The sequence below is a fragment of the Cydia splendana genome, chromosome 23 (genome assembly GCF_910591565.1).
Source record: "Cydia splendana chromosome 23, ilCydSple1.2, whole genome shotgun sequence".
Taxonomy (NCBI): Eukaryota; Metazoa; Arthropoda; class Insecta; order Lepidoptera; family Tortricidae; genus Cydia; species Cydia splendana.
In genome coordinates this window covers 5629692-5734497 of record NC_085982.1, presented here as the reverse complement: position 1 = coordinate 5734497, position 104806 = coordinate 5629692, and the positions used below count along the sequence as shown (strand labels likewise).

General features: G+C 40.1%; 2 protein-coding genes and 2 long non-coding RNA genes across 4 annotated transcripts; 2 read left to right on the top strand and 2 right to left on the bottom strand.

Annotated features, from left to right (window-relative positions):
- Positions 1–4784: 4784 nt before the first annotated feature.
- On the bottom strand, positions 4785–11772 carry LOC134801840 (uncharacterized). The gene is made up of 2 exons (XM_063774475.1): positions 11739–11772; positions 4785–6673 (listed from the first exon to the last, which is right to left on the bottom strand). The coding sequence occupies exon 2, from the start codon at positions 6667–6669 to the stop codon at positions 5647–5649; it is 1023 nt and encodes a 340-aa protein (XP_063630545.1). The 5' UTR covers positions 6670–6673; positions 11739–11772; the 3' UTR covers positions 4785–5646.
- A 6662-nt stretch (positions 11773–18434) lies between these two features.
- LOC134801742 (uncharacterized) lies at positions 18435–94728 on the top strand. The gene is made up of 45 exons (XM_063774339.1): positions 18435–18513; positions 18649–18762; positions 19874–20001; positions 20551–20699; positions 21910–22548; positions 22584–23159; positions 23195–23918; positions 25153–25317; positions 25612–25770; positions 27874–27981; positions 29681–29794; positions 31316–31374; positions 34244–34376; positions 34881–35018; positions 36181–36310; positions 37315–37460; positions 39467–39603; positions 41062–41198; positions 42623–42755; positions 45759–45876; positions 46601–46717; positions 47391–47522; positions 48030–48108; positions 48213–48343; positions 49846–50003; positions 51537–51594; positions 57671–57795; positions 58534–58691; positions 60581–60707; positions 61979–62139; positions 62852–62998; positions 64413–64554; positions 65683–65818; positions 66645–66850; positions 67220–67430; positions 71921–72034; positions 74598–74791; positions 75795–75921; positions 79089–79266; positions 80049–80158; positions 81269–81400; positions 82096–82269; positions 82837–82915; positions 91341–91489; positions 92332–94728. The coding sequence occupies exons 1-45, from the start codon at positions 18507–18509 to the stop codon at positions 94726–94728; spliced, it is 9756 nt and encodes a 3251-aa protein (XP_063630409.1). The 5' UTR covers positions 18435–18506.
- Positions 45263–45637, top strand: LOC134801906 (uncharacterized). Its single transcript, XR_010145732.1, has 2 exons — positions 45263–45328; positions 45492–45637. It is a non-coding gene; the product is annotated as an uncharacterized LOC134801906 (long non-coding RNA).
- An 8937-nt stretch (positions 94729–103665) lies between the features above and the next one.
- LOC134802011 (uncharacterized) lies at positions 103666–104167 on the bottom strand. The gene is made up of 2 exons (XR_010145795.1): positions 103854–104167; positions 103666–103731 (listed from the first exon to the last, which is right to left on the bottom strand). It is a non-coding gene; the product is annotated as an uncharacterized LOC134802011 (long non-coding RNA).
- Between the last annotated feature and the right edge of the window lie 639 nt (positions 104168–104806).

Sequence of the window (104806 nt, the reverse complement as noted above, 5' to 3'; positions counted from 1 at the left end):
GTGGCAACATGTCTTTAAAGGTTATTATTAAAAGTGCGACCAAATCCGATTGTAGGGTAGTTAAACCTGAACACGAGCTAATAGATAATTTAAGGTTAGTTTGCGATTGACAGTTAGACAATATCACAGAATAAATAATAGTACTAGGTACAGAAGGTTCACTCTCTAACAAAACGCGTCTATATTACGAGAGATACAAGCTCAAGCGCGAGCAGCCGTCCGTTCCATACTACTGCTAGACACCAAAACTGGTGTGGCCGCATGTACTTGTAGCGACGAAATCGCGGAGTGAGACACGCTTGACAATATTTAAAGTTGTACTACTGACGTTATGATTGTACAAAGGAAAATCGTCATCATCATCATCATCAAGTTACTTTGATATACTTTAAACTGTTAAAAAATAATTATATTGCGTATCGATTTTGCCAAACAAAACTAACTACATAACCGATGAAAATAATAATAATTGTAACTTTACAAACTATATTTATTTATCTCCCTGAACTTTTAATGTCACCCCATTTTTCGATAATATTAACAATAAATTAATAATGCATCTGGGCGTGTGCTTAAATAAATAAATAATAAATAAATAAATAAATATTAAGGACATTTTCACACAAATTGACTAAGCCCCACGGTAAGCTCAAGAAAGCTTGTGTTGTGGGTACTCAGGCAACGATATATATAATATATAAATACTTAAATACATAGAAAACAACCATGACTCAGGAACAAATATCTGTATCATCATACAAATAAATGCCCTTACCAGGATTCGAACCCGGGACCATCGGCTTCATAGGCAGGGTCACTACCCACTAGGCCAGACCGGTCGTGCTTAGTTATATATTATTGGGTGTGAGGTGTAAATTGGAATGTGTTATGATTATAAAAAGGAAAATCATAATGTATATAAACGATCTACAGCACAGCATCAATGCAGCACTCTGTAGTGGCAATAAAAAATGCTCAATTTGAGCGCTTCTTTTATTTTTTGGCATTCTTATATATTGTGACCTTTTTTGTGACTTTTGTGTCATTTCTAGTCAGGATCGCGAGCCCTTTTCATCATTATAGGAGAAAAAAAGTGTCCTAAAATGTCCATACATTTTTCAAACTTTCCTTTTTGTTACCGCCATACAAAGTACCTATATGGGGAAATGGTAACACAATAGGAAAAAAGTCTGGGACATTTTTTTTATCCCATTAGGATCGAAAGAGCTCGTGATTCTGAGTAGAAATATCACAAAAGTGGCAAAAAAGGCCACAATATATAAAATGGCAAGAAATAAAAGAAACGCTCATTTACGGTATGTATCGCATCGGATTTGGGCGCACTGACTTTAAATAATCTAACCCCTTTATTCATAAAACTTTACGGGCCTGATTTAGTTAAATTATGTTTTATCCCTTTCTTACAAATACATAAGTCAAAATGACAGATAAAGACAAACGATTCATAGGTAATTCAGGCTAGTAACGCGTTTATGAATAACGCCATAAGTATTTATTTAAAACGCAACGCAGCTTCATACGGAAATAAAATTGATGCCTTTGATCTACGCTAGTCGCCATCTTTAATGTCATAATAGGGAATATTACACAAAACTCTGCGTCGGGGGCGCCACTAGCATATACTGAGGGCGCGCGAAACACGAAAATCTAAATTTCGCGTTTCGCCGTAGGCCTCTGTAAACAAACCGCCTTGATGCTCAGTGTCATTATGAAAACATCTAAAAAAAAACTGCTCTCTGGCGGTAGATCATTGCAGTAGTACCCCCTATTAAAGTAGAATGGGTGATACTGATGATGGTTATTACACTTTGCCAAATAACAAAAACGTCTAGGACCTTAGAGGATATAACCAAACGGAAACGACATGTCTATAATTTTCGGTACAAAATAGTCTGCCGTTTTTTGCGGGGGAGGGGCACATCAAATGTATACGTAACGTCAAAATAGCCATGTCAGATAAACGTCAGTCCATACATGTGGTTGACCATTGGCCGCCTATTTTCGACAGAGGGGAACGCCTGTTAATGACCACTCCGTTTGGTTATATTCTCTAAGTCTTGGACATATTTACTATTCTAAGAATCGGATGTGCTAACGGTTCTGATTTAGAAAAATCGTAAAAATAAGTTTGGAGAAAAAAAATGAAAGAAATGAAATTAAATTCAGTTTTTAAATGGTTGGAAAGGGTTCTACATATGAATGTGTGAAATTATAAAGAAGTGTGAGTGAAGTTTAAAATGCACCAAAGACGATGGAACTCTGAATGTTAGAATTACACATTACATAGAGAAAAAAATACATAAAGTGCTCACTCCATAGATCAGTTTTGGTACCAAAACGACTATTATTTTCGTAGTCTACATCTAGTATCGAGTAGCGGAATTATCAGTACTGCAACTTGACAATAGAGGTTGCAACGACCGAAAAGCCTATATAATCTAAGTTCAATACAATTTTCGTGAGTTGCGACACTAGGGAATTCTAGTATCAAGTAGCGGTACTGATAATTCCGCTACTCAAAGCTAGATGTCGACTGCGAAAATAATAGTCGTTTTGGTACCAAAACTGATGTATGGAGTGAGCGCTCTATCCTAACTATATTTCTCTATGGTATTGACTTATAATTTATAAATTATACGAACTGTGTAAAATACTTAGTGGTAACTGTTTATAACTTCTTGTTTGTGAAAACTTGAGAGGTTGGAAATATATTCAGCCCTTTTTGATGAAGGTCTGTACAACCAGCAACACTCCTAACTGTACATCTGTACTTATTACAATAGGCATAAAGTCCCCCGATGTACAGTTAACAGTGAGGGCGATGATACCATACGGTTTACTTATATTTTAACTAACGTGTCTTGATTTAATGTGTCTATTTTATTATTTACTGTACATTCTCTTAAATCATGACAATAATAACCATTTTAGCACTTTTCTGCACCTCTAGGTAAATTGTGTTTAATTTATTTTAACTAGGATTTTACTTTTGTCACTGGAATTTTTACCTTATAAACTTAATTTTAAACATTTGCATGTCCTGTTTTACAACTATTCTAGGGAGACCATAAAAATGTAAAAGTAAATTTGTAGGTATGTATTCGTTCTCTTAGTAATTTAGTTATCATTTGTTTTAATACTAAGTTAGCTTATACATTATGTACGATGTATTTAGGTTATTCAATTTTTAATTTTCTATACAATCTTCCATAGCAGAAACTATACTAGGTAACGTAAAAGGTAAATAAATAGAAATAAAGACAAATAAAATGGGGTGATTTTAGGAGAAATTAAAGTTACTTTGATATACTTTAAACTGTAAAAAAAATATTATTTTGCGTAATCGATTTTGCCAAACAAAACTATTGACTACTACTTACCGATGAAAATAATAATAATTTTTAAGTTTACTAACTATATTTATTTATCTCCCTGAACTTTTAATGTCACCCTATTGTTCGGTAATATTAACAATAAATTAATAATGCATTTTGAGCGTGTGCTTATATATTATTGGGGTGTGAGGTGTGTAAATTGGAATGTGTGTACATCCATAAGTGCTAACCTATGTATATTATTTCAGGATTCAAAGTAGTCAGGTTCTTTTTGCATTTATTCTAAAATTATAATAATTATATGTACGTGTGAAGGCAGTGACGCCGTTATTGTATTTTTTCAAAAGACCGTCAAAGACGTCAACAGACGCGCGCGGCTACAACCCGATATCAACCTTCGTGCATTGCGAAAAAGTTCACAATGACGCGCCGCGCACGATAGCCGTGACGTTCAAGGGGTTAATTATGTACTTGAAACGTATTTGTACAATGTTTTCTAGTTAAAAAATATGTAGTATATTGAAGTTTTTCGATTCCATGTTGATGTAGATTTGGGTGCGAACTAAAAATCTATTTTTATTAATAATAATATGGTAACTATTACTTAACTTGTGAGTACATTGTAAAGAAATGTTTTAGAATAATGATACATAATCTGTTATGTGAATATTCTAATTAGAGACGGGTAAGTGATGAAGACTACTGACATCCATATGAAATCGTCTTTGGCAAAAATAGATACTATGTTGCTTTTACCTTATTTTACCTTTTAGCTCATGTTACCAAGACATCATGTGAACTTAATAACAGGGATGTTGCGAATATTCACATCCGCATCCGCGGAACATCCGCATTATTTTCAACATCCGCATTCGCATAAAATCGATGCGGAGCTCATGCGGATGCGGATGTCGACCAAGTCGGTAACAGAAACGTCTTAGCGGCGGCGTAAGGCTAGGTAATTTCGTCATTATATAATAACGAAATCGTCTAGATCCCGAAAAGCCGACCTAGTTACTGTTTATTAAATAAAACGCACCTAAATTCTTGCTCAAATACTAAACGTTTCATTTTTTTAAATATAAATTACTAAAATGACGTTATTTAAGTACCAAATCTTGACATCCGCATCCGCGGATGTGAGGCTTTAAATATCCGCATCCGCAGATGTCAAAAAATCTACATCCGCAACATCCCTGCTTAATAACATGTAAGTATATAATTTAAGCGGGACTAAAGCACTATATTTGCATTATTTTACAACTTTGTATGGATAACAGTCCTTATCAGTTACTGGTCTATAATTTTAACAGAAATAAAGTATTGTCGATAGCGCCTCGTCGCGCACTCAACATTCAATGTTTTTCACAGTGTTGTCATAAAGAGAAAATATTGGCAATAGTACAATTTTTCAATAAATAAACCATGTAAAAAATTACCACCGTCTATTTATTACTTAATTTAAAAAAAAAACAACATAACACATTTATTTCGTCAGGTGACCTAATTACGACCCCAAGTTCAGTCATAATGAACCGCACTAGTACCAAAACAGGGTTCCTTTTTTTGGTGAGTTTCAGTTGTCACCAGCAAATCGTCATTTAATGCATTGCTTTTGGATTGCCCTTGGAGTTCCAAATAATGGCCCAAAAATGAACTTGAAAGTTCATTTACCAAAGTGTTGATTAAAGCCCACATTTATAGACGGGTCTAACGCCAATTTTGTTCAATTACCTTTTGATTTTGCTGGGACATCAGTCAGCCGCGACCACGACCAGTGAAACCTGTGTCGAAACGTCGGTAAATCAAGGTAATTGAATAAAATTCGCGTTAGACCCGTCTATAAATGTGAGTTAATATTGTGTTGATTAATTAAAGGTATAGACGTCCACAGGGCCGCATCGGATCGCACACAACGGATTTTTAGTAATCTTTGTATAGAAGTCACATAAGTGCGTCCACTAATCCGCAGTACCGATCAGTGGACGCAAATATCCGTTGCGTGCGATGCGGCCCTGTGGACGTCTGTCTACCTTAAATCACAAGTTAGAATTCACAGACATTGTATTTAGGTATGTACTCGCCATAAAAGATTTAAATGATATCTTTAAATAACATAATTAACATACCTAAACATAAAATTGCATACCTAAGTGCAGGACTTTTTCGCCGAAAGTTTATTAGTTTTAAGGCAACACACTTGTAGATTTCTGGAATCTATTCCCCAGGGTAGAATAAAGAGAAATAAAAATAGTAATTTTAATCATAAATATAGTATGTACATTTAATTTCACGCCCCAAAGGAACTTCTTGACTTCGTCGCAATATTTTGTATTTCATTTTTCTTGTCATTTAAAAAGTCTTTCAACTCTTCAAGTTCCGGACTAATAATTGCTAGCACATTGAATTCGTATATTTTTTTGTCAAGTGCATAATAATGTATTAACGTAGCTTCAGGGGCATATGCGGATGGTTTTACTTCTAAACTTCCTTTACTTTTCTCTGCAGTCCTATCAGCGTTCAGCAAATATATAACATCATCTATAATAGCAAAAACGCCATCCTCTTGAGCAAACATTGGTCGGATCAGTTTGATACTGTTTCGACTTGGTATACCTTCAATTTTCTGGACACCACCATGGTTTAGGTTACACAGGTACAAGTCTTTATTATTATCATAATAATACAGATTGCTATTATAATCAATGGCGATTTCTCTAACATCTTTAAGGTTAACTTTATTTTTCTTTTTTCCTTCGTCAGCGACAGAGAATACTTCATGGTCGTTTGTTAGAAAATATATGACGCCTGTTTTATTATCAGCCTCTATTTGGATTATATTATCAGTGAGAGTTCCGTACTTATTAGTTTTACCATTTGTATCGTCGTATACATAAATACCGTCAGACGCACCAAGATATACCTTTGTACTATCGTCATTTAAAGCTGTAGCGTCCCTTCCATTATCTAGTATTTTAGTGGCTTTACCGTTTTTGAGGACGTATAATCCCTGATCTTTTCTTTCGCCTTTATCATTTAAATCGGCTTCAACAAAGAAAATTGTTATATCATTGTTGTATCGCTCTTCGTCATCATCTTCGAAGTTTATTTTGTTGAGAGGTACGATAATGTTGACGATATCGTGCTGTCCAGTATATTTGACGTTGGTTTCGAGAAAGAAGTTTTCCGTTATTATCAGCAAGTCTTCACTAGCAGTAGAGTTCGTGGTGGTAGTTAGCACATCTCCAGTGGTTATAGGAGATGCTGTTGTGGTAGCCACTAGAAACAGTAGCAGGATCGAGTAAGGCGCCATGATGCTGAAATAAAAGTAAAGAGATAAATTGTATGTCCGTCTTTTGAGTAGGTACCTATTTACAGAAGTAGTGCATAGGGGCTGTCCGTAAATTACGTCATCGATTTTTGAGGATTTTTGACCCCCTTTGATTTGAAACCTTATACTAAAATGAACTCTGTTTATAGCTGAATAGAATTCATTTGGTGGCCAATTACTAAAACCGGCCGTTACTGGCGAATTATCCTAATTGTTTTCCATCGTGTTTTCACGGACACGTACGAACGTGTCTTGCTATTTCAGTCAGTCTCGACACAAAAAGTACTGAGGTTAACTGAAGTAGCATGACAAATAAGAACTTTCCGAGAAAATACGATGGAAAACATTTATGCACTACATCTGTATAGGATTGTTTGCCATAGATATAAGATACTATATTGCACCTCAGTTGGTGTGGCGTGGCGTTAAATAAAGAATTAATTAATTACTAAATAAAACAAGAAATAATGAATGAAGAATATTTTTATCACAAACCTGAACACACCTCAGACTAAGTAAGAGACGACTAATTTAGAATTGCTAATATTTCTTTTTCAGGGTTGCGTATCAAAAAAGTAAATAGAACCCCTTATGGTGCGACTCTGTCCGTCCGTCTGTCTGCCATATAGCTAAATATCTCGAGAACTGATTCGGAACAGTTAAAAACAAGGCTAATCCAGACGTATGGAGAGGTGTTTTTTTCTATGAGATTGCTAAGATTAACAGGACATTTTTAAATGTTACGTTACGGTATAAAAACAAAAGAAAATACAATTTATCGGATCCAATTCTTAAGAAATCGTAATGTGGGTAGGTAGGTGCCTAGTTACCTACATTTGTATTGTTTTTATTTAAAAGCATAATGCCGAATTTTGCCTGTATCATGTCGCGTACCTACGTAAGTAGTGACATCAACAAATAACTAGGAGTTCATGTGATCTCGTAAGGTTGGGTCAATAAGATATCAACTTGTAAACATTAGGCATACCTATAGTCACGGCGCCGCGACAGAAATAATTTTATTTAAATACTACACAAGTGTATTTAAGTAATATTTAAATAAAATTACTCGTGTAGGTTGTTGCGGAAAGTTTCCAAAGAGTAGGAAAAATTCTCGGAAGACACATGAAATAGAGATAGTTACGATCTTGGAAATGGAATTTCGTTCCCCATACAAAAATAAGAGAAGTTTCACTAATTATTCCTTTCCTACGGAACTTTCCAACGGTATATATTTATATGTAGGTACAATCGGCACTACCCGTTCAAAGTATTTAAATTTCCTGCTGCTACTTAACTTTCCTGCTGGTTACCCAAAGGTTGTCTGGAAGAGATCCCTTTTTAGCGATAAGACCGCCTGTTGTTACCTAGTCTTAAGCTTGTATTTCGCTTTCTGTGTATTTTCTAACTTTATGGTGCACAATAAAGAATATTTACTTACTTACATATCAGTAATTATTATGAGTCCTAGCCTAGGACTTAATTTAGTAAGTCTCTAAGAGACGTCCCGCCTTTTCTTTATCAGTCGGATAAAACAAGACACTTAGGTACTCGTATTTGTACACAAATATATGGCTTATAAAAATGCAGTAACGACCGAAACAGTAAATACCTAAGTATAAACCGAGCGAATATTGTAGGTACGTGCTCACAGGCCTCGGTCCGGTCACATTACATTTAAATATGTTTGCTCATCTGATGAGGAAAGCAGATGCCCAACTGCGATATCTGCGACTCTGTCGAGGATGTACAGCACTTCCTAATGGAATGTGTTCGGACTCGAGACAAGAGGGCACAACTATTTTAAGCTAGGAGTTATGCAGTAACTGATATCCCACCAAAAACATTCTGTAAAAAACTAGCCAAGTCTCGATGGAGCTGCTATTGTTTATCTCTAAAAAGTAATGAAATCTAGACAAAGTCGTGCCAAGTCTAAGGTTCCTTACTGCGATTTCTTTATTATTATAGTTAATGTTGTGTGACTTGGCCGTTGAAGGGTACACAAGGGTACAAAACCAGGTGCTCCATGACACCATTGCACCAATCTGTCGCCAGAACCGCTATCCATTGACGGTGGAAAATTGCCACTTGGAAAACGTTGATTCAATAACCAGTCAATTGTAGGCTTGATAAAGCTGCGTATTTCAATAATACTTATGTATAGGCGAGCCTGAAACAAACACTTCTTTTTGAAGCGTCAAATCGACCATCGATCTAACATAAAATAGACGTACAGACGGACTTCTATCAATGATTAGAAGCCCGTCTGTACTGGAAATAATTTTTTATACTGTATGTTTGGTGTCATGGAGCACCTGGTTTTGTACCCTTGTGTACCCTTCAACGGCCAAGTCACACAACATTAACTATAATAATAAAGAAATCGCAGTAAGGAACCTTAGACTTGGCACGACTTTGTCTAGATTTCATTACTTTTTAGAGATAAACAATAGCAGCTCCATCGAGACTTGGCTAGTTTTTTACAGAATGTTTTTGGTGGGATTTCACTTCTTTTTGTAGAAACGTGGGTATATTGATTTATTTTATTAGATTTTCTTATTTGACACATTTTTTTTCCTTTTAGGAGTAGTTTTTTTATTACCATATCTCTAAAGGCTCCGTCACACATGAGCGTTTTCAAAGCGCGGCGTGAGCGGGGCACGATGCGAGCGTGACGCGAGCGCGTGGCGCTCGCGATCTGCGCTTGGACGCAGCGGCCCGCCGGCGCGCTGCGCGCGCGACCCGCTTTGATCACGCCCGCGCAGTCACACACAACGCAGCGCGTGTTGCGAGCGGTCACTCGATTACTGAACGTTGGACGTTGGAAAGCATGATCATGGACGTTGAATAGTTTCACGAGCGTTTTGTAGCCTGCAGCAGTATATTGCGACAATACTGCCGACTGCATTACTGCAGCAAATGTCAAATACGATGATGCTGACCGAATTTTTGATATTTACCTCAGTAATTCAGTCGGCAGTAGTGCATGCTGCAATCCTGCTGCAGTATAGCTGCCGACTGCATTACTGCCAAAAATGTCAAAGTTGATGTATTTTTAACCGCCTTAAAATAAAGGTTCTCAGTTTGACCCGTATGTATGTTTGTTCGCGATTATCTCGCGTTTGGCTGAACCGATTTTGATGCGGTTTTCAGAAAAGTGTTTGTTACATTCTGGTAAAGGTTTTAGTATACATAGATCTGAGCTGATGCTGAACCCTGGTTGTACCTAGTGGAACTCAGGTTTGGTGCAACATAAGCCCACGCTAATTTGGTCATCCGTCACATCTTGATGAGCACTTGGGAGAGCAGTACCTTAGACAGAGCTGATGCTGAACCCTGGCTGTACCTAGTGGAACTCAGGTTTGGTACAACATAAGCCCACGCTATTTTGGTCATCCGTCACATCTTGATGAGCACTTGGGAGAGCAGTACCCAAGATAGAGCTGTTGCACCAAACCTAAGTTCCACTAGGTACAGCCAGGGTTCAGCATCAGCTCTGTTTCAGGTACTGCTCTCCCAAGTGCTCATCAAGATGTGAAGGATGACCAAACTAGCGTTGGCCTATGTTACACCAAACCTAAGTTCCAGTAGGTACAGCCAGGGTTCAGCATTAGCTCTATCTTGGGTACTGCTCTCCCAAGTGCTTATCAAGATGTGACGGATGACCAAAATAGCGTTGGCCTATGTTGCACCAAACCTGAGTTCCACTAGGTACAGCTAGCGTTCAGCATCAGCTCTATTTCAGGTACTGCTCTCCCAAGTGCTCATCAAGATGTGACGGATGACCAAAATAGCGTGGGCCTATGTTGCACCAAACCTCAGTTCCAGTAGGTACAGTCAGGGTTCAGCATCAGTTCTATCTTGGGGACTGCGTTCCCAAGTGCTCATCAAGATGTAACGGATGACCAAAATAGCGTTGGCCTATGTTGCACCAAACCTGAGTTCCACTAGGTACAGCCAGGGTTCAGCATCAGCTCTATCTTGGGCACTGCTCTCCCAAGTGCTCATCAAGATGTGACGGATGACCAAAATAGCGTGGGCGTATGTTGCACCAAACCTGAGTTCCACTAGGTACAGCCAGGGTTCAGCATCAGCTCCATCTTGGGTACTACTCTCCCAAAGGCTCATCAAGGCGTGTCGGATGACCAAAACAGTGTGTGCATATGTTGCACCAAGCCTGAGTTCCACTAGGTACAGCCAGGGTTCAGCATCAGCTCCATCTTGGGTACTACTTTCCCAAAGGCTCATCAAGGCGTGTCGGATGGCCAAAACAGTGTGTACATATGTTGCACCAAGCAAAACGCCTATGTCTGACGGAGCCTTAATACAGCTGAGACCAGCTGAGGGTTCTTCATCAGATACTTCAGACCTTCGATTGTTGACATCAAATGAAGCGGCCCACCAATTTGATTATTTTTTGTAAAGGCGGTATGTCGATCTCCAATAGTTTGGTTGGACTCTTGTGTTTTCTAATCAGGGTCACCAGGTACTCCAGATCTTCGATTATCCTAGTTTTTATAGTTTTCCCTTTATGTGGCCATTAAACCCTAACTCTGTACCAAATTTCAGCTCTCTGAGTTTATGGGAAGTACTAGTTCTATTCTGATGATCATAAGTGAGTGAGTGTGTGTCATAAATGCGAAACTTTGCTTTCGCTTAACTTCGGAACTAAATGACCTACAGACTTGAAATTTTGGATTTTAAGTATGTGATTATAGCTTACTGGATGACGAAAATTTCTGCGTTCTGGTCTTATCCAGAGGTTCTCAAATAGGGACCTGAAAATGCGGCGAAATGGTTCCAGTAAAGGATGGTACGGCAGTGTTTGCTTCGCGCTCGACTTGGCGGGGGCACTGCCGTGCCCCCCGATTGGGGGTTTTGACTCGATATTGGCGGAACCCCTGTCTTAAACTGCGAAATTCGTGTATAGTTTTTTTGATAGCTAGTAACACTTAAATGAATTGAAATTGAAACTCTGTAATGTAGCCCAACGGAGTCCGACATGTAGATTTAAAAAAAGTATTCAGCTTTATTAAATAATTAAAACTTACCAAGTGTGTGTCTCCCACAGCTAGTCCGTACCTACTGTCAGATTAGCTAATGTCAAAGCATCAGCATATAGTCATCTTGACCCCCTAATGGGGGCAGAGGCCAGATAAACGTCTGTCTTTCGTAATAAACACACGTTAACTTTATATACCTTATTGTGGTGGAGTAAGGTTTAAAGTAGGTATTAAAGTATTTCCTGTACATTTGCCAGACATATCTAGTAGGAAAATCTGTATAAACAATGGGATGGTAACGATTTTGCTATTTAATAATTATTAATTATAATTACGTATTTGGTCAGCGGCTATCTTTCCGTAGCTGTATTTAAATGAAAGAAATTACCTATTTATTATTTTCTTGAGCGAATTGGGGCAGCGTTTGAGGAAGGGAGGTCATGACCCTCGTTCCAGGTCATTCCTGATGCAGACGCTGTCTATCGCGGTCCAGCGTAGCAACGCGGTGACCGTGATGGGCACATTTGCGTCTTGAAGGGCTCGGGACGGGTTATTTGACTAAGTTCTTAGTTGTGACGTTGTTAAATTAGTTTAAATTTAGTTTAGTATCAAGTTAACTTTAATGTAATTTATTAATTTAACGACTGAGTATGTTTAGGTAGACTTAAGTTTTAATTTCTATTAGGATTAGTTGTATTGATGGTTTATGTAATAAATAAAACAGAGTAGGTAATTGTCTTGAGGTAAATCTCCCCATTTATTTCGCGCGTTATCCCTATCAGTCCCTATCTATGGTCGCCATTTTCTAGTGGCGCTATCTTTTGTTCCCTTTAATTACCGTTTTTAAACGACTTCAAAAAAGGAGGAGGTTATTTCCTGGAATAACACCCCCTCTTAAGGCTTGTCTCAAATATTTAGCAGAGGGGAGCTGAAGCCAAAACATAGATTCGTCAATTCAACCACTTGAGTACTCTCACGTCTGATGTGGACAAAGTGCCAAATATGTGTTTAGGTACACGACCATAAGGTAAGGCAATAATGCCCATTATAAGTATTAAGGTAGAGCATAGTGATCTAATTCTCTTTGAGGTAGAGTATACATACATACCTATATTTGGCACTTTGTCCGTATCGATATTTTCAGACGTGACTGGACTAGATCAAAACTGCCAAAAAACGACCTGAAAGTTTTACATCTTCTGCCCGCGATTTCGTCTGGGTGAGATGATGATGATGAGTATTGTTAAAACTATCCTATTTTTTTCTCGAGCCTTAAACTATCTCCAAATTTCAGGTTCAGTTAATAGGGGATATTACTGCAATGTTCTGCCGCCAGAGTGCAGCACTACCGACTCAGTAAATTCATAGACTAACTTATACATACTGTGCCTTAAACTGTTTTTGACGAGTTTTCACAGACAATAAAATATGACATTGATGCATCAAGGCGGTTTGTTAACAAGGGCCTACCGGTAAACGCGAAAATCGAAATTTAGTTATCTGCCTCTTTATCGCTCGAATATGCAAGAGTAATAGAGAGATTAGATAACGAAATTTCGATTGTATTGTTTCGCGGTAGGCCATGTGTCAATGTGGTTTGTTTACTGTATGTGCCACAAAGGTGCCACCCAGCCCATCGACACCCCATACTATGATAAATTAGGAACGTACTTGTTACCAACATTGAGGCATAGAAATAATCTTATCGAATTAAAATGACCGCTGTTGCATTTTGGTAGCACATACCATACTTGCTTTCAACATAGACGTATTATACTTACTTTTCTTTAGGTTGGTATGATCGGTAAAACGTCAACCGTCATTTTAAATTTTCGTGAAAGCGGTAATGTTAAATGATTATTTCTGTGTTTAAGACAATACTTTATCTTTTACTTAAATGGGGGGCAAATCATTAAGAAAATGTGAAGTTTGTGGGGTCAGGCGTGTAAGAAGAGTAACTTCTGATATAATTTTGGCCAGATTTCCGCTTGACCCGAACAGGTCGGTAAACTGATGTTTTATGCGATATTTTCATTTTGAGTGGTTACCAGATACTAATTTAATTAGTTTGGAGTAGTTTTTAGGGTTCCGTACCCAAAGGGTAAAACTTCTGATATATTTTTGGCCAGATTTCCGCTTGACCCGAACAGGTCGGTAAACTGATGTTTTATGCGATATTTTCATTTTGAGTGGTTACCAGATACTAATTTAATTAGTTTGGAGTAGTTTTTAGGGTTCCGTACCCAAAGGGTAAAACGGGACCCTATTACTAAGACTTCGCTGTCCGTCCGTCCGTCCATCCGTCCGTCCGTCCGTCCGTCCGTCTGTCTGTCACCAGGCTGTATCTCACGAACCGTGATAGCTAGACAGTTGAAATTTTCACAGATGATGTATTTCTGTTGCCGCTATAACAACAAATACTAAAAACAGACTACTCGTTAATTCGCACGACCTGGTTGAATGAAAAACCTGGTTAATTGACAAATGTATACCTAATATAGGATAAGTACTTACTTTTGCAAAGTCTGTTTGTAATGTGTTATCGCATTAAGTGCTATCTGTGTTTTCTTTGTTTTATTTATTGTTTCCTCTTTGAAGCATGGTCTTTTGATCTATTACTGTTATTTAATTTATTGATTAATAATTATAATATAAAACTCCAACCTCTGAACATCTGATCTACAAATGAATGTAAATAAGCCTGACAGTAGTTTTTTCCCCTTTTTGGAAGTTGGAGTTCACAGCTTTCACAGGCAAGGCTCAGTGTTTGCAGGAGTGCTTTAAAAGTAGATAGTAGCTTTATTTACGTTCATAACATAAGCGTATTGTAATAACTAATATGCCTACGTAAATAATAAACTATCTGTATCGTATCTTTAATATGTTAAATAAAATTATTTTTATATTTTGCTTTTATTTTATTAATCCTAGTGATACTCAAAATTTACTGTTACAATAGTGCAGTACAGCAGCATGTATCGCACATTTATCGATATCGATAAATGTATTGCACATTTATCGATATCGATAAACAGTAGGTACGCCAGTAGTGGCAAGCCCTAGCGTTGTGTTTTTTTTGTGTTGGCAATATTGACATGTATTTGGTGTGTTGGCACAATGTACGTTCCTAATTCGGTTTAAGGCTTGTTCCAGAGTGCCGACTCTTAAAACGTAGTGATTATATGCTCTTTGGTGCCACCTACGCAGAGCTTTGCCTAATATTCCCTAATCTCTTTGGTGCTTACCAAAGAGAATAGATGCTTAACTATTTGCATAAAAGAAGTTAAACATCAAAGCGAGCAAGCAAAGCAAGCAAGCAAGCTACCTTAAAACGTAGTGATTATATGCTCTTTGCATCAAAGATTGACAAAGTCAAATTTAGAATAATATCAATCAATAAAAATCGACTACGATAGAATAGTGTAAAATGTTTAAGAAAATAAAAGGATATTTTAAAAGAAAACAGACTGAATTGTATGGGGCAGACGCTGAGGTCGAGAATGAAGTAAGCCACCAAAAAAGCAACAGTAACCCATCATCTTCCTCGCGTTGTCCCGGCATTTTGCCACGGCTCATGGGAGCCTGGGGTCCGCTTGGCGACTAATCCCTAGAATTGGCGGAGGCACTAGTTTTTAAGAAAGCGACTGCCATCTGACCTTCTAACCCAGAGGGTATATAAACTAGGCCTTATTGGAGTTAGTCCGGTTTCCTCTCGATGTTTTCCTTCACCGAAAAGCGACTGGCAAAATATCAAATGATACTTCGTACGTAAGTTACGAGAAACGCATTTGTACTAGCCGAGGTTTGGACCCGCTACCTCCGGATTGCAAGTCACACGCTCTTACCGCTAGGCCACCAGCGTAAGAAATACTACTTTATTTGTTTCATAAAAAGGTTCAAATTAGATTGCAACGAATATGTACATTTTAATGTACATGTACATTTAGACTCACGAGATTATAGGATATTCACAGTCATTTGGTATACAATTTTGAATAATCCATTCAGTCATTTTCAATCTAGAGCAGTTCTAAGTCAACTCTGGATTCTTTTTAGGTATAAACTTTTCGTAACTTTTACATCTGTGAGCATCCCACGGGCTGTTCCGTACAAACACATTTTAATCCTGTGTTGCGACTTTCTTTTCGGCATTTAAAGCAGGCGATTCTTTTTCTTGTGCATATTTTTGACCATTTGTCATAGAAAAGGAAACTTACACCTGCAAATCTTCAGAAAATTCGCGTTAGTACGGGACAAACGGTAGAAAATTTCATGAAATGCTCCAATGACGGTGATGAAGAGTAATAACTGTCCCCAGCCGGAGTACCGGTGCTGGTGGACGTGGCAGTACATCCTGGAGCTGGTCTGCTGGTTCTCGAAGAGCGGGTTTCTGAACGCCGTCTTCAGCTTGCTCGTGTTGGGGAGTCTGATAACGACCATCACCAGGTTCCGCTACGAAGAAATATTGGTTAGCATTTAATGGAGTTGGCCGGTCGAAGTATTTATATTTATTTATTTATTTAATACAGCGCAAGCTTACAGTACTACACCAATTCACTTACACACTAGAAAAATATGGCTACAAATATAATGACCACCAAAAAATACTTTGGTACCCTAAAAAAAATCATGCTTACCAAAAAACATTACTGAACACCAAAAAAATAAGGCCTAAAAATACAAAAGTACCACCGTTTTAATTACGACTGCACTTCAAATTGTATTCAAATACCAAATATTGAATGATCACCAAAAATCATTAATGATCACCAAATCTTGAACACCAAATTAATGCGATATTTTCACCTAAATAAACCACTATGATTACCAAAAAACGTATACATATTACCAATTAAAGTAAACTGATGCCAAAATTACTAGCCCCTCCCGCTCAACCCCCCGTACCCCGCACCGCATACCTAATACCTAACCTAACCTACTACTACTAGTCTAACTTAACCTGCTACTAGAAAAGTGGGTTAGGTTAGATTTGAGCTGCGACCCATACAGAAACGAAATGCTACTAGAAAAGTGGGTTAGGTTTGAACTGCGACCCTTACAGAAACGAAATGCTGCTAAAAATGTGGGTTAGGTTAGGTTTGAACTGCGACCCTTACAGAAACGAAATGCTACTAGAAAAGTGGATTAGGTTAGGTTGGAACTGCGTCCCTCACAGAAACGAAATGCTACTAGAAAAGTGGGTAGGTTACGTTTGAACTGCGACCCTTACAGAAATAAAATGCTACTAGAAAAAGGCGACGAAGTGGGTTAATTAATTTAATAGGATAACGATATATTAAATATTGCACATTTTTAATTAAAATGTGGTTACAATTTTGGTGGTCATTTACTATTTTTGGGTTTACAATTATTATTTTGGAGTAATTTGCTTTAATAGGATAGCAAGATTTAAAAATTTGGTTGTAATTTTACATTAAAATGGGGTTTGAAATTTGGTAATCATTTACTATTTTTGGGTTAATAATGATTAGTTTTTGTGTCATTTCCTTTAATAGGATAGTAAAATGTAATAAAATTGGTAATCATTTCACATTAAAATGGTGTTATAATTTTGGTGATCATTTATTATTTTAGGGTGGTAAAATAGATTTTTTTGGTATTAAATTTTACTAAATCTGGTGATCAGTTAAATAGCAGCCGAAAAATATATACATGTCAGAAAAATTACAAAAATAACATGCAAACAGCTAAAATGTCAAGAAAGATAAAATTTACAATTTCAGTCAATTAATTACAATATTTTAGATTTATATAATGTCGAGAAAGTTGGGGTACCAATCCCATCCTCTTCAACACCTCTGGACTGTCGACTCGATGATGAACGACCGAGAGATAGTGAACTAAGAGTAACAATTTCCTCCAATTTCAGTTCAAGCGTATCCTAGCAGATGGCGCCAGTACAGCTTGCTTGTCAATACTTAGAATTGTGTCAATTTTTTGTTTTCTTTGATGGAATTTTAAGACCTGGCCAGCCCTTTAAGCCCTTTATTCTCAAAGAAAAAGGGACAAGCTATGATGGCGCCACCTATGCAACCTTTGACAGTTGCCAACCCCATTGATTGAGCATGGATATTTACCCGGGCGACCAAGTTACGGGCCGCTAAACCTTATTTTTCACTAACTTTCGATATTGAGTGCTCCCGTAATTACTTTTAATGGCTTTAATTTAAATCAACTTACAAAAAAGTTAGAGGTTATCATGATGATGGAAAAGTCCCAGGGCTCAAAGTCCATACCAAATTTCATCTCAATCGGTCTCGCGGTTTAAACTTGACGTGGTAATAAACAGACAGACAGAGTTACTCTCGCATAATAGGCGGAGCGTATGCGAAGGTCTCCATTTCTGCTTGGGCGAAAATGCTTTCCTATGTCAGGATACTCTCTCTACAGATCGCATTCTCAACCAATAAATGTCAAATTTTGTGAGCAGAAAAAATTATAAATTAATTTTATATCTAATCACTTTTTGGATTTTTTTTAAATAACGGAGTCATACATTTGTTCAGTTGTAAGCTTTGCTCACAGAAACACTACACTAGTACAGTCAAGTTCATAAAATGTATACATTTTGTCACCTTAATGCAATGGAATGAGGTGAAGAAATGCATACATATTTATGAGCTCGACTGTATTATATACTAGTAGGGATATAGTAGACATCATCTCTTATTGTGAAGCTTTGTAACTGTATTTCAGATAATGGATGTGGTGTACAACATATGGTACGCGCTGGTCGTGGCCAGCGTGGCGATCTCAGCTGCGCGAGAGTACCCCGGCGAGCCCGTCACTCACTGCATGAAAGGTTTTTGTTATACTCTTTATAAGCAACTTATCCATCTTGCATCATTTTACGTCAAAAATGTGATAGTTACTATTATAATATACTATGTTATGTCGCACTATACTTACGAAACTCACGGTATTTTGCTATTTCTAGTGGGTTTCCTGATGGATGTCGTTTCGTATCTCCACTACCTGCCCATTCCTCACCAGAACCACATCAAAGTCGTCTGCTACTTCATACGTGTGCACCGGCCTTTAAGGTTCATCTGTAAGTACTAAATATATGTTTCTGCTCTCCGACCGGAAAGCGTCAACTTTCAGCGCGCTGCGCTTAACAAAGTTGCCCTTTTCCGGCGAGTAGGTGGCAGAAAAATAGTATACACACCTCGGCCAGTAAATAACAAAGCCTCAGATCACATGTGAATTGTCGGCCGAGGCAAAGCCGATGTCGACAAACATGAGACCAATTTGTCTCATCGCTCGTACAAAAGAATACGAGTACTACTAGACTACCTAGAGTAGGTAGTGAGGTGACAAATATTTTAACACGTTCCCTGTGTACCTAGGAACCAGAAATTGAGTCCACATGTGCAACATGTTTTTTGTCAAAAGGTTCATAGCCAGTATGTGCATGCAAATAAAAAAGACCTAGCTCACACGTGTAAATTTCGGCAATGCTTTAAGTTTATATGGGGTCGTGCATCATTAGTGGTGCATGCACGTATCATATGTACCCTAAAATGCTACACATATGATGCATGCACAGGGAACGTGTTAAAAATAACTTATACCGCAAAAATATGGAGGTGATATATTTTTGGCCGGTACTGCAGATTAGGGTCTTAGGCGTAAAAATCATTTGAGAAAAGTCATACTAGGTACTTGACTGAAAAGCTCTCTACTAACTATATCACGATTGTTTATAATACAGTACATGTGGTGTTACTTTCTCGCACCAGTGCGGGAATGAGCACTTTCCCTGCCTATGTCGAAATTTTAAAGGGCCATATGAGTCGCCCAACTTCAAACTCGGGTAAATCCATCTGTCAGATTATACGATTATAGTATTAAGAGAAGGTAATAGAGTAGATATTTGCTGAGAGGGTCGAATGGATTTACCCGAGTTTGAAGTTAAGCGACACATAATATATGTACTGTAAAACGTTGTACGATACATGTGCGAATAGGTAATTCGCAACTCGTGTCGATATATAACACTCCCTTCGGTCGTGTTTTAATTTTTCGCCACTCCGCTACTTTCCGCACTTGTATCGTAAATAACTATTTTGCAACCCTATTTACACAGTTAATATAATGTGATGCCTGAAGCCATAATTAAGCTGAACAAGACATAACTAAGCCAAGATTGCTTGATCCAGGGATGACGGACAGAGACAAGATGAACAGCAGCCTCCTTGTGACCACGCTCAAGTACATCTACTACACGTTTCTCCTGCGGACCCTGTGTGCGTACTTTTGGATGTACCTCGTCGGCATCAAATTTAGGGTAAGTCCCCCTCGGATTGTTAGATTTATGTATGTAACGACTCTATGGAGTCCTGTATTTCGAAATAAAGATATGTCGAGAATCGTGGGCGTATCATACTATATCGGCAGCACATCAGAACCTTCAATCGTGGATGACGAGGGCCTTCAATGAAATACGATATTCAACTCACAGTATTTACTGGACAAGACTCATTACAAATGACAGCACACGTTACGTTTCTTATCTTAAGCAAACCAGTGGATTTGACCCAGGAATCGCCACATACGTCATCTTCTCCTGTTCGTTCTCATCGTTCCCCTCTGAAGAATGATTGACAGCATAACTTCAATTGTTCTGGACTTCAATTGTTTTAACAGCGCACTCTGTGACGCCTTGGCAGAACTGCGCCGAACGCCACTCAGGTGTACGTAACACCCTAGTCTGCTCTATTTGTCAAAGGTTGCGTGATTAAACACCTCTTAAAGGCGATAGATGGTACAATTCAGCCATTCTCCGACAGATATATTGAATTGAATACATATTACGTATGATGATTTTTTATTGCAGTTTGACCGTCCCCATATAAACGCCCAGCGTCGAATGATGCAGCTTGTCAGCTCTGCGCTCACGCAGATTGACAACCAAGACGAGCAGCCGGTGCAGTTCGAAATGTTGTATGCCATGTACATCGTTAACAAAATCTTCATACCTATTGGGTAAGAATCTTGAACGCCACACTCGTACTGGAGCATTCCACGGCCTGCCCCGTACAGACGCATTTTATTTTCTGTGTTGCGTCTTTCTTTTCGGCATTTAAAGCAGGCGATTATTTTTCTGTGCTTTTTTTACCTTTTTTCATAGAGAAGGAAACTTTTATACCTGCAAATCTTCAGAAAATTCGCGTTCGTACAGGACAACGGTAGACAATTTCATGAAATGCTCCCTATACAATAATGTGGGTCGTTCTCTGAGAATATGTCTGCGGATGCGTCTAATTGCCACGGCTCTTTTCATACATTTTGTATGAAAATATATGGATCGGGGCAATTAGACTGCGGACATATTTTTGCATCTATATTTTTACAATTGACTGTACTTAGACGACAAATAATAATGCAAAATATGAATATGATTTAAGTTGTAGGACATTGTATTTTGTTACGCACCGCCGATTAGGTCATAATTATTGTGTCAATTGTCAAATGTCGGAATGTGACTTAGTTGTTGTAATTACAAGTCTTATTATTGTTTTGTCTACGTCGCTAAATCTGCCTGTTGCCTCTTCATACTTATTAAACCGCTGAATTGATTTAAATGAAATTTGGTAGGGAGGCAATTTGAGGCCCGGCCCGGGTAAGGACACGCAGACGAAATCGCAAGCAGAAGCTAGTAGTGTTAATATGTACAGTCGCCATCAGATATATCGGAGCGGCCAAGGTGCTCACAAATATCTGAATTCTTTTATTGTTGTTTTATAAAACACTCTTCTAAAACCACATTGTAGACGCAGAGCGTTTTCACATTGTGATCCGATATCGGATGTAGGATCCTACATCCGCGTTGTCAGGCCGCGGGGGGCGCCGTCTTTAGCGGTCACGCACACTGCAAAAAACATTATGCCTACACATACGCACACAAACAAATATTATCGGTCCTGGGTGGCTCTGACATGGCTGAATTTATCGGAAGCGCCTTTCCGATATCGGATGTCGAAAGGCGAATATGCCAAAAACAGCTGGAGGAGAATGCCAGCATTGAGATTAAGTCCGTCATTTTTGCGTTATGTATCGTTTTAAAAAAAGTAATGATTTATTAAATTTATAAATAAATACAGATAAGAGAAACACACATATATCTTACATTTTACTTCCTCGATATCGGATCGGACAATGTGAAAACGCTCTCACCGTGATATTTTGCTTCCAGCCCTCCAGACTTGGTCCTAAACGATGCCGACCGCATAGTGTTCCTGATGGTGATGGTGACAGGCACCCTGATGGTGACGGGGGCGGCGGTGGCCGCGCTCTCCTCCGTCATCAGCGTCCACATGCGCCCCGAGGAGAACTTCCGCACGCGGTACAAGATCATCATGAGGGATCTGGTACGGTTCAACCTCTTGTTCCTGATGGTGATGGTGACAGGCACCCTGATGGTGACGGGGGCGGCGGTGGCCGCGCTCTCCTCCGTCATCAGCGTCCACATGCGCCCCGAGGAGAACTTCCGCACGCGGTACAAGATCATCATGAGGGATCTTGTACAGTTCAACCTCTTGTTCCTGATGGTGATGGTGACAGGCACCCTGATGGTGACGGGGGCGGCGGTGGCCACGCTCTCCTCCGTTATCAGCGTCCACATGCGCCCCGAGGAGAGCTTCCGCACGCGGTACAAGATCATCATGAGGGATCTGGTACGGTTCAACCTCTTGTTCCTGATGGTGATGGTGACAGGCACCCTGATGGTGACGGGGGCGGCGGTGGCCGCGCTCTCCTCCGTCATCAGCGTCCACATGCGCCCCGAGGAGAGCTTCCCCACGCGGTACAAGATCATCATGAGGGATCTGGTACGGTTCAGCCTCTTGTTCCTGATGGTGATGGTGACAGGCACCCTGATGGTGACGGGGCGGCGGTGGTCGCGCTCTCCTCCGTCATCAGCGTCCACATGCGCCCTGAAGAGAGCTTCCGCACGCGGTACAAGATCATCATAAGGGATCTGGTACGGTTCAACCTCTTGTTCCTGATGGTGATGGTGACAGGCACCCCGATGGTGACGGGGGCGGCGGTGGCCGCGCTCTCCTCCGTCATCAGGGTCCACATGCGCCCCGAGGAGAACTTCCGCACGCGGTACAAGATCTTCATGAGGGATCTGGTACGGGTCAACCTCTTGTTCCTGATGGTGATAGTGACAGGCACCCTGATGGTGACGGGGGCGGCGGTGGCCGCGCTCTCCTCCGTCATCAGCGTCCACATGCGCCCCGAGGAGAGCTTCCGCACGCGGTACAAGATCATCATGAGGGATCTGGTACGGTTCAACCTCTTGTTCCTGATGGTGATGGTGACAGGCACCCTGATGGTGACGGGGGCGGCGGTGGCCGCGCTCTCCCCTGTCATCAGCGTCCACATGCGCCCCGAGGAGAGCTTCCGCACGCGGTACAAGATCATCATGAGGGATCTGGTACGGTTCAACCTCTTGTTCCTGATGGTGATGGTGACAGGCACCCTGATGGTGACGGGGGCGGCGGTGGCCGCGCTCTTCTCCGTCATCAGCGTCCACATGCGCCCCGAGGAGAGCTTCCGCAGCGGTACAAGATCATTATGAGGGATCTGGTACGGCTCAACCTCTTGTTCCTGATGGTGATGGTGACTGGCACCCTGATGGTGACGGGGGCGGCGGTGGCCGCGCTCTCCTCCGTCATCAGCGTCCACATGCGCCCCGAGGAGAGCTTCCGCACGCGGTACAAGATAATCATGAGGGATCTGGTACGGTTCAACCTCTTGTTCCTGATGGTGATGGTGACAGGCACCCTGATGGTGACGGGGGCGGCGGTGGCCACGCTCTCCTCCGTTATCAGCGTCCACATGCGCCCCGAGGAGAGCTTCCGCACGCGGTACAAGATCATCATGAGGGATCTGGTACGGTTCAACCTCTTGTTCCTGATGGTGATGGTGACAGGCACCCTGATGGTGACGGGGGCGGCGGTGGCCGCGCTCTCCTCCGTCATCAGCGTCCACATGCGCCCCGAGGAGAGCTTCCCCACGCGGTACAAGATCATCATGAGGGATCTGGTACGGTTCAGCCTCTTGTTCCTGATGGTGATGGTGACAGGCACCCTGATGGTGACGGGGGCGGCGGTGGCCGCGCTCTCCCCTGTCATCAGCGTCCACATGCGCCCCGAGGAGAGCTTCCGCACGCGGTACAAGATCATCATGAGGGATCTGGTACGGTTCAACCTCTTGTTCCTGATGGTGATGGTGACAGGCACCCTGATGGTGACGGGGGCGGCGGTGGCCGCGCTCTTCTCCGTCATCAGCGTCCACATGCGCCCCGAGGAGAGCTTCCGCAGCGGTACAAGATCATTATGAGGGATCTGGTACGGCTCAACCTCTTGTTCCTGATGGTGATGGTGACAGGCACCCTGATGGTGACGGGGGCGGCGGTGGCCGCGCTCTTCTCCGTCATCAGCGTCCACATGCGCCCCGAGGAGAGCTTCCGCACGCGGTACAAGATAATCATGAGGGATCTGGTACGGTTCAACCTCTTGTTCCTGATGGTGATGGTGACAGGCACCCTGATGGTGACGGGGGCGGCGGTGGCCGCGCTCTCCTCCGTCATCAGCATCCCGAGGAGAGCTTCCGCACGCGGTACAAGATCGTCATGAGGGATCTGGTACGGTTCAACCTCTTGGGGTTCAATGTCCTAATAAACATAGACTATAGACATTTATTCATACATTTTTTTTATTAATTTATTCATTTATGTTGTTTTTATTCATTAATTTAATTTTTATTAATTTATTCATTCATTTGAATATTCGTTTATTCATTTATTATTTTACTAAGTTATTCATTTGTCTATTTATTCATTTATTAATTTTATTGTTATTCATTCATTTATTTTATTTTTAATGCATTTATTCATTCATTTGTTTGTTCATTTATTTATTTATTTTTAATACAGTGGAACCTCGCTAACTCGAACCTCGATAAAACAAAATCCTCGTCAACACGAAATAAAATGCTATTCCCTTCAAAGCCCAAAAGCTCCATACATATATGTAACTCGAAACCTCCTTAAGACGAAGAAAAACCTATAAGAACCAAGTCCATACCCCTCTGTAAGACGAAAACTCGTTAACACGAACTTTTTGGCGTTTACCTTCTGACATCACAATCTGACAGATGGATTTACCCGAGTTTTAAGTTAAGCGACTCATTTACACAACAACTTATTATGCGGCCTTTATTTACATTTTGGAGGGACTTAACCCTTCGTATGCTTCGGTCTAAGCATATTTTGGTACCTATTAAGAAAAGGTAATAGGGTAGGTATGCAGATATTTACTGAGAGGGTCGAATGGATTTACCCGAGTTTGAAGTTAAGCGAGTCAATTGTAAGTTTTAAGTTTTCTTTGACGATCTTCTTACAAATCAATATACATATATATCACTTCAGACGAGCTCCGGGATCCCCGAAAGCCTCCGCAACAAGGTGGAGACATTCTACAAGATGTACTGGCACAAGCAGCGAGCGGTCTCAGACTCTCAACTGCTGCCAAGCTTCCCGCCTGTCCTGCCCAGCAGCGTGTACACCGATATCTACTTCGAGGCCACACAGAAGGTATTCCAACATTGAATTAAGCACAGATGGAGTGCATAATTGTTTTCCGTCGTATTTTCTCTGAAACGTTCGTATGTTTTCCGAGCAAAGCTCTGTCTCTCAGATAGTTTACAAACAGTTGCGTTGATATCCCTATTACGAGAATGGTGAAGATTTGAGGCATCTGGGGCGTAAACAGTTTTTGAACCCATAGGACGATGCGATATTTTTCGACGCCATAAAATCTAGACCACTCATGCAACTCGCAACACCCCGTGGACTGCTTTATCCCGCCTTACCTTATCTTATCTTCAGAGCGGCCTTCTCCGCGACCTGTCCTACGAGTTCCTCTCCGAATTAGCCAGACACATGGAGACCATCTTCTACATTCCTGGGGACTGCATCATCAAGCGGAACTCCCTAAAAAACTCCATCATATACATCACCTTGGGAGACATTGAGGTTAGTGCTATAGTTAATTACACAAACGGGTCGGCGATATAATTTCGTTGTTTTTACCTTTAATTCCGACGTTTCAGCTGAGTTGCACCAGCTGGATTGAGCTACATAAACCCAAAGTCCTCTCCAACGAGCGACACTATTATCCGCGGATCGTGAGAGAGGCGATTGAAATTAAAAAACACCCTAAAAATTTCAATCGAGAGGACGGATACAAATTATCGTCTACTTGGGGACCAGTGATTCAAATGTTGAAACCAGCGGATATATCTTCGGACCAGTGTACGGATACAGGAACGGGTAGCTGCAATTTAATTGTCTACCCCGAACATTTTTATAAACTAATTTCGGGTAGTTTAGTGTTGTTTTATCAATATCTCCGTTGACATTTGTTGGGACGTCAGTCTTTCCGTGACCACAGCTGGTGCAACTCAGCTGAAACGTCGGAATTAAAGGTAAAAACAATGAAATTATATCGCGGTAGACCCGTTTGTATAATTAAATATGTGTACAAAACGCGAGAGTTTAAAGTGTTAGTGCTATAGTTCGTTTTTTTAGCATATAGCAGGTAAGCGATCTTGACATGTCTTTTAACCCATTAGCGGCTGAATTATTTTTATGTCGCCGATTTTGATGATTTTCAGATATATTAATAAATTAGGCCTCAGAAACAGAAATATGAAATTAAAATTTAAATCCGACCTGTAGTTTAGAAAAAAAATACTGATGCCGCATGGCATCGCTAGCCCTCTACCGTGTCAATAAAAACATGTTGTTATTTGTCAGCATTTATTGAACATGAAAGTTATAATCACATTTGGCAAAAAGTCCTGCAACATTGTTATCTAGATTGGCTTTTACACTGTTCCAAAGCACATTCTACGTACATCCTCAGCACATGGTACCAAATATGAAATGACCAACACCATCATAGCGAAAATCATCAGCAACTCGGATACCAGTCTGAGATTGTCGCAACCCTTGAGGACAGACTGTTTATTAAGAAGTCTGCATACGTCTGTATACTAATAACCAGCAAGTGATAAAAACTGTCATCACAACGTAGCTTGATGTTCCCAATTCTACCATATTGGCTAGAAAATCAGTGGCTCGGCGTATAGGAAGAGTCGGTTTATGGTTCTATCTGAAGTTCTCTATGGAATGGAAACCGGGATCACGATGTCTTAGATGTAAACAGCATCACCCTACCACACCAGATATCTTAATAACAACCAGTGATGTTACTAATGAAGTAACAACCAACTAAGTGGGTTGGACCTAGATAGACTGTATGGGCAAGAGGTTCAACATAGCCACTAAAACTCAAAATCCTTACTTTTTTGACAGTAATTGTATTCGAGATTTTTAAAAAGCCCGATAAGATTCTAAAATCATGATGAAAACGCTAACAAATAGGGGAAAATAAAACATAGAACATGTAACACATATCAAGTGATAAGACCACATAAGCGGCTAATGGTGCCGTACGGCATCGGAGAATTTTCTCATGCCATATACAAAATCTGAAATCAAAATTTAATAGTCTATGTATATCATTGCATCAATTATACATCCCACGTCCTGATAAAATACATTACATAAATATTTTACCAGAAAACCAACGATTTCTGACCAGTTTACTTAGAATAAACACCAAAAATTTGTATTTTTTTCTATACCCAATTTTTGGGTACCTGAAACCAGCAGGAACAATTCAAGTTGCTTAAAACATGTAATTAAATTGATAACTGGTATCCTTGAGTATGTAATTAATCACAAAACTCCTTCATTTTCTGCTTATTGTATCTTTAGAGAGCGAAATACTAAGCACAGGAAAAGCGATGCCGTATGGCACCGCCAGCCGTTAATGGGTTAATTGAAAAACGCTTTTTAAAAATCAACTATTATGAAAGCAGAAGAATATAAATGATCGTATTAGATTCATAATTGTCACATATTTGCCGTGACTTATTTTTATAACGTGTTTAAAAGCTAGGCCAAAGGTATGACGCCATCTATTCAAGCATTTTTGTTTTCTGAGGCTCGTTTTGTTAGACTATTTATCTTATATGAAGTTATACATATCTTTGCCCTTAGTAATGTGTACATGGTTATCAGATGCTGACAGCTGAAGACGACGTGTCTCCCATGCTGCGGTTTACACGCGGCACGATCCTCACGCCTTGGGGGGGCTGCGCAGCGGGCGGGGGGCGGGCACACGTTCAGGTGTGTCAACCGAATATTTAGCGTTTACCGACTTTAACATTTTGAAGAAATTGCATCAACAAATTGTTGTGATGATGTTTTTTCCCCAAAGAGTAATATTTCTGAGAACGTTTCCTTCTTACTCGGAGTCGACGAAGCCCCGCTACGCGGGACTCCTATTTCGGGGCGGTTTGCCCTTCGAGCATCTGAAGCTACCTAACGGACCTAACCTACGTCAGAGATGGGCAAAATGTAATCGACTAACGATTAACGATTAAGACTAAAAGAATTAATTGCGACTGACGATTGAAAACGACGACTGATCAATCGTAGTTGTATAGAGTGCAACTAATTTAGTTGCAACTAAATTAGTTGCCGATTGATTACGGACAACTAATTTTTGTAATCGACTAATTAGTTACACTATTTTTTCCGCGACTAATGTTAGAAGCAAATTAAATGGAAAACCTCGGTATGGCTATGTTGACAGCCAGCAGATTAGGACATCTTAACGCATGTATAAAAATGAAATAGTACATGTGTTACTTGCTATATTTTGACCATTTTTATGAAGTGTAAAATGTCTCTTATCTAATAAGGGTAAATAAAAATTGGGTACTTTATGCATTGACACTTAAAACACAATTTTATAAATAAAACTTTGTATTTTGTTGTTAATCAATGTCAATCGTAAAAATAATACTTAAAATTGCCCATAATATTACATTATCATTCAAGCATTTCAAATTAAACGTGTATACATAATTTTAGCTCAATCGGTTGAAGGTATCCGCTTCGAAAAAAGCTGCAAGATTCTACCCAAACCAACACAGGTACAACATACGAGTACCTCCAATGTACATACATACCAACTTTTAGTTACATATTGCAAGTTAAATAAAAAATGCAAAAACCAGCGATGACATTGTTTTAATAGATTTAACCGTGAAATTTAGTCGATTGAAACTAAAACTAATTTAGTTGTTAGTTGTACATTCTCACAACTAATTTTATCGCAACTAAATTAATTGCGATTAAAAAATGACGATTGATATTTTTAATCGATTGATTAGTTAACTAAAAAATTAATCGATTAATGCCCATCTCTGACCTACGTATAGTAATTATAATAATCATAATCATAATTTAGTACCTATCGACCAAGCGTGACTTTCGTGAATACATTACACTTTGAGGAAAAAAGCGACTAGGACATACACCTGTAATCAAATTAACTACTGTAAAAATAAACGACTGGTTTAAAAGCAGAATGGGGAAAAACGCGAATGGGACAAAAAATATTGGAGTACGAGTATAAACATTTTGGGTACCTAGTTAATCAAAATAGCAAAATACTCATTTGAAAGTGCTTGTTGCTAGACGTACTTACTTGAATAAAGAATGTTTTGAATTTAAACCATGAATCTTTGAGGTTTTCAACATTTCAGATTTCTCGGAGACGGTTGGGCTAATAATTTGGAAAATTCTTATTTGTTTGAAGTGTACACTCGTACTTAACAGTTGGTACCATTGTTGATTAAGCCAGTATCGGATATGGGAGACATTATTTTAGGCACCTAAATTATTATTCTTTTGGGGATTTTTAAAGTTACTTGAGCTGAGCTTTATCTCTGGTCATTTGGTAAAGTGGATTTGCTGTTGAAGTTTTATAATTTTTTTGTGTTGAATGTTATTTGTTTGAGTGTGTTGTATGACGCAGATGCGCGCGGGCACGTTCTGCGCGGCGCGTGTGCTGCGCGCGCGCGGGCTGTGGCGCGCCGCGCTGCGGCTGCGCGGCAGCGGGCAGGCGAGACTCATGCTCAACGAATTACGAGTAAGGAAAGATTACCACAGATATGCAAGATGCGGAAAGTTTCAGAAAAGTTGTAAAAAATTTCATGGGAATATAAGGAAACTTTCATTTTGGAAACGGAAAATTTAGATCCTCATACAAAAATATGAAAAGTTTACGAAATTTTTCTATGTGGAAAATTTCTTAATTGCAAGTTTTTTTTATTGCCAGTTCACATACTCATATTTTATTATTATAGAACCTTACCGACCTTACCTATATAGAATATTATTTGATAATAGTGATCAAAGAATATAATACATAGTGATAATTAATATACATTATTTTCTTTTTCTAAGGACCACATGAACAAAGTGAAGAGACATTATTATTTCATAAGAAGACCTGCACCTACAAAGTAAATATTATCTTACGTTACCAAAAATCACCAAAAATTTGCTTAGTAAATTGATGGATGGTTTTTATAATATACTAGACGGGCCCGCAGCTCCGCTCGCGTAAATGAAATAAAGAGTGTGTCAACCCTGCCAGGGTTCATAACGGTGATAGGGATTTCTTATTTGTACCCGTTATTTGGATAACTAAATACGCAAAATATCTGAAAAAAAAATGTGATTTGATAAAAGGCAAAATTATACTTTTTCATCTACGTAGTTATTTATTTAAAACTCGTTTCAACATAAAATTATTATTTTAATTTTTTATTGAAATTAATTTCCGCCTTAAGACGAATATGGACGACCACCGCCCATAAATCGCCTTTTGGTACAAACGTACGTACTCCCCATTTCCCTTTCTGAATACTAGCATTACTTACTACGGTTATGTGAATCCTGGCCTCCGAGGAAAGACAAAACAAAACACACCATGTTTCTCGGTCTTGCGATAGCTCTCGCCAGTCCCCATGGCCGAGGATAAGCAGATCTCGAGCAACTACGTCGTTCCAGCGGTAGGTACCTATGACGTCCAATTGGGCGTCTCCCGTTTCGTTGTCCCAAGTACGCTCTCGTCACGGCACGATCCTCTCCCATTCTCTCTAAATGTCCGAGCCAATGTAAGCTTAGCCACTTTTGTCTCTCAGTATTCCGTCTTCTTCTTTTCGTGTAAAGGGATCAAACTTCTTAGTACAAAATTTTTGTTTGCCAATGTTTTGCCCCGAGGGCTGCGGGGTGTAGCCCTCAGGAGATCTTCCTCAGTGCACGTCGTTGAGCACAGAGAGCACTGTCTCATGTGTAATGTTGTTTGAGGTACTCCACACTCGCAGGATGTATCACCTTGTCGCCCAATTCCCCATCTCAGGAGATTATCTTTTGACCGACCAACTCCCGTCCTAAGTCTGTTGAGAGCTTTCCATACTGGCCACTTTTGCTTTCCCCCTGGAGGCAGGTGTTCCACAGCTGGCATTCGTAGCGATGTGTCGCTGAGTTGCAAGTTCCATGACTTGATGCGAGCCTCCTGAGGAGTTTGCTGCTGGAGAGCTGAATTTGTAACAAAGCTCTTCCGGGACTTTAGCCTTGCAGTAACTGGTTTGTGGCCGTGCAGGGGGTGACGCGGGTCACGCAGTTGTTTTTCTCGCTCCACAGCCGCCGCAATATCTCTGCGTATGTCCGGTGGTGCAATTCCACTCAGTTGGTATAGGTGGTCACGTTTAGTGGGTTTTAGGCATCCTGTTATTAGGCGGCAGGACTCGTTGAGAGCTATGTCAACCTGGGCAGCATGTATAGAGTTCTTCCAGGCTGGGCATGCATATTCTGCAGCCGAGAAGCTGAGTGCGAGAGCCGTTGTGCGTAGGGTGTGTGGGGTTGCCCCCCACGTAGTCCCGGTGATGCATCGCAAAATGTTGTTCCTCGCCGCCACTTTCTGCTTGGTGTTAAGGCAGTGAGCTTTGTAGGTCAGTGACCGGTCTAACGTCACTCCTAGGTATTTCGGGGCGGCAGTGTGTTCTAGCCGGCTGCCTTCCCAGGCGATATTCAGCTGTCTGGTGGCCTGGCTGTTTCGTAGATGGAAGGCACAAACCTGTGTCTTAGACGGGTTAGGTTTAAGCTGGTTTTCTTTGTAGTAAAGTGACATGCTCGCCAATCCTTCCACTAGGCTATTCTCTACTGCCTCAAAAGATTTTTCTTGCGATGTGAGTGCAAGGTCATCGGCAAAAAGGAAATGTTGTAGGTTATATATGATCGGTTGGTCGTTCGTATAGATATTAAAAAGTGCAGGTGCCAGTACGCTACCCTGAGGAAGACCATTTTTCAGGGACCTCCATCTACTTTTTTTCCCTTGAAACGATACATAGAACCTTCTGTTGGAGAGTAGCTCAGATATAACCTGCGTGAGTTTATAATCTTTTGTAGTATGGTATAGTTTGGTTACTAGTCTCCTATGGTTTATGGTATCGTATGCAGCCGTGAGGTCGACGAAGACTGCACCTGTCACCATGCCCCTCTCGAAGCCGTCCTCGATGTACTGTGTCAGGTTGAGCACTTGCGAGGTACAGGATTTACCTGCCCTGAAACCTGCCTGTTGCGCTATGAACGCATCCTCCAGGGTTGTTCTCATGCGTTCAAGTATGAGGCGTTCAAAGAGTTTGAAGGTGTGGCATAGAAGGGAGATCGGTCTGTAACTTTTCACGTCGGCGGGGTCTTTACCAGGTTTAAGAATGGCAGTTACGTGAGATTTCCTCCATATCTTCGGTAAGGATGTAGTCTCCACACAAGCATTGAACAGTTTCAGTAGCCACAATTTAGCCGCAGGCCCAAAGTGTTTTATTTGTTCGACTCTTATGTATTCCGTCAGTATATCGGATCGGAACACATCCTTATTTCTATAGCAACAGAGTTATATTACGATATTTGGCCGACTGCTGACTGTACGTTTGCTTATTTTCACCAGGTCGTTTCGCTCAAAAATATCTGAACATGCACTTAAATTTTATCTACCTACATTATAACTTGCTATCAACTTTGTATCTTTGGCCCATCTCGGCAGCCCGGTCCCCGGACGAATTTGTTTGCCGAAGCTGTGAAAGTAAATCTGAATAACTCAAAAAGAAATTTAAAACAACAAAATACAAATTCCTATTGATATTGATAAGTCATTATCAGTCATTATATGGCATGTTACTCGTATGGGCATAAACTAAGGTAAAAGGTTGAGGTTGACAGCACTTTTTAGGGTTCCGTACCCAAAGGGTAAAACGGGACCCTATTACTAAGACTTCGCTGTCCGTCCGTCCGTCCGTCCGTCCGTCCGTCCGTCCGTCCGTCCGTCCGTTCGTCCGTCTGTCACCAGGCTGTATCTCACGAACCGTGATAGCAGTAGTAACAGTTGAAATTTTCACAGATGATGTATTTCTGTTGCCGCTATAACAACAAATACTAAAAACAGAATAAAATAAAGATTTAAATGGGGCTCCCATACAACAAACGTGATTTTTGACCAAAGTTAAGCAACGTCGGGAGTGGTCAGTATTTGGATGGGTGACCGTTTTTTTTTTTGCTTTTTTTTGTTTTTTTTTTTTGCATTATGGTACGGAACCCTTCGTGCGCGAGTCCGACTCGCACTTGCCCGGTTTTTATTTTACTTCGAGTAAAAAAGGCCGAAATCACTGCATACCAACATAACAAACATAATTTTGGTTATTTGAAGTTCGAAACGAAACCAACCGAGAGTTTCCGAAAATAGCCGATAGTCGTAAAATGAAGAATTTTATGAAAATTTCTTTTGCTTATTGTAAATTAAATACGCATCGAAAGCGATAGTTTTTATGCTCTAGTTATATTCTCATACTTAGATAATAGATTAGAACAGTTTTTTCTTATCATACGTGCGTCGTATTTAAGAAACGTGTCAAAAACTTTTTTAGAAATTTGTAAGGCGCCATCTCGCTTCTTCCCTCGTTTTTTATCCCGTTCTGGTTTTTTCAATTTTATATATATGATTCATCTCTATTTTGATATCAAGATATATTTAAGCCAAAGCATGTCGAGCCTTAGAGAATATAACCAAACGGAGTGGCCATTAACAGGCGTTCCCCTCTGTCGAAAATAGGCGGCCAATGGTCAACCACATGTATGGACTGACGTTTATCTGACATGGCTATTTTGACGTTACGTATACATTTGATGTGCCCCTCCCCCGCAAAAAACGGCAGACTATTTTGTACCGAAAATTATAGACATGGCGTCTCCCTTTGGTTATATTATATTCTCTAAGTGTCGAGCCATGCTCAGTGTAGGGTTCTGTTCGTCATAATATGCTGCCTTGAACGGGGTTACTATTAGGTAAGTATCCTGTACCTAGTACCTACCTACATATGTAACAACTTCGCTGTGCTTTGTACGTCTTTACTAAGAAGGGAAGACTTTTATGCACCCGTTCGAGGTCTATTGTGACGGACGGGTATCTACGGAACCCTACACTGAGCATGACCCGGCACGATCTTGGCAGTTTTAATCAATTACCAATTTACCACAGATACAAAAGCAGCATCCTCGAGTTCAAAAATAGCCTAATAGCGCTGAAGGAGGCGCGCGATGAGGACGGCGAGCTGCTGCTGGCGCGGCCCGACTATCTGCTGGAGATCGCTGGCTGCTATCTCATGAGAAACGTAACAACACATTATTCATTTTTAGAGTCTAAGCCACTGGGGATATCATGGTTACCACTACAATTTGACACTCAATTCGGGTTAGTGGGATGGTGCAAGTGGGGTTTCAAGTCATTCCGTAATTTCGAAAAATCTGCCAAATTTAGTTTATTATTACTATTACACTTAGCATTGGCTTGAAATGCTATTGCTGTCGACATGATGGGATGGCCAGTAATATGCTGAATGCTAAGTACCAACAAAAATGCACTAATCTCATGCTGCTGTTCTTGATTTTGCCGATCCTTTGACTACCAGTCAGAAGTCCGTCTCTCTGCCCTGGTCAGGTTGAAACTGCAAACAAGATTTGCTTTCAGCGCACGGATGCGACACGGACTGATGACTCGGATCCGTTCTACCTCCGACAGATCTTTCCTTGCATCCTGCAGCCCACGTTCACGCTGCTCAATGAAACTGAGTGATCTGAGTTTGGCAGCCTTTACTAATTAACTCGTTTACTTGCAGCGCGCAGACGCGACATTGACGGACGATTCGGATCCGATCTGCCTCCGACAGACCTTCCCCTGCATCCTGCAGCCGACGTCCTCGCTGCTCACCGCTTGGAACTGGTTTATGGCTTGTCTCATCTTGACCGTGTGCTTCGTGAGTAATCGGAAATAAAGGCACATACACTGGTTATTCAACGGGTTGGTCGCCGGACGCTGCATGTCTTGCGGCCGGAAGTTTAAAACAAAACTCGGTTTCGCAAGTCACGTTCGAGCCCATGCAGGTCAAGCTTTACTGAATACCTGATACTGATTTGTCCGGGTGTCACCGTCGGATACGTCTGGGAGGACATCATCATCATCATCATGAGTTTGTCAGGCACCCGACATGGTTTACATGGGACGGCAGATGTTGGTATTCAATTCTTCATGCCGTTTGAACTTGTATTTGGAACTTGAGAGAGCAATCAATACGGCTCTGATAATGTTCTGACATTTTTACTTCGATCCCATGCAGCAGAAATGCTGTAGGAGCTGACAATATGATTTGGACAACGTTTTTTAAAAGTTTTTTTTTTTCAGTAATAAGAGCCTTTTGCAATTTTATTGTAGGAACAAAATAAACTAGACTAAACATTACTATTATGGTTCCAATTACTGAGTCATTTGATATACATGTTTAAAATTCCGAGGGACCGAGAAACATGGAACTTACTCCTTTTTATAAAACGCATTTACCTAAGTAAATAATAAATACAGAAAAGAAAAAAAACATAAAAAAATTTAGAACATAACGTTAAATAAATAAATGTAAATATATCTCCTAATTTAAGTTTATTTTAAGCATCAGAAAAACTCCTAGCAGGGCTGGTAACCCATGGAGTTTATCGCCACACTTCCTTTCTTCTCCCTTGAAGGAGAGGCCATTCTAGTCTAATATTTAAAACTTTCGCGTTTTGAACACATTAACTCACATTTATAGACGGGTCTAACGCGAAATTTATTCAATAGGGAATATTAGGCAAAGCTCTGCGTAGGTGGCACCTTTGTGGCACATACAGTAAACAAACCACATTGACACATCACACGTCACGTCAATCACATGGCCTACCGCGAAACAAGAAAATCGAAATTTCGTTATCTAATCTCTCTATCACTCTTGCATATTCGAGCGATAAAGAGGCAGATAACTAAATTTCGATTTTCGCGAATAAAATGCAACTTTGCTATCAGGTTTTGAAGTGCAAAGTAAGCCTTTCCGAGCTGGTGTGGTGAAAAATAAATTAATCGTTCCTCCTTGTTAATTTGTATTTGCACAGATATACCCGTACCACATCATCTTCAAGTTGTCCGTTTCCTCGGAGTTCCGTTTCTTCGACATGATGGTGACCGCGATCTACGTACTGGACATCATCACCTATCTCTCGACGGGAACCAACGTTGAGGAAGGTGATCTAATCAACTTTTTTGGCTCAGTGACCAAAAAGAATCTTGGCCTCCGAAACGAGAGCGTGCCACCCGTCCCGATCCTGCGCAACTTCCTGCCAGTTACTGACGCGAAGTTGCAGCAGATCCGCAGTCACACTGTCTTCCCAGCGATACCTGGGCCGAGCCACCGGCGGCGCAAGCATTCGACGACTTCGGCGACGTGCACGCAATGACACAGACTTTTGCATTTATTTGCAAATTGTAACGATCGCCTCACGATGCTTTCTTATCATTACGCTTGTTTTAGAAGTGCCCAATTCACAATTTGGAGTTCGGATTATGAGAGGGCTGATTTAGACGGCGCGCGAACTCGCATGCGATTTTAGTTACAATGCGGACTGTTGGTTACGTGCAATTCAACCGACCGATCAAAAACCGCAATGTAATGAAAATCGTCTAAATTGGCCCTTAATAATAATTTAGCCTATATATACGTCCCACTGCCCTGGGCACAGGCCTCCTCTCAAGCACGAGAGGGTTTAGGCTATAGTCCCCACGCTGGCCCAATACGGCATGGGGACTTCACATACACCTTTGAATTTCTTCGCGGATGTATGCAGGTTTCCTTTCCTCACGATGTTTTCCTTCACCGAAAAGCTAGTGGTAAATATCAAATATTTCGTATATAAGTTCCGAAAAACTCATTGGTATGAGCCAGGGTTTGAACCCACGACCTCCAGATTGAAAGTCGGACGTCAGATCCACTCTGCCACCATCGCTTTCATTTAGCCCTTAAGTCTATTATATTCGAACAGTTTTCCAGAAAGATAATAAGGGTTCCGGTTGTCAAGAATATTGTCACGACTTCCGAAGTTTGATTCTGGTTAACTTTATGGAGATGATACCACGATAACAAGCAGCTGCGGTTCCGATGTTTTTTTTAAAGTGCTAGTTTCGGCACCTATCATCTCTTTCTATCAATTCTATCGCATCAGCCCTTATCAATGACTCTTTCTAACACGCAGGCGTCCCTATAACGTTCATGGAGACGGCCTCGAAGCAAGTGCGGTCCCCGTGGTTCCTAGTAGACGTGGTGGCTACAGCACCCATCTTCTCTTTCATGTGGGAAGGAGAGTTATGGGGCATCAACAAGATCCTCAGGTTTCCAAAGGTAGGTATTACCTACTTTTAGTTTATTTATACACTTATGGTTATGGCGTTACAGAAAAATGAAAATAAAAAATATTTAAATACACTACATTATGTAGACTTGAGTCGGCTTTGTAAGTATATACTGTACTAGAGGGGCCCGCAGCTCCGCTCGCGTAAATGAAATAAAGAGTTCGTCGTATGTTTAGTTAAATACCGACATTATTATGTATTCAACCCTGCCATGGTTTAAAACTGTGATAGGGATTTCTTATTTGTAGCCGTTATTTGGATAACTCAATTCGCAAATTTGTCAAAAAATTATGTGATTTGATAAAAGGCAAGATTGTATTTTTTCATCTACACGTATTTATTTAAAACTCGTTTCAAGATAAAATTATTATTTGTTCTTATAAGCCTAGTTGCAAAAACGTTCATTAGATTAATTTTCGCCTTAAGACGAATATGGACGACCACCGCCCTTAAATCGGTTTTTCATACAAACATAGGTAGTCTAGTCCTCTCGGTCTTGCGATAGCTCTCGCCAGTCGCCATGGCCGAGGTTGAGCAGGTTTTGAGCAACTACGTCGTTTCAGCGGTACCTAGGACGTCCACTCGGGCGTCTCCCATTTTGTTGTCCCAAGTACCTGCGCTCTCTTCACGGCACGATCCTCTCCCATTCTCTCTAAGTGTCCGAGCTGAATTTAGCCGCTTTTGTCTCTCAATATTTCGCCACTATATCGGACCACATCCTTATTTCTATGGCAACAAAATTATATTACGATATTTGGCTGACTGCTGACTGTACATTTGCTTATGTTTATCAGGTCGCTCAATAATATCTGAACATGCACTTTAATCTACCTACATAACTTACTATCAACTTTGTATTTTTGGCCCATCTCAGCATTCTTAGCCCGTTCCCCGGACGAATGGCAATGTTTGCCGAAGCCGTGAAAGTCAATCTGAATAATATAACTCAAAAATAAATTTAAAACAACAAAATACAAATTGATAATAATAATATAGTAATTACTTTGATTGATAAGAATGATAAGTCATATATGACATAAATCACTCGTATGGGCTCTATAGACTAAGGTTGAGGTTGACAGCACTTTTTATTATACTTCGTGTAAAAAAACTCAGAAATACCTGTATACCAACATGACAAACATAATTTAGTTTACTTTAACTTACGGATTATTTGGTCTAATCTGTAGCACCGCCAAACGAAAGCAACCGAGAGTTGCCGAGAAATGGCCAATGTCGTAAAATGAAGATTGTTATGAAAATTTATTTTCCTTATTGTAAATTAAATACGCATCGGGAGCGATAGTTTTTATGCTCTAGTTCTATTCCCATATGTAGATAATTGATTTGAACAGGTTTTTCTTATCATACCTACGTGCGTCGTATTCGAGAAACGTGTCAAAAACTTTTTTAGAAATTTGTAAGGCGCCATCTCGCTTCTTCCCTCGTTTTTTATCCCGTTCTGGTTTTTCAATTTTATATATATGATACCTGTATCAGGAGAGCCCGCGCTCTTTCTTAAGTGCATAATTATTTTCCTTCGTATTTTCACGGAAAAGTACGAACATGTCTTGCTATTAGGGCGTTTTTCATTAACGTCTGTCGAATCTAACAAACTGTTGATAATTGTTGGTCCCTATCCGTTATTTTGACATTTCTGTTTATTAGAAAGAGACCAAGAACAGAGTTTTGTAAGAGGTTGCTAAGTTTTATGAATAAGGAGATTAAGGGGGTTATCGTAACCATGGACGGACGGACTCAAGATATACTTAGCAAAGAACCTAAATGTATAGACCCATTGGACCCAGAATATATTCTGCCTCAAATAACCCGATTGCCCGATTTTTTTTGCCACGACGCTTAAGAGTCTAGGATCCGCTTGGCAACAAATCCCTTCGCGTATATGCTATGCTCTAGTTTTTACGAAAGCAGCCTTATATGGATCTGTCCGGTTTTGTACACTGAAAAACTGATGGTTGATCTATGACTGTCCAGGTAATCCGCATGATCCAGACCCTGGAGGAGGAGTGCGTGGACCACACCAACGTCATCCGTTTCTTCGTGTGCGCGCTGCTGCTGTTCTTCGCATGTTACTGCCTTGCGTCAGTGCAGCAATGCGTCCTCTGCGACGGGTATTATATGTCACAATACTGGGCACTAGCCTCTTGAAGCTGGTTGGCCTGTGCTTTGTCCAGGTCATCCGCATGATCCAGACTCTGGAGGAGGAGTGTGTGGACCACACCAATGTCATCCGATTCTTCGTGTCGCGCTGCTGCTGTTCTTCGCATGCTACTGCCTTGCGTCAGTGCAGCAATGCGTCCTCTGCGACGGGTATTATATGTCACACTGCTGGGCACTAGCCTCTTGAAGCTGGTTGGCCTGTGCTTTGTCCAGGTCATCCGCATGATCCAGACCCTGGAGGAGGAGTGCGTGGACCACACCAACGTCATCTTCTTCTTCGTGTTCTTCGCGTGTTACGGCCTTGCTTCACTGCAGCAATGCGTCCTCTGCGACGGGTATTATATGTCACACTATTGGGCACTCGCCTCTTCAAGCTGGTTGGCCTGTGCTTTGTCCAGGTCATCCGCATGATCCAGACCCTGGAGGAAGAGTGCGGGTTCCACACCAACGTCATCTTCTTCTTCGTGTGCTCGTTGCTGCTGTTCTTCGCGTGTTACTGGCTTGCGTCAGTGCAGCAATGCGTCCTCTGCTACTGGTTGACAAACTGTTATTCTGCTCTTGACTTTCCCTATTTCATACAAGAAATGCTAACTACAACTGCTAGCAGCCCTAGTGTTCAAACTGAGCGGACTTGAGCGGGGCGACCAGCGGAGCGTGCGAAGCGGCGTTACGCAGCGTACTACGTAGGCGAACAACACGCGAACGCGAAGCGAAACGATGCGGCGCGGGGTGGATCAATCCTTTGATACCTATAGAAGTGTCCTACGTGGGCGATCTCGTTGCGAACGCGAACGCCTTGGGCCCGCCGCGCCGCGCCGCGTCGCTTTCGCGAGTTGTTCGCTTACGTAAGACGCAGCGTTAAGATTAAAAACAAATGAAAACGTATCCGAGCCTCAAACCCCTTGGCACGCTCATCACAAGCCAGACACTTCAATGTCACTTTTGAAGCAGAGTAACCAGCTTGAGACGTAGGTAAGAGCCACGACCTCAAAATTACGGTACCATCGATCACACTGTTAACTGTACATCGGTGGACCTTATGCCTTTTGTAATAAGGTGCACCGACGATGGAATAACCAAGAACTACATTAGTAGCTAGACGTAACGAAATTCTGACTCAATGTTCGCGGAACTCCTCAGAACTTTCACATGGTGTTTCATTGACAGATATCTAAGGACTGTCTTTACGGGCAATAATAATGAGGCATGACAGGGGCTAGTACAGCGGTGTGAAACCGCTACAACGCGATTGGTTGATGAGTTCGCAACACGCGCGCGATTTCGCAACTAGTTGCGTTAGACTGCACTATTGGCTGGAATTCGTGAGTAACACCGCTGAACTAGTACCATTTTAGTGCCCCATTAGCCCGTCCTTAGATATTATACGTCAATGTGGTGTATTCTTACAGATACGGCTTCTGCCAAGTCAACAACTTCACCCACGAGCCGTTCTATACGGAAGCTCCTCTGGACGATGAGTACAAGAACATATTAAACCGCCTGTTCTTTAGCCTCTATTGGGCCATGTCGATACTTACCTTCACCTGTGAGTCATTGAAATATGCTGCCCTAACTAAAACACTGACGGATAAAAACGTCCAAATTATAATGTTTTCCAAAGGATCAAGGGGAATGAAAAAAATACAAATGTACCCAGACATTTGTATTTTTTTCATTCCGTGCCATTGACGTTTTAGACCAAACCTTTTTTAACAAAAATAACTTGAATCCTAATAGGCCAAAAATATATACTGTATATGTATATCTTCGTAGCTTAGAATATCTCATTATAATAGACACAAATCACCAAAATAAGTATATAATATTATGTTAGCGTGTAGTTAGGCGTCCTTCCCGGTACCAGGGGGGTGTCACTGCGCATTTTAGGTACATTTATATATTTGGCCGGCGCGCCGCGCGGGCCGGCGTATGGCAGTGGGCTGCCTGCCACTCGGCTCGCACGATAGTCGTGTCACGTGGCGCTCGCGCAAAATTGAAAACACACAATGGCTTCGAAACCTAAATCTCGATCTAATATCCGTAATCCGTATAAAACATATTGTTCTGTTTACGGATGTCTGAATAAACGGAAGAGCAAGGAAGCAGAAATAACATTTATTTAAATTCCGCACGATATTGAAAGGTGAATTTAAACTTTAAAACATAACATAAATACTAAGTACTTAATCAAATTCGATAACTTATTGATTCGTTTTGTTTGCATAAAACTAAAGCGCGTTAGACCAATTTAATATGATTATTGGTTGCCCAGAAACAATATTAGGAATTGACCGACAATTTTTCAAATGAATACGGCTGTGGCATACCTACTGCCGTGAGAATCAGACATAGGTACTATCTCTGGATAAAAAAATTATGTTTACAGAATCAACGTTTGTAATTCCTCCATATTTATCTTAAAAATAATAAATCGGTAGGTATAGGTACAAAAACTCGTCAAGTTTCAACCCTGTGCCGACACTCACAGCTCGGTCATAAAACTGCGGCGCGCAAGGAAGATTCACGGTTCGTGCGCGGTTACGTAGGTATATAAGTTTCAATTTTGCGTGCAGGCGGCGAGTATAGGTATAATTTTATACCTAAATGTGAATTTTGTGAACGAGTGAATTTTCTGTACGGTAGTACTATTAGTTATTCTGTGCCGGTACGTTATTTTTGTTATGAATGGGGTTGGCAACTGTCAAAGGTTTGCATAGATGGCGCCATCATAGCTTGCCTTTTTTTCTATGAGATTTGGCTTAATGGGCTGGCGTCCATCAGGGCATTACATTTCATAAAAAAAAAAAATTGACACATTTCTAGGGATTGACAGGGCAAGCTATGCTGGCGCCATCTGCTAAATACTTCGACCGGCCAACCCCATTGCAGCATTAATTTGGTCATGAGGTCAATGATTTTTTTTAAAGAATGGTACTGTTAGTAGTTCATAGATGGTTTGCGTGTGTGCAGGTCATATAGAGATGGTGCAAGGAAACTCTGCGTTGAATATGTACACTACGATTCTGCTGGAGATATGCATCGTAATGAGTATCAGTATCGAGGCCGTCTACTCCGCTACCATCATGGTCACCACCGCTTTCAGGTTTTTCACTCTTTCTACAAGGTGTATTTGACTACTAGTCAAATCAGTATCTTTTTTCGAACTGTCAAAACGATTTGCCGCTATCTCTGAGGCCGCTATGGAATGGGAAAAGGGGATGGAGTACATTTCCAAACCTTTTTAGGGTTCCGTACCTCAAAAGGAAAAAACGGAACCCTTATAGGATCACTCGTGCGTCTGTCTGTCTGTCTGTCTGTCTGTCTGTCTGTCCGTCTGTCACAGCCGATTTTCTCCGGAACTACTGGACCAATCAAGTTGAAATTTGGTACACATATGTAATTTTGTGACCCGAATACGGACATGTAACGTAAACAAATGAATTTTAAACATGGGGGCCACTTTTGGGGGGTAAATGAAAAAATGAAAAAAAAAATTTTTTCAAACTATATCATGTTACATATCAAATGAAAGAGCTTATTGTAAGGATTTCAAATATTTTTTATATAATTTTCGAATCAACAGTTTAGAAGTTATTCAAGAAAATAGGCAAAAAATGACCATTCCCCCCCCCTTATCTCCGAAACTACTAGGTCTAAAATATTGAAAAAAATACATAAAATAGGTCTATACCTATAGATGACAGGAAAACCTATTAGAAATGTACAGTCAAGCGTGAGTCGGACTTAATTACAGTTTTTAATCCGACCCCTACGGATTTTTTAAAGAGATTTCACTCACGTTTCACATAAAAAATACATTGTTAACAGTGCCGGATTACTTAGAGTAGTAGTTTTCTTAGAGTAATTGGTGATAATTTTCTGATAAGATAATCATTTTAAATATTTAACGGTCTTACCTACTTACGAGTAATTGTAAGGTCAAATTAAAAATAATGTTTAAAAAAATGTTAAATTGAGAGCTAGCTTAAAGTTTTTTGTACTCGTCGACTTTAATGGTTGAATTAATAAAGACTTTGTAACCAATAAGCAAAACAAGCACGTGCTTAGGGCACCACGTTCAGGAGGGGCACCAAAATGCCAGGTTGAAAAAGGTGAACAAATTTTAAAATTAGGGACAGACACATCGTTTTTACCACACGATTTTTTTTAGCTGTCCAAAAGCTAATTTGCAAAAATAATGGCGCGTAATTCTTTGGGAAACAATCGGTAGCAGTAGAAGAGTCGTGATTACATGCATAGATTCGATTTCAACCCACTCTTTTGCGGTTCGGCGTTAGGTCTTATGCGAGGCCTTCTGCCTTAATAACACTTGGGCGTGGATCCAAATCCAAGCTTTCCTCTTTCGCAGCTGGCCCCTACTGCCTTTCTCACACTTCGCCACATCAATTCCAAGCTCTACTTTCTTGCATATTTTATGCATGAAAACAACCTCGAATATCGAAGCCTAAGAAATATCGAGCCCTATGCGAAGCTAGGCTGATAGAAAACTGTCCCATCCCTTCTCTGTATGAAATCCTGGATTCGCGCCTGGTTGGGACTAAAAGTAAAATTGCGTTTGTATATCGAAAAATTTTCGCGCTCGCTTCGCTCGCGTTTTCAATAACTTTATAAGGTATGATAAAGGTGACATTCGGGTGGCGACTGCAGCAACATTACTCTGTTGCAACGTTACTGCTGCAGTACTGTCAACTTCCGTGATAAAATGATGTGACTGATTTCCATACTAAAAGTAAAAATTTACAACTGTCTATCATATTGCGTTTTTATATCGAAAAATTTCCGCGCTCGCTTCGCTCGCGTTTCTATTACTTTCTAAGCTATGATAAAGGTGACATTCGGGTGGCGACTGCAACAGCATTAGGTACTCTGTTGCAACATTACTGCTGCGGCACTGTCAATTTTCGTGATAAAATGATGTGACTGATTTCCATTCTCAGCTGTAACGCGACAATGAACTTCTCTCAATTTACCAAAAAATCAATGTAATCTTTGATGACCCGAGGGAGAGGGGGCACCTAGAAATCCTTAGGGCATCAACATATCTTAATCCGGCACTGATTGTTAAAAATTGTGTAATATACGGAACCCTTGGAACGCGAGTCCGACTCGCACTTGGCCGGTTTTTTTAGAATTAAATCTACCAAGTAAACACAATGCTCAAGTAAAAGCGATACCTACAAGTTTATTTTTCAATTCTCCTTCATAAGAAAGTACCTTTGATTAAACCTCTAAACCTTTCTCAGGCATCCATAAAGCAAAGAGGATTTGAAGAAGAGAGTTACTGTCATGGTAAATTATGTAGCTACAGTTCATTTACTGCCATCTTTCGACAGAAGATTAAACCTGTTTGAACGCCATTTGATTTTGATCCTTATTCTTTAACTGATATGTGTTAACTTTTTAAATATTAATATTCACGCCATCTACTCGATCATAGGCTGAAGGTTGTGGCGCCATCGCTCGAAAACATGGAACCATACAGTTTTATGTTCTGTCGAAAGATGGCAGTAAATTTACAGTGGTTACATAATTTACTTTGACAATCCGTCTCTATAGACTTTATTCTCTTTGCATAAAGTAATAGATTTTATTGTCTATTGAGTTCGGGCGATTTTCCGCAACTCGACGTCTTGCGCCTATTTTGCGTGATAGGGGGTGGGCTAGTCAATAAGGCCTAGTTTACCCTCTGGGTTGGAAGGTCAGATGGCAGTCGCTTTCGTAAAAACTAGTGCCTACGTCAAATCATGGGATTAGTTGTCAAGCGGACCCCATCAGGCTCCCATGAGCCGTGGCAAAATGCCGGGATAACGCGAGGAAGAAGAAGGAGGGTGGGCTAGTCCTGCCAGCCCAGCTCCTCGAGGAATCCTATCAAACCTTTGATGTTGAGTAGGACCTCGGGGAGGTCTCTCGGGGATCGGAGATGTTTTGCCCTGTATGGGGCCAATCCGCTTCATTCCAACACCACGTGAGAGGCTATTTCTTCCTTCTCCATGCATCCACGAAATAGATAGATATTGCAGTGCTCAAGTAAAAGGGGTATAAGTACCTATATATATTTTTATTTTCACAATGTATCATGTTTCAGAGAGAGCTTCGACTCGTGCATCGCAGACGCGCGCAACTTCCTCATCCGCCACCAGGTGCCGCTGCAGCTGCGGCAGCGTTTCCTCGAGCATTTGCAGCTCTGCTGGGACACCAGGAAGGCACGTTACAGACAACACACACATATACTACACTTGTAATAAACACAGCTTACTCTCCAGGTGTTGCAGGTGTAGAAATTTTATCGAACGCCTGCAGCTCTGTTGGAATACCGTAACTCACGCTTCAACGGCTTGGTCTATCGGAATTCATATTCTATGGTCTCATCGGAAGATCAGCGCTGGAAGTCGCCAGCAACATGCTGAGATGAGGCCATTTCTGACACTTTATTCTCAGTTCTTTTTTTATGTATAAAAAAGTTTGAAGTTTTGAAGTTTGTTTGTGTTTTTGTTTTCTGTGTGTTTACGAATAAAAACATTCTATTCTATTCTGTAAAGGGGCTATTCATAAATTACGTCATTTCAAAATGGGGGGGGGGTCTGGACATCGGATGATGGTAGCATGACGTAGGAGGAAACGGGGTCATTCGAAGCATGATTTTTGGATGATTTTAAGAGGGGGGGGGAGGCAAAAATCGTCATAACTAGATGACGTAATTTATGGTCAGCCCCAAAGGCAGAATAAAGGTATTTTAAATTAGTAGCTTCGCCTAGTCAGGGGCAACTTCTCCAGGTCTTGCAACTCAACTCTTCAATCATTTATGGAGCCAATGGGCCTACTTTGCACTTTTACATGGCAAGACGCAACCCAAAAAGTTGACGAAATGAATGAAGGTTGATACAATTTTTGCTAAACAGCATCCATTGTTGTTTGTTTCTCGCACAGGCGTACTCGATGACATCGAAGCAGAGCTCTGTGTTCTACGACCTGCCTCCCCACGTGTACCAAGACATCCTGGCCCGCCAGCGGAGCAAATTCATGCTGTGCATACCGTTCATGAAGGTCTGTTCAATCACCCTCGTCTCCAGGCTAGCCTCAATGCAGTGAGACCTTAACACTTTTGAATATATTTACAGATATACCATATACCGATTTAATTACGATGTTTCCTGAAAAGCAATCGTTAAATTTCAAACGCATAAGTCACAAACGCAAAGTTCAAAGAATCGATTTGTTTAGAACACAGTTATTATCAAAATGTTACAAGATGAACGAAATCCGTGCATTCAGTATGCATTCAGGCCTGCACATATTGTAAAAACAGGCAATATTTACAAAAACAGAAAATAATTTAAGTAATATCAAAGAGAATTTAGATTAGAGACTAGAGGAATATTGTCAAAGTAAATTATGTAGTCAGTAAATTTATTGCCATCTTTCGACACAAATTATTAACACTTTTAGAACGCCATTTGACTTTGACCCTTATTTTTTCATTGATATGTGTTAAATTGGTTAAATGTCAAAAAGTATCGCCATCTACTCGAGAGTAGGCCAAAGGTATGGCGCCATCACTCGAAAAGATGGCACCATATTCTCTTTGGTAATATTAAAGCCGGAATTAGAGCCTATAGAATTCGAGATTTAGAAGCTATACCCAACAGCGCCTGGCTTGATGGTTGGCTTCTAGAATGCCGGACTTATTATTTAGCCAGAGCTTTTGTCGACTCCCCAGCTACTAAACAACGAAGACTTAAAAAATGTGTCATCCAACGCGCGCATATTCTACTGCGCACCGAACGAGATCCTGCTGAATACTGGAGACATCAGCACAGAGATGTTCATCATCAAGAAGGGCTTCTGCGAGGTTGGGGTCGGCGCAGCATATCTTTTTCTTCCATACCTTTCGCCCGTCATATCTTCATTCACTCGCGTTTGTTTCATATCATCTCTCACACAGTCCATCCAACTTTTCCTCGGTTTTCCTCTCCCGTTAGGGTGGAATCACATCTGTCAGCATCGAGCCGCATTTTATATATGAGAAATTGCTCGTTAGTATGAAGATGCGTACGCATGCTTTCAGCTTTCCGATGCGTACGTATCTTCATACTAACGAGCAATTTCTCATATATAAAATGCGGCTCGATGCTGACAGATGTGATTCCACCCTTACAGCCCTCGTCTCGTAATACCTTTCTCGCCACATGACTTTCATCCCTCCGCATTTCACATGCCCGTACCATGCTAGCTGGCGATTCGCTCTTACTTTTTCTACTATGGGTGCAACTTTCAGGCTTCCTCTTTTATACTTATTCCTTATCCTATATATCAACCTGTATATCAAGCTATTTAATGTTGTTGGCTTGTCTTTCAGGTTTTAAACCCCGATACGAAAGAAGTGGTTGGCACGTTGATCACAAAAAGTCATTTCGGAGTACTCGAATGTATATTTCGTAAGTGTTTTTTCTATTTACCTCCTTGGTATATTGTTTCCGTTGACTGTATACCATTGGTGTTATGTTTTAATATATTTACGAGGCCAGTATTATTATTTCAGGTTTCCCAGCTTTCTATACCGTACGGACGACGACGCACGTGCTAGTATTCGCCATCTCTAGAAAGTATCTGTTGCAGGCGCTAGAGGTGCCTCAGATAAAAGACGCCATCAACTTTGCTAAAGAACAAGAAGTGAGCAAGCTTCTTATTTTTAATATTTTGCGCTTCTAGGTATTTAAAGGACAACTAACCCGAAGACGAAGTCTTGAATTGCATAAAATAGAAGCCCTGTAGTGAAGGAATTTATTGAACTTTCTAAAGGCGGTGTCTCAATCTCAAAGCGACAAACTTTCTTAAAGGAATTAGTATTTTGTTTTATGAATAATAAGAAAGAATTAACCGACTCTCGGCCCTATAAAATTCGTCCATAGAGTATCATTAGTGATTTTTATCCTTTAATATAAAACAATTAAGGCAGACGCGAAAGCGGTGTGGTGGCCGAGTGGATATGACGCTCGACTTTCAATCCGGAGGTCGCGGGTTCAAATCCTGGCTCGTACCAATGAGTTTTTCAGAACTTATGTACGAAATATCGTTTTGATATAAACCACTAGCTTTTCGGTGAAGGAAAACATCGTGAGGAAACCTGCATACATCTGCGAAGAAATTCAAAGGGTATGTGAAGTCCCCAATCCGCATTGGGCTAGCGTGGGGACTATAGCCCAAGCCCTCTCGTGCATGAGAGGAGGCCTGTGCTCAACAGTGGGACGTATAAATATATGCTGAATTATAAGGCAGACGTATCTGCTAAATAAATAAAACCGGGCAAGTGCGAGTCGGACTCGCGCACGAAGGGTTCCGTATCATAATGCAAAAAAAAAACAAAAAAAAGCAAAAAAAAAAACGGTCACCCATCCAAATACTGACCACTCCCGACGTTGCTTAACTTTGGTCAAAAATCACGTTTGTTGTATGGGAGCCCCATTTAAATCTTTATTTTATTCTGTTTTTAGTATTTGTTGTTATAGCGGCAACAGAAATACATCATCTGTGAAAATTTCAACTGTCTAGCTATCACGGTTCGTGAGATACAGCCTGGTGACAGACGGACGGACGGACGGACGGACGGACGGACGGACGGACAGCGAAGTCTTAGTAATAGGGTCCCGTTTTACCCTTTGGGTACGGAACCCTAAAAATTGTTTAGTGGTGTAGGCACATTGTTACTGGTGAATTCTCAATGTAACTTGGGACTACGGATAGAACATTCTTATCGTAAATAAATGTGGCAGTGCGTCTCAAAAAGGAAGGAATGGAAAGATTCGCATGCTTCTGATAAGTTTCATTAGTAGTCAGTTGGTTAAGATTGAGTCCGAAAGGGTCCTAAATTCGTGGAATTTTTCACTTGTTCCTTTTAATAATTAAATAAATATTATAGGACAATTTTACACAAATCGACCTAGTCCCACAGTAAACTCAATAAGGCTTGTGTTGTGGATACTAGACGACGATATATATAATATACTTATATACATATAAAACATCCATAACTCAGGAACAAATACTTGTGATGAACACACCAATAAATGCCCTTACCAGGATTCGAACCCGGGACGTCCTGCTTCGTAGGCAGGGTCACAACCGACTAGGCTAGGAGGCCGTTTAATATAAGAAATTGTAATGTTTGTATTTAGGAATACAACCGGCTGCTGATTCCTCGCGAGCCGTTCTCCGCGTACCAGCCGCCGCCCCCCGTGCCGAATAGGGAACGCTTCAAACTGCGCAGGAAACACGAGAAGGACTCCGCCTTCCTCCAGCCGTTCAGAAAGTTTGGCTTCTTTTCTATTTTAAGGTGACTTTTAGGGCCATTCATTTATTACGTAAGACGATTTTTGCAACTTTTGACTCCCTCCCTCCCCTAGGTAAGTATGTAAGAAAAAATAAGAATAGGCTGACCCGCTCCCCCTATATTACGTAAGAATCTAAAGGAAACAATGAGTACACTTTCGGTTCGGTTTCGGTTTTCGCTGTTTATTTTTCAAAACAAAAAACATTTTTGGAATGTTTTTATGTACCTACAGAGGTACTGGAGCCCGTTTAAGCTAACTCTGCACCGTGTTTCATAGAATAGAGTGATGAAGTATTATTGAAGTGAAAACTTCTTTAGCGGCGCTGTGCACTTTTTGTGATGGGGAAAAAATGTTAAACTCACGACAGGCCTGTTTTACAACTTTTATGGGCCACAGGTCTGAAATAAAGGAATATTTAATTTATTTAATTTAATTTAATTTAATTTAATTTAAACGTCTAATTTCATAGAAAAAAAAAATCGCATCTTTGTGATCTTACGTAAGAACTATGAAAACCCCCTCTCTCCCCCTTGTAAGAGAAAATAAGATTTGTTCGACTCCGCTCCCTAGTATACTTTTTGCGGCCTCGCTTATTCAGACGTGACTGTCTAATAAACTGTCTTGATCATATTAACACAAAACTAATTGTAATTATATGATTTAACTTTAACTCACGCATTTTGGTCACTCGCTCTACAAAACAAACTTGGGCTTGGGTGGGCCGAATTCCAGTAGGTATCTACAGATGTAGGGCTTAATTATTTTCCATCGTATTTTCACGGAAACGTACGAAGTTACGAACGTGTCTTGCTATTTCAGTCAGTATCGGTACAAAAAATACTGAGGTTGACTGAAGTAGCATGACTCATGGTATAATATTATACTCCGCCTGGTACTCCATTCCCGTCTTTTCTAGGTCACCTAACTGACACGGGCCTACGTCATCATGCGACAGCGCTATATGATAATATGCGATAGCGCTATATATAGCGGCCATGTTGTTGTGACGTAGGCCCGTGTCACTCTGGGAGTGGAAGACCATGTTTTATTAGACTATGGCATGACTGATGATGATTAGCTTAGTGTTCAATTCAAATTATGTTCGAGAAAGTCATACTTTTAGTAATTTCTACGTGTAGGTATAATGAACATCGCAACACTTAATTTCAGCTAGCAGTACTTAATTACAAGCTTTTTATTAACTTGCAATGTACCTATGTTTGTACGGGTCAAATCTTGCAAGTTAAATTTGACCCACTTCCCGGTTTTCGATGAAGATGAAAATTTGTATACGTTGTGTAAGTCGGGTGACAATGCAATATTATGGTACCATCGAGCTGATCTGATGATGGAGACAGGAGGTGGCCATACGAAATCTGTGATAAAACAACGCAACCTAACTGTAGTTGGGGTTTTTAGAATTGTCTCGATGAGTATTAGTTGCCTGTGGAAAGAAAAGTACAGTCAGCGACAAAAGCTTGTACCAAAAATGTAAATTTTGCCAAAAACTTATTTTATACAATCGACTGTTTCAGAAACGTGTTCCCTCGTTTCACGTTCCGGCCGGACAGCACCCTGCTCACTCGCTACGAGGTAAAACCTTCTAAGACCCAGTCATTTTTGCAGTTATTTTTAGTTCCATTATAGTTCGAATTTAATTTAATTTTGTTCTTTCAAAAGGAAATCGGCAAGCGTATTATGGATGGGTTTATCCACGTGATAAAAGAACTGTCACTTTTTAACACCGCGGGATAGAAAGTGACGAATACCAATTTATCACGCTATCATGTAGACAAGAACGACCATCATATCGTCGGTATACTTCCAAAACATGGTAACTGACAAATTGGTCAAAAATGAGTTGTTTTTACAGTTTTGTTCACATTTAATTGTTTTAAATATAAATGTGTCATTTTTTATTTATGTTTATTATTTACAACGTTATAGAGTGTAAAAAAGTACTAACAGACAGGAAAAAATAATAAGGGTATTTAAAACAACATATCTCAAACTGGTCACGTAAAATATACGTTAACATGTTTTGCCTGGATGTACCTACCTATAATTAAGAACCTAGTTATAGCAACTGGTGAAATATTATAACATTATACATAACTATTTGGGTGATTCTTAAATTGTGTCCAAAAAATTTTTTTTTCTTAAACGTTTTTATTTTTCACATATTATTACACGTATCAAAAGTACATACAAAAAGCAATTTTTTGATTCATATGGTCAAGCTTAATACCCTCAGGAAAGGTAAATAAAATGAGTACATAAACACGGTTGTGACAAAGTGTCCCTCAGTCGTGACATTTCGGCATTTTGTAGGCCAACTCGGCTATTTTTATTTATATAGTTATGTTAACATAGCCTAAGTCACTCCTATGACTACGACAAACCTAATAACAGCTCAGACGTTGCAATCCGTAAAACTATAAAGGCAGTAGAGCGTGACAAAGAATTTGATACACATCATACATACATACATACAAGTGATACAAGCTAAAAACATTTTTTTTGCTTTGGTAGTCGGGCAATAATAAAAAATGATCTGTAGCTAATAAAAATGCATTTCTGAAAAGTGCATGTGCCTCTAAATTAATCAAACGAATTAAGAATGACACGACCACGTGTCTATATGTCACGAACGTGGACTGAAAAGTCCGTGGCGGTGACAGATGTTTTGAGGCCACGGTCGTGATAATTTGGGACATGTTCGATATTACATAAACATTTCCTTTGATTTTGCACATGTTAAATAATTAGCTTAATCTGCAATGTCTGAGGTATATCTTATATTACAAACAATAACGTGAAACTGCAACTTACTTTTAAAACTCTAACACGGCGGTGACGCGTTAAGGTTGACCGTTTTTTCAAATGAACACAAATAAATAATTTTCGACAAAACTTCTCCCTTCAGCCATTTGTAAACCTGACAACAACACGGTGTTGCTGTTCTAAAAAAACTTTAATAAGGCTGCCAGTAATAAAGATAATTTTCTACCGAGTACCGCATGTTTATATTACCACGCGCGGTGGTGACGCGAAAACGAATCACAAAATGTATGTTGTTTAAAATTATATAAAGTTGTTATAAATCCATAAAAAAATTAAACAGTGTTGTAGAACAAGGATTAGTGTATCATATTTGATATAAATTATTGCAAAAACACTTCATATTTTTTCAAAAAAAAAAACAAATATCACTAAATCTGGGGAAGTCACACTACACGGTCCGTGACATTTCGCACTTGTATTTTTTTTTTATTTGTTTCTAATACTCTTAGGACAATACATTTAGGTTGACCTAAAACTAGAGGTAAATTGCTAAGTATAATTGGTAAGTTGATATAGACTTTACTTATTTTCACAAAAATAAATGCTATTCTTACGTGTTACACAAAAAATGCATAAGAATAAGAATTACCCATTTACCTGTAGACATTTCTTTCAATACGCAATCTATTATACAACTAGATAATATTAAATTCACTTAACACAGATTTAAATATGCTCGGTAAACGCTAACAAAATCAGTACCTATCATAATTTTTTGAAGTAATTTAGTTATAAGGAGTGTATTGTCATATGTTTCTTCAATAAAGGAGGGAAAAAAAATTAGAATCAGTTATAACTGTTTACCTGTAAATAATAATAACATGTTGCATGTAATTTATTACTTTTTATTTCTACGTTAGTTTTTAGAATTTGCTTATAATGCCCTGTGAACTAGTATTTTTTATCACTGTATTTTTTTAAATTATATGTAATTATTTTTTATATAATTATAAACAAATACACAAAAATCAGTCCATTTTTTATACAGGTAAAACATGATAACTAACACATGCCATGTTTTTGTCGGCCAATATTTTATATTTTTCGGTTTAAAAATATCACTTTTATCAATTTATAGACAATATTAATATCCAAATATTTTATGTGTCAAAGTAAATTTGTCAAAACGCGTTTCCAAATTACCTTATTTGAGGATCAAACTTTCAACTCGCGTTTTCTCGAAACTATGTTTCAGGTAGTTATCATGTTTTAGAAGTATACCGACGATATCCAATTCTGGATTTAGGAGAAGGAGATACTATGCCTTACCAACCAAGATTTGTTGGCATTTGGATAGAAGAATAGAATAGAATAGAAAATAATTTATTTGAAACAACACATCTTAAAATTTATACAGACAAACATATAACGTAGGTTAATGTAATTGTTTGTTTCAAAGAGGATACCACTCAGCATGTGTCGGAGCACTCAGTGCAACGACGCTGATTTTCAGTGGACCCTTGAACTTATAAAAATAATTAATTAAACAATAGCAAAAACAAATGTATAAAATAATAATGGCCGGTATAAAACAAAATTACAATTCTTTCAAAGACAGGAACTTAAAGTGGGAACAGAGATGATTAGCCACATTTTTAGAGCATTACCTTTACTAAAGCGCTGGACAAACTATCACACCGTCGTTAAGAATAGCAAAAACAATTTTACAAAAACATTAAAAAATACTACAATAATATTCATAAGAGATTTAGCATCGGCATTTAATTTTATAACATTTTTTGCAAATTCAGAATGTGTTTTTTGTACTTAATTTTAAATGTATGAACAGATGTAGAATTGCGTATAGGTGGCGGTATATTGTTCCAGCATTTCGTGGCAGAGTACTTGAAACTGCCACGAAATGCAGATGTATTGTGCCGAGGACAAGCAAGACGACTAGCACCTCTGACATGACGTTGAGAAAATTGTAACTTAGCTATTAAATATTGGGGTGTTAAAGTCTTCACAATGCCAAAAAGCAAACAAGCGAAATGCAGTGCGCGTCGTGACTCCATGTTCATTAAATCACTACTATTTAGGAAAGGTGTCACATGAGTTCTTGGTGGTATGTGAAAGCAGAATCGGGCACAAGCATTCTGCACACGCTGTATTAGTTTCTTGGTTTGGGCCAACAAACAACCACCTATGACAGTATCCGCGTAGTTAAGTCTAGAGAGGATTAGAGATTCACATAAATAAATTCGAACATCGATACTTAAATATTTACGAATACGGTACAATATTGTGAGTCGGTAAAAACAGCTTCTGGACGTTTCTAAAACATGATTGTGAAATCTTAAATTACCATCCATAAGTACACCCAAGTTTCGAGCTTCTTGAACTTGTTCAATGCAGTCAACGCCTATTTTAATAATCGGATTACAATTTTTAATTTGACGCCGTTGCTTTTCAGAACCTAATATGAGAAATTTAGATTTTAAGGGGTTTAAAAATAAACTGTTTCTACTGGACCATTGAACTAATCGAGACAAGTCATCATTTATGCTATTTACTGCGTGGGAAATTTGGTCTGGCTTAAGTGGGAGATATACTTGGAGGTCATCGGCATAAATGTGATATCGGCAATTTTGGATGGAATTTACTATGTCAGCGCTATATAGAATATACAATAATGGACCCAATATCGAACCCTGTGGAACGCCACGAGAGACGAGTGAAGATTCGGAAATCCTACTGGTACCATTTTTATTGCTTAGTTTTGTTATTTGAAGGCGACCACTTAGATAGCTAGAGAACCATTTCAGTGCTAGCATATCGAAACCGTAGTAGGTAAGTTTAGAGATTAACAAGTTATGGTCAATTGTGTCAAAAGCACGAGAAAAATCAAGTAGTACCATAATTGTTCCGTTTCCAGAGTCAATCTCAGTCAGGATGTCATCAACAACATCTAGCAGGGCAGTTGAGGTACTATGTCCAGACCTAAAACCTGATTGTTTTGACGGCAAAATGCAGTTAGCCTCAAGGAACTCTGTTACTTGTAGGCAAACAGCTTTCTCTAGAACTTTTGACAAAAATGGCAAAATGCTAATAGGTCGGAGATCTTTAAATTCACATGGGTTACTTTTTTTGGGGATAGGTTTTATTAGAGCTACTTTCCAGGCATCAGGAAATACTCCGGAAAGGATAGACTGATTTATTAAAGCAGTAATTAGCCCTAATGTGCGTGGAAGTGTCAGAAGAATCATGTCACGCGAGATTTCATCTGTACCGAGAGCGTTCGATGAGATATTGGTGATGATTTTAGAGACCGTATTCTCATCAACTGTTTTAAAACTAAAAGTTGCAGAACCAAAACGATTATATTCAAAGTATGTAAGATCAGATAAAGTAACATTGGTCTTAGGAATATTTAGAAAGTGATTGTTTATTAAATTAGGATCATCAAAGAAACAAGGTAGAGTACATTCTTTACTATTGAAATCGGCAATACTGTGTTTTATATTTTTCCATAGTTTACGAGAGTCGTTAGAGATTTTGTTGATTTTTTCATTAAAATAAGCCTGCTTTTCTGTGAACATGGCTTGATTAACAGTACTTTTTAAAGTTTTGTAGTACAGTTTATGAGAGTCTAACCCTGTCTTGCGGCTTTTAGCATGCGCTTCATCTCTAAGCTTCATCATTTCTTTGACAGTTGGTGTTATCCAAGGAAGAGTTTGATTTTTTAAAAGAGTTGATTTTACGGGAGCAAAGTTATCAAAGATATAGATGATATAAGTGTTAAATAATGCCAGTGACTCATCAATATTATTACTTAGTAATCTTTCCCATACAATTTTTTCGACGTACGCATTAAATTCTTTAAGGCAAATATTTTTCAGGGGTCTATAACAAATCCACGAACGACATGGCTTAGGTTTTTTGACATGCACATTTCATGAGATAAACGCGTGGTTACCGAGGTCAGGGATGTAGTCTACACAAACTTGAGAAAGTTTACTATTGCTGCAGATAAGGTCTATAAGCGTTTCTGAATGGTCAGTGAAATGGGTGGGTTGTGTTATATATTGCTCTAAATTCATGTAATGTAGAAACCCTAGAAGCTTTTTAGTATTAGGTTCATTTGAGGAGAGTATATTAATATTAAAATCGCCCATAAGGATTACATGATCGAAAGCAGAAAGCGAACCGAGAGATTCAGTCAAGGCATCTAAAAAGGTATCTACATTGAGCCAGGGCGGACGATATGCGGTACCAATGGCGTATTTAAGTCCATTAAGAGTTACTCTAAGCCACATTTGCTCAACTAGAGGTGTGTGGGGCGGATCGAGCTGACGAGCACAGATACCTTGTCGTATGTAGAAACCAACCCCGCCACCGCGCGCGCGAACCCCGGAAGGGCGCGGCACGTGCCGTAACCGGTAGCCCGCCGGAGCCGGCGCGCGCGCCTCTTGTCCTGTCTGAAGCCAAGTCTCGTTTATTGCCATGATGTCAACCGAATGGCGTTCAAGCGCTACAAGGAATTCCTCGTGGCGTGTTCCAAGCGAGCCGGGGTTTAGTAGGCCAATAGTAAAGTGTTTGTCTTTTATGAAATATTATATATTATTTGGCTACTTTATCTTTCACAATTGTCGCATAATATTATAACTAGCGACCCTCCCTAGCTTCGCACGGGTTAACAAATTATACACTTAAACCTTCCGCTTCCGCAAGAATCACTCTATTGATAGGTGAAAACCGCATGAAAATCCGTTCAGTAGTTTTTGAGTTTATCGCGAACAAACTTACAAACACACCAACAGACAGACGCGGCGGGGGACTTTGTTTTATTTTAAGGTGTAGTGATGTTGTTGTCTCCAACCAACAGGTTTGTCGCTCGTTCTGCGCAGTCGCAGGCACGTTCGTCTTCCCGTGCTACACGTATATGGTACTGCAGTTCCCCGCGTTGTACTACGTGGCGATTATACTCGACCTGTCGGCCTATGGCGACGTGTAAGTAGCAGTCAGTGGCGTAGCTAGGCGTGGGCGAATGGGGCCTTCGCCCACGGCCTCGCACTTAGGGGGGCCTCGCAAAGTCATTTTTATTAACTTGGGAAAAGTCATTGAAAAGAGCCTCGCAGATGTGGTTTTCGCCCACGGCTAGATTGGTTCACGCTATGCCGCTGTTAGCAGTAGGCTAGTGGGCTGTAAGGGCTTTCATTTTCCCGTGTCTCTCATGTCTTTCGTCTCAAATGTCTCATACGTCTCAACTTCCATAAACTTTGTTTCATCTTAACTATTTTTTTTGGCCCAATATAAGCTTAGCCCTATATTTATCATAATATATGTGTAGTTCCTCATTTCGCTTCTTGAATGGTATGTGATTGAATCTTGTTAGCACTGTAATTACTATTATTATCGCCAGTGTACCAATATTAGTTGAGTATCTATTATACCACACATGTTATAGGTACCTACCTCAATCCGATGACAAAGCAACATAAATATTCTTGGTATATAAATCTTAGTAGGAATTGTCTCAGGATGTAGGCAATGCACTTATTATGTAAAAACCAATATCCTTTTTTTGTGTATTATCTGCATTTGTCTGTTTTTTCCCCAATAAAGAAAATAAAACAATGTTAAACTTCACCTCTGGTTGTATGGAGTCTAAATGGTCGACGAACCTAAAGTAGTTGATTCACCCACATCCATTTCACGGTTTGACCCACACTCACAACCATTTTACAGAATCTTCCGCCTGTTCGTCGGGTTCTTTGACGAGAAAGGCATCCTGGTGTACCATCCCGCGAACACCGCCGCTCATTATCTGCGGGGCGCTTTCATGTTGGACCTGCTCGGCTGCCTACCTCTGGAAGATCTGGAAGTGTCCATGAAGTATTCTTACGGTGAGTAGGGTAGGGTGGTCTAAGACTGCGCACTTAAGGTTTGAGACGTGATAAAATAAAAACAAACGGTATAAATGAAATCAACTTTTGTTATTTTCTTCCCGAATAACAAGACAACATAATTTTAAACACTCTTTGTAAATGAGATCAACCGATCTTGATATATTGGAGCATAATTGAAAAATGAGATATGCGCATTCTTACGCTACCTGTGTTGTAAGAATGCGCAGCAAAATTTGTAAGACTGCGCGGGTAGGGTAAGAATACGCGAGACCCAAAAAGGTTATAATTATTTACATAAGTCACAAGCAAAGGCGGCAGCACCCGTGTACGCTGCGCATTGTTTATGCCACCATTCATTACAAGCGATGCACGCAATCCAGTCTTCAGTAATAGGGTCTTTATAGATCTCGCCACATCACGGGCATGTCCAAGAGGGTCAACATGATTTACAACAACATATCTTGGCTTGTAGATTGCGCTTGATGTGTCTCTTTGCCTTCAGCAAAATTAGCCTCGTTATATCGTTCTATAATATCGGTTACAGAATTAGCCAAGAAATCAGCTTCAGTGAATACCTCAGGCTTATAAGGCGATATTCCTGTAGTTTTAAATTTTCAGCATCACCTGCGGGGTTTGTAGCTTTGAGACAAGCTGGTGTGAAGGTTTTACACATTTGGAATACAGTAATAGTTCTTCCTGGGTTATTTCTGAGCCGTTTTTCACATTCATGTGGTAATGGATGTGCAAGACTGCGCGCGCATTTTTACACGGTTGTACCATGCGCATTCTTACACATTCCTTCATTTTTTACTAAAGCATACTGATAACGCCACCTATGCAAAATGACGTGAACTAGCGACTCCCATTCAAACGCGCAATCGCATACGCGATGCAAATTCAAGATCTCATCTTTTAATTTACTTAAGACTATTTAGTGACAATACATTTAAATTGAAGAAAAATAAGATCAACATGTGATAAAAACTTCAAATTCACCTAGAGTGTCGTATTTTCACAGTAAACTAAATTAATTCCTGGAGCAATAACAGGTGCCATTACACTTCAAAACAACGATGAAGTTAGCCACGAACTTCACTTTGAATCTAAGTTATGACGTATGCGCATTCTTATCGACCGCGCAGTCTTAGACCACCCTACCCTACATGGTATATCGTCGGGTGACAAGCAAAAGTCACTAACACCATTGAAATTATTGGACAATAAACCGTGTTAAGTGTAATAAAGTGCATTTTGTTACTTTAATTTTTTGATAGTACTTAGTGACTTTTGCTTGTCACCCGACGATATCATACATACAGTGTTAAGAGTAACAGTGGAAGTGGACCGACGCCTTTGATATTTGCGTAAATGCCGACACCGCACAAGAACACAGCAGGGTTGTCACAGACCGTTACACAACTGCCCAAAAAACGGCACATTTCAAATAAGACACGCCAGCCCTGTAAATAGTACCGAGCTACTAATAATGGCGATGTATGCAGGTGCGCGCCACCCACCCCTCGCACCCCGTACGATTGCCCTGTCTAGACCAGTGGTGGGCAAATTACCTCATGGGGGGCCAGAAAGTTTAGGAAATTTAAGTGGAGGGCCAGAATTGTAGCCAAAATTTATTTTGATTTGTGATAATCGTGGGCCAATGCCATATTAGCCCATATACTAATTATTTCATAGGACCGGCGGCGGGCCGGATAAAATCCATTCGCGGGCCTTACTTTGCCCACCACTGGTCTAGACGGTTTCGTCGAATGATTTATTTTGGCTTGTTTCTTTCTGATTAGTTAGGATAGGCCAATTACTATGTAGTGGCCAATAATTTTATTCACCCTAATTTGATTGACTCCGTCAAATATGAGCTATTGTTACAGGCGACCTGTACCAAGTGACTGCCATGAAGCAGGTCCTGATGCTGAACAGGTTGCTGCAGCTGTACCGGCTGCCCGGGACCCTGGACATGCTCACCAGCTTCGTGGAGCGCCGTGACATTATAATAGTGTACGTACCAAAAAAATCTGCCATGGAAGGACCCCTGGGGCCCGTTTTTCAAAAGCTTGTAATTTATAATACAAGTAAAGTACTTTCTAAGTAAAGCTGTCAAAAAGTGACGCTGTATTACAAGTTACAAGCTTTTGAGAAACGGGCCCCTGAACGCATTTGCCAGAATGACCTCGAACCGCGGAAAACGGCGGCAAGCAACATCTGTGCCTCAGCAGTTGACTACGACACTCTGCAAAGAGTATAAGGGCAAAGAAGAAGAAGAGTAACAACAAGGACCTTTGACCCTTACATGCATGAAGTATCAATTATAACTCGTCCTATCATATGTTACGTCCCAGCGTCCCACAACTTTTTTTTTGACGGATGGGACGGACGGATTGGGATTGCGTTTACGCACGGTGTGTGGGACTCGCCGCTCCTTTCCCCTCTAAGGGGGGAGTTTCCCCGAGAGGGGGGAAGATTGCCCTACCCACTCGCACTCCGGCGTTTCTCTCTCTTTGCCGTTCGTGAGGGCGCACTGGGATCGATGACGTTCCACCACGGCGCCCTCCTCATCGTACATAAACTCCAATACAGAGTTAATAACATTTCTCCGTTGAAAATCATTTGAGAGAATTTGCAAAATTGAGATCATTTGCTAGAAAATTTTTATTACTTCAAGGAGGCGATCTGGTATCGTTTTTTTTTTTAAATTTTGACCGTAAACGGTTAACTCAATTTAGATGTGCCATCAGTACAAAATATGACGTTTAACGACTTAAAAGGTTAACATTTTAACCGCCATAAACTGATATATGTATAAGACTGATAAGACATATAAAATCGAGCTCATTACGCCGCGGTCTGATAAATAAGACAAACTGCCGTATTCGAACTTCAAGATATTCACAAGACACGACTTGTACTAGATCCATTCTAAATACGTTATAGTTTAGATATGAACTAGTTCTCTTTTGCAGCGCAATTCGGGCAACCATTGTCACTTTTACGTTAGATAGAGTAAGATATCTATTAGATGTGAATTGGATCTCTAAGTCATATCCTGTGGAAATCGTTCAACAGTATCTCCAGAATCGCGCAAATGTCAAATTTGACAGGTTAGATCTTAAACATATCGTTATCGTATCTTGGTGATGTCTAATAGATGTCTATTTCAAAATCCGAATCGGGCCCAAAGTTCGTACAACTTCGTACCACCGGCAACACGAGCACGCTCGATGAAAAATTCTATGGCGGTTAAAAGGTTAAGAGTATTTATCCTCCTCCAGATTCAAAACTATCCCCATCTTCCTAACGATCCTGAATGTTCTGACGGTTTGCCTGATCTTCTCATCGGTAAGGATATATCACTCGGAGGACGACACCCGGTGGGCCTTCGTGCCGTTCAACGACCCCGGGGGCTCCTGGATACACCTCTATAATAACGCTTGTGAGCATATTTACTTTACTTTTTAAACCCAGACGCAAACCCTGACTCCTTGACTTATAAATTTGACTGCTCTGCCTGAATGGGGCCTTCGCTCACGGCCTCGCACTTAGGGGGGCCTCGCAAAGCCAACCTTTTTATTACCTTGGGAAAACACATTGAAAAGGGCCTCGCAGATGTGGTTTTGCGCCCACGGCTAGATTGATTCGGCTCTGTGTGTGTCTGTCTGTTGCACCGTATCTCTCAAACGGGTGAACCGATTGGTTGCGATTTATTTTTATTCGAAAGCAGGTTTCCTAGCGCTAGTTCTTTGGTTTGGTTAGTAAAGGTGGCCACATTTTTTCGTTCAGGTGATAAAGCAAAAATAAGTAAAATAAAAGTATCTATGTAACAAAAACTAAAAGTTAGTAATATACTTTGACGACCGATCTGGCCTAGAGGGTAGTGACCCTGCCTGTGAAGCCGATGGTTCCGGTAAGGGTATTTATTTGTGTGATGAACACAAATATTTGTTCCTGAGTCATGGGTGTTTCCTATGTATATAAGTATGTATTTATCTATATAAGTACATATGTATATCGTCGCCTAACACCCATAGTACAAGCTTTGCTTAGTTTGGGGCTAGGTTGATCTCATGATCTGTGTAAGATGTCCCTAATATATATTTATTTATTTATACTGGTCTGTACATAAATTAATTTTGTTTCACCCATAGACCGCTTCAACGTGACGGAGAGTCCTTTCAACCTGCACGTGGGCTGCTACTTCTGGATCGTGTCCGAGGCCACAACGACAGGATATAACACCATTGCGCCCTCGAACCTTCATATAATGAGCGTGCTGTTCTGGAGTATGGTGCTCGGTGAGATTCTCTATTTTATATTTTACTCAATCTATCTCGCGGCCAAATATCCCTCCACCTGTGAGACAGCTTAAAAATAAGCAAACTTTTACGCAGATAGGGGACGGCCTTAACACAAAAAGCACGTTCTTGTCCTGATAGCACTAATATAAGGACCTCTTCTGGGGCCATATGTTACGCGCCCTGGAAAACCAGAATGAATAGGTATAAAAAGGTGCCTTTCGGCAATTAAGATGAATATTACTAACACTCCTATGGACTTTGTAGGTCTGCACAAATAGTACATTATTGCAGAGGCCGGGAAAGGGCAATTCGTGGATGAGTTTCGATTTTGTCGGACGACGCGAAGCAGAGTCCGACAAAGAAGACGAATCCACGAATTGCTATTCCTGCCGAGGCATATATAGTGCTTTTCTCCAAACATGCGAGGAAATAAGGTAAAATAATTATTTAAGCATGAAGCATCACTCAAATCGAACCTTCACATCAAAATGTCAAGTCAAAAACTATTTCCCTCTTTAATACATTTTTAAAAGTTAAAGGCACAAACTTATTCTGCCATTCAGTACCATTCAATATTCGTTCATTCAATATAATTGTGCAATATAGTTGGTCAAACTAATTTGTCAGTCAATAAGAACCAGGAAAACTATACCCATCCTTTTCTTTTGGGTGCTAGTACTACTGTAAGACAAAGATAGTATGATTCTCTTTGTCTATGATTGAAATGAGAAAGTCCTTTGACAAACTATATAAGCTTTATGAACACCGATGAGATCCTTAAAAAAATATAAAAATAATCTTTGATTTTATTAAGCAGTATTCGCACGATCATACACGAGCACAACGGTCTTGTAAGAACGAGACAAGTAAGGTCGTTTATCTTATTATCTCACTCTATCCTATAGCTTGAAATGATAGTTGATCGAGACGTGTAGACGCGGCTCGCGGTTATAATAATTGGCTGTTTGCGTTTTTATTTTTAAAAAGTATAAAACACTACAGTAATAAGTTATTACTGTAGTGTTTTTTTACTACCCGTCCGCTAGAGCAGGACAGCGATAGTTTGATTTTTTTTTATTAGAGTTTGACAATAACGAAGAACTTCGCGTACTATTTTTGCTACAATAAGGTGAACATTTCACAGCATATTGGAGAAAACGATTTTTTTTTCTTAAAGCATCAAAGGGAGCTGTCAAGACTTTTTGATCCTACACGATACCTACATCTCGATTGTAGGTATTCTTGGGATTCATTTTTGTGTCTGAACTGAACATATTTCTTTTGGCAATGGCAAGTCTGCCCATCTATGTTTTAAGGAAGTCCCCTCTGCCAACAAACTGTTCTGCAGTTTGGCAGAAGAAAAAACTGTACAAATAGGGTTTATTTCGCCTGAATATATTTTTTTTATCAGGTTCTCTAACAACGATCTACATGTCAGTGCGCATCATCAGTCTCCGTGCGAACGTGGATATGACGCTGGCCACCTACCAGGAGCACATGAGGGACTTGCTTGAATTCATGCGCCGGGAGAGTCTTGATAAGCAGCTGCAGAAGTAGGGTCATTGCGCTAATTTCCGCCCACTTGACGAAATTTGATTATAAACCTTCATTGCTGCAATTTGGACTTATTGCAATCCTTATATCTAAACAATTAATCTATCTACATATTTCGTAAGAAGCTAATTATAAATGAAATGTATTATTTGCTAATCCGTCAAGTGGAGGGAAACTGACACCGGACGGTAAACTGACGCAATCCCGGCATTTTACCACGGCTTACGGGAGCCTGGGGTCCGCTTGACAATTAAGCCTAAAGTAGGCACTAGTTCTTACGAAAGCGACTGCTATCTGACCTTCCAACCCAGAGGGGAAACTAGGCCTTATTGGGATTAGTCCAGTTTTCTCACGATGTTTTCCTTCACCGAAAAGCAACTGGTGAATATCAAATGATATTTCGTACATAAGTTCCGAAAAACTCATTGGTACGAGCCGGGGTTTGAATCCGCGACCTCCGGATTGAAAGTCGCATGCTCTTACAGCGGTAAGATGCTGATTGAGCGGTAAGATGGTGATTTTGGTTGCGCTGGTGGCCTAGCGAGGCCACCAGCGCAACCAAAATCAGTATATTACTATTGTTGTCCTACTGATTCCCCAACTTTTAGTCTTTGTCACATTATTTTATTTTGCAACTCACCTACCTAATATAGTCCAATACTAGAACTATTGTTCACAAGTTCAATAATATTTATTATATGTGATATTTTTGTTCCCTCGAAATTCTAAACTATCTGAAGATGGTCATTGATTAAAGTCTAAGCAATTGGGTAGATACTTTCCTCTAGTTAAAATAAATTATTTCACACGATGCACGAAATAAAGCACCAGATAATTATTAGAAAAACATAGACAGCAGTTGTTTTTAAACACAATATCTATTTAATAAATCGGATAGAAATATAAAAAGTAGGCGAGTTGACCGTGACGTCACTATACTCGTTTTCATATAAAACCCAATTTGGCAAATCGTTTGGACAATTCTAAGAAAGAAGAGCTCTGATTTGACTATTAGGAAAGTACCAAATTGTTCTTATAAAAATGCAAAATTGTGACCTTAGTTACGATGATGTTGTGACATAGAGTAACAAAATATATTTTCGTCACGTTACATTTCGTGATTCCAGAGAAATCATGGACCACTACGAATTCAACTGGATAAAAACCGATAGTATAGACGCGCGCAATGTACTCAAGCTGTGCGATCAGATCACTCTACGGAGCGACGCCATTATGCACCTGTACGGAGCTGCATTCGCTAAGGTATTAAACTTACCTTATTAGTTATTACAGTAGTGTTAAAAAAAGACACTTATTTTATTACGTGGATATAGCCAACCATAATACACTTACAAGGTTTTTTTTAATAAGCACTATAATAAAGAGCGACTTATGGTAGACAAACAGACTTGAGGATTCGACATGGAATAATCCTGCCGACTGCGCCATGTAGTATTGGAGATTGAATCAAACACAGGTTTCGAGGAACACTTAGGTTTTATTATTTTTTACAGCAAGTACTTATCGTTACGGAAGCTTCCGCCAAAGAGGGTGTGGTCACTCATTTGACATTACATATAATTTTTTTTAAGATACGTTTGGAAACGTTTTATACTGATTCTATACTAGACATTACCTACATAAGTCTCATATAAAGTTGGTCAAGCAGATCTTGTCAGTAGAAAAAGGCGGCAAATTTGAAAAATGAAGGCGCGAAGGGATATCGTCTCATGGAAAATTTGAATTTCGCGCCTTTTTCTACTGAAAAGATTTGCTTGACCATCTATAGTTTGTCAAAGGACTGTCTCATTTCAATCATAGACAGAGAGAATCATACTATCTTTGCCTTACACTAGTACAGTCAGCAGCAGAAGTTGCTAAGCGCTCGAGGTGTTCAAAATTACCTTGACACGCTCTTATTCTCTTAATAATAAAGTCGCGTCAAGATCATTTTGAATACCTGGCCCGCTTAGCAACTTCTGCTGCTGACTGTACTAGCACCCAAAAGAAAAGGATGAGTATAGTTTTCCTGGTTCTTACTGGCTGACAAATTGGTTTGACCAACTTTATATTCCAACTTTTGTTTCAGTGCCCGATCCTCTCCGACTGCGACGTATCGCTCCTCCGAGTCCTGGGCCGGGCAGTCCGCAGCATCCACTTCCTAGAGGGCACCACCATCTTCCAGGAGGACGACGTGACCCACCACCTGTACTTCGTCTACAGCGGCCAGCTGCAGCTCAGGACCACAGACTCGGCAGAAAGAGTTTGCAAGGTCACTAAACTTGATGTTGGAAGGTAAGCTCAAGATCTTTATCTTCTTTGACTATTTTCTGCATCAAAGAACTTGGTGAAAGGAAATCGTAATAGTTTCCTACTTTATTTGGTGTTAGAAATTAAAAAGCTTACTGCCTTTTCCATCTGTACCTATTGGATCTGATATCCGATCGAGCAGTCTACAGTATTTCCTCGAAGCTAAAGTTTTTAGACTGGGTTTAGGGGGCTTTCAATATGCTTGGTGTCGGGACTTGTTTGCTGAGCTGACAGTATCCACACCCTAGAGGGCACAGCCATATTACGTGTACAGCGGCCAACTGCAACTCAGGACATTTTTAAATAAGTTTCCTTTTTTGTTTTTATTAGTCGAATCTAAAAAACTGAGTGGAGTCTTCAAGTTATTCGGATGTTAACGTACTTGCACGCCGGCAGCATGGCGGGCAACCTGTCGGACGCGGTGTCGTGGCGCGTGCGCTCTCGTCTGGTGGCAGCCACGGACGTGCAGCTGCTCCGGATGCGCTCCAAGGCGTTCCATGACATCGTCCGGGACTGCTTCCCGGTGGTGCTGCGGCTTATGGCGACGCATCGACAAGATAATGAGGTTAGATCGTCTATCTATAGTAGGGGTCTCCAAACCCCGACCCGCGGGCCAAATCCGACCCGCGACACGTTCTTATCCGGCCCGCCGACACCCAAAGCAAGTGCTCATCTGTCCGGCCCGCGGGAGCCTCCAGGGGTTCAGCATTCATTGAGAGTGGAACTGTTCCTAACAGCAGCAACCAGACACCATCCCCCGGCGCAAAAACCGACGGTGGCCCGCGCGAAAGTTTCTGAGGCGCAATATGGCCCTTAGGTAAAAAACCTACCTACCTTTGGAGACCGCTGGTCTATAGGCACCGTGCGCGTTGGAAGGTTTATTTCATACACGCCTGTGTCGGTCAATCGAAATAAGAAGAGACGAATAAAACAAAATTATACTAGTAGTTCGCCCCGAACTGAGAACTCCCGGTTTGCCAAAAAGATCAATTGATTGCACTACTCACCTAGTCAGCAAAGGATCGAAAGCAAGGCCTATTGACTTCCTTGAAACGATGTGACCCTTCAAAATTGTGCATGTGTTGTCCGTTCCCAGACGAGATTGCCAGTAATTAACATCAAAATATTTTACTACAGCAACATTGCTAGAACTGGCTTTGTCTATAGATGCGATTTCTAGGAACAAATCAAATTATTTTGATTTGTATTTTATGAACTAGTCATATGTAAATTATTATTTATTTTTTGATATATGTAAAGCCTGACAACAGTTTATTTAACCCTGAGATAGTGTCGCTGCAAACAGCTTACGTATGGCAATAATGTGCGTACGTCATGTATAGTCGGGGTAGTGGGCATTGGCTTCATGTTGATACGTGGTTGATACTCGTATAATGTCAAAACATTGCTTACAGAGAATTCGGTTCATTCAATTTACCTATTCGTCAAAATCTGATTCTAAATATTCAATATTATTATATTCTTCGTTTTCTTACTCTGACGAAGTCTGATTTTCATCAGATGTTGTGTCGCCTTCAGGACCACCAACCTCGATTATAAAACGTTCAGTCTCCAATTCGATTATAGGATTTTTATCGTCGATCTACATAAACCTTAAATGAAATATTAAAGTTTAAACCTAATAACTAACCAATTCAATAAAACCGCACTATAAAATGTCAATACCGGTCATGTCAACAACCAACTTTAAAACATTGTTTATTGGAATGCAATCCTTCGTCTTTTTTAAGCTGTAAGTATTTGATTGCATTCACTACAATTTTTTTCGCATCTTTGGTAATTTTTTTTGGCATTTTTTAATTAAACCGTTTATATTTGAATATATTCGTAGATATTTTCCGTTTGTTTACATCGGTGACATTCGATGACATCCAACGTTCGTTGTCAAAGAGTACTTGTTGCCAGTAAAAGAAATTAGTACCATTGAAAGTCCGCAAAATGGCGAGGGTCAAATAAACTGTTGTCAGGCTTTATATTATTATCTATTATATTTCAGTTTTTCTTTGTCTATGTTCATAAAATCTACGAAGGGTAGACGTGCCTCTACCCTCCTTGATAAAATAAAAAAAAAATCTTTGTCAATTGGCCTCTTTGATAGGCCTTGATTTGGGTCTGGCCGGTAAGAACATAGACAAGATAAAAGTCTGTAATGTCAATGCTGTCATTTAAGTCATTTTAATGCAAAAATATCAATTTTCATATAAAACGATTTATTCACTTGAAATATATTTATTTACCTATTAATTTTAAAAATAAAATCTATTCATATGCACGAGCAACATATCTAAGGCCCCATTCGCACGACAGCTTAAAAAGCGTTGCGTTAAAACCCGACGTTGGCGCTTTTTTACCGTTTCCAATATTTGTGTTCATATGAACGCTTAAAAATCACTTGTGAGTCGTACTGCCACGTACGCATCTCAGCAAAGCCATACTTTATTTGCTATTACGACGTATTATTTGAATATAGCTTGAATATTTCAGGAATTTGTAAGCATAAGTTGACATTTTTAAGGTGAAACTAATAATAATCTTGACGATTGACACCAAAAATTGACACTTGACAGCCAACTGACAGCAGCGCCGGCGCTTTTTCAACGCTTGTGAGAACAGATACACGGATTTCCGTATGGTCTATTCAATTTGACGCCAACGCTCAACGCCGAAAATCGAACAGTGCTCGATAAAAAAGCGCCGCGCTTAAAAACCGCCTTCGTGTGAATACATACATGGTTATCCATTTGTGTCATTCAAACGCTTTTTTAACGCGCGTTGAAAAAGCTGCCGTGCGAACGGGGCCTAAATGCGTCTTCGCACAGACTTAGTTAAATTTAAACCGTTGTCTCTCTTCCTTCCTTGCTGTATGTATCCGGCAATGGCGACTTTATCAACAATTCTTATCCGGATTATGGAAAGCCCTAATGTGTGTGTGGAAACCGTTGTAGTAAATCAGAAACAGCGATAATTTCAAGGTAAGATATATATTAATCTTTAAATAAAAATGAGCGTGCTAATTACCAAATTCAAATATAATAATTTAATCTTACTATCCCCGTAAGTCCCGCGGACGCGTCCGAAATTATAATCAAAATTCAACATAGATGTAAAACCCCACATTGTTTAAGCTGGTAACCCTAGGAATTAGCGACGTTAGTAATTAGGAAGATAGATTATATTATTTAATTTTTTGACTATTTTGTTTTAGAAAGTGAATCAGCAGATGGCTTGAGCGTGAGATAATAATATAATCCTGGGCCGTCATATGATTTCTTGGAAAAAGCTCAGAAGGGCACGTATCTGCCGCATATCCAAACTAGTTTCCCGGTGACCAAGAACGCTGCGCGGAGCTGTGAAGCAGAAAATGTCCGATAACCGGATAGATGTAATAACAACTTGTAACCATTTGCCATATCAGTGTATGTATTCATATGTATTATGAAAATATTTATATCTTAATAATACGTAACTTTTTGTTACCTTTTATATTTCACGAATTTCTGAATATAGTACCTAATCATTATCTTTTAACGTATTTTTTTACTTATTTGTGAAATGCTAATTTCAGAGCCCAACAACGTGCACACTAGCGCCACTGCTAAATAATCGTGATTATTTAAATTTAACGACATGTATTTAAAAAAGGGGCCGCTACGGACTGTATTGTGTATTTAGGTACCTTTTGAATACATCAAACTAGATTTTATGTTGCTGGATTCGTCGATCTATGAGCTCAAAACAAAAACGGCCGTTTTAACTTTGGACGGGTAGATTGACGAATCCAATAACATAAAAAATAGTTTAATGTATTCAGCAGTGGCGCTAGTGTGCACGTTGATGGGCTCTTAAAAACCTGACCCCAACAAAAAAGAAAAAAATACAAAAAGAAATTCCCTCCCTGGGATTCGAACCCAGGACCATTAGCTTCCTGAACTGGATTACTGCCAATACCCGCTAGGCTAAACGGGTTGTCAATTCTAATTACAATGGTATCCTACCAGAGCGCTAGTAGTATAAACGAACTTTTGAAAGGGACATTTTTTTGTATGGAGTTATCGTTCTTCTCCTAGTGAGTATTATATTCTTTGATCGAAAGCCGCATGGGATTTATTGTAACGTCTGTGGAGCCCTTAATTGATAAATTTAAGTCACCGTAGAGATTAAAATATACTGTATCTGTGGTAAGCCGTAATCTTTCTTGTCAAATGTCAAATACTAATATTATGTTTATTTTATTTCGTTTTATTCTTGCTAATTATTTTAGAATCTTAAATTAAAAAACAATATTATAAATGTGTAAACCGAGCACTTTCATTTGATACCAATCTCGGCCACACTTTCTTGCAATTAAAATGACCAGAATAGCAAGACCCCTCACAAATAGCTTTTTAGCATTTTAAGCTCTTCTTGCTCAATAACTTAATAACTTGCTCTTGATCGAGCCTGCTCAAAATTTAATGACTAAAATATAATGCCCTCAACTATACGTTCACCCAATTTCATTTAAATTAGAACAAATTTACTTAAGTTATTGTGTATCAAACTATCCTCTGATAGTTCAGCTTAAAAATATCGAAATGCCGGGACGTACCCCTAGCCAGCCGTGTGTTCAAAGTTGAAAGTAAGAACTTCACTTCGCTTCGCTCGCTCGTTCGACAAGTACGGATAAATGTACGTACGCATACAAGTATAATAGAGATGAGAATTCCAAAATTAAAATGATACTAACAATTTCATGAAATAACATTACTTAAGGTACTGGTACCTATTCTGTGACAGCATGTGTGATTTCACCGTTGTTGAAATCATGCACCTTCCAACTACGTATGTTTACTTACTACATTTTTCCAAATAAATATAATTAGGTATCTTACTAGAGTTAGACCAAGAAAAGTCTGCAGCGATTTTGATAGCACATGCAGGTGTTATTTAATTTAATACGTCATAATTTCATAGAAGTTTGACGTTTTAAATTGCACTGCCTGTGCTGTCAAAATCATTGCAGACTTATCTAGGTCTAACTCTACTTTGTTTCAGTTATGTATCAAAGCTAACGCTGCTAGTGGATTTCGGCGGTCGTCAAAGCCCCAGGACACAACATTCATCAAGCATCTCGCCATTAAATCAATGATCCAGAGCGGCATAGTCCAGGTATCCTGATAGGCGATTTACATTTGCGGCTAGTGGCTCGGCTCGCGGCTCGGCTCGTGACTCGCACTAGAATGTAAATCGCCTATGAGTGAGTGTTGTGGTAAATGACTTGCGTTTCAATATTCACTTTGGGCAAAGAGAATTTGAAATAGAGAGTTACTGTCATGGTAAATTATCTAGCTTCAGTACATTTACTGCCATCTTTCAACTGACGATTAAAACTGTTTGAACGCCATTTGACTTTGATCATTATTCTTTCACTAATATGTGTTAACTTGTTAAATATTCATATTAACGCCATCTACTCGAGAGTATAGGCTGAAGGTTATGGTGCCATCGCTCGAAAAGATTGCACCATACATTTGGCCTATAGTCGAGTAGATGGCGTTAATATTAATATTTAATAAGATAACACATATCAATGAAAGAATAAGGATCAAAGTCAAATGGCGTTCTAACGGTTTTATGTTCTGTCGAAAGATGGCAGTAAATTTACAGTGGCTACATAATTTACCTTGACAATCCGTCTCTATACAGTCTATTCTCTTTGCTTTGGGCCTGACTGGAGCGCCACCTGGCGGGTACGGGAAATATTTCATCAGACAGTTGCCAATGTAAAATAGTTTTTTGAGGATGTCCGTAAAAGTTCATATTATTTATCGTAGCTTCATTGATATAGAATAAGAACTGGATACCCAATCAGCCGCATAAAATGGCCCCGCAAAAGTAACGTTAAAACAGATCACGCGTTACTTTTTCGTTTAGTCTTGTATGGACCGCTCAAATGTGAAGTTGTCAACAATGTCGTAAAATGGTCGTAAAAATATGCAAAAATAACAATCATAAAACAAGGAAAAAGCATGGAATGTATTTCTTTTGGTTAGTTCTTTGGATAGCATTACATAATTTATGTAATCTGGTGGTAATTTCATGGTTTTGAATAAATTATTTTGTTAGTACCAAAGAAGGGATGTGAAGGAACAAAAATCTAATGAGTCGATGTGAGGTCAATATATTTTTATTTTTATATGGACTTCGTAAGATATAATATTATGTTTAAATTCAAGATTTCCAAGAAAACCTATGCGACGTGCAGAGTGGACTGCTATTATAGCAAGAGATAGGGGTGATGCAGTTTTAAACAAGGCAAAACGGCACTTGTGCGTTCGGCCCATTTCCCTGTTTCCGACATATACACGACCAATAAGGGCTTACATCGACTAACTGTAAATGCTAAACCTGTCTGAACACAGTGACAACCACAGGATTTTTTTGATAAAGACCATAACCAATCAGTACCAGTAGCGACCTAAATGTCCCCATGCACTATATTGCAAAGAACGAAAGTGCAAAGAGTATTATGTAGATCTAAAATACACATTTATTTCAAGGAAAATAGTATTTTAAGACGTATACTTACTTATTAAAAAATAAATTTGTTTTATGATAACTTACACGGGTTGTTACCATGAATAAATTTTATTTGAACTCCCGATCAAATTAAATTTGTTTCATTTATTACTTTGGTTTTTCTGTACAGTAATACCTATTAAAATGTACCAAAGGGACTCCATTCGTTCATTATTCTCGTTTGACGTTGTTTGACGTAAATACAATGGTGACGTTACATTTAGTGCCATCGGACTTAAAGTTTTAACAGTGTTGGTACTAATGTTTACAAATTTGACACTTAATGCTTACGACAGTAAGTTCTTTTCTGTACAAAACATTTATCTTGACTCAAAATTTACGTAAGCGTTTTTATCATCAATGCAAATTTGCCGCTAATGTCATTCTGACCCACATTTTGTTGACGTTTTTGTTCCGCTCTGTGTGTCTATTTCTAATATTAAGTCAGTGCGTAGCTTGTATTTCCCATCACGCACTCTGCACATAGAAATTACCCGCTATTACTGCGAGTTCACTGTTTAACTCTATCAGCCCATAAATATATGCCCCTCCATCGATCACTTGTCAATTATAAAGTGGTGTCCTACGCATCCTGCATCCTCCACCGTCTAGCGACCCTTATGAGGTCATTTGCAATTGTTAAAGTGAGCCACACGAACTACACGAAGCGCTTTTTAAGTATTAGGTCTCGAGCGACCAGCGGCGCGTTCGATGGGGCGTACAATGTTACACCTAACTTCTAAAGTACCTACTTGAGGCCACTTGCATAATATGTTTCTATTTGTTTGTAATATTAGTCATATAGTTATAATAAACATAAATATAACAAGTACATCATGATTAAAACTATAATTAAAAACTAAACTAAAATTAAAGTAAGACTAATCTAAATCTAAGATAAAACTATATTATCTATACCGAAAACGCTGTCAGCATTTCCTCGCTGGATTATTAGACTAATACGCTGAGCGAGGAAGCTGCCATCTTTTCTGTCTCCTGTGGCGTCTCTGAGTCTCTTCGACAGGTCTTTGAAGAGATTCTATTTGTTTCCACTCAGATTGCACACTGAATTCTCTCATAATGAAAAGTTCTCACACGATCCGTAGTCAAAACTTTCTCTACGTATTAGTGCTAACTGAATACTTATTTACAGGTATTTCTCATGATAACCTCCATGCTCTGCGTATACATGAACCTGTACAACGCCGGGTTTCAGAACAACACTGTACCGGTATTGGCGCCATTGTACACTCTGGACGCATGCTTTCTGGTCAAGATTGTGCTGTACTTTACGATGCCACGACTAGTGAAACTGCCGACTGAGGATCATGAGAATGCCAAAATGACGTTAGTGTATTCATTCATTTTCCTCCATTGACATATCTCAGGACTGGCCTTACGGGCAATAAGAATGGGGCATGAACGGGGCCAGTACAGCGGTGTGACACCGCTACAACGCAATTGGTTGATGAGTTCGCATCACGCGCGCGATTGGTCGCAACTAGTTGCATTAGACTGCACGATTAGCTCGAATCCGTGAGTGACACCGCTGAACTAATACCACTTTTAGTGCCCGTAAGGCCCGTCCTGAGATATACGTCAATGTTTTCCTCGCGTTGTCCCGACTTTTTGCCACGGCTCATGGGAGCCGGACCCCAGGCTCCCATGAGCCGTGGCAAAAAGACAACTAATCTCAAAAAATGATGTAGGTAGACACTATTTTTTACGAAAGCGACTGCCATCTGACCTTCCAACCCAGAGGGTAAACTAGGCCTTATTGGGATTACTCCGGTTTCATCACGATGTTTTCCTTCACCGAAAAACGACTGGTAAATATCAAATGATATTTCGTAGGTACATAAGTTCCGTAAAACTCATTGGTACGAGCCGGGGTTTGAACCCGCGACCTCCGGATTGAAAGTCGCACGCTCTTACCGCTAGGCCACCAGCGCAGTAAGATGACGTTAGTGTATATAATTTGGAATGGATGTCAATTGATATCATAGAAAGAAGCGACCAAAGCCTCCAGTGCCTGAGGCTGCAATCAAACCAGCGTCTTTTATTAGCATCCAGATCCTTTCTAGTTTGAATTTGATTGGCTTTGGATAACCCTAAAGTTGTTCAGTATCTGCTTGGATCAACTTAGATTCAGGTATAGCGCAACGGTTTCGACTACGGCGACTGTTTCAACTCCACTGCTGAAGGCGTTCGTGCGCCCGCGAGGCACGGCAAATATTGAGCGTCATAGGTACTTTTGACCTCGATGCAAGGCCCAAGGAGAAAGCCTGAGATGGAAATCAATTTTTAAAACTTAACATTTACAAATCAACACTACAATTATATTAAACAGGTACTTCAAGAGCATGGAATTCAAAATAGACGTGGCTTCATTCTTGCCCATCGAGTTGTTCTGCTTGTTGAAGAGCGATCCCTGGCTCTTACTGTCCTGTCTGCGTCTCAACAGGGTGCTGAGGCTTGTGAGTGTAATGTAATGTATGTTTGTAAACATATAGTGAGTCCTTCATTACAAGCTTTTTAGTAGGTATGTAAGTTTGTTACCCAACTAACATTAGGCGCTAAATTTAAGGGTTACAAGAGATTTATATAAGCGCCTATTTACTCTTTAGGTGTTGTTAGTACTCTAAAAATAGGAGTTATAGCCGGCTATAACCCCGTTTTAACCCCGGATTGGGCACAAATTTTATCACCGTAAGATTTATAACAGTGCTACAGTAGAGTTAGGGGATAAAAAAAGAGACATAAGAGCGGTATAGTGGAGCTACAATAGTGTTAATTAATTCTTTAGGAGCTATATGGGTTGCATATAGGTGACTACAAACTGTTGTAGTAGAAGAGCTCTAAAGTAGTGCTGTAATAGCGTTGATTAACAACTTAGGATTTAAAAGGGTGCCAAATAAGCGACTACTAACTGTTTGAGTAGTAGTGTAGAGCTATGTAGATGATACTTTCAGCTTTAGATGGTATACCTATTAGCATTTAAAGTCAATATTTGTAACACTCAAGAAGGTAATTGCACATTTTTTCCTTAGCCCTGACTGCTTTGGTTGCAGATGTTTCCATTTTGTATTATTATTTGTAAGCTTGCACTGTGACAGCTTGAAGTGAAATGTAATGGCGGATAAATAAAAGCAAATAATTATTTTAGTTCACCGATGCCGGTGTTATCTGCGGATTTATGATGGCGAAATTAATTACACTGTCAATAACTATATGTATTACTAACAAAATTTTAAAGGGCCTCTGATCCTTTGCATATTTATCGGAATATAATATTTTTTAAATTGTGGTCCACCGTATTTAATTTTCGCAAAATTACACAATATACGTGAAGTCCGGTTTTAAATACAACAATACTAACATTATGTCTATATTGAGTAAAATTATCGATTTTTATTAAGTATTTACGTTCTAATTAACAGTTTTTGTTTTGCTTATTGATTCATCGGTCATATTAACATGGCGCTATAGGCGTAGGTTGTAAGTAAGACTCTAATAACACTATAAGATGTACTAAGGTATTGAATAACGCCCGTCTGCGACTACATGATCTATAAAAGTGACTCATAACTTCTCTTTTCGACTGTAAGTGAGACAAGAGAGTTAAGAAGCGATTGCGAGTAAGAGTAACGGAGCTATAAAAGAGTTTTTATCGCCTGTTTAGAACCTTAAGTGAAAATTGCAGCTGCTTATTACTCATATAGATGTTAAGGTGGTAGAATTCACTTTGAGCTATAACACTAGCTGCTTAAGATCCATTATAGCGGCCAAAACGGCTACTGTGGATCTTAAAGCTATACATGGAATTCTTAAAGACCTTGATGTCACCAGAGCCTGTAAGCTTAGAGTATATAGCTATTCTCCAGCCGTTATATGTCTTTAGGTGATCAAATAAGTGCTAATTGTCGCCTAATTGTTTGTTGGGTAGTGTGGGTCAAATCTTTGAAGCTTAATTTGACCTTTTCCCGATTTTCGGTTGAACTGAAAATTTGCATACATTTGTAAGTCGGGTGACAATGCAATAATATGGTACCATCGAGCTGATCTGATGATGGAGATAGGAGGTAGCCATAGGAAATCTGTGATGAAACAACTTTTTAACCTAATTGTGTTTCGGGTTTTTAGAATTGTCTCGATGAGTATAGCTGCCTGTGGTAAGAAAAGTACAGTCAGCGATAAAAGCTTGTACCAAAAATGTAATTTTTGCCAAGCAAAAGTTATTTTGCTTAACAGATTAACAGTCCGCCGGACGGTATCGGCCTGTCAGTTGTTCGGAACTGTCAAAATTATGTTCTAACTGACAGGCCGATACCGTCCGGCGGACTGTTAATCAGTGGGCCCCTTTAGACTTTGCTCGAAGGCCACGGAACGCACGCTCCTGGCGTGTACACTGTACGGTAGACGCTGATGCAAGCCGACATAATGGCACTCAGCGTTAAAGGGTCTACCGTACCGTGACACGAAAATCGAAATTTCGTTATCTGGCTCCCTATCGCTCAAATATGCAAGAGTGATAGAGAGGCAGACGCTTTTGTGTTTTGCGGTAGACCCTCAGCGTAGGTACATGTACCTGTATGTAAGTATGTACATGTATGTATACATTTTTATGAAAAATAGTTATTATTTATGTATGAAAATATTTAATGCCCTTCCGGAAAACATCAAACCCCTGCCTCTAAACCCATTTAAAGCACAACTATATCGTTGGCTCAAAAAACAGGTGTTTTACTCTGTAACTTCTGTAAGTGAGTTGTTCGATATGTAATAGGTACCTAGTATTAAGTAGAAATATTAGTTTTAAGTTAACAATGTACCTACCAAATAGATGAAGACTAATAGCTTTAAGATAATATTTGCATGCTTAACCAGCAAAATATGTTTCTGTACGGGAATATTTTTCCAATAACACCTTGTTATACCATATTTTATGCAAATAAAGAATTTTCATTTCATTTTCATTTCATTTCACGCTCGGAGAGTGCGTTTTCTTGCAAAGGCAACCTCTTAATGTTATGGTATTAGGAAATTTTCACCTTCATTTAATGTATTTTTCATCACACTCGCTCTGTAAATGTGGAATTGCACGCAGGCTTAGCGGGAGTTATAGAAAAAGCGTTTTCCCTAGGGAATTATGAAGTTTCTAGTGCCATAATTAACAGTTTTTTGTCTTTATACTTAATTTTTGTAACGCAAGTGTGATGAAAAACATTGTGTGTAACTCAGGGCGTAATAATATTGCAAACTCGAGTCTATAAATCGCTCCGGCAAGCCGTCGCGATTTAACTTACTCTCGTTTGCAATATTTAACTTACGCCCCATGTTGCACAATGTACTATAACCATTGAGATCGTACCCTAGTACAGCGGTCGGCAACCTTTTAGCAGCCAAGGACCAACGAAGTTAACGAAGTTGACGCGGGCCGCACTTTGGTAATATTTATGACTTTAGCAGACATTATCGCTTGTCAATATTACATACAAAATAGCCAGGGAGGCTCGCGGGCCGCAAGCGAGAGTTTCGCGGGCCGCCTGTTGCCGACCGCTGCCCTAGTACCTACATTTTTTTTCACTAAAACTAAGTATTAGTTAGGTAGTACATTTTAATCACTAAAACTGTATTGTTACAGTCAACAGTCTCCAAATACCTGAAACGCTATCAGAAGCGAGCCACAGAGAACCTATTGTTCAGCACCTTGACTCTCATCATGTGGTTTACAATTTTAATCCACTGTTTGACTTGTCTATGGTTCTTCATTGGGCTTAGCGTAGACCGCGCTGAACCGGGGCAGTCTTGGCAATATAGCGGTAAATATAAGTATAGTTTAATAATAATAATAAGCACCCTGGCGGTCTTTCTCGCGCGCGACAACGCAACTCATGCTAGCAGGCCATTGTCATGATGGGGTTTTAAATCCACATAGCCGTTCAAAACGCAATGTGGAGTTGGCAGAGATCATGGCGTTGTTTAACTTGTCTGTCTATCTTACCGCATGATAGATCAACAGACAAGAAAACACATAACGGCCATCGATAAGAATTATTCTCGCGATATAGTGCTTATTACATCGGTGAAGCATCTATCCTCAAAACATGTTCAGGAAACATGCAAATTCATTATAAAACCATAAATATTAAAACAAAAGAGACAATAAAGGCCTGTGCACACCGGCTTGCGTGTGCGTGCGGTGCGCGTGCGCTAAAATGTTGGAGCTGCACACGCACACGTCACGCAAGCGGTGTGCCGTTTCTCATAAGGATCTGTATACTACAACGCCGCACACGCACGTGCACGTCACGCAACACGCAGCCGGTGTGCATAGGCCTTAAGTCTTAGGATAAGTCAAAAAGTCAAAAAAGTATTTATTGCACACATATTACATAATATTAGCTATACATAATATGGACCCTGCAAGGGCGCAGCAATCTTATAAATAAATAACAAACTAAGTACAACTACAATCGTACTCGTAAGAGCTAATTTGCTTACGTTAACCAATATTGTATAATAACATGATATAAAATGAAACAAAAATATAAAAGATAAAGCCATCTAATTTCATTGAAATTAATAACTTTGTTTCTTGCAGATTCCGGGGATCCGCTTTGCGACAACAAATACATTTGCAGCGTGTACTTCGTGCTGACAAGCTTCGCTCACAGCGGTGTTGCTGACATTATGCCCAAGAAAGAGATAGAGGTACAAACTACAGTATTATTATTGCTGACATCGTACTGTGCAGCGACGAATATACCTGGATCGTGTATTTTGTGCTGACACGCTTCCAACGGGGCTGCTGACATCAGGTATGTCCAAGAAGGGGATAGAGGTACAAACTACAGTATCATTATTGCTGACACCGTACTGTGCAGCGACCCTGTCTACTGTGTACTTTGACCCTGCCTGTGAAGTCGACGGTCCTGGGTTCGAATCCCGGCAAGGGCATTTATTTGTTTGATGAACACAAATATTTGTTCCTGAGTCATGGGTGTTTTCTATATAAGTATGTATATCGTCACCTAGCACCCATAGTACAAGCTTTGCTTAGTTTGGGGCTAGGTTGATCTGTGTAAGATGTCCCCATATATTTATTTTATTTATAATGGGTATAATAATACCTGGAGCGTGGATTTTGTGCTGACACGTTCCAACGGGGCTGCTGAGATTATGTCCAAGAAGGAGATGGAGGTACAGCTACCATTATTCGGTATCATTATTGCTGATACCGTATTGTGCAGTGACGAATATGCCTGCTGCGTGTATTTTGTGCTGACAAACTTCCCAACAAAAATTAGTAATAAAAACTATTTTATTTCTGAGGTTATGCAATAAACAGGATTTGTATTGTATTGTATTTTATTTGTTTTACTTTCATTTAAAAAAGGAGTACCCTGTTTCCCATCTCTTCCATCTTAAAGGCCGGCAATTGATTGCAACTCCTCTAGTGTCGCAGTTGTTAGGCAGCTCGTATGCCTCTGATATAGAAAAACCGTTGTTTGCAGGTTACTGACGCGAAGCTGAAACTCAGTAACTGACTCACAGCCGTAGTAACTCAGTAGTGAGCGTCAGTAACTGGCAGGAAGTTGCGCAGGCCGCGTAGCCAAGACGCCAATCGCTTACGCTTCGTAGCGAACGAAACGCAAGTGTCACTGTCACACTAATATGGAAGAGTGATAGAGAGACATGATGCTTTTCGTTTTCGAAGCGATAGAGATATAGGCCGGCAGGGTCGGGACAGGTGGCAAGCTCTCGTTTCGGAGGCCAAGATTCTCTTTGAATCGCTGAGCCAAAATAGTTAGTTGTTTGCAGGTTGTGTACGTGTCAGCTCTCCTGATCATCTCTCAGCTGATGTACGTGGTGTACGTGGGCGAGTTCGCCAACATCGTGCATTACGCGTCTTTCCGCGCCTTCACCTACTACGCCAAGTTTCTGGAGCTTCAGGTAAAATAGGGTATTACGAGTGCGCCACGATAGTATACTCGTATGTCTCACGAGCTAGAAATAAACTGCTCGTCTCTTGTAAATGAATGCAATACCAACAGTTAGAAAAATAACAGTTTCTGATTCGACCAGCCCTGTAAAAAAACAATATAGGGTAATTAGTCGATAACTGGCCACCCTAAACCAAAAATGATTTCTATTCACCTATTAACACTAAACAGAATCAATTTTAGTATAAGGTGGCTAGTTATTGCAGGGATGGCGAGTTATTAAAGCATTATACTAAAATGAATTCTGTTTATAGGTGAATAGCATTCATTTTTATTTTAGGGTGCCCAGTTATTAGCTGGTGGCCAGTAATAGGGTATTATACTGTATTTAAAATAAATTATTTTACACCATGCATGAAATAAAGCACCAGATAATTATTAGAAAAACACAGATAGGAGTTATTTTTAAACACAAGTTATATTTAATAAATCGGATAGAAATATAAAAAGTAGGTGAGTTGACCGTGACGTCACGATGTAATGTTTCATATAAATTCCATATTAGCAAATCGTTTTGACAGTTCTAAAAAAGTAACTGATTTGACTAGTAGGAAAATACCCTATTGTATTTACCCTACTTCGCACGCTCCACTGTTTGCCTCCTGCCTCCTGATTTGCACTAAATTGACCTTCAGATTTTTTTAGGACTACCTAAAGAACAACCGGGTATCACCCGCACTGATCGCTCTGGTGAACAAGTACGCCGTGCTGTTGTGGCGAGAGGCGCGAGGGGAACAATTGCCCAAGTTTCTAGCCAACGCACCTGTGTGCCTCAAGTTAAAAGTCATGTGTCAAGCCTATAAAGATGTTGGAGATCAGGTAAAAAGACAATCGTAGGGGTTGTACAGCTATAGGGACAGTGCGGCAGCATAGGAGCCGTCAGATTTTTGGCGCGAGGCGTAAATGTGACGTTTATGCTTCCGATGTAGCCCACAAGATGGCAGAACCTACTATGCACAAGGAAACGGACCTACGAGAACAGTAGATGGTAGCACTTGCTTTGGCAATGTACATGTGCACATATGTTTTTGATTCAGGCCACAAGATGGCAGACCACAATATTGTTCTTTACAAACAGCCTGAATTTTTGTGCGTAATGCGTATCCATTAGAAGCTTTGTAAATAACTTACCTAGGTACTATTTTAACCTTTTGAACGCCACAGTCGGCAATTGATGTCAACGCAAAATCGTGACAACGACGCCAAAGACGGCATTTGACGTCGATCGTGTTTTGATGAAAATTTACTGAAAAACACCCCACTTTTAGGTCAATTGGCATTATTTATTCACAAAACTAAATTTTACCCCCGTGGCGTCAGTGGCACGGCAAATGGATGCGCCGTTTGGCGTTCAAAAGGTTAAATAAAATATTTGTTTTATCGTAGCACCCCGTGTTCAAGAGCTGCGAGCCCGCTCTGCTCCGCCACATGGTCGGCTATCTCAGACAATACTATTACGACGGAAGTAAGCTTATTGCTCCTCTACACGATGGCCCAGCGCTGGACCAGTGAGACGGCCATGCGATGGTTATGGCTCCACTACACGATGGCCCAGCACTGGACCAGCGAGATGGCCATGTGAGGGTTGAGAGCAAACACTATGGAATGGGCCACGTGTAGATGCGTTCGCGCCATCGCTGGCCCAATATCCAAAGGTAAATGGTAGGTGTCGGTTTTTTTGTTTGCGGACACATATTGATGTGCGGACGAAACACCGACACCGTGGCCATCCCATCGCCATCCCGCCGCTCCATAAGCCATCCGACACCACTACCCTCTCTACACGCTGGCCCATCTTAGTAAGCCAGTATGATGGACCATCGTGTAGAGGAGCCATTTTTTTCGCGATTGCGGGGTTAGTCCCATAGTAATAAAATAAAATAATAAAATATCATTTATTTCAGGCTTTTAACCCATAATAAAAATACACATAAACAATACAATGGCATACTATATACAATACAATAAAAAGGAATACGGAATGTCAAACAATATTAATTTTAGAACCTTACTTAACTAGTTACATCATTTCGCCCAGTTATGGGACACTGGTGCATGCAATGACAACCAGTGTCCCATAAATGGACCATCAAGCCTGTCGGCGACGACTGCCAGCAGGGCGCTGCCGCTGGTGCACACACGTCTCGCTGCTGATGTTGCTCTCTTGCGCATGGTGGCGTAAAAGCAGTCCACACGCGCCTCCGCGAACATTCCCGAGGCGCTGCAAAACCTCGGCAGATGCAGCAGCGCCCTTAAAGCATTGTTGTATTGAACACGGAGAGCGTTGTATGCCTTCTGTGTGTATTTAACCCACAGGCTGCTCGTGTAAAAAGTGGTACAATATGCACGAAACAGTGTAGTTTTTACGTTAAAAGAACAACGAGCAAACCTGCGGGCTATCATATTGGCTCGGACTGACAACGCTCTCCGCTCCCGTTCAATATCTTCGTCATCTTTAAGGTCGTCAGTTAATACATGGCCTAGATATTTGAACCGGTGAACACGCTTCAAAGGGACCCCGCTGAGACGTACAGGAGGTACCTCGGACGGACATTTAGTCCCCGCCCTAAAAATCATTAGTTCGCTCTTCTTAGCGTTATATTTAAGGCCGTGACTACTGGCAAACTGCTCGCAGAGACTAATGAGTTCGCGGAGACCTCCAACAGAAGCACTCAGCAACGCCATGTCGTCTGCGTAGCTAATATTGTTGAAGCATACCCCGTCAATGTGACAACCGACATGACGGCTGCTGAGCACCTCAATCAGATCGTTAACGTACAGGTTGAAGAGTGTGGGCGAGCTCAGCCCCCCTTGTCTCACGCCACACTCCAACCTGTACCCCTCCGAAATACTCTCCCCCCATCTGACATGATTGATCTGGCCTTCATACCAAAACTGAAATATCCGGATAAGCTCTAGAGGTAATTTAATCTTGTCGAGCTTTTCCCACAGCTTACCCTAGTAGCATTTTCGTTGGGGCCCACGGTGCCAACGGTAGGGAAAACGTTGGGATGAGGTTCGTTCCGTAGCCAACATTAAAATTTGTATTGGCCCACCATCGCATTTACCAACATTCGCTGTGGCACAGATGCCTAACAATGGGCCTTTGTGTATTTTGGTACCGTTGGCTAAACAACGATAATATTTGTTGGCCCAATGATGGCATATATCGTATTTACCAACATTGGCAGTGGCAGTGATGCCCAACAATGGGACTTTGTGTATTTTGCTACCGTTCGCTAAACAACGATAACATTCGTTGGCCCAATGGTGACAAATACCGCATTTACCAACATTGGCTGTGGCACGGATGCCCAACAATGGGCCTTTGTGTATTTTGGTAACGTTGGCTAATCAACGATAGCATCCGATGGCCCAATGATGACAAATATCGCATTTACCAACATTGGCTGTGGCACTGATGCCCAACAACGGGCCTTTGTGTATTTTGGAAACGTTGGCTAAACAACGATAATATTAGTTGGCCCAATGATGACATATATCGCATTTACCAACATTGGCAGTGGCAGTGATGCCCAACAATGGGCCTTTGTGTATTTTGCTACCGTTCGCTAAACAACGATAACATTCGTTGGCCCAATGGTGACAAATACCGCATTTACCAACATTGGCTGTGGCACGTATGCCCAACAATGGGCCTTTGTGTATTTTGCTACCGTTCGCTAAATAACGATAACATTCGTTGGCCCAATGGTGACAAATACCGCATTTACCAACATTGGCTGTGGCACGGATGCCCAACAATGGGCCTTTGTGTATTTTGCTACCGTTCGCAAAACAACGATAACATTCGTTGGCCCAATGGAGACAAATACCGCATTTACCAACATTGGCTGTGGCACTGATGCCCAACAACGGGCCTTTGTGTATTTTGGTAACGTTGGCTAATCAACGATAGTATTAGTTGGCCCAATGATGACATATATCGCATTTACCAACATTGGCAGTGGCAGTGATGCCCAACAATGGGCCTTTGTGTATTTTGGTAACGTTGGCTAATCAACGGTATCATCCGATGGTCCACTGATGACAAATATCACATTTACCAACATTGGCTGTGGCACTGATGCCCAACAATGGGCATTTGTATATTTTGGTAACGTTGGCTAATCAACGATATCATCCGATGGCCCAATGATGACAAATGTCGCATTTACCAACATTGGCTGTAGCATTGATGCCCAACAATGGGCATTTGTGTATTTTGCTACCGTTCGCTAAACAGCGATAACATTCGTTGGCCCAATGGTGACAAATATCGCATTTACCAACATTGGCTGTAGCATTGATGCCCAACAATGGGCCTTTGTGTATATTGGTAACGTTGGCTAATCAACAATCAATCAATCAATATATATTTATTTCAGACCAAAATTACAGTCCATATTTGTTAGTTATGTACAATACTATTTACTTATATCTATGTTAGTTTATCCTAGTCCTATCCTAATAAAAACTTAAAAATTACTATTTACAGTCCTGGTACTGGTAATCAACGATATCATCCGATGGCCCAATGATGACAAATATCGCATTTACCAACATTGGCTGTGGCACTGATGCCCAACAATGGGTCTTTGTTTATTTTGGTAACGTTGGCTAATCAATGATATCATCCGATGGCCCAATGACGACAAATATCGCATTTACCAACATTGGCTCTAGCATTGATGCCCAACAATGGGCCTTTGTGTATTTTGGTAACAAATGTCGCATTTACCAACATTGGCTGTGGAACTTTGCTTGTGGCGTCACTAGATGGCGTTACTGTCTCCAAACATCGAAGTTATAGTTATTTTCTCGATTATTCCGGATATAATCATAATATTTTTTAAAAGTAACTTATAAATCTAATAGCTATAACTATAAAAATTATACATTAATTTAAAAAATTGTATTTTACCAACATTTTCTCAATTTAAATCTCAAAAAACATAAATCTCGCTTACGAAGTTTTGAAATGCTGTTAGTATATATACAAATTAGAGTGTATAGTAAGTGTACTTGCTTCGGCAGTACATATACTAAAATTGGAACGATACAGAGAAGATTAACAACAACTGCTGCCTAGGACCTTCATGTGGGTATACAACCAATGCCTACAGTAGTGTAATTGTAATATTTATCAGCAAAGGCCCAACGTCGTATTACACAACCACTTACCTAACGTAGGGTAACTGTAGGACTCGTAAACAAATGCCCATTACATAATTAGACTGTAGGCCCACTATAAATTACACAACTATTTACCTATGGTAGTATTGTAAGAATCCTACACAAGGCCCAACGTTAAAGTTACAATGTTGGCCCTTTGTGAGACAAGCTGTGTTGGGCCTCCAACCTGGTGCACGACTACCTACCGACCTACCTGACTTGCCGTTGGGTAATTGTTGAATTTGCAAACAGAAGCACAACGAAAAAATTGCCCTTTTTTATTTTTTTGCAGTTGGCCCTACAGCAAGCCATACGGCCAAATGTAACAATTAACCAACCATCAAACAAATGTGTATAGGCCCAACCACGGCCCAACCAAAACCACAACCGTTGAATAATTGTATGATTTATTTAAATAGGCCCAACGAAAAAATTACTCTAATGGCCCTCTGTTGGGAATCTTCAGGAGGGCCTTTGTCGAGGGCCCTCCAGCAAATCGTACGGCCAAATGTAACAATTAACCAACCATCAAACAAATGTGTATAGGCCCAACCACGGCCCAACCAAAACCACCACCGTTGAATAATTGTATGATTTATTTAAATAGGCCCAACGAAAAAATTACTCTTATGGCCCTCTGTTGGGAATCTTCGGGAGGGCCTTTGTCGAGGGCCCTCCAGCAAATCGTACGGCCAAATATAACGGTTGCCCAACTAATACGTAAACAAAGGCCCAACCAAATCCCTACAAGAAAATGCTATTAGGGTATGATAGGAAACCAGATCAAATGCTTTCGACAAGTCGAGAAAGCAGGCGTAAACGGGCGTATTTCTATCGGTATAGTATTTGACGGCATGCTTCAGACAGACAATGGCGCTTTCTGTTGAGAGTTTGGGTCTAAACCCGAACTGGTTATCATGTAGCGTAGCATGAATATTTAGATGTCTATTAAGCATGCTGTCAAATACTTTGGTGATAACGGTAGCCAATGAGATCGGCCGATAGTTGGATTTATCTCCAATATCACCCGTCTTGTCCTTAATAATCGGCACAACTACCGTTCTCATTAGCTCCGTTGGTAGGTATGAGTGTTTAATGCACAGATTAAACAGCACGGCCAAAAGTCTAGGCAGATGTGTGCCCGCATACTGCAAATGCTCAATGCTGAGCCCGTCATGACCTGGAGACTTGCCTCTAGACATTGTCTTTATAGTTTTAGCAAGGTCTTCAGGAGTGAACTGTACTATCTGGTCTTCATTGACGAGCTCAGCACCGGGCACCCGACTATCCCTAACAAGTCCCGTGAGGGGTGATTTCATGGCAAAGTTAGACTTAAACATATTGGCTATAGACTTGTGGTCACTTATACCGTCAATGCTCACAGGGAGGCCGGATTTACCATTCAACCTGGCGGTATTCTTCCAGAAACCTCGAAAGTCGCGTTTGGAGTGCAGTTCAGCAAGACGGTCCATTTTAATTTGGTCACTATGATTTTGACACCATTTTAATTTTGACTTGAATACGCGCCTTGAGCCGCACATCTCATCGTATGTACGACCAGAAGTGGGCTTTCCATACCACAGCCAAATCTTGAACTTGTCCCGAGCCTCCCTATGTGCTAAGCCAACATGCTTGTTCCATCCCATCACGCGAACCGGTTTTTTTACACGACCATTTCGCCCACCCTCACGACCTGCCACTGCTGCCGCCCTCAAAGTCGATACCACCTGCTCAAATAAATTATCAATTATATTCCTGTGATATACATTATAACACAATTTATTATCACAGCATACATTCGGTATATCAATGTGTTTTAACCTTTTTTCACACTCTACAGAATACACATCAATTTCACAAGGATTACGCTCACCCCATACAACATTATTATTTGTAACGCGTAATCTATGGACCTTAGGTCTAATCACACTTAGGTTACATTGTAACAGGAGTGGGAAATGGTCTGATCCTAATATGTCATGGTTCACATACACACTGCTAACAGAGTCTAGTGCCGAGCTAGTTACTACACAATGGTCTAACCATCTAGTGGTCCCATGCGCTTCGCTCAAGAATGTAAATGTATCGGACCCCACACCCAGTTCCAATTATGTTCCAAACAAAAATTGTCCAATTCATAATAAAATGGTTCATAAGGGTGTGCATTAAAGTCCCCTAATATAAACACCGCTTCAGCATTACAACTGTCTATTATAGCGCTTACCGAACCGAGGCAATCCGTAAACTCAGGTAGATTACACACTGCATCCGTAGGCATATAAACACTGAACACCAGTATACACCGGTCACTTAAGGCGATTTTAACTGCACAAATACGCGGATTATGACACGGAATAACCATGACGTCACGCAGTACAGCGCTCCTCCACAGTAGGGCTACGCCACCAAACGGCCGTCCGCGTAGCATGCCCGCCGACGTATCGACTGCAGATGTAATGAAATGAAATGAAATGAAATGAAATGAAATGAAATGAAAGTTTATTCACGAGAACATATGGTACAGTAGATATTATTAAGTGTACATATTGACCCATGATATGTTCGGCCTTATGGCATGTGAAAATTATTTGTATTGACATAGTTCATGCATGTCAAAGGAAAATACGTTACAAAAATGTCGCGTTTATTAAAATATTATCAAAATTTAAATTATTAAATACAAACACCAAGTTCTACAGTCAGTTAGTCATTCAAATTCAGCGCCTAAGTTCATCAATCTATTATAGTTAAATCTAATTGTCTTACTTACCTATGTAAAAAGATTACATGTTAAAATGAAGTAAAAATTAAAATTTATAATGTCAAAAGTTTACATGTCAAAATTAGGTAAGAATTAGAATTTATAATGTCAAAGTTTACATGTCATAATTAAGTAATAGTTAGAATTTATAATTAAATTAGGATTTATGATGTCAAAAGTTTACATGTCACAATGAAGTAAAAATTAGAATTTATAGTATCAAACGTTAACATGTCACAATGAAGTAAGTAATAGTTAGAATTTATAATTAAAATATTCATCAATGTTATAAAAACTTGCATTACACAATATATTTTTCAATTTAAATTTGAACTCGTTAAATGGTAGCGTCTTTATGTTTGCAGGAATTTTGTTAAAAATTTGTATACACATGTGATATGCGCCTTTTTTTCTTATTTTAAGGTTATAGGGCGGTAGTGTCATTTGGTACTGTCGAAGAGGTCTATTATTTATATTATTAAATGGCGGGAAGAGTTCTAGATTCTTCTTCACAAAGACAGCTGCTTCGTAAATGTATAGGCTTGTCAGTGTTAATAAGTTAAGCTTTGCAAAATCAAGTCGGCACGATTCTCTGCGACCTTTACCACAAATAGTTTTAATGCACTTTCTTTGGGCTACAGATGCACGTTCTATTTCAACTGAGTTTCCCCATAAGAGGATCCCATATCTAAAAATGGACTCGATATAAGCATGATATGTTACAAGAGCTGTTTTTTGCGAAACCGTTTCTTTGAGTCTCCATAATACATATATAAATTTATTAACTTTCTTACATACATTTTCTACATGTCGTTTCCAGTTACAGTGAGTGTCTAAAGTTATGCCTAAGAATACAGAGTCTTCTACTTCTTCTATTTCGATGTTGTCATGTAAAATTTTTATTGTCTGTGGCGCTGCTTTGTATGATCTAAACTGGATAAATTTTGTTTTGCTAAGATTTACCTTTAAATGATTTTCGCTAAGCCAACCGATGACATCGTTCAATGCAGTATTTACCTCGCGTTCATATGAGTCTGTATTGGTACCTTTGATTAATATCGTGGTATCGTCAGCAAATAGGACGCAATCATGTCGGATACATTCAGGTAAGTCATTGATATATATTAAAAACAATAACGGGCCTAAAATACTGCCTTGTGGCACTCCGTATGTATTAACTTTATACTGGGACTTGTACGATTTCAGCTTATTGTTTTGAACCCTCTCAATTTGAGTACACTGCTTTCTTTCAGACAAGTAACTTTGAATCCAGGAATATGCGGGTCCTCTAATTCCATAGCGTTGGAGTTTGTCTAAAAGTCGGCGGTGACAGACGGTATCAAAAGCTTTGGACATATCCAAAAGTAATACCCCAACTGGAATGCCTTTGTCTATACAGTCCGTAATTAAGTTATTTAACTTAAAGCACGCTAATGTTGTAGACTTTTTTTTTCCGAAAACCGTTTTGCTCGTCCTTTAAGATGTTAAATTTGTCTAAGAAACGTTCGATTCTGTTGTACATCAGAACTGTTGTACCCGTACAGCAGAACTGATCATCTATATTGTTAAGGAACGTCAGATCTTCTCTTGTCAGCCAGGTTTCCTGTAGGGCCACTATGTCTGAGGAGCGGCATAACTCGCGGACATCAGCGACAGACCGTTTTACACTCTTACAATTATAGGTACATAAGATAAGCGGCTTTATTTCCATATTATACTTCTTTTGATAAGGCGCCGTTTCCAGAGTTGTCCCTGGTCGCTATTTCTTGTTTATAATGCGTAAAACGTCGAAACAAAACTCCTTTAGGCCATAACTGATCATTTAGTAGTAAAAGTTGTTCAGTATAAAACCCACAACCCAATCCCAAAACCTCCCTGGCAACGTGAATGCAGTTATTTTTTGGCCACCCTGTATAAATAGTGCTCGTTTAAAGGTATAAAATATTGTACACAGACATGTACGTGGTGAAGCAGGGCGAGATCACCAACTCGATGTACCTCGTACACTCCGGCGAGGTCCAGGAGATCAGCGAGAACTATGATGATTACGAGGACGAAGGCGTCAAACGAAGGATCTTTACCAAGGGAGAGTACTTTGGCATTGTGAGTGTAGTGTAATATATAATAGGCTTGTGTCGGTCATGAACTAAGAACTGTTAGGAATGAAATCCCGTGAAGGACCGAAATGAACTAAATCTTTTTGCACGCTCTTAATCGGTCTTTAGGTCCTTTATAGCTCAGTGGGACTGGTGAGCGCTTGACTGAGTGAAGCGGAAAACGGACAGAACGAAACGGTTCACAATGTCGCTAGCACAAGTGCGAACGAGATGAAAGAGTTACATGAAAGTCCTAAGTCTGAAAAATATTAAGAAAATCAAATATTTCTTCTACATTTTTTTTGTGTCAAGGTGCTTTAATGTCTAATCGTTATATTGTATCGTACAAATTGGATTATATTCATTTACCACAAATCAGAAAGGAATTTAATACGAAACCGATTCCTATTCATTCCCAGCGCTCAACGACTGTACTGAACTAAAGGAACTAAAATTAAATTAAAAGGCCGAACTAGTTCATTTGACCGATTGACCGAGAGAGGAGCGCTCTCTGTAGCAACCGAGCACATGAGACAGTGTAGTGTAAATGTGACTCATCATTCGCTTGCCCTTATTCCATTCACTTGGGAATAGTTGGGATCGGCGCAGCAAATCTTTTTCTCCCATATCTCTCTCTCTCGCCCGTCATCTCATCATTCACTCGCGTTCGTTTCATATCATCTCTCACACAGTCCATCCACCTTTTCCTCGGGTTTCCTTTCCCGTTACTTCCCTCCACATTCATTCGCAATACCTTTCTCGTCACATGAGTTTCATCCCTGACAATCCGAAATATAGTAATACCTACGTTTACTACTACTATGATAAGCTAAACATTTTTATTTTCAGGAACAAGGACTAATTCGTGACAAGCCATATGACTATTCTTACCGAACTACGAGCAAGTCCCAAGTTCTGACACTACTCTTAGACGACTGGGAGTATCTTTTACAGCACTTCCCTGACAGCAAGAAGCGGATAGATGACTATCGGAGTAGTCATCATAGTAAGGACGATGGACCCCCACCTCCGCCTCCGCAAGCCAGTGCTGGTACCCTAGGTACTCCGGGCGGCTCAGAAACGGCCCTAGAGGACAGGGGTCCCGATGATGGACCTTCAGGGGGTCCAGATGTACCTCCAGGTACACCGCCGGATATGAAACCGGGCGAACCAGACGATCCAACCAGCAAGACAGCCCCTCTGATTGAATTAAAACGCACCATTTACAAGTATCCTGAGTCTAAAGAGCCCGAGCCTGAACTGGCTGTGACTGATGGTCTAGAAGGAACATCGAAAGGTAAATCTAAAACGGTGAAACTAAAAGACGAAACGAAAGCGTCTTCATTTTCACGAGACCCATCTGAAGGTATTGGCGAGAGAAGGAAATCAGCCCTTAAAATTTCTGTCAAACCTTCGAGAACTGAAACGTCTGTTAAGTTTCACGAGGAACCGCTTCCCGCTAGCAGCTCAACGCAACTCTTTGAACGTATTCGAAACGCAGCAAGAGCCGTAGACGACAGGCTAGCGAGTCGAAGCATACGAAGCAATGACGACACGCCATCGACAGAATTAATCAAAGAGTCAAAAGCCGTTGCAACATATCACAGCGTCGAGGAATACTTAGCTTACAAGTACAAGATGCGTGACTCGTATCAATACCGCCCTAAAATAGAAGATGAAGACCAAATTGACTCTGACGTCAGAATGAGCCCCAGTCGTCGGATGCGGGTGAAATACCCAAATCAAACACAAAGCTCGATTCACGATGGTTCTGACAGGGAGCACTTCGTGCATTCACAGCTAGCAGAGTCTATGTATCGTGTCCATTCGGTAGAAAGTCGAAGTGCACCCGTTTTAGATCTTGAGAGGCCTTTGGGTGATTACACTCCGTCTAACCTTTCGGTCATTGGACTTCCTACAGCGGCTGCCCCTGATGTAGACATAGAGCCAAGAAAAAGTTCGTCTACTGTAGCACGAGAGGACTCTCAAGTACCAATGACTTCCAAACAAGCCATGCAGCAATCTGACGCAGTTGAACCCAAGAACGCGGACACTGATCCATCTGACGATCGAGGAAGCAGAGAACCCAAGAAACAACAGATAGATGCTCATTTAACTAGGACACCTTCAACCACAAACCTTCTTGCATTACCCGCTCCTTCTGACAGCTTATTAATGCAACAGCCATCAACAATTCCTGAAGAATTCCTTAACATAGCAAAACCAGAGACATCTCGTGATAATGATGCGGCTCGAACGGCCTCTGCGGAGGGTTCTGTCACTGTACCGAAACTGCTTGCGTTGCCACCCGCGCCTTCGTCTGAATTGCCTACGCCTGCGATGGATACACTGACTGCGATAGATGCACTGCCTGAAATTGTACAACCTGCAGAAATTGTTACTGAACGTGAACTATCTATTACATCAATGCGCATTTTACAAGCAGAAACACCAACGCCTATAGTGGCGCCGCCAAAAGATCAAGCAACTGACCTTGCTGCGTTGACAGAAGCTGAAATGCTACTTGACTCTACAGCACCAAAACTGCTTGCGTTGCCACCCGAGCCTTCGTCTGAATTGCCTACGCCTGCGATAGATACACTGACTGCGATAGATGCACTGCCTGAAATTGTACAACCTGCAGAAATTGTTACTGAACGTAAACCATCTATTACATCAATGCGCATTTTAGAAGCAGAAACTTCAACGCCTATAGTGGCGCCCCCACAAGATCAAGCAACTGACCTGGCTGCGTTAACAGAAGCTGAAATGCTACTCGACTCTGCAGCACCTAAACTGCTTGCGTTGCCACCCGCGCCTTCGTCTGAATTGCCTACACCTGCGATAGATACACTGACTGCGATAGATGCACTGCCTGAAATTGTACAACCTGCAGAAATTGTTACTGACCGTGAACCATCTATTACATCAATGCGCCTTTTACAAGCAGAAACGCCAACGCCTATAGTGGCGCCGCCAAAAGATCAAGCAACTGACCTCGCTACGTTGACGGAGGCTGAAATGCTACTCGACTCTGCAGCACCTACCACCAAAAACACGGAATCCGACGAGGGTTTAAATATACCTAAAGAGAAACAAGCAGATGGAAGTGTTGAGTCAGAATCAGAGAGACAAAAGACTGATGCTCACAAGTCAGAGGATCAGAACAATTCGGGTGAAGAAAAGACTGATCAGGACAAAGCTACAGATCATAATTATAAGGAACGCAAGGATAAAAAAGATTAACCCTTTGAACGCCTACCTATCGTGCGCGGCGCGTGTTCGTGGACCTTGCCCGAACGCATCAAGGTTGATATTGGGCTGTAGGTTGATATTCAGACAAGTGGATCTTTTAACCAGAGCATTGTTATGTACCGGAAAGCACTTCGAGCAACGCCGGCTTCCGACATGTCGGAAGGGAGGAACCCAAGCGATATCTTGCCGTACAAATCATTCTGCCATTTTTTGCGGGCGGAAACATGCACACTGTCGCACTTTTCACTCACTACATACAAAATCCAATCTGTAATGACGACACAAATGCATGGAAAATGACACACGTCAAAGACAAATCTTGCAAACCTCGATCTCTTTTTGTGTAAAGATGATTTTTGTGTAAAGATGAGTCACTAGGTACAATTGCCATACACGCATTGCCATAGGTACAATTGTACGAATGCCGTCTCCCTTCCCGGTGTTGCTCGAAGGGAAAGCATATTCTCAAAATGTAACCTTTTGAACGCCAAATGGCGCATCCATTTGCCGTGTGCCACTGACGTCAAGGGGGTAAAATTTAGTTTTGTGAACAAATAATGCCAACCTAAAAGTGGGGTGTTTTTCAGTAGATTTTCATCAAAAAACGATCGACGTCAAATGCCGTCTTTGGCGTCCTTGTCACGATTTTGCTTTGACGTCAATTGCCGTCTGTGGCGTTCAAAATGATATATAATAGATATTGAGGTCCATTGGAGAGCGAGGATCTAATGATGTACCATTTAGGTATAAAATAGTTATTTGTACAACAAGAGATCAAAGTTTGATATTTCTTCGAGTGCTTATTTTGAGTCCCGTGCAAGCGAAAGATTCTATATAATAGAATCTTGAGCGTAGTAAGGGATTCAAAAGCGCACGAGATGTAAATAACTTTGATCTCGTGTAGTACACAAAAATTTTCACCCTAAGCAGTGAGAACATACCTAGAGGGACAGAGATAATAGAACCCAAGTATATCGAACTTGTATTAGACCCCGCATGTTGAAATGACATTTGACTATAAAGGTCACTTGAATGTCATTTTGTTAAAAAGTGAGCAAAATCGCATTTTGCTCACTGTTTTTAAGAAGCAAAGTACTCTTGTTCGAGCTGCTGAGGTGAAAATGTATTTGCAATAATGCACTGTAATTGAAGTTTATGTATTTTATTAAAAAAAATTGTTCTTGAGCTAGTTTCTTTTAATGATTAAATAGAATAGGTATATATTTAGTTAGTTACAACATTTCAATAAAACTGTATAAAACAAGAAGTATATTTTATTGTTATTTAGATAGTGACGACCAAAGTGGCCAAATACATCGTAACACACCTTTGCTTTGATACCATAGAAATAAGGATATATTTGGCCACTGGACGTCACTATCTGATGCTGACTGTACAGTCAACTGTAAAAATATGGGTGCACAAAATCATCTCAAAAATAATTTGCAAGACCGAAGTGATCCCATAAGTGTTCCGTGAACAAAGTTTTGTACGGAACACTAAAAATATATGTCCCACTAGCTGTGCCCGCGGCTCCGCCCGCGTGGAATTCGGTCTGTGTCAGTAAGCGGCTATTTCTAATCCTGATTTATCTCCCTCTCCCCTGGAGGCGGAACTTGAAGTAAAGTTGACAGATGGATATGCTAGAGGACTGTAGTCCAGATAAAATATTTTACAGTTAGGTACCACTAAATAAAAGTACACTCCAAAATCAATAGTTTTTTTTCGCCCTTATTAAAACTTTACACGTGATTTTACCGACAGAGTAGTAGGTGTATATCGGACCATACAGTAAGGTATACGCGCGCGAGCGAAAGCGTAGCGGCCTGCCTGGCTAGAGCGCCACTCACCGTGGTCTTCTTCAGACTCCTGAGGAAGACCACGTGCCCTTTGTAACCTCAAACCTCAATGCGTTGCGAGACTTTCGCGAATGATTCGATTTTTTTCGAGAAGGCATGGAAATGCGTATAAAATGCGAGTCCCAAATCGTTTGACTCCGCAAACGACCAATGCCGGATTAAGATATTTTGATGCCCTAAGCATTTCTAGACCATGGTGCCCCCTCTCCCTAGGGTCATCAAGATTACATTGAATTTTTTTGGTAAATTGAGTGACGTTCATTGCCGCATTACAGCTGAGAATGGAAATCAGTTACAACATTTTATCACGAAAATTGACAGTGCCGTAGCAGTAACGTTGCAACAGAGTAATGCTGCCAGTGTTGCCAGGGCTCTGGAGTCCTAAGTTACGTTTCGTTTCCCTAAAAGTCACGTTTTTGCTGCTTAAGTCACATTTTTATATTATTGTTGTATGGGTAGGTATAGCTGGTCAAGCAAATCTTGTCAGTAGAAAAAGGTGCGAAATTCTGATTTTCTATGAGACGATATCCCTTCGCGCCTACATTTTTTAAAATTTGCCGCCTTTTTCTACTGACAAGATCTACTTGACCAACTTTTAAATCGATTTTGTTAGAAGAAATTCAGAAAATAATATATTTTCACAAAAAATCTATCATATAAGGTTAATATGATTTTTCTTATTGAAAGCACACACATTTTCATACTTAATGCTATTTGTGATCGATTTCATGAATTTTAAGGCGTATCCAGACTAGTAAATTTTTCGCCAATCTGATTAAATTGCCCGATCGAATCAGGACGTGCGGACGGAAACGCCAATTTGGCTCGCCGAATTAAACCGCCGATTATGACCGATATTACCGATAAAATGGAGTGCGGACGGAAAAAAAATCCGGGAAAAAAATCAAGAAATAATAAAAGGAACTTACAGGAGTGCCCAGACAGAGGTTATCAAATCGACCGATTGAAAAACTGCCCCAAAATGAAAATACTGGCGTCACAAATTGGTATTCTTGTGTCCGCACTTCATTTTATCGGTCATTATCGGCGGTTGAATTCGGCGATCCAAATTGGCGTTTGCTCCGCACGTCCTGATTCGATCGGGCAATTTAATCTTATTGGCGAAAAATTGACTAGTCTGGATACGCCTTTATTAGCTGGTGTGATGAAAATGAAATAACCGATCGCAGATTTTTTTTGCAGTCACCCAGACAAAGTAATATTGAATTGAATCTATGGTTGACGATATATTCCAAACATTTACGTTGATACGAAATCTTACTAAAAAACAATTATTAATCAAAGTTTACTTACCTATCTATCGAATCGTAAACAAATTCGGAAAAAACACTGTTATTTTCACAGGTAAATAAATAAAAGCGCGAAGCGTGAAATCACCGGACCTAGTCACATGAGTCACAGTCAGTCAGTGCGAAAGAATAGTTTTAAAAGTTTCCACTGTTTCCATTGTTCACCGCTCGCGCGACTGCAAGACCGTGCAAGTGCAACTAGTGCAAGCAACGGTTCATTTATTGGCGTCTGTACTCAACTTGCGGCATTCATTATTAATTAAACTTAATCAAAAGAAAATACAAAACCGAACAAGTGCGTGTCGGACTCGCCCACCGAGGGTTCCGTACTTTTTAGTATTTGTTGTTATAGCGGCAACAGAAATACATCATCTGTGAAAATTTCAACTTGGGTTCGTTCACTGCGTTCCTAAATAATACGAATTGCATAACTAAACTTGTCCAAAATTCGACTAGCTTAAAAAGTCACAAAAATTGCCTCATGATCGAAAGTCACGCACATGTCACACGAGAAGGCGAAAAGTCACGAAAAATGTGACTTTTGTGACCATCTGGCAACACTGAATGCTGCTGCAGTCGCCACCCGAATGTCACCTTTGTCATATCTTAGAAAGTAATTGAAAACGCGAGCGAAGCGAGCGCGAAAATTTTTCGATATAAAAAACACAATTCGATAGACATTTGTACATTTTTAGGGTTCCGTACCTCAAAAGGAAAAAACGGAACCCTTATAGGATCACTCGTGCGTCTGTCTGTCTGTCTGTCTGTCTGTCTGTCTGTCTGTCTGTCTGTCCGTCTGTCACAGCCGATTTTCTCCGGAACTACTGGACCAATCAAGTTGAAATTTGGTACACATATGTAAGTTTGTGACCCGAATACGGACATGTAACGTAAACAAATGAATTTTAAACATGGGGGCCACTTTTGGGGGGTAAATGAAAAAATGAAAAAAAAAATTTTTTCAAACTATATCATGTTACATATCAAATGAAAGAGCTTATTGTAAGGATTTCAAATAATTTTTTTTTATAATTTTCGAATCAACAGTTTAGAAGTTATTCAAGAAAATAGGCAAAAAATGACCATTCCCCCCACCTTATCTCCGAAACTACTAGATCTAAAATTTTGAAAAAAATACATAAAATAGGTCTATACCTATAGATGACAGGAAAACCTATTAGAAATGTACAGTCAAGCGTGAGTCGGACTTAATTACAGTTTTTAATCCGACCCCTACGGATTTTTTAAAGAGATTTCACTCACGTTTCACATAAAAAATACATTGTTAACAGTGCCGGATTACTTAGAGTAGTAGTTTTCTTAGAGTAATTGGTGATAATTTTCTGATAAGATAATCATTTTAAATATTTAACGGTCTTACCTACTTACGAGTAATTGTAAGGTCAAATTAAAAATAATGTTTAAAAAAAATGTTAAATTGAGAGCTAGCTTAAAGTTTTTTGTACTCGTCGACTTTAATGGTTGAATTAATAAAGACTTTGTAACCAATAAGCAAAACAAGCACGTGCTTACGGCACCACGTTCAGGGAGGGCACCAAAATGCCAGGTTGAAAAAGGTGAACAAATTTTAAAATTAGGGACAGACACATCGTTTTTACCACACGATTTTTTTAGCTGTCCAAAAGCTAATTTGCATAAATAATAGCGCGTAATTCTTTGGGAAACAATCGGTAGCAGTAGAAGAGTCGTGATTACATGCATAGATTCGATTTCAACCCACTCTTTTGCGGTTCGGCGTTAGGTCTTATGCGAGGCCTTCTGCCTTACGGCAAAGTTGATCTTCTGCCTTAATTACACTTGGGCGTGGATCCAAATCCAAGCTTTCCTCTTTCGCAGCTGGGCCTACTGCCTTTCTCACACTTCGCCAATTCAATTCCAAGCTCTGCTTTCTTGCATATTTTATGCATGAAAACAACCTCGCTGAGACCCTTAAATATCGAGCCCTATGCGAAGCTAGGCTGATAGAAAACTGTCCCATCCCTTCTCTGTATGAAATCCTGGATTCGCGCCTGGTTGGGACTAAAACTAAAATTGCGTTTTTATATCGAAAAATTTTCGCGCTCGCTTCGCTCGCGTTTTCAATAACTTTATAAGGTATGATAAAGGCGACATTCGGGTGGCGACTGCAGCAACATTACTCTGTTGCAACGTTACTGCTGCGCAGTACTGTCAACTTCCGTGATAAAATGATGTGACTGATTTCCATACTAAAAGTAAAAAATGTACAACTGTCTATCATATTGCGTTTTTATATCGAAAAATTTCCGCGCTCGCTTCGCTCGCGTTTCTGTTACTTTCTACGCTATGATAAAGGTGACATTCGGGTGGCGACTCCAACAGCATTAGGTACTCTGTTGCAACATTACTGCTGCGGCACTGTCAATTTTCGTGATAAAATGATGTGACTGATTTCCATTCTCAGCTGTAATGCGGCAATGAACTTCTCTCAATTTACCAAAAAATCAATGTAATCTTGATGACCCTAGGGAGAGGGGGCACCTAGAAATGCTTAGGGCATCAAAATATCTTAATCCGGCACTGATTGTTAAAAATTGCATAATATACGGAACCCTTGGAACGCGAGTCCGACTCGCACTTGGCCGGTTTTTTAATTTTAGTCCCAGCCAGGCTCGAATCCAGGATTTCATACAGAGAAGGGATGGGACAGTTTTTTATCAGCCTAGCTTCGCATAGGGCTCGATATAATTTAAGGGTCTCAGCCAGGTTGTTTGATGCAAGAGAGGTGAAAAGATGCAAGAAAGCAGAGCTTGGAAATGACCAAGTGAATTGAATTGGCGAAGTGTGAGCAAGGCAGAAGGCCCAGCTGCGAAAGAGGAAAGCTTGGATTTGGATCCACGCCCAAGTGTAAGTAAGGCAGAAGATCAACTTTGCCGTAAGGCAGAAGGCCTCGCATAAAACCTAACGCCGAACTGCAAAAGAGTGGCTTGAAATCGAATCTATGCATGTAATCACGACTCTTCTACTGCTCGCTCTTTGGCTTCACTCGAAAGCGCTACTTGATAGGATGCTTTTAGTTTTCGGCTTTCACGGGGCCCCTTATAACACTTTGACAGTTAGGTCTCAGGATCGCGGCTAAGGAGCAACTCGGCTTGGCCGACAAATCTGGCGTGCAAGAGATCAAAATTCGCTATAAAATCAGGGGGCCTAGCCAAAACGCATTTCGAAAAAAGATATCGCTAACGAATCGATAAAAAATGTATGGGAATGACAGGTACCGTAGATGAGTCTGTCGAAAAATATTAACGAATACAAAAATGTTAGCCAAGTTGCAATGTTGTAACGAAACGCAAAACTTTCGTTACCGGGATTCGACATCTGTCATACATTGTCTAGCCAAGTGACACTTTTGACAAGCGTTATCGCCTCCTAGGTGTCGATACGTAGCGCGAGCTATCCCCTTGCAGATAACTTACCGAAGCACAAGAAAATACCGAATAATAGTGTTTGTAAATTAGAATTTGTAATAAAAAGCATACTTCAACATTATTGTGGGCGGCGAACAACGCGGAAGTGTCGCTTAGACGCAGGCGCCGTCTGAAAAATCGCCTCTATTGAAACTGCTTAGGAAAGGACTGCCCTTAGCTGGTGATCTTATCATGTATGCTACAATCAAAGGATTGTGGGCCGTACGCAGCATTTCACCCAAAGGATCCAATGTGACCGAGGCGCTGAATATCTACCTATCTATAGTGACAGTGTCATGGAAAAATGGATTATGCACCCACAAATGCAACCAGAAACAATGTCCCTACAAAGGTAAGAGTGAGTCAATAACTTATCCCTACTATACCTACTAATAAGTATATAAAATATGTTATTAATGCTAAAATAACTAATGTGTTCCTGTTACGTCATCAAATATAAACCGATGAACGGTGTAGATTAAATTTGGTACCCATATGCGCAATGGCAAGCACTTGTTTTTCAATAGGAAAGTGAATTGAATGTCTAAAGGCAAAGGTATATAGGTAAAGGCTTTACAAATATAGATAAAGACTCGGGAACAAAAGTTCTTCACACAAATAAATGCCCTTCCCGGGAAGCAAAACCATCACCTTCATAGGCAAGGTCACTAACAACTAGCAATATTGTAGTGTCATCACATTTTCTTAAATTGATTTGAAAGGGATGAGACTACAGTGTTGCTACTTTTTAATTTCTACAATTTCTAGTCGGACTCTAAAGTAAGCTCAAGAAGACTTGTGTTGTGGGTACTTAGGGTACTTAGATAACTATATATAGATGGTCAAACCAATTTGTTAGTCAGTAAGAACCAGGAAAACTATACTCATACTTATCTTTTGGGTGCTAGTACTGGTATATGACAAAGCTAGTATGATTCTCTCTGTCTTTGTTTGAAATGAGACAGTCCTTTGACAAACTATACTTAAATACATAGACAACACCCATGACTCAGGTACAAAATATCTGTGCTCATTACACAAACAAATTTCCTTACCGGGGATTCAAACTCAGGATTATCAGCTTAACCGGCAGGGTCACTAGTCACTACCAACTAGGCCAGACAGGCTGTTGTCATACATATACATTATCAACCATATTAATGAAACTTTTTCATATTATGAAACATTGTATATGACTTCTTTTGGCAGGCGCAGATACAGTCAGCTGCAGAGAAAAGGTCCCACCCCTGCATACAAACTTCTATGTAGTGGTGGTACCTTTTCTCTGCAGCTGACTGTACCTACACACTATATAAAAATAATCATAACATGTACTTACACAAAACATTTAGTTTTTTTTTGTCATATGACTGGTAGAGAATAAGTATTATAACCAAATGTTACAGAGTTTGTTGAAAAACTAAGCATTCATTTTGTTTCAGGTGACTTGGATATTCATTGCAGCCTTGGCATATGAACCAATACTTTATGGTGCTCCAAAGTCAGGGTCAAGGGAAGAAACTATGTCACATGTACAACCACAAAAATATATTGAGTGTTGTTTTACTATTTTAATACACTGTACATAATATATGTACAAACAAAGAATGCTTGGCTACTGATTTCATGCTGCTGGCAAAAAATACCTGCTGCATCTTTCATTAATAGATTTTCAATAAAATAAATTAACTTTTTAACCCAATCATTGTGTCATTTATTTATGGTGGTTACCACCTTAACTTTTGGTATGCTTAGGAGCAGATCTGCTCCCATGTACTTACCTATATTCAACTTTAAAAAATGCATTAATTTTTAAAAGTTGTCTTTGTAAAACGACCGGTCTGGCCTAGTGAGTAGTGAGCCTGCCTGCTAAGCCGATGGTCCTGGGTTCGAATCCCAGTAAGGGCATTTATTTGTGTGATGAACACTAATATTTGTTCCTGAGTTATGGGTGTTTTCTATGTATATAAGTTTGTATTTGTCTATACAAGTATGTGTATCGTCGCCTAGCACCCATAGTACAAGCTTTGGTTAGTTTGGGGCTAGGTTGATCTGTGTAAGATGTCCCCAATATTTATTTATTTTATTTTATTCAATTATGATTGATATATAAATTACAAATTTTTGACAGGAGCATACAAAAGGTTAAATATGAACAGCCAGTAGCTTAGCGGGTGAGATTACCTTCCTAAATTTCCATTGACTATAAATAATAAAGATGTGTTTAATTCATTTTTAACGCCTCACTCACTTAGGTATTTCTATTACTGAGTAAACAAAAATCAAAGACAGGTAGGTAATAAAAAAATAATATTAAGTAACAATATGATTTATTAGTTTTGGTTTCACAGGCAGCTTTTATCTTATCTAATGCATCTTCTTAGTCGGCGTCTTCATTGCTGAAGGTCGTGTCTAGTTTGAAGAGTTTCCTGCGCGATGTACCATGCTTTTCCAAGTGTTCCTGTCCTCGGCGATCTTAATAGATAAATCTAATGCATAACATCTATGTATTCAATGTCCGCTTGACTTTTGTTAATTTCGAAAATGTTTGAAGTCTATGAAGTAAATGAATTCACTGAGGTTACACTGATTCGGGCAAACCTGTCCACAATTTCACTTCACGGTTTGAATCAATACTAACGCTTAAAGTATTGTCTCTTCTGGTCAAGTAAGCCAGCAGTGCACGTCCTTAGCACTGGTAACTGCCATGAAGGCGTCATTGCAGCGGCAGCTCTGACTGTACGTGCCAACTTGGCGAGGACTTCTCAGCGTGGAAGAAGAGCCCGCGGAGCCGCTCTTGCCCGCTCTGGCTACGTCGCCGCCTTGGTTGGGGCTGCGGGGACGACGGCTGTCTGAAATTGTTAAACTTTAGGTCAAAATTATATGCAATTAACAACGCACTCTTCAAATATTACACTATATAGAGTTATTTTATCACGAAATTGTGATAAACTAAGTTAAACAAATACCAACATATTTAATTTGCTTACCGATAAAACAATTATTTTCTCCAAAATTAGATTCGCTGTTCACTTGACACTCTTGACAGCTGACAGATGATGTTTCTTGACGGTTTTGAACGAGAACCACAGACAAAAATTAATTTTTACCGACTTGGCGCATAGAATGAGCGAAAACTAAAAAGATTGCCTCTTGGCTAGGTTATTATAAACATTATCGACCAGTCGCTCGCGAACGTAGAGATCGAATCGATAAGGAGCGAATGTAATTTGGCTACGGGCCCAGTAACCTATGTCGAAAAAATCGGCTGGCCGCAAGCCCGAAAGCATGATATTTTTCCATGACTTTAAGGGCCTCCGCGTAAGGTCAAATCGAAAGCCTACGTTGGAGATGTTCTTACGTACCCTCACTCTATTACTTGATCCCTACGACCCTTCGTTATTAGATGGGTACTTGTACACGTATAAAAGTTTCATGTAGGTACCTACTCCAC

Coding starts and splice junctions, on each gene's coding strand:
- LOC134801840 (XM_063774475.1), bottom strand. CDS start 6,669: ATGGCGCCTTACTCGATCCTGCTACTGTTTCTAGTGGCTACCACAACA.
- LOC134801742 (XM_063774339.1), top strand. Junction 23,919..25,152: donor AGATCATCATGAGGGATCTG/GTACGGTTCAAC, acceptor ATATCACTTCAG/ACGAGCTCCGGGATCCCCGA. Junction 50,004..51,536: donor GGCTTCTTTTCTATTTTAAG/GTGACTTTTAGG, acceptor CGACTGTTTCAG/AAACGTGTTCCCTCGTTTCA.